Raw genomic sequence first — 144,179 nt, 5'->3', positions numbered from 1 at the left:
TAAATTTCGAGTAATTTTAATCAATTGAACTGAATTTTTGAAGAATACTTTCTAAGAAGCACCCTAGTAAGTAAAAGTTAATGCCAACCTTCAAACTTTTAATTATCGCCAAGCTGCAGAAACAATAACTTCTGATGCTTTAAATGAATGAATTATGAATTTAAGGTTATAATTTCATCTCATTGTACATTTAGTTCATTGTGAAATTTCAAAACATTGAAATTAATTCTTAAAAGCGACTTGAAACCATGAACTTTTTAAATTGTTACCAGTAATTAGATATCTGATTGAAAATTGGGTTACAAAGCAAATTTTAAAACAACAGGAGAAATTAAATAAAAAAATTTAAGGAATACAATTAACTCAATTTCATGCTTGCAAAGAAACGAAACCAGCTGGAGTAGTCTCCGCAAAAGTTTTTCGCATAGATTCTGATAAAAATGTTACCCCAGAGAACGCCTTGCAAAGCAATAACTCATAGTAATTACTACCTTTGGAATAAATTCTTGAGGGCCCGGAAAAACTGATTGGTAGGGCGTTGGATTCGCGTCCTTTGGGTTGCGAGTTCGAACCCCACCGGCCGAAGGCTCTTTCTGTGTGTGGTGGCTAGCGCATGTATAAATCTGTGGTGGTCTCAAAGTCCTACCACTGGGGGTATTGGATCAGGGTTTTCGTCCTCTGATTCGGGTCTGAATTACGATCTGTGAATATAATGCACGAATGAAGTCCACCCCGTAAGAAAAGATTGTATCGTGTGTGTAGCTAAGTCGTACTCTTGGTCCTAGATGGCGCTACTGAAAAAACAATAGATGCACCATTGGCTTAAAATCACTGACTTCTAAAATCAGTGTTCTTGTCTATGACAAGTGCCATTAGAAACAACATGAATTCGGCACTTTTACAGAATCCATCGCGTCATTCTTGGCGATTTTTCCCTGGCCTGCTAATACTATCCGAAAATAGAATTTGTGATTTAAATGTGTATTTACCAACTGCAAAAAGGATTTGATACAAAAGTACACTTGTAATTAGAAATCACATACCAAATTTGATATATTTAATTAATTGCATCTCTCAGCAATCACGTTTCCATGCGATATTGAATGCGTAAATGTATGTCGAATTTTATCTATTAGAATTCTTTCCTTTTGTAGTCATCTTGTTGTATCGAACAGCTTATAACTCTGTTTTATATCGAATGGAAAGACAGAAAGATTTCCTCAGAGCAGATTTTGCTCAAAATTTGATAGAAATCTAGAAATCTGGTATAAAACTGTATACCAAATTCCATCCATCTACATTAAAAAGCTTTTGAGTTATCTTTTCACAGATATATAGACAGACAGACGTTTTTCAAAAATATATTTTTCGAAGTCAATGAGGTCTAAAGCATGGATATATGACAAAATCTCGAGTTCGATTTTTTTTTAACCGTTGCTATACTTTATACTACTTATATGAGAAAATAAAAAAATTAAAAACTATTAAATATATCCAGAAAATCGCTTTGTAAAATAAAAAAAAAACCAATTATATACTTTATATAAATTTTAAGTTCTCTTTTGAAACATAAAAATGTTTTTCGTTTTCTTATATACCAGAGAACAACATGATATATTGATGCGTTCTAAAACTTTCTCATACTTAAATTCTTTTTATAAAATGTTTTCTGAATGCTATTTTGATGAGAGTTTTGTCAAAAATTCGCCAAAACTTCTTTTATTGGAAAGCGTTTCAAATTGCGCAGTGAAAGGATAAGTTTGTAAAATGCTTCGTCGATATATCGAATGTACTTGAAACTGTAACTACTGACGAGATGTTTATTTTTCTTTTGACTGCTTATTTGCTTTCCGTTTCTTTCGAGTAACAAAAATAGTTTTATCGACTGCCTGATAAACACAGTATCCTCTCACTAATCCGGGGGGAAATTGCAGGCTTAACGGAAGCCCCGGATTAGCAGAGATTCATTTAAAAAGTACATTTTAATAGAAAGGCTCATGTTCATTGAACAAAATATACAAAATTGTAAGAAAAATTATATAATATTTTTAAGATGAATGTTTCACCATTTTTTTTACATATAAATCAACAGTTTTTGTCCAATCTTGAGGAAGTTGAGCAATTTTGCTCCTTTTGAACAAGAAGAAAATTGATGCCACTTTTTAAATTCCTAAAATTTAATTAAAATATAAATTAATTAAAAAATAAAGCAAATATTTAGCGTTTCTAGTTGTATCTTACAAAAATTTATGAGACTGTAACCTTGAACTGGCTACTCCGACCCACCGGAAGGCGCATGGAAAAGTCTGAAAGACCGGACCGCCGCAGCAACAATACTGGTGGGAACTTGGGTTGAGTCCTAAGGGCCATCAACAGCCACTGTACAACCCGTCCCTTCTAAAATACGTCCCGACATCGATGGGAGGAACCAGACCCTTACCTTTTTATGTACCAGTTTAGTTTAGTTTAGTTATATTAACGTCCCGTTCTAAAGCAACACTAGGACTATTTGGGGATGGTTCTCGTAATTTTGAACCGCGGTCAGATGACGAGGACGACACTTGAGCTGGCACGCCCCTTTTCACACCGCGCCACACCAGAGGGAAAATGTTTGACCCTGATGGATTTAACGTGCAACAGACCCCCTTACACGACAGTTCTTCGGTGGAATCGGATCTCAAACCTGAAACTTTTGTGCACCAATAGGGTGGCGAGAATCAACCCCCATTCTGGAAGTTTCCCACTCTCTGTTACGATACGCTAAGATTGTACATCCAACTTTTTATTCCTCTCATGCACTGCATACATATTAAATACAATCTTTCTATTTTGGCTTTTAATTATAGAAGGGAATTAGGTGATTAAATAGTTGAGAAAATGTTGAAAATGAACTGAATTTTATTTCAATTCTGAAATAATTTGTCGAAAAATTATGCAATAAATTTATAGAATTAAAAAAAATAAAATGTGACAAATAAATTGCAATGACTAAAAATCAATTTTTTTTTTAATTTTAAAATAGTAAAAAAATTTTGCACGATACAATTTTTAGTGTAATCATGAAAAAAACACACCACAATATGGTCTAATTTTTAATTAATTAGAATTCTAAAAAAACAGCTCCGTGGTGCGCATTTCCTCCGTCCAAAATATCATTGTATTAAATTCGGTAGCTTTAAGTTAGCTTATTCAATAAAAATACAAAATCAACTATGCACTTCTTTATTATTAATAAAGATAAGCGTTTAGTTTGAAATATTTATTATTTTCATATTTTTTGAAAAGTTATTAACTTCTTTAAAGGCGTCTATGCGATTAACATAAGGATGGCAATAAACGAAGTCTTAACGATCATTAACATAGGTCTTCAGGATTCCTTTCTTGTGCAAAGAATATAAAATACATCTTTATTTGTTTAACCTAATTTGATAGAGTTTAGCTTAAGGATCACAATGTACTTCTCTCCTTTTTGAATAGTTGATTATTCCGATGAGCATTTGCTGGGTTTCATAATAATTATTTCACAGCCGTTATAATTTTGCTTTCTCTTGTTTTCACGTGGAATTAAAAATGTATTATAAATAATGGCTTAAAATGTAAAATCAGAAATAAGTCCTTAAAATATTGTTAAATTAATTTATGTAACAGGACATTAAGCTTATATAAACCCTTATAAGAATATTATTAAAATGTCATTTGCGTGGAAGGATATTTGGGGTGAGGTGGGGAGGGGTGAAGATAAGGAGGTCTTGGAATTGTTAATACTTAAAATCGTGTGTTAATTCCAATCAATAACTAAACGCTATCATTTTTTATTTCCCTCAGTTTAAAATATTTCATTTAATTAATTACATTAGACAAGTTCTAGAATTTCAATCCTTTATCTTACTTTCAACATTTTTGATTAATTCATTTATACAGTGTACATCTTTCGTTATCCCTTTTTCATTCAATACAAATCTTACATTTGTAGTGGAGGAAATTTCAAGTCTCTGATATATTGATGGAAAGTGCCACAGAAATATTTAAAAATAAAAATATAAATCAAGAAACGTAAAAAGGGAAAAGGAGACCTGAGAAAAATATTGGAAACATAAACGAACTTCAGAAATGCGATTCCATGATATAATTAAAGATGTAATAAATGCAAAGATTAGGAAATTAAACATGAATATTTAAAAATAAAAAATAAATAAATAAAAGGACATGGAAAGGCAGGAAAATAAGTTTGGGAATTAACGAAAAAAATGTTGGAAAGATGTACGAATTTAGTAAATAGATTTGTCCCAAAGACAATGGAAGTGTATGAATTTTCGGTTAAATTCATACAATTCATAAAAATCATAAAGATTATTGGCTAATAAAAAAAATTTCGGTGCCAAATTTATTACCAATGTGGTAATAAAGTTAAGGTAATTTTGAACTACCACATTACTTTAAGGTAATTTAAATTACCACAAAGCTATTTTAAATTACCAATGTGTTGTCTAGCTAATAAGCTGTTAATTCATGTGTATATGAATAACATAATCTAAAAACACAATAAAGTATATATATATATATATATATATATATATATTAGGCATGCTATTGGTAAAAAAAAAAGAAGCACATAAGGAATATTCGACTATGCTGCGAAACAACTCAAAACTCATGTTGTGTGCGTATATGAACAAGTTGATACCAAGGTTTCCCGTTTCTTTGTAAAAGGTTTTACTTTCTCGCCACATGGACTCGGGATCTTTCGATCTATGTCAGTTTATAGGCGTCATGCAATTTCAAGAAGAATATCTCTATTTTTGGATCCCTCCATTACACAGTATCACTAAAACGCTTCTCTCATGCAGCGATTCCAAGAAAGGAATCGACTCTAAATTAAATTTCCCGCCATTATGTAGACTACCCGGTCGCCACAATAAACCACCTCGTAGGCATAGCGGGAAGTCCCATTTGCATACCCCTTCCTTCTCTCCCTCCTTCAAACAGACAATATTCTCAAGCTGATTGTTTTCAGCCGGTGCCTGATGGATTGTTACATTAGTTTCATTAATATTACTTCAAAGAGGTTAACAATGACATCTAATTGGCAGGATTATTAATTCGAATTGTGTTGCAAACAAGAATGTCTGGGGTTTAATTGGACTGTGACTCTACAACAAGTGGAGGAGCTCTGGAAATGGAACAGAGAACACCTCTCCATCAGTGGTGGGTTTCCGATTAGGCGAAATACACAACTGCCAAGAGCAGCTGAAGTGACAGGGTTGAAGGCACAAGCAGGTCAATTAAAAAGATGCTATTAATCTGGTTGCCAAACAAATAAATCTTCGCAGTGTATAAATTATGTGAATTGCAAATATTAGAAGAAAAGTCTGCTCAGTACAAATGGTAAGGTTCTAATCAGTCTCATTACATTCGCTAATCATTATAGTATTTAGATATACAGATCATCTGCTTTAAATAATAAATAATGTGCGCAACGATGGTTGCCACTCTTCCAAGAGTTATAATAATTAAATATAAACATGTATTTTCTCTAAATTATTAAAAAAATATTAAATTAATACAACTCATTAACAAGATTCTTACTAAAAATGTCTTCAAATGTGAAGTTAAATTGATGAGTTTATTAAAAGTGGACATCAAAATCCGCACTGCCTGAGTTGCAAATTACAAATATCTGCCACTAATCTCTGTACCACAACCTGGCATAAAACTTGAATAATTCTTTCCTTAAATAGTCAGATTGGCATGGAGTTTTATTTATTATTAATATTTTTGCATATGCGATAGGAAAAATATCATTTGTCAAAACATTCTATCTGCAAGTTATGATGAATCCCCATTTAGAAAAAAAGCTTCCTTCTCGTTTTTGTAATTATATCTGTCTTTGAAGACAGCACTAGAAGAGCTACAACCATGGAATCTAATATGTGGCCTTTTCTGAAACTTGCAGATTTTATTAATTTATTTTCTGAATTCCTTTATTATTAGAAATTAATGTGATCCATCTATATCAATATAGACATAACAGCTCAACAAACAAGAGTAGTCTCTCTGACAGTATATACAAGGTGATCAAAATTAAAACTCTCCTACTCTGAACTCTCTAAACAGCGAACCACATAGTTTTAAAGGCTCCAGAATTGCTGGACATACTATTCAGGGCATAGGGAATGGATTGCGTGAAAAAAAAAACAATTCTAGGAATACCAATAGATGGCGCTTTAGAACAGAAAACATGCTAAAAAGATTTTTAAAAAACCCTCATATGATATCGAATTTGTCGTTTCTAGCTTCTATTGCTAGAATGGAAAAAAATAATAAGAAAATAAGAATAAACTGGAACTGTTATTGTAACTGCAATTTCGCACTGAAAGAGCAAAAATTTGCATAAATCTTTGATGCTACTCTTCTAGGCATAAAAGGGATTAAGCTTTGAAAAAGTCATTCTTATCAGCAATGGTTTCGCGCTTTGCTTGTGAAGTTAAATTATGAAAACAAAGGAAATGCTGCAACTGCAATTCGAGAGTTTCGTCGACTTGAGAATTTACGCAAAAGACCAGCCGGTACCAAAATATGCTTAAAAATTTTGCAGTACCCCAAATGCAACAGAGCTAATGTCTTGATTCAATTACTTTTCTGCAGGCTGAAGCGCTTCCATACATTGGACTCTCTGTATAGCAGTTTCTTCGGCAATATTTTACTAATGATAGAGTAATTAGACGTGCGTTGCAGGCAGCCTAGCCATCTCGTTTTACACATCTTAATCCCTACGATTTTTGGCTTTGGGGATACTTAAAAAATCTTGTTTATCGAGGATATCTGGTAACCTTGGCAGGTTTGAAAGGCACTCTGCATGTGAGAAGCGTCTCATTCGACCTATTAGAATCTGTAGTTGAACAAGCTAGTAAAACACTGGTAAAGTCCTTGTGATTTAATGTTTGATACGTTCGAATAAAATGTGTTACAAATATGTATTTTGAGTCTTTTCAGCCTATTGTTTGTTGTACAGAGCCATATATCATTGTTTCTGGAACTAATTTTTTTTTCTCGCGTAGTCCGTTTCCCCCTGTCTTGAATAATATGTTCACCAATTCTGGAGCCTTTATACTGAGTAAGTCGCTGTATAGAGAGCTCAGAGTAGGGGTGTTTTAATTTTGATCACCTTCCTTTTTAATAAAAGTGTTATTTCACTTGCACGAGCATGAAATTGCGGACCTCGGGCAACGCCGTAACCGCCAAGAATGCTCGAATTTCTATTCTCACTCTTGAAAGTTATGTGTATCATAGAATAACATAATTCGTAAAGTAATGCCTGTAAAAGAAAGCCAGCACTTGTACATTAACTACATCACAGCGATGATAAATAGTTGCGATTCTTGGTATGAACACAGAATTTTTTTAACAAATCTATTTAACGATCTTTGGCGATTAATGGTTGGGAAATGTTAATACACAAGAAAATTGAATATATTCAGATGCCGTTTTTATCAATGAATTGAAACTAAAATTTGAAACATAATTACAATTGTAATCACAAGATCACATTCGAATTTAAATAGTAAGTCATTGTATATATATAATTTATTGTACTTAAATGTATGTGGAAATAGAGACCGACAGACGATCAATATCTTTGGTTCCTAAATCTTGCAGATCTAAATTATCAATCGGAAAACTTCGTACCAAATTTTATCCATATAATTTTTTTATATTCTGTAATTATCATGTTTCGTTGTACTCGGACTTAGAGAGACTGGCATGCACAGCATAGATTTCATTCAAAATGTGATAAAAATCTACAGATTTATCGTAAAGAAAACAGATTTAATCAAATACTTCCAGCAAGGAGCGTCTTTGCCTTATTGAGTACACAGATAAACATAGTTTCCAAAATGAATTTATAGAACTCAGAAAGAGTTGAGAGTGGCGATTCATTGAAGACTGGAGTTTGAATTTTGTATGTATATCATATAAAAGAAATCATATGATTCATATATTCAATGATGATCATTCATATGATGATCATTTATTCATATATTCAATGATGATCATTCATATGATGATCATTTATTCATATATTCAATGATGATCATTTATTCATATATTCAATGATGATCATTTATTCATATATTCAATGATGATCATTCATATGATGATCATTTATTCATATATTCAATGATGATCATTTATTCATATATTCAATGATGATCATTTATTCATATATTCAATGATGATCATTCATATGATGATCATTTATTCATATATTCAATGATGATCATTCATATGATGATCATTTATTCATATATTCAATGATGATCATTCATATGATGATCATTTATTCATATATTCAATGATGATCATTCATATGATGATCATTTATTCATATATTCAATGATGATCATTCATATGATGATCATTTATTCATATATTCAATGATGATCATTCATATGATCCTCATTCATTCATATATTCAATGATGATCATTCATATGATGATCATTTATTCATATATTCAATGATGATCATTCATATGATGATCATTTATTCATATATTCAATGATGATCATTCATATGATGATCATTTATTCATATATTCAATGATGATCATTCATATGATGATCATTTATTCATATATTCAATGATGATCATTCATATGATGATCATTTATTCATATATTCAATGATGATCATTTATTCATATATTCAATGATGATCATTTATTCATATATTCAATGATGATCATTCATATGATGATCATTTATTCATATATTCAATGATGATCATTCATATGATGATCATTTATTCATATATTCAATGATGATCATTCATATGATGATCATTTATTCATATATTCAATGATGATCATTCATATGATGATCATTTATTCATATATTCAATGATGATCATTCATATGATCCTCATTCATTCATATATTCAATGATGATCATTCATATGATGATCATTTATTCATATATTCAATGATGATCATTCATATGATGATCATTTATTCATATATTAAATGATGATCATTCATATGGTGATCATTTATTCATATATTAAATGATGATCATTCATATGGTGATCATTTATTCATATATTAAATGATAATCATTCATATGATGATCATTTATTCATATATTCAATGATGATCATTCATATGATCCTCATTCATTCATATGTTCATTGCTGATCATTCATGTGATCCTCATTCATTCATTCATATGTTCATTGCTGATCATTCATATGATCCTCATTCATTCATATGTTCATTGCTGATCATTCATGTGATCCTCATTCATTCATATGTTCATTGCTGATCATTCATGTGATCCTCATTCATTCATATGTTCATTGCTGATCATTCATGTGATCCTCATTCATTCATTCATATGTTCATTGCTGATCATTCATATGATCCTCATTCATTCATATGTTCATTGCTGATCATTCATGTGATCATTATTCATTCATATTCATTTTCATATATGTAGTTCAGAAAAAGTATAGTAATTGTCAAAAAATTCCAACTCGAGATTTTGACGAATTTCTACGTTTCTCTCTGAGTTTAGAAAATATCCGTCTGTCTGTCTGTCTGTGAAAAGATAACTTAAAAATGCTGTGAGCTAGACAATTGAAATACGGTACACAATCTATTCACCAAATTTTCAGATTTCTATAAAATTTTCAGTAAAATCTGTTCCGAGGAAGTCCGTCTGCCCGGATGTTCAAATATAAGATAACACGATAATTACAAAAAGAAGAGAGCTATATAAATAAATAAGATTTGGTATACAGATTTAATATTTATAGTATAGACACCTGTCAAATTTCGAGCCAAATTCAACTACTGTATGTCGCTCTGTCTTTTCAGAAGCATGTAAACGCGATAATTAAAAACGCAATAATTTAAATATATGAATTTGGGCTGAAAATTTGTGACAACAAGTTCAGTTTTGTGAAATTTGGCTCTCAATTAATTGTAAAAAAAACGTGTCTAAAACTGAAATCTGCTTTTTGGATACTGCTAAGGGCATGCCAGGAATTAATCGCCAAATAACTCACCAAGGATGACATGATAAATGCATGCCAAAAAATATTCCGTACTGTTGTGCGCCAACGATTGTAACAAATATACCTTCTCAAGTATGGCAACTTTATTAGAGAGTATGCGAGAAAGTTTTCGGGAGATCATATCCACCGGTTGACAGGTGAATCATTTCCTCTTTTTATATGAGGTGGAGAAAAAGACAAAAAATGAAAATAATCATATATATCAGAGTACAGAATATATATAAAAATATTAGCATTAAGGATATGTAACAAATTTTTAGCACATTCCATCAATCATTTGACCAACTGTCGGCCTACTTTCTTCACGATGACAGTAAGCAAAATGGTTGAGACATCCAAAATTTATGCGGTCTATTATTCAAAATCCTAAACTGATATCAGACTTAGGGTCCAGGCAATGAATAGGTAGACATTCAAAATACTTAATCAATTTTCTTCACTGTATAGTTAAAAACCAGAGGCAGTGGTCTCAATGAAACTTTCCCGCATATTTTCTAATAAATGTACTTGTGGAGTATTGAATGTATGCCATTGGTGAACAATAAATATAAAAGAATTTATGAGCGTGCGAACACTACCGATTTTCTGATGATTAATCACTGAAAGGCGGTTAATACACTGCCAAAAGATTGAATATGTATTTTGGACACCTTTCTTTTCGAACATTTAAAATCAAAGTTTAGCACAGAACTACATTTGTAATCATAAAATGATACATCAATTTTTATGCTTTTAATTTTATTATTATCAGCGTTCTTGACTGATCGTACCTGGTGATCACAAAATAACTTTACCTCTTTGACGGCATCTACAGCTAAAACGAATGAACGAAATGAAACCACGTTTAATATACAGACTTGAAAGGCATAGAAAATTGAATTCCGCAGAAAAAAATTAGTACTAAAAGCTGCCGATAGGATAAATACTGGAGCTGCTGTCACAAGCGAACTAGTAAATTTGCATATCAGAATGGATTATGTAAAATTCCCAGTGCGTGTGTGAAAGCAGTGCCATGCATTCCTTGTAAAAAGCGAAAAGCGATCAACCTGTTAGCAGTTCATTCTTGACTATTGATTTGTTCTTGATTGTTGTTAGTGATTGACAGTTAAGCTTAATAGGGACCTATCTTACCTCAACATGCTTTACTGGTAAGACTATTCTAGAATAGACAGTTAATGCCGTGGCTGCGCTTAAGCAAACCTACATGTCTTAAAACAGAACATAAGACCTGCTGTTGTGAACATCGGAACAGACAGTTTACATGCAGCAATAAGGATCTTCATATGCCGTATGGAGGGGAATATTGAACAGAGGGAGCATTCATAGAGAAGGTCAGAATATTGAAACATAGGGAAGATCAGAGTATTAAAAATGTAGCAGGTTGTCCAGGGAACCTTAATATTGATGGATTAAAGATCATTTTCTGCCAGTTTCATGAATTCATTCCTAACTATATTCCCGCGGTGCCAATATTTCTTCTATTGTCAATTTTCGGTACTATTTTTTTCTCCTGCTGAATTCATATTCCCACGCCTTCCATAGTCTGGATATGAAGTGTGGCTTCATTTCGTTCATTCGTTTTAGCTGCAGATGTCGCCAAACACGGAAAGTTATTTTATGGCCACCCTGTATTTACATGCTCGTGAAGGAACAAACTGATAGACGACAAACCTGTCGATGGATTTGGTACCAAATATGTACTTAAGTACATTTTAGAAGTTAAAATTGTGCACCTAATTTACACATCTGGCAAACCTTTGTTCTGCGGTTATCGTATGCATTTTAACGCCGACAACCTGGGAGACAAACAGGCGCCTTCAGTGTGAATTTTGTTCAAAATTTGATAAATGTCTTCAAATTTTGTATAAAGACTTCCAGTTTGACAAATTTTATCTGTCAAACTTAAATAGATTTTGATTTATTTTGTTCACAGACAACCATACAGGTAGATAGAGATACAGACAGACATAATTCTAAAAATGTGTTTTTCGGAGACTCAGTGAGGTTTGAAATGTGGTAATTTGTCAAGTTGTCGAGTTGGAACACTTTGATGGTTACATTATTTTTTTTTCTTTATACTTCGTACTTATGGAAGTAATAAATGCACTATACTATTCTAATAATCGAAAAGGTTGAACAGAATTTATTTGCTTGCCTTCAGCTTTTCCTTTTTCTAATTGAAGGAAACATTACTTGACATAAAGTCCTATATAAAAAATTAAGAGAAACCCTATATAACAGTAAATGGATACTTTAAAATAAAGATTTAAAAGCTTTTTTACTTTATTCTTACTTACTCTCATTTTATGCATTTATTACTAAAGCTATATTCATTTATATAATTGACAAATGTATTGACATGAAATGAGACTCAAAATGCCTATAAAATGGAGTCCATTTTCTAAATTTTTCGCTTAACAGCAATTGTTTGAAAATAACAATATTTCTTTCAATAAAGCATTATTATTTCGCAAAAAAGCTCTAAAAAGTTTAATTTGAAGAATGGGTGTACTGTAGTTCGTTGTTTGTTTGGTTTTGAGTGGGTGGTTTTGCAATGCAGGGAGATTTCCTTTATTGTCTTCGAAAAGATAGAGAATCGTTATGTCGCCAGCAGGGAGAGATAACCATGGATTTATCATTTTAATTTCCGATTCAGAAGTTCTTTAGCAAATGAAAATTCATGTAATGTTAAAACCATTCTTATAGGCAAGCCATCAAGCGACGGTCGATCTCATTCTATCTGAATTAAATTCAATTGTATCTTTCCTATACAGTATTTATCTACCGTGCAATCGACTCTCAAGCCCTAAATACTCTTTCTCGAACTTCCTGTATACACTATGAATATACTTCTCTTATGAATTATGGATATTTCTCATATATACTATTGAAATGCTTCTCCGTGCAATCGACACTCGAGCCCGTAATCCTTTTTCTTAAACTCCTCGTGTAAAATGTGGATACTTCTTGTATATATGATGGATATTTCTTTTATATTTTATGGATATTTCTATTACTATGAACTCTTCTTATACTTTATGGAAATTTCTCATGTATACTATGAACACTTCTAGTATACTTCATGGATATTTCTTGTACACACAATAGATACTTCTTGTTCATGCTATGGATCTCCCATACAAACGACATTTGAACCGTAATATTTTTTCGCGAATTTCACACGTAAAATATAGATATTTCTTGTATATATATTGTAGATATTTCTCATATATACTAGGACATTTCTAGCACATTTTATGGATATGTCTCTTATACACTATGGATGTTTCTAGTTCATACTATAGATCTCCCAAGAAATCGAAATTCCAACCTGCAATCCTTTTTCTTAAACTTTTCACGTAAAATATGGATGCTTCTTGTATATATTATGGATACTTATTGTATATTTTATGGGTACTTCCCAAATATTTCATGGATACTTCTCATATATTTTATGGATATTTATCATATATAATATGGATACTTGTTGTTCATACTATGAATTTCCCATGCAGCTGATTCTTAAACACGAGTTCCTACCTTGAGGTTCCGATATTCTCGACGAATTCAAAGAAATGAACTTCAACAATGTTCCGATGTTATTATTTTTGCATCGGGTTCTACTCATAACTTCTTGGGGTAAAAGATATTAAAAAATTCTTATACAACAACTCTTCATTATAATGAGGCAATTATTATGCCAATTTGAGTTATATATCTATCAATATTAATTTAAAGCAGGACTTTGTAACTGTAGGTGAAACGATTAGTTTGTAGAGCGCCAAGATATACACACACATATACACACATTCATCTTTATTATAAGTCGAAATAGAGATAAATATTCGAAGAATTCTCCTTCTGAGGCAATACGTAGATTTTTTGACCTTTCTGGTCAGTTCCATTGAATAACTTGATATTTTATAGTAATTGCAAAGAAAAGAATAAGTATTTTGGGTGCATACTATTTCAATCAAATGGAAAGAAAAATTTCAGTAACAAGATCATATGCTAGCTTTCATTTATCTAAATCATTTCATATTTTTTAGTTATCGCGTCAACGGGAATGCGAAAGTACAGGCGGACAGACGGTCGATCTTTTGATGAATTTTCATACGGATCTAAACTTTAGATTCTAGATCCGTATACCAAATTTTTAATTTGCGTTTAACGTTTGCGTTTCTTTCCATGTTTTACGTTTTTACTTTTCTTTACGTTTTGTAGCAAATGTACTCATTTGTACTAGGCCAGCCATCCATGCAAATTTTGTAAGAAAATTTGATACAGATTTATACATTTTGTTTTAAGATATCATGTCAAATTTCATCCATTTGGCTTAAACTATATGGCTATTTTCGGGATGAAGTTTGTGAAAAAATGCTACAATATATTTATATTTTTGGATTTATATTTAAAAAGATGAAACGGTGCATCTATAAAACAAAAATTAGATCGTTCCAATCAAACAGATATTACAAAAATTGCATTTTTTTTGGTGGGGCGGGAGAGAAATGCAAGATTCTAGTTTTCTCAAATGATTTGTTCAAACTCTTGCAGATAAAAAATACATTACCTATTTTCTAAACTAAGAAATAGGCAGCATTTCTATCTGAACTTGAAATCGTATTCGGCGGTAAATAACGTGAATTTTTCAATCTTATCGAATTATGGAAGATTGGAGTAACTCCTAAATCTTACTACATGTACAGATTGTTATTAAGTAGTTCAAGAACTGCAAAATATATCGAGAAAAGTAAAATAGCATTGAAGCATACATTATGGAAGAAAACTACGCAGATGTTAAAAATATTATTTAACTCTCTCATTCCTAGGATCATTCGAGATCAGATACCTCAAAATACTGGAACATCCAAATTTCTCAAAAACCGCTTTTTCTCTTTGCTGATGGCTATTAAATAGATATATGTTCGGATACTCTTTGAAATTTCCCAGAAAACCTTTCCGTTCCTAAAATCCACCTTGACGAATTTCTTTGTCAAAAGAAAGCACGTATCAGAATTATTCAATCAGTCATACCTACCTAAAGGGGAAGAAATTAAACATTGATATCCAGACGTCTCTGGCACTCGCCGTAAATTGATAGAGTTAAAAAAAATATTTGAGGTTTTAGCCAAAAAATCGGCATTTTTGAACTATCGAGTTCGCAGCGGACTAAGATAGTTGAAAAAATTGTTCACCGGACTAGGGAAGTCTTGGACTTCCGACAAATTCTCAATTTCGAATTTTTCAACGTTTATAATACTGTCTAATTCGCATATAAGGAAGTAAAAGGAAAGGTTTCTTTGTTCCTACCTTATCTTTAAAATGACATTTAGAAACACTCCATTTTAAAAACAAACCAGATAAATTGCAAACCTTTTTAGGTGGTATCGGTATGTTTGGCACCTCTTCCGTAAACAACACTTTTGATGTAGATTCTGAAAAGCATGTTTTATCTTTACGCAGAATATATTTACAATTTTAAAATGAGACAGAATTCTTTGAAAGAAAAGGACAGTGCTTATTAGAGATCAAGCTCGAGATATACAGCTCGCTCATTTAAGAGAAAGTTAATTATATTCCGTGTTAAGAATTTCACCAAGGTTCCAGAGGAAGCAGTTTGGCCATTTATTTATTCTGAGGAAATTTTAAATTTTACGACAGCCTGCTATTAGCTCCCTCAAAATTTTAGTGACCCATAAAAGTGAGGCGAGTAAAGAAAAATGTCGGGTTCACCCCCATTCGCTGCTGTAAATATTTGAGTTCCGAATATTTCTGTCTGGTATAATTATTCTCTTAACGAGTGTTTATTGGAGTGGCGAAGGAAACCTACCAGAGTTAGTTTCCTGTTTTCTGGCCGGACTCAAAACGGAAACTTTCCCATTAACCGGTGGGCTTCGCGTTCATCAGGGACGCCCTTTCTGGAACACTGCCAGACCACGTTCGCTGTAATCATTGGTGAGGAATCCCCCCGAGAGAATTTCGTATTAAAAAAGCTGCCCGTTACGATTTGTCTGCTCTAAAATGCTTTATTACGGAGTGGAATCGAAGAATATTTGGTGAAAGTGCATCGATTCATTGGCGAATGAATTTTCAATCTTTAAATCGATTATTACTAGTAGGATATAAATGAATCGATTAATGTGAAGTCAGGAAATGTTTTAACGAGGAGGTCAATGAACGAGGGATGGATTACTAATCAAGTGGAGATTTTTTTCCTTGTGCAATCAATTTGGCGCTTTTGAAGCAGAAGACCCTTAGAATAAAGATTAGGAAGTTTGGCTGCTTCTATATGAAAAATCAATGTTGCCTTAAAAATTTTTAAAGAATCATTGATCTGGATCAAGGATTCCGAATTATTTTTCTTGGGTTCGTATTTCTAATGTAATTTATTGAATTGATGCAACAATATTTATTTCCTTGATGAACTTTCGAATTAACAGAAATAGCGAATAATATTGAGAAAAAAATTGCTATTGAACCGATTTTGTTTATCGAATTGATGCAACGATATTTATTTCCTTGATGAACCTTCAAATTAACGGAAAAAGCAAATACTATTGAAAAAAATTGCTATTGAATTGATGCAATAACATTTATTTCCTTGGTGAGCTTTCAAATCAACAGAGAGAGCGAATAAAATTGAAAAAAAATGCTATTGAACCAATTTTGTTTATTGAACTGATGCAACAATATTTATTTCCTTGATGAACCTTCAAATTAACGGAAAAAGCGAACACTATTGAAAAAAAAATTGCTATTGAACTGATGCAACAACATTTATTTCCTTGGTGAGCTTTCAAATTAACAGAAAGAGCGAATAAAATTGAAAAAAAAATGCTATTGAACCGATTTTGTTTATTGAACTGATGCAACAATATTTATTTCCTTGATGAAGTTTCAAATTTATAGAAAGAGTGAATAGTTTCGAAAAAAATTAGCCTTACAATTATTTTTTCTCATATTTCAACTATTCAAACAGCTAAAAAATCATAGGCATGATATTTATTTATTTATCAATATTCATAAATTAAATGAAATGAAATCTATTTCAGTATTTGCAGTACTAAACAAGAAATTCTTGAGAACATCATCTAATTTTGAAAGGAAATTATTAATGTTGCCGAAATTCTATCGAAGGAAACCAATTTAGTAATATTTGTATTGATTCATCAGCTGTTTATTTTTTCAAAAGAAGAAGAAACTATCACAAACCAATTAATATGATTCATATGCTGTTTTTTAATGGTTTACATTTGCAGACGAATGCCATTTATTGTCAATTAGGTTTGTTTAAGAAAAATGCTATTTCTAAAACGATGTGTAAGAGTTGACGATTGATGAGTTGATGAGACGAGTTCGTCTCATCAACACTTATAAGTTATCTCAGGGATTTAAATTTTGCTTAAATTTCAATTACGATCAATGAATGACCAATGAAAATATTATGAGATAAAATACTTCAAGAAAGAGACGATAATATTTGTATTTACGTATGTCGTGATGTCCAAATCTCTCCTAAATGGAATTATTTTGAAATTTTTAAAAGGAATGATGAAAAGAAACAGGTAAGTTTTAAAATAATTTTATTTTATATGTTTTGTTTTGAACTTTTCCTTTAAATTATTTAAGATTAATAAGAATTATTATGCTTCTGATGGAAAAATACTATTATTTTATTTGATACTAGTTTTTGAATTATTTCTCTTGGAATCTTTCCTATACATTTTTTATTGATATAGAAATAACTAAAATAAAAAAAGATCGCTTTCAGTAAAAAGATTTACTATCAAAATTCAAAATACTTTGCAATCATATAATTGCTTTACATCTGAAATTTTGACTTCTTCGTCCTCGTAGGCATTCATTTTCAATCTATCTCCATGTTCATTCATTACTCTTTTCAACTACTTCATCCTCAGGAATGTTCATTTTTATTATTCTTTTTGACTTTTCACCCTCATGGACATTCACTTCCCTTTTCAACCTACCTTTTCATGCTCATGGACATTTAGTTCCCTTTCCGACCTGATCATCTATATGAACTTTACCTTTCGACCTTTTCATCCTCATGGACATTCATTTCCCTTTTCGACACTATTCATCCGTATAAACTTTTGTTTTTCTTTTTGATCTTTTCATTCTCAATTATACTTATTTCCCTTTTATATCTCTTCATCGCATGAATTTTCATTTCCAATTTCTGATCTAATCATCCAAATGAATTTCCTTTTCCCATTTCGATATTTTCATCCTGATGGACCTTTATTTTCCTTTTCGACCTAGTCAGTGAACTTTTCTTTTCCTTTTCAACTTTTTCAAGTTCATGGACATTTGTTTCCCTTTTCGACCTTTTCAGCGAAGTGAACTTTCATTTCCCTTTTCGACTTTTTCAGCAAAGTGAACTTTTATTTCCCTTTTCAATATTATTTATCCACATGAGCTTTTATTTCTCTTTCCATTCTCTTCATCCGCGTGAACTTTCATTTCTCATTTTGACCTTTTTTTTCTCGTGGACATTCAATCCCCTTTCTCATCTCGTATTTCTCTAGAAATTAGAGAAATTAGACTATTTACCTTCTGACAACCCCCAAGAATTTTCTCTAGAAGGTGGTTGACGTTAAGTTTTGATAATAATGATAATGCAGCTTTCAAACCGTTTCCTCAAACATCGATAATGTTGGCTTCCAGTAAATTTGATTGAAAAGTTTCATTGCGAAACTTGTGAGAACATTTGTGTGTAAAGATGCTATCCAGCACATATTTTTAAGTAATCTTTTAATAATCAAAATAATTGCTAAAAAATTTTTTAAGTTTATTAAAGAAACGCTATTGTAGGCCTCATTTCCTTTACCTAACATCTTTCCTTTTAGTAGTTTGGAACTCTAAGAAAAATTTATGCTTTATTATATCCGGAAAATTATCAAAGCATCCAGAGATTTCCTACTTCATAGATTTCAAAAAGATGACATATATGTATCTTTCATTTGTCTGGTAACCAATGACCTCAAACTGCATCTTACAAATTTGTTTCAAAGTTTTGATAATATTCGTAAATGGGAACCATATGTTTATCCATTTTTCTATGTGTCACCCATGATTTTGCGAATTAAATTTGGCATATTTTTTATCACAATTTTGTAGTTCTATTTCAAATTTTAATTTAGAGCCGTTTAAGATTTGAAAGTCTGTCGATTGGTCCCTTTTTGCGTATTCCAGTACTATAAATAAGCTAGCAGAAGTGCTCTCCATGAAACTTTCACTAATGTTCTCTAAACAAGGTGCTATACTCTTTCTCCCGCATAAAACTGCGGATATTGATTAAAAGTCATAAGTGCGGTTCATAACTTTGGCGAACATATTTATAAAATGTTGATCTTTGACTTGAATTTGGCTTTTTTACGGCATCTGGCTTGTAAATCTTGCCAAAGTTTTGGCAATTACTTCCTGGCATGCTGTAACAGCTCCCAAAACTCGAATTTACGTCTTAAGCATGTGTTATCCTAATTATTAAGGTGACTGCCTACGTTGAAAATGGCATTTTTCAACCATCTTGGTCAAAAAAAAATTTTTCAAAAATATTTTAATTCAAACAATTTTCTTTCTAAAACAGTTTTTCTTTTCATTTTATGTCTTCTAGAAGCCGAGATATATCAAATTAAAAAAGTGCAGTGTAGTTGAAAATTAACCGGAAGTGTCAGTCTGCAACCGGAAGTTGTTGTAAAATGCCCCTTTTATCATATTTTTTAACCTTTTTTTTTGTTTTAAAACGCAAATAATAATTTTATAATGTTGCTAGTGCACGGCCATAACTTTTGAATATCTACTTTTTAATTTTCTTCTTGGTAAATGGCAACATTGTCGCTCTCTCGAGACTCTGTTTACATTGTAGTTCGCTTTTCGACTCTTATTTTTCTTTGCAATTTTTTCACTGAAATCTATTTTTTCTAGATTTTATTTTGATCATAAATCACATTTAACTTTGTTGAAATGGGTCACGCAAAAAAATATCGCAGCACGAAACGAAAGTTTGCTGGGAATCGCTATTCAAATGCAAGTACCAAAACAGATGATCAGCATGTTCCTGATAATGTTGATCAGAAATTAACTGCAAGTGTTTCGAAACTTGTAAGTACCAGTTATGATGATTTTGCAAAAGAAACTCTTTCTGAATTCACTGGAAATCGTATCATAAGTGTGCAAATATTGATATCTGTAATTGCTGCATTATGTTGTCCTATGTGCTTCAAAAATTATTTGGTGCTATATGAAGATTCCAGATTTGGTTTATCATCAAATTTTTGTATAAGATGCAAAAACTGCAGCTTTGTAAAAGGATTTGACATAGAACAATAATTGTAGTCACAAAATCGTATACAAAATTTTGTACACTTAAGTCATTGCCTTTTTGAGTTTTGAGTTTTGACATAATTGTCAAAGTACTGGCCGACAGATGGTCAGCTTATTCATGGATCTGGTTCCAAATTTGATAAACATTATTATTTTAGATGGCAAATCTGAACACCAAATTTTACCCATCTATCTCTCTTTCTTTCGTAATTTCGTGCAAATTTATATTGGGCTGTCGGACAGTCAGTCTTCTTTTGAATGTATATGATAGAAATTAATCAAACCTATTCTTATCCAAATTAGATAGAAATAAGCAAATTTGGTATACGGATCATATATTAAATTCCATCCATCTAACTCAAAGCATTTTTTTAGTTATTGTGTTCCTGGGCCGCCAGACAGGAATATCAACAATGCGTTTTTCAAACTCACGAAGGTCTGAAACGTGTTGATTTATTAAAAACTCTATTTCGATATTTTTGACTATCACAATATTTTCTTTAAACGTCATATATCAGAAAATAAAAAAATAATAATAATAAACTAGAAGTACAAACTTTATTATGCATCTTTACGACAAAATATTACGTTAGCATCAGAGTTTGAACCAATTATGCCAAAAGACTGTTTATCTATTTCTTTCTGTGTCCAGGTATTCGAGAAATCTGTAATTTAAAAATCCAGCCTATTAAATGCATGAAATTATACCTTAAGTAAGCTTTTCATAAAAATTGCAAATTTGTGCTAAATTTTAGATGAAATCCAAATGACATGAAACTTATTTGCGCACTCGTCCGAGTGTTTCTGGATCTTATAGCACTTAAAATTAAAGAGCGGAAAAAGATAAAATTTGCCTGTAAGATTTAATTGGGATTTCTTTCTAAGTGCGAAAGGAATCGCGCCAACCTTGCAGAAACTCGCCAAGAGTGTAGCTATGTTGAATGGCTACAATAAATGGTAAAATAAGGCGTTTAAGGTTGCAATAAAAAATTGTCAATGTTACATCTTGCAAAAAAAATCCACCCCAAAAATTTAATTTTCTCGAATGGACATTAATTTTAAGTCAGACTAATTTGCGTTATAATGGATCACCAGTATTGTAAATCTATATTTTAGACAAAACATGTCTTTGGATTATGAAATTTAGTCATATGGTAGGGAAAGATCTAAGCTGCATATTCGATTTACTCTAGTGTGCAAGAAAATTAACACAAAATACATAAATACAGCCATTATGTGCCCCCGGTGTCTATAACAAGGAGTTATCTAACCAATTAGATGAGCATAAGATGGTATTAAGACATTACATTGAATTAAGAATTAACATTGAGGTATTAAGAATTTAAGCTGATTTTGATGAATGACATTTTGATCTTAACTATTAAGTGGTCTAGAAAGGGTCTTGGTATTTGCGAATGTGATTTATTAAAGCGTAGATCTTACAGCGAGAAAGGTTATTCCAGGAGCATAATCTGAAGGGGCAGCACATCAAAATTTTCTTATTTATTTTTTTCTCAATACTTTCTGACTTCTATTAAAAATGAATCAGGCATTTGTACAATGATTTTTATAGCCTTTCGTTCTGTTATATTAATACACAGAATCCCATGGTAGCCATAATGACATTTAATCAAATAATAATCATTGATTGTTTTGCTAAACAGTTTTATTTATCCTATTTTGAATGCTTTTGTTTAAAAATATTTTCAGAATATGTTCCACAAACTTTCATAAACAAACGAGAGACATCCGAAGAAAATAAGAACAAAAAAAAAATTGTATTTAGAAGCGCAGTTTCATCAGAAGTTTAATACATCCCCCCATTCTCTAATTCGATTCTAAACTCTTAAATTATTTATAATATTCTTATAATATTTCACATTAGGATAATTTCAATTTCCATACTGGAAACTCCGAGTTTCTCTAGCGAAATTAAATATTGTATTAATAAATATAATTTTATCCAAAATCAAACGTACCTTCCTATTCTCTAATCCAATTCTAAATTCTAAACTCTAATTTATATTATTCTTTCAATATTTTACATTAGAATAGAGCCAGTTCGCATACTAAGAACTCCGAGTTCGCTACAGAGATTAAATATTACATGTTCCATTCAAAACTTTATAAATCTCTCCCTTTTCTAATTAGATTCTAATCCCTTTTACCTCTTACAATATTTCACATAAGCTTAGTTTTAGTTTATATGCAGAGAACTCCGATTTTACTTATTGTAATTAACTAAATAGAGATATATTTATACACAATAGACATTACATACAATAATTACATATAATATTATTATTTATATTCATATCCCTCAACTTCCTCTGTACAGACACAATATGAGTATCTTAGAATAAGAAAAAATGAACAGGTAGACGAATTTCATATTCATTTCTTCCAAGATAGGCTAGAAACCTGGAATTTTGATGAACGGCCAGATACCAAATATTACCCACCTAGCTGGCTACATTTATGAAATATCGGGTTCAAGGATTTACATATCATTTCATACCTTAATCAAATGATCAATATATATATCGCCAGAAGTAAAGCCATGCGAATGAAGCGATACATCGCTTCGAGTAAAACTCTTTCTTAAAGTCAGGATACAAGTATCATCTGGGCGCCCCCAATGGTCAACTCGTTAAATCAATATTTTCAGTTACTATTTTTAAAAAACATATACTTAATATAATGACTCCAAAAAAATAAGTATTAAAAGATCCAAAATGACAAAAGATGTAAATATTTAGTATCCAATAGACAAGAATCACAAAAATGTGGAGATATTTTATAGCAATTCTTCTGAATATTGTCTATTACATAAGTCAAGTCATCTCTTTTTATTTCAGTGCCCTATTTCTATAATGCCTAAAATTCTTAGTACCTCTTATAAGTAATTTGATAAGCCTCAAATGTTTTTTTTATTTATAACTTTACTTGATGCATACACACAAATGAAAAAAAAAATTGATATTTAGGTAAGAATGCAGAAAGTTTAGTTAAATTAAAGTCCCATTTTAAAGCAACACTAGGGCTATTTTGGGACGGACCGCAAAATTTTGAACCGCTGTCAGAAGATGAGGACGATACCTGAGCTGACACTCCCCCCCCCCTCTTCACACCACACCAGCGGGAAAACGTTTGACCCTGACGGATTTAACGTGCAACAGATCCCCTTACACGACGGTTCTTCGGTGAATCGGGTCTGGAATCTAAAACCCTACGGCTCACGAGCTGAGATCTTACCACCAGGCCACCGCGGTCCTAGAACAAACATAATTCCAAGAACGGTTACAACGGATTTATTGAGGTCTAAAACGATTGTTTGTATAACATATATCGGATAGTATATTTATTTATTTATTTTTCTGTTCTTAATAATTATAAAACTTAAAATTTGTACTTTTCGTATAATGGAAAATAAAGAAAAAAAGTATTTCAGAAAGAAAAAAATTAAGGAAAAAAATATAATCTAGAACGTTTGTTGAAGAAAGTTGCATTTAATTCGTTTTTTTTAATTTGTTGTTTTTGTGTATTTTATAATTTTTTCAACAATTTAATTAAATTCTTATGCAGTCTTTCGGAAACAAGTTTTTAATGATACATTAAATACTCAGCATTTCAATAGTTTTTGCTGCATTTTAGAAATTTCAAATTTAGTTGTCAAAAACAAGCGGGAGAAAAATGGAGTAAGATTTAAATACAACTTTTATATTAAATGTTAACTTTTACCATTAGATTGAATGCTCCGATTTTGATAATTCTATGTCCATTGTTTTAGTCTTTATATTATAAATCTTTTTTAACTATATTCTGTGTTTTATCAATAATAATTAATTAAATATTTATAATTTCTGGAAACTAGAATTGTAGACATTACATTTTAGAAATTAACAAAAATTTTTGAATATTGCTTCACAAGAAGATATTTAAATTTCCAGCTGTTGTTTTTTTTTACTGTTGCAGCTCTTATAAATAGGTCCTACTAATTTTCAAATTCTAGTACTTATTTTTTTAGTACTTATTTAACTAGTACTTATTTATATGCAACATTATAATAATATAAAATAATTAAGTGGTATAGCAAGAAGAATAAACTCACTAGCCAATAGGAGACATTCAATGCCACAATATAAAGACTAAGCTCCAAACCACATAAAGCATAGGCTACACAGTCGATTGAAAGGAATTCGACTTTATAAAATTCTTTTAACCCAATTAATTATTAAATTAACCCTTTTAAGGGCCATTTTTTCCTATTCATATTATGTTAAAATATTTTTAGGCTTGGAATTAGAATAAGAAAAGGGATTCATTTAGCTTATTAGATAAATTTAATTTGATTAATTAATTAATTTGTTTAATTAATAATTAAGTGACAAACCAAGACACATCATTTTGTCTGAGATAAAGAACTGAAGCATCTAAGTTTCTGTCTTTCTAAAAAAAATTGTCATAACTTATGCCAACCTACATAATTTCATACAAAGATTGATAAATTTGATGGAAAGCATACTTCCCACGGCCTTAGAATGAGTTAACAGAGTATAATTCAATAAAATATTGTTAAGTAAACCTTTTCGTCCAAATCTATCCCTTAAATCGAGGGTTTGCTTTATAATTAATCGTTCCTTCTTTCTTAATGTCTATTCCTTAATAATATGCCATTACATTCTTACTTTAATTTTTTGATGTTTCATATGCTTCTCTGAAATTATTTATTCTGTCTTTAACAGAAGACGGGCTTTTGTCTATCTATAATAACAGGAATATAATGTACCAAAGTCATATTTTCAGTTAATTAGGTTTTAGAATTATCAAATTAACTGTCCAAAATGGCATTCATTCTGAATTAAAATTCAGACGTTGTCTAGATAATACAATATTAAATAGAATTTTGAATTGTCTACATAGACATCATTGTGTGCCTACATAGAAATCATAGTGTTTGATGAAAATTGATAATATTGGTATTTTTTTTATGTACGTAAATTCGAAAAATCTATGATTCTTCTAATTCTTATTCAAAAACCTTTCGATTGGTTTGGTTGGTTTAGTTTGAAGCAACACTAGGGCTATTTTGGGACGGACCTCGTAATTTAGAACCGTGGTCAGATGACAAGGACGACACCTGAGCTGGCACCCCCCTCTCCACACCAGCGGGAGGCCGTTTGGTCATGACGGATTTAACATGCAACAGACCCCCTTACACGACGGTTGTTCGGTAGAATCGAGTCTCGAACCCGAAACCCTCCGGTTCCGAAGCCGAGACCTTGCCCCCAGGCCACCGCGGCCCCAAAAACCTTTCGAACAAAATTTGTAAGATAGTTAGGCATATATAGATACAATATCGGATTAGGTATTTCGTGATCGTAGGCAGTGCACATTACCAGGACCCTTATTTTTTAATGAATTGATCAGTTTAGTTTACAATTTCAATATAATTTTAACATGTTTATGACTTATTAAGGTTGTATTTATTATTTTATTAAATTTGTGAAAATATATTTATTTTAATTATTAATTATGACTCTATTGTGACTGACATCCACATTTGTATACAATATAATTGAAGCTCGATGGTTGAAACTTTTTAATAATTCAGTGAATACATTGAGGCATATTGGAGCCTGGCCAAATATGCATGATAAAATGTTAATATTATTATATGTTATGATTCATATAAGCTCTAAATTTAAAGGATTCAGGCATTTGGCAGCTAGGAAAATACAATTTTCTAATTACCTTGCTTGCAGATCCAGGCAGCTGCCTAGTTGATAATCCATCACTTCATAGATGAGTCTCGAACTAGAAATAAACGGCCCAAACTCAAAAAACAGTCAGAGGAAGAATCGTTACGACAGAATTTAAAACAGTTAGAATGAATACAAGCTTGGGAACATCTTATCATGCATTAAACCCAGTTGGAGTGGTCTCCACAAAACTTTCTCGCATACTCTTTAAACATGTCATGCCTCACTTGGCGTTGGCGTATAATAGTTACGAAATATTAACTTTTGACGTGAATTTAGCATTGTCATTGAATCTATAGTGTCATACTTGGCGAGTTATTTGGCGGTTTATCCCTGACAGGCGTTAATAGTGTTCAAAAATCGATTTTGTATTTTAGACACTTTTATCTCAACTGACTGAAACAAAAATTTGTCACAATACTGCACTTGTAGTCACAAATCACATAATTAATTTGATATAATTTAAGTAACTGCGTTTTTGAATTATCGCGTATGACTATTTATAAACGTATAGACCGAAAGACAGTAAGCCTGTAGCTGAATTTGGCTTAAAACTTATCAGATGTCTAACTTGTAAATGTTAAATCTGGCTACTAAATTTTATCAATCTCTTTGTTTGCCCAATTATCGTGTTAATTTATATTCGAACAACCGGACTTTCGAACAAACAAATTTTGCTCAAAATTTGACAAAAATCTTCAAATTTGATGTAAAACTCGCATAACCAAATTTCAGCAGTCTAGCTCAAAACATTTTTAGTTATCAGTTGTCATAGACAGACAGAAAGACGTAAATTTTCGAAAAATTAATTTTTCGAACTCAGAGACGTGGAGATTCGTCAAAATCTCGTGTTCGAATTTATTGGCGATTACTATACTTTCTCTCTATTATCTGCACGAGAAAGTTAAAAGTTTATAACCTTATTCCTACCTGGTTCATAAGAATTCAGTATAATTGTACCGCAAAAATAAGTTTTTATAATTAATATTTATCACATAATATTTAGTTATATATAAGACCCTCCATTCAGAAGAAAGTCTTTAATGTTACTTAGAGTAAACAAATTTTATGAATTTGGAATGTAGCACTCAGCTCTAAAACTATTGAATTTCAGAACATAACATAACTGTTTGTTTAAGAGGAATTCTCAAATGTCTTCATTATTTTTTCTTCATTTTCCAATGGAGAAACATTACTAGTACTATTACTAGTACAAGTACTATTTTTATCTTAAATAGGTAAAAATAGTACAAAAATAGTTCTTTTCGTGAAGAAAAATGCAAAGAATTCTACGAACTGAAACTTTTTACAGTATGTTATTAAAAGTCCAAGAAACTGATATGCTACATTTCTGCTTTTCTCAAAACAAGCAGTTACACTCAACAAGAGAAGAATCATTCTCCTCTATGTCACCCCACCCCCATCTGGCAGATCGTAAAGCGTACCACTAAATTGAAAACTTTTTTTCGGAAAACGAAAGAAGAAATCAAAACACAAAGCGCCTTTGGTATATCTGCAGACATATATACTTTCATAAGCGGACTCCTATTTTTGACAGCTGCTTTTCACAAGAGCGCCCGTATCGAGTTTCTGTTATTGTATTCTTTTTACGAGCTTCTCGCTTATTCTTTTTCTTTTTTCCAAACGTTTTGTCATTCAAAAACATCTTGCATTTTATTTATATTATTTTGGCACTATAAATACCGAGTTTCTTCTAAAATAAGAACGGCCTTATTTTAATTGCTGCTCTGAAAATACATTTCAGGTCTTATTATAAGAGGATGCGTTAGTTTATCGTGATCTCTTTACATATGTTCTTGAAAAAGAATCGTAATTTCTATCGAGGAAGAAGTCTTTTCATCTAGTATTATGTTTCTTTGAATTCTTTTGGCTATTTTAAATCTATGGGGCTATTGCAAAGATGATAAACCATGCCGATGATAAACTATTGCCATTGCATTGACTATCATCCCATTAACAATGATACTGTTACGAAATTTCCGGATTTGTTTGGATAGTGGGAGTTATATGGTGTGGAGAGCGCTCAATCAGCAGGCGGCAGTAGAAAATAAAACAACGACGTTTATTTACACGAAGACACACAGGACAGCGCAAAGACGACAACTATTTACAGCACACAATTATCTTCAGCCGAGACGTGCAGACAGCAGCATACCACAAGACTCTACTGTGGACAGTGGAGCACAGGTTAGTTCAGCACTAGCTTGACTCCATCGCTGCTCCGCTTATCCCTGGAAGATCAGTTCTTCACCGTCGCTTCCCACTACTCTCGCACTACGATTGGTTCACGATTACTCGGCAGCTGCAGGCTGCTCCTTTTATAGGTCTCAGGAGGCGGGGCTAGAAGCCTCTCAACCAATCAGGAACGTTCGAGGCGTATCTCGGTTCCTACTGGACGGTCGGGAAAATTCTCAATGTTTCGGGTATAATCTATTTTGGCGCCAAAGTCACCAAAGTCACCAAATTCGTCGCCAAGTTTGTCGCCAAGCTCTGGAACCTCCGACGCAACACCGAACTCCGTCCAATACAGATGACTGTAAAACATTCTTTCCGATGGTGGAACCAACTATGCTGGGAAGCAGCATTACAAATTCGTAACAATACTTTTAGAATTTCTGCAGTGACGGATACAGACAGTTTACAGGCCCCTGAAAAATGCCATGGACCTTTTTGAAAAGGTTCCGGTGTTTTCAGTATGATCAACTTAGCTCTACATCTGAATAAATTTTTAGCTTAATCAATATATTCATTTCGACACAAATTTGAATTTTAGAAACTATTAACGATTGAGAGTGATTAATCTACAAATAACTCGCCAAGTATCAAGCAATAGATTCGTAAAAATGTTAAATCCATGCGAAAAGTTGATATTTTGTTACTATTGTTCCCTACTGTTATGATATATGTTCTCTAGTATGACAAGTTAATTAGACATTATGCGAGAAATTTTCAGAGAGACCACTTCCACTGGTTGTTTTAGATGAAGGCTTATAATACCTAAATAAGGTATTAATGGTCGCCTATTCAATTTCATCCTAAACTTTTGAAAGATAATAAAAAAGTATTATTTTACTGTGCATTCATTATGGGGAAAATCCTCTAATGAGGTCGCTGACAAATCACCAATCGATTTCGAAAAGTGTTTTTTATATATATTTAATCTCATGCCCACTAGATATGCCCTCAAAGATCATCTATCCTCTCCGTCTCTATTTAAATCTAAAGTTTAGAAAATAAAACTTGGATATAGCCCTAATATCCAGAATTGTACCAATTTTTCCAATTTTCTTAGACAATTGATTTTACTTCATCTCAAAGCATAGTTCAGTAATCAAATTGATCTGTCATTATTATGCAGTCATAATTTAAAATTGTACTTTCTTGTATTTTGATAGGACTTTTATTTTGATTTATATGAGTAAAATTAATATGATTACCGAAGTCAGCGACCATATTGTTATAAATGCTATTTTAATTTTTTTTTTTTTTTTAATACGCAGCATGTGTATTCCTTACAGAAGTTATTCAATTGACAAGTCGACAATGTTAATCAAACTACCAGCTGTCCTAAGCAGCTGCCTAGTCTGCCCAGCTGGAAATCTGCATTCTTTTCTGTCAACAATGCAATCAATAGCTTTGATCCTGTGTCATTAGCACTTAGTGATGCAATAACTGCTGACTGATACTTTTCCACTCTGATCTCCATTTCGTCATACCTTTCAGTAATCCAACTTTTTCTGCAGAAACCTTTCTTTTATGCCGGATATCTTCTACTCTCTTTTACTTGACGAGACGCTCTTTCTTTTTATAAAGAGTGTCCCAAAATTAACACAATATTTGAATGTGTCGCCATTTGTGAAGTAAATGTTGGCAACCCTTTTAAAAAACTATTTAAAAGCTGACAATTTAGGGTTAGTAAAAAGGCGGCGTTACACAATAGAACAACGTGTTAACGAAAGATTTGAATTAAATAAAAAACAATGAGTTTTTTTTTCTTTAAACTGTTATATTTTTATTGAATTGTAAAGCACACAGGATAGGGTTATATTTGGAATAACACAAAGGGAAAATGACATCCGCGTCTTTGTTGATACATACGCGCTCTTTTGTCGATATTTTCTAGGACCATTTTGCATAAATGTGGCTGAATTTCATTCATGCAGAGTTGAATTTCCTCCTTCAAAGTACGCGTGTTTGTGGGCTTGTTGGCACAGACCTTCCATTTCATATAATACCATAAACAAAAAAGAAATCCAACGGAGTTAAAACTAATGATTTTGGGGACCAATTCTCATATTTTTAAACTCTGGTCTCCAAACTTTCATTACTTTTGAAATACTGTTCAACAATGAAAACACGTTGTTGCGCCAATCTGATTTGATTGCACCATGATAAGGCTGAAATTAAAGATGGAGGAGATACTTATTTTTTAATCAACTCCATGCTGATACATTTCGAATGGAAATAAAATAATACGATTAAAAAAATAAAAATCAAATCGGAAATGAGTAGTTAAAGGGGTGGGGGTGGGAGGGAATCAGTAGCAAAGAAATCCAAGAAAACCTCTTTTTATTCATTGTGCATCACGCTTGGGCCATGTGAAATCATCCAAAACGTTTAATGCGAGATTCTGAAATGAGGAATAGTTTAGTCTATTTGCATTAAGCAACCTCACCAAAAGTAGGCTTGATACAATGCCTCAATTGCGTTTTATACATAGTTAAATTTTTAATATGATAATGCATATTTTACAGTATTTTTCGTCGTTTTAATTATTGAATTTATATTAAACGCAAAATCATTTCTTATGCTTGGAGTATCCTGCTATATGATGAAAAGTAAATTTAAAAAATAAAATAAATCAATCAAGCTTATAATATTACCTAGCTATGACATTTCAGAGCCTCGGTTTCGGGACCGAAGGGTTCCAGATTCGAGACCTGATTCTACAGAAGAAGAAGTAAGCTGATCTGGTGCACTCGAAATCTATCGAAATTAAATGCCTTCCGTCTGTTGGAGTGGAGTTGTTTAGAAGGAGATAGATATCTAACTCAGGTGTTAGCCTCTCATCTTACCGTCGTTCAAAATTACGGGGGTCGTCTCAAAGTAGACTTCGTATTGCTATAATATGGAAGACTGATATATAATATAATAAACGGACGTTAATATAACTAAAGCATAAAGAAAATCCATTGTGCGTTATTGCTGTTTGCTTTGCTAGATATTTAATGGAGGTTTAAATGTTATTCAATTTCTTAATGTTCTTTTAATAATCTTACTGCTATTAAAAGAAGGATCAGGGGTGCGGATATAATTAATTAACTAAAAATCCATTCTATCCCCATTCACTATGCTACTTTTGCGAATGCAATAATTCTAATACGTGTTCGATCTTTTCTGAGACTTAAAAACTCATTGTAGTTCCTCAACACAGTGAATCGAGATATTTAATTGTTGGCATCAATGAATATCTCAGTTGTTATAGACAATTCTTAAATGATTTTCTTTCTTTTTTTTCGGAAAGATCGATATTTTTTATCATTACATTTTAACAAACATCTTATTGTTGTTGTTTATAATGGCACTTGTCATAAACAAGTCCCCTGACTTTAGAAGTCAGTGACTTTAAGCCAAGGATGCATTTCTTGTTTTTTCAGTAGCGCAGTCCAGGGTCAAGAGTACGACTTAGCTACACAAATGACACAACCGGATTTCTATCACTTATCCACCGATCGTAATTTAGACCTGAATCAGAGAACGATCACCCCTGATCCAGTATTCCCTGTAGTATTACTTTCGACATAGAGGACTTTGTGACCAGGACAGATTTGTGCGTGCGCCAGCCACCATACACACGGAGCGCCTTTGGCCGGCAGGGTTCGAACGCTCTACCCAAGGGAAGCGAACCCAACGCCCTTCCAGGCTATCGTGGCCTACGAACATCTTATAATACAATTGTATTTTATGTATTAAAGATTTTAAAATAATATTATTTAAATATATTAAGATAATGTATGAGATTCTCAATAAAATAAAAAGGAAAATTATTATAATATCAAAGAATGTAATTATTAAATAACTATTGAAACTTTTGAAGCACTCTGAATTGTTAGAAGAAAAAAAATTGGTCTACAAAAATGAGGTGTATATTTTAACTATTGAAGCTTTTGAGGCACTCTGAATTGTTAGAAGAAAAAGAATTGGTCTACAAAAATGAGGTGTATATTTTAACTATTGAAGCTTTTGAGGCACTCTGAATTGTTAGAAGAAAAAAAATTGGTCTACAAAAATGATGTGTATATTTTAACTATTGAAGCTTTTGAAGCACTCTGAATTGTTAGAAGAAAAAAAATTGGTCTACAAAAATGAGGTGTATATTTTAACTATTGAAGCTTTTGAGGCACTCTGAATTGTTAGAAGAAAAAGAATTGGTCTACAAAAATGAGGTGTATATTTTAACTATTGAAGCTTTTGAGGCACTCTGAATTGTTAGAAGAAAAAGAATTGGTCTACAAAAATGAGGTGTATATTTTAACTATTGAAGCTTTTGAGGCACTCTGAATTGTTAGAAGAAAAAAAATTGGTCTACAAAAATGATGTGTATATTTTAACTATTGAAGCTTTTGAAGCACTCTGAATTGTTAGAAGAAAAAAAATTGGTCTACAAAAATGAGGTGTATATTTTAACTATTGAAGCTTTTGAGGCACTCTGAATTGTTAGAAGAAAAAGAATTGGTCTACAAAAATGAGGTGTATATTTTAACTATTGAAGCTTTTGAGGCACTCTGAATTGTTAGAAGAAAAAGAATTGGTCCACAAAAATGAGGTGTATATTTTAACTATTGAAGCTTTTGAGGCACTCTGAATTGTTAGAAGAAAAAAAATTGGTCTACAAAAATGAGGTGTATATTTTAACTATTGAAGCTTTTGAAGCACTCTGAATTGTTAGAAGAAAAAAAATTGGTCTACAAAAATGAGGTGTATATTTTAAAAGGAATAACGCAGCAAACAATTATTTGAATCTTTGGTATATATCTGGCTGATGATCAGATTTCATAATCATAATAACCTATGCGCCAATACTCTTCTATATACCAATATTTCATGATATATTTATTCGAATTGAATGGTATACATTGTATATTAACTTGTATCATTGAATAGTAATTATGTATCGTGCGTTAATCATTTTGATATAATATAAATATAATAATATTCCGCTCTTACCTTATTATTAAAATTATTTAATTGAATTGAACGAGATGAGTGAATTTCATTTTGAAATTTTAATTGGATGTCAAAAGTTAACATGCTAATATAAAAACTCCTTTTTTTAATATTTAAGATTGAAATAAATAATATTTACGATCAGAGGAAAATATGTAAACAATCTGTAGAGACAAAATAATATATTTTACTCCCCTTTTGTGATCGCGTTTTCCTGCCATTTACAACATTTTTTTTTTTCATCTTCCCAGATTCTTTACATTCATAATGTGCTAAAATTTTGAAATTATCATTCATGAAATGTTATGCTTCCTTCCGTTTATGGGGCGCTTCAAGAGGGGAAAAAATTGAAATAAAATGTAATCATAATAAACAAGATATGCTTCAAGGAATGTTGCGTCATTTACGAAGGAGCTGAAAATTATTTTGGTAATATTTATGGCCTTGAACGATAAACAGAGGATATGAGAAACTAGAGATGCGAACAAAATTCCGTTTCGGATTAAATATTTTGGTGGAAAAAAGTAATCTTATTTTCCTTTAGGAATAAATGTTCATTAATATTGTAAATAAAATACTATTATTAAAATTCAACTTGTGTTGGAAAATTATTTATTGAATTTGCATAATTCTCTTCTGATTCTGATGGATAACCAAATAAAAATTATATGTAATGAGGCATTTAAACTTATGGGTAAACAAGTAAAAACTCAGTTATTTTTGTCATATTCTTTATTGTAAAGATGCTTGTTAGAAAGATTCTAATCGAGATATTCATCATTACTATCAATTGTCTTATGGCATTTATCGAATAGATGACGAACGTAATTGCGATAGAAACTCGGTTTTCTCAAAGCAAAATAATCATCAACCCATTTTCATATATCTTCAACTTTCATGAACCATTCTCTTTCAAATATGACGATATTGATCTTAAAAATAGGTAATCAGAAGGGACCACGTCAGGAGATTACGTCACATTCTGGACAATTTCCTAGTATAAGAAGGAAATACATTCCTGATTTCGTTTTGATGTACGTGGACGACCCTTTGCCGTGCAACACTATCATTTGTCGTTTTACTTGGTCCATAAATGGCCTTTTTTTTTCAGAGTATCACTTAATTTGATCAAATGGGTATTACAACGTACCATTGAAATCATCTGAACAGGTTCTAGAAGCTTGTGCTGAATCATTCTTTTGCAATCCCACTAGATGCATAGTATCACTTTCTTAGTATAAATACTCGTTTTTGAATCTGATGGTGATTGCCGTCCTGGATTAACCTCGATCATGTTTTTCTGCAGTATTAGGATTGCGTACATTTTTGATTTTGTGCAAAAAATTCGTTCTTTTATGCATAAAAATCCAATTCATGCAGATGGCAACTTTTCGGATTTTGTTTTCTTCCGTCAGATTATGAGGAATCAACTTTCTTTCCTTCTGTAACTTCCTCATTGTGTACAAATGAAGTGAGAGTTTTTGGTGAGTAACTCCTAACTGCTCTACAAAATCTTCCTAAGTTTGACATGAATTTTCATCATGCAAAGCTTGAACTTCTTCAATTTTTTTTTTCTGTACTTGGATATGGATCGTCTTCAAGACTAACCTTTCCTTGACGAAATATTGCCAGCCACTTTTTAATTTTCGAATGTCTCACAGGATGCTTACCCAATTCTATAGCTTGAGCAGCATTTTTTTTTTAAATTTGGAAACAGAACAACATGCAATGGCTTACTTGTTGCTTTTCGGCATTCATCTCTTATAAAATTGATACAAAAGGAATGGCAGCTTGCAAATTTCTGAAATTTATGCAAAAGAAATCAGTAATGTCTATGCTATATATATATTCAAAATGGTGGGCGAAATAAATAGGCTGAAGTATATTTTAGTTTGCACGTTAAAGTATGTATCAATAATTATTTTACATGGAATATTTATTTGAGATAATCACTCCGATTAAGAACGAAATACTGAGTAATATTAATACTGTGCATTTTGTGAAGCGCAGCTTTTTTTCTGTGCATTTTCTCTGCAACTGGTTTCTTGCTAATTACATTTGCCTACCATTCCTCTGGACACTTGGAAAATGTAAAACTTGCATAACACTCACGCTCTTTGACTGAGCTCTTATGTAAATAAATAAATTTAATTTTACGATATGACAAAAGTTTTACGGTTTAACCTGGTTAATCCATCTTAGCTCCTTCTTTTGATTTGTCCGAGAAAGTGAAAGAACCATGTCATCTTTGTCAAAAATAACCTAATTGAAGCAAGTGGTTGCAAGAACTGGCAGCTTTATGCAAGAGATTCTTGATATTTTACAGCCTAGAACTGTAAGCCTATTTTGTAAGACATAAACCATTTTGTGTAAACACAAGACCTTGGTGTGATTCATGATGTGAGGATTTATGGAATGCTTTTCGCACATGTGTTCCTCGTTTCAGAGTGCTTTGTATTTTCTTTCTAAAAAGGCACCTCTCTTTCTGTCTTACTGTTATTTTGCTTTAAAGTCATTTTCAGAGCAGGCAAATAATAATCAGAGCAATTGATCTGAGCATGATATGATGCTAATTCTGCATAATCTTCTTTTAATTAATCCGTGCTTGGAGAAGAATAATAGTATTCTTGCCTAAGAACCTCACTGTTTTTGTAAATATAAAGCCCATGGAGGATTCAAGAGGTGTAGAGTTTGGAATGTCTTTCACACTCAGTAGGTGCGTGTATGCGTGTTTCTGGAAGAAATATATTCTACTTTTCTGTCGGCTCACCCACTTACTATAAAGATTTTTCCGGACGAGGTAAAATATAACATTTTTGATTCAATATACTATAATATTTTATTTTTTTTGTGTATTTTTATACCTTTTTAAAATTAATTTGTTTTGTTCAAATTTTGAAAACATGATTTTTTTTTAATTCACAAATTTGCCCATTTTGATACAACACTAATTTTAATTATCGAATTTCAATATTCTTACTTCGCATATTTTTTAAAATTTATTTTTAATCTTTTATATCAGAAAAGAATTTTAGCCTTTCCTACCATTAATTCAAAAATTAATCACGAATTTGGTTAAAAAAAACATGTTTTAAAATCAGATTAACTGGTTCTGTTCCATGTCATTTGTGCATATAGGGGAATTCATTCATCGGTAAATTCGAAAATTTCATTTAACAACAAAAAATAGTAGGCTTAAATGTTTGAAAGAACATTTTAAAATATATTTTCAGTTTTCAGAATTTCATTTAGAATCTGCCGGATATACAAGTTTTTAGATCAATGAACTGATATTTATTCAAAACAATTCAAATAATCAAAGGCAATCAAAGGTTTTGTTGTAATTTATACAACAAAAACTTTATACTTTAAAATACTTTGAAAAATTTCTGAGTATTACAGGAAAAAATGCAGTCAATATCAATACAAAATTAATTTTTTTATTAATTTGAAAGTGGTGAAAAATACTCCAACGTTAATGAGGATTAATTTTCAGAATCAATTTACTTAGAATTTAATAACTCTTTTATTAAGCATCATCTATAAAAAAAAATCAACTACCAGTCAAATTTCACAGATATAACGATCTGTCCTGCGGTTTCTTTGTACGATTTTTAATTATGTATGTCCTATCACAAATGCCTCATTTTAAAAAATAGTAGGCTAGTCTGTTTGTCGTATGTTTTTGAGGAGAAAAATATATAGACTCGGCATTTTAAAAGAATGAAATTTGGTAGTTAATTTTTTTCAAAATTGTAGATAAGTTTTGCATCGTTACATTTTACAGGATTGCTTATTCATCGATTTGTAAATCTGATCATTCAAAAATGTAACAAGCTAGATAAATGAAATTTGCAGAGCTTTCAATTGATTTAAATCAATTCAATATTAGACCCATATGTGGGCCATCTAGTGATAAATTTAAGAAAAACTTAAATTAAAAAATATTTTTGGAACTTCGCGCTCCAAAGTTATTGACAAAACAAATGTTAAACAATTGATTAATTTTTAATAATAAATGTAATTCAAATTTTGAGAACATTTTCTTAGTGAGTATTTGTTACCCAAGAAGTAACTACCTAATTATTTTGGTTACGCTAAATCTAAAGATTTGGCTCTGTATGACATTTTGCGTGTATTTTTTTTTTTTTTTTTTTTTTTTTTTGCGTATGTCGTATTTTACAGAAAGTTGCTAACTTATAAATATTATTATTTTTTAAAGTTTATAACAAAATTTGAAAACATTAATTAGAAAATATAAATTATAGATTACAGGATAAAACACAAATTAAAATAGATTTTTTTTATTGCTTTGGCTAAAGTATGTTTATAAAAAATGTATGTTTTTATTAAATTTATTCAATTAGGCATTTAAACAATTTCGCAAACCTTCAAACGGAAATTGAGTCGTAGCTAACCAGTATTTTTAAAATAATTTTTTAAGACCTTTACACTTAAACTAAATGCAGACAATAAAATCATTTGCAAAGCTTTTACTAGAGATTTAGGAGCCTACAAGATAAAGCAGAAATTAAAATAGATTATTTTTTATTGCATTAACTAAACTCCGTATCAGAAACCGTTTTTATTAAATTTATTAAAATGAACATTAAAACAATTTCGCAAACCTTCAAACGGATATTGAGTTACAGTTAACCAGCATTTTAAAAAATGTTTTTACAACAAAATTTTTATTAGAAATTATAATTTACAGATTACAGGAACAAATAAAATGAAAAGGATTTTTTTTATTGCATTAACCAAACTATGATTTTAAAAACTGTTTTAGTAAATTTATTCAATTAAGCACTAAATCAATTTCACAAACCTTAAAACGGCTATTGAATCGCAGCTAACTAGTATTCTAAAAATATAATTTTTACGACCTTTGCATTTAAGCTATGTGCAGACGACAAAATCATTTACTAAACTGCTATAAAATGGCCTGCGGAAAGTTTTTAGCTCAATATTCTAACGTGCATGAATTCCGTGATGTCCACCAGTATTCATTATTTCGTGATGCAAATAGTTTCTTATTCCAGCAGTCAATTGTAACCATAATTTCAAATTTTCTAGGTTCTGTTCCTTCTGCAATTTTGAGCAGAGCAAACAGGGCGGCGTTTCTTCCTTTCGAAGCCCAGGAAGGAAGTTCAGGCCACTCGTTAATTATTCGGACACTTGAAGAGGCACGCGAGCCCTTTTCTTCACTGCGGAATTTTTCTTACAGAACGTTGCGACGCTGCTTCTTCTCAGCTGCGAGTCAGAGTTGCTTTTATTTTTGAAAAGTGCCTGACTTATTGAGATGATTGATTTTCTAATTTCTTATCAATTCTAGATGCGAAAAATGTGGCTTGTTTGTTTCGTAATGATCTTTCAATAAGCTTAAGCTTTGGCGTAAATAACCATAGAAATCTGTTGTAAATAAGTAAAATCAGAAAAATTTTGTTTCTACTTGAGTCAGTATGAAGTTAAGTTTTCTCATCTGGTTACTTTTTTGCAGAGTGTGTTATTAACAAGATTGACTTGTCAGTTTCTCATCAACTCTGAAGCCAAAAACACTTTTTGGTTTGCTTCATAATTCTTTAATAAAACTTGACGCTTTCAGTAAATAATCAGAGAAATTGCTTTTTTTAAAATGCAAAATTTTGATGCTACTTATATTAGTGTGAAGTCAAGTTTTCTCATCAGGTTACTTGTTTGGAGAGTGTGGTATTAACAGGATTGACTTGTCAGTTTCTTATCTACTCTGAAGGCAACAATACTTTTTGGTTTGCTTCATAATTCTTTAATAAAACGTGAAACTTTTAGTAAATAATCAGAGAAATTGCTTTTTTTAAAATGCAAACTTTTGATGCTACTTATATTAGTGTGAAGTCAAGTTTTCTCATCAGGTTACTTGTTTGGAGAGTGTGGTATTAACAAGATTGACTTGTCAGTTTCTTATCTACTCTGAAGCTAAAAATACTTTTTGGTTTGCTTCATAATTCTTTAATAAAACTTGACGCTTTCAGTAAATAATCAGAGAAATTGCTTCAGTTAAAATACAAAATTTTGATGCTAGATGTATCTGTGTGAAATCAGGTTTACTCATCAGGTTGCTTTTTTTTGAGTGATTGGTTTCAGTGATTGATTAATTGATTTGTGAATTTCTTATCAATTCTGAATGTGAAAAAAAAAAGAAAATGAGTTTATTTCATAATTTTTAATAATATTAGTTATCTCCAATAAGCTAAAGAAATCAAAGAAAGGTATGACCTTTTTCTTCAATATGATTTACTTTTCAACATTTATGAAATAATTTGATTTCTTAAAATGTTTTTCTTGAGTTCAGTTCAATAACCATACAGAGTTTAAAAATAACTGCATTTTTTTGCTTTTTAATATGCAAATAGATATATTGTAACCGCCAAAAGGGAAGTCAAAATTGGCTGTTCAAAAGTAAAACGAGTTTGATGGATGAAATTTAGTATGTGTTCTTTATTATAAAATTGCCGATTTCTATCCAATTTCCTGTGGAATCCCAACTGCAACTTTCTTTGTCCACTTATCAAAATGCTTGTGAACAAAAAAATTCAATTTCAGTAGAGAGCTGAACGGATGACTTTTAGTTTAATGGTTTTATCCCTTAAATTTTAGATCCGTATAAATTTTTATTAAATCCATCAAAAGGTAGATAGAGAATCAATTTGTAATTCTAAAACATAGACTGAATTAGATGCATAGACGCATTAAATTCAATATGGCTGATGTTACCAAAATGTATAAAGGGAAGAGATCCCAAATGTATGCAGGTTTTACTTCAATTTATGACAAGGCGGCTAATATGCCATATTGTGCAAGTATACTAGAAAGCTGAAAAGAAAATATTCTTAATAGTTCTTCTCATAAAACTAAGACTTTCTTAAAAGACTTTAAGAAAATTTAAATGTTAAAATTAAGTCGTAAGAACATTTTTACAGTTTCTTCATATTTAAAATCCTGTATAATATGACTGGGCATTACAAAACAGAACAGTCATAACCCATAAACATACGAGAAAATAAAAATCCTAAATTAAAAAAATAAATAAATAAAAATCAATCTCGCCACTGTGGGCAGTCAAAACGGTTCGAGTTTGGACTTCGCCATTTTGTCTTCATTCTCAGCTTCCGTCTGTCTCAATAATTCAATTTATCCGGATGGTAAAGATTTGCAGTAGTTGTTCTTTTTACAATTATTTAAACGGCCTTCATAAAGAATTGTGGAACAAAGATTTTTTTTTTCAGATGGAAGATTAAATTTCTCCAAAATTATTTTTATACGTTCTTTAGATATTCTTCAACTCATTCTGCAACCTAGCATGTTTATCTGTACATGCTAATTTGAGTGGTGTTATACATTATCAGCTCACTCATGTTCGATTGATTCACGTGAGTTACTGGATGGTTTAAAGGTATGGTTAAGACAGTAGAATAAAATCAAACGTCACACATAAATATCCCTCTTTCCTATCATGTTTTTATTGTTCTACTCCCCTTTTAATGTTTGTGTCATCTCTTCGATAGCAGCGAAAATGGTTTCATCTACATTAAATGACTTATTCTTGACATATGAATGCCGTTTTTATTTATGTATCTCTTATGCCATACATTTTTTAACAGATTGTATTTATTTGGCAGGCACCTGCAGAATCGTCCCGAGACGGGTCTCAATGTGAACTGTGTGGACCCTCTGGGAAGGTCGGCTCTGCTGATGGCTATCGACAACGAGAATCTGGAGATGGTGGAGTTACTGATAGAACATCATGTGGACACCAAGGATGCATTGTTGCACGCCATCTCAGAGGAATACGTTGAGGCCGTCGAATTGCTTCTAGAACACGAAGAAGCGCATCACATTCCCGGAGAACCCCATGTAAGTCTATATGTCCCTTTCAGATCTGAACGGTTTCTGGAAGGATTGTACATTTAGTGGAACGCAATGTGATATGCAGGATTGACAAAATGACATTACCTATAATCTTTGAAAATCTAACCTCAGCTGCTACAATTGCATACAGAGGAAGACACCGCCATTGAGAGGTCTTAAAAATATGTCCAGCATTATTACATACCGAGGTCCACACTTTCTAGTATTGCCACTGTTACCACTAGCTAGCTATACCACAAAATAAAAATAATTCTAACGAAAAAATTGATTTAAAGATAAATTCCTTTTTCAAGTAAATATTCAATATCAGTTGTGAAACTTTATCTTTTCAGTCATTTCCCATGCTTAAACATTTGAGATGTTCATCAAGAAATAATTCAGTTCAAAAATATGTTCACAAATGCATTCACTGGTCTCGAATATCAACCTATGCTTCATTTCTTATGCTCTTTATATGTCCCACAAGGAGGGGGGGGGGTGCACCTGGTATGAGAAGTTTCCGGCATGGTGGTTGGTTTCCGCCACCCTTGTGGGTTTCCGAAATGGTGGGGGTCTGGCTCCTTCGATGACCGAGCGTACTTCCTTAGAGAAGAGTTGTACCTTGACCGGTGATGGTTCTTAGGATTCAACCACCAGTATTGCTGTTGCGGCGGTCCGGTCATTCAGTTTCTTCCATGTGCCTTCGAGCTGGTCGGAGTAGACAGTTTGTGATGATCATGCTCTTAATATGACCAGAATCTCTATTCTACATAGTAATTTCTGATATTCTTTCTTTAAACAATAAATTCTCAATAAATTTATCAAATAAATTCACAAAAAATTAATAATGGAGTAAATCATTGAAAATAATGAACATAATTGTCAAAATAACTTTACTGCTAACTTATTTTGTATATTTTAAATTCCTTTAGATGGATATAACGAGCGTAAGGCAAATATATCTAAAAATGTATATACTCTGACAGGAGTACACAACTTTGCCTAAGCCTAAACGCCATCATAAATTCACCTACTCTTGCTATGTCCGTCCTTTTCTCTCACATTTGCTGATAAGTATTGAATTTAGAATAAAATTATATGTATGACATACCTGGAAATGCAAGTTGATTTTTGGTACAATTTAACATAAAATTATATGTATGCCATAGTTGGAAATGCTACCTTGATTTCTGTCATAATTTAAAATGAAAATTTATGCCTGCCATACTTGAAAATGCCACATTGGGTTTCGTCATCATTTCTAATATTTCACAATCTTGGCTGTGGAAAAGCAAAGCAAATAAATAAATAAAGGGTGTCAATCAGATATTCCTTTTGCTTGGAGTGAGGGATATTTTTTGTACTTTATTTTAAGAGCAAGAAGTTGGTCGATAAAATAGAAGTTCTTCAAACACCTTTTGTTGTAATTCCACTTTCTTTTGTTTTTACAGAGCTGGGAAGCAGTGGACAGAGACTCCTCCACTTTCACACCGGACATTACTCCTCTCATCCTGGCTGCTCACCGGGACAATTATGAAATCATCAAAATCCTGCTGGACAGAGGAGCCACTCTGCCAGCACCTCATGACATTCGTTGCGCATGCGCCGATTGCGTCCGATCCTGTTCTGACGACTCCCTCAACCATTCTCGGTCCCGGATCAACGCTTACCGCGCCCTCGCCTCCCCCAGCTTGATGGCCCTCTCCTCTAAAGACCCCATTCTCACGGCCTTTGAGCTGAGCTTCGAACTGAGGAGACTCAGCTTCCTGGAGCACGAATACAAGGTCGAATATATAGTAAGTGTATCCTGTGTTCAAATTTAACGTCATAATAAGTAGAAAACTCTAATTGGAAAACACAGTGAATGGCAAATTGGGAATTTTACAAGAAAGCGAAAGATAAATTTTAGGCGTATTTTAGCAGATAATGCGTTTTCTAGCCCTATGATTTTCGTTTAGATCTTTATTCCAAGAATGGCGATCGGGATAAAACATAATATTTATTTCTTGCTGCAATTACACATATAGCAAATGTAAATGTTGTTCCCAACTAGTACTTACATTGTACTTGTCTTAGAAAAAAAATAACAACATTAATATTTTTCTCCATGGAACTCCCTTTAATTGACGTCGAGTATATCTATTTTCATCTGGCTCTCGGTCATGCCATTGCTTACGTTGGGCATGGACTTATTAAGTTTTCGAAGTCACACATCGAAATACTTTTATCATCAGTAACATATACCGAAACGTTTTTCAACAACTTAAAGTACGCAGAGCATTTTCACTATTTCTCAGGTTGAACCTCTGGCATTTATTACATTTTTCAGTTTTCAGATATTATTGTACTGGATAAACCATAAATTTTCAGAAAAATATTAGGAAGTGTTAAAGTGTATTTACGCATTATTTTAAGCAGAACTGTATGAACTAAGAAACTCATTTAATCATACACACAAAAAATAAACATAAAAGTAAACATAAATTATTCAAAAGCAACATTATTTAAAAATGCCCCTTCACTACGACATAATGATTTAAAACTGCATCCATGATGACTGATACATGCTTAACAACTTCATTGGAATGATCAGTTTACAATCAGTTCCTCAATAAATATTCGAGGAACGTGAACGAGAACAGTTCGAAATTGTCGTGTTAAATTATATTCGAACAGCCGGACAAACTTCCTCTGGGTGGATTTAGCTCAAAATTTGAAAGAAATCTAAAAATTTCGTATAAAGACCGTATACTAAATATCATCTGTCTAAATCAAAGATTTTTTTTTTTTTATTTATCTTTCCCACAAACAGACAGACGGACGGACGGAATTTTTTTTTTTAAATGTGCTTATCGAACGCAAGGTCTAAAACGTGGAGATTCGTCAAAATCTAGAGTTCGAATTTTTTGACTATACCTATACTTTCTTTATACTACGTATACGAGAAAGTAAAAATGGGGATATATTCCCACATTACTTGTTTGTGTGTGTGTGTTTTTTCCTCTAAAAATATTGGACTTTTAAAAATCTGTCAATTATGGAGGGAAAATACGTCTTTTCTTCCGTCCATCTCGTAAAAGATCAGTGCGTCACCAACTCTGACGTCAAGACTGACAGGCATCTATCTCGTCCACCCCCCTTCTCTCCTCTTTGGGGTTTATAAATAGTCGCCTGTCCTCTGTTGACAACCACCCCTCAACACCTCATATGCCTCGATTAATGCTGCTTTTCGTCGGTTCCAGTTTAATTAATATCTCCTCCCTTCCCGAGGCGAAAGGCTTTTAATAATGGAGCGAGATGAGCCGTGCTGAAAATGAGTCACAGGTGCTCTCGCTTATGAATAACGCGTTACTGTTATTTTCGCATCTTGATGATGTTGGTCACTGATGACGCTTTTTTATTAATTTTGTTTGAAATTTACTATGATGTGACTTGCGTCAAAGAGTCAGCTTGCACAATTTTAACTCGTATGGTTAACTAACTGATTATGTTTATTAAATAGACCTTTATATTACATGGAATTTGGAGATTTCAGAAAAACTTCAAAAATCAATAATTTGGAAGCGAATGTAGAGAGACATTTAAGCCATACAGTTGTTTCAGTCACATGCTCAACAACTGTGGATAGTTGTCCTTTCTTATTCAATGATTATAGTCATTGGTAAACCTCTTTTGAGAAGTTTATTAATTGTTTTGATTTTATTTGTATGTGAGTGGTATCAAAGAGATAAGTTTCAATAAAATTTATTAATTTTATTGAGATATTCAACTAACTATAAAACATCGATTTCTGACCACTTTGGTCAAAAATTGTTAGACTTTTTTGTACGTGTGATATTTCTTTTTCCATTACCGCTTACGATTTTTCAGCAAGTATATTAGAAAAAAGTGATAACGATTATAATAAAACATTTTTTGAAGCAAAATCAAACCGAAATAAATTCCGAAATTGAAAAAGGCATTATATTTACATTTTGCTATTTTTTTTGCATTTTTGCATGTGCATCCATAACATTTAAATATAAATTTTATGGAAAATTAGTATGCATTGGTTATATACAACAAAATGTTTGAAATTCTTCTTCTGAAACTAAAAAAACGTGCAAAAGGGTTTAGTAGAAAAGGAAAACTGATGCAGCTGTAAATTGCAGAATTATTTTTACAATTCATTGTTAATAAGACAGCTTATAAAATATGCAAAATGATATTTTCACAGTGCTCTTTCATTGTTTCTCTATTAGAAAATATCCCATGCATTTTTAATATTCGTAATTTCTTGATATTTAATGTAAGTGTCAAAGGACAAAGAATTTCACCAAACTATTCAGGCAAGATCTTCATAACATGCAATAAACATAATAAAGCCTATTCATAAGAAAGTTCGGAATTAACAATTATCGTGTAAGTGCTTTCAGAAAAAGAAATCTAAAATACAAACTTATATTTTAATTCCATGCTAAGAAATGCAGAAGCAACATTTGAAATCTACGCAGCTATGTTCATTTATACCTATGTTTCAGTTTATTTAGGATTATAACGTTATGTCAGCAATTTAAATGGTTTACATTTGGGAATTGAAACTTACATGCTAAATGGATTGGCATTAATTGAAAATGAACTAATAAATTCTGTCTGAGAAGATCATTTTTTGTGTGTTTATTTAACTTAATTATACTGGCCATTGGTAATGCTTTTTGGTGAACATTCATTTTAATTTTATTTGGATGTCATTTATATAAAAAATACAACTTGCAGAATTAGCACTCAAAATTCTGATTAGAAACCATTCGTCTGATTATCTATATGATTATCGTAATAAAATAACGGTCATTAGATTGTCTGCTGACTATTGTAGAAATTATAAACAAAAACAAAAATTAAAATTTAGAAGCGAATGATAGGAAAAAGACGCTTAAATCGCAAGTATTTACTTTCATATAATTGTATTGATTTTTTTTTCTTTAATCTTTATAATTACGGTGATAGACGAGGCCTTTTCATAAGGTTTTTGTTTTTATTTTATCTGAGAGTGAATTCTAATAAGCAGTTAATTCGCAGCACAATTTAAATCAGAAATTCTGTATTGAGAATCATCCATCTAAATAAATAATTGATAATGGATATAACTAAAGAACGTTTCTTTAAATCTAAGCAGCTTAATTAATTAAATATGCCTTTTGAGAAAAATAATCTATACTTATATAAAGCTCAATGTGTGTGTGTGTGTGTGTGTGTGTGTTGGCGCTCTACAGGCCAGACCGTTTGACCTGCAGCTACCAAATTTGGTACATGTATACCTTGGAGGTGGGGAATGTTCACATGGGATCCCTTTTTTTTCAATTTTTAATTAGAATTTTAATTATTAATTAAAAACAAACTTTCCCACCAAAAGAATCTTTTCATTTTCCCCACAGCCGAATGAGTAAGGCTTCAGTTTTTTTTTCCCATCAGTCATGAGGCTAGGCTTAAGATTTTTCGGCTGATTATTTCAAACGATTCTGTTTATTTTCTTACTGTTTGATGCATTTAAAATGAAACATTGTTAGTTTATCGATCTTTCAGATTCATTCTGAAGTACTTTTGAATTAAAATAAAACAGAATAAAGGAAATTAAAAATTTCTAATCTGCGTAGCGTTACCCCAAATGGCGCAGAAAAAATCACGTATTTGCGTTACCGTAACTGGCGTTGAAAATTCTCGCATGCGCATTGTGTTCTGATTGTTGATATGACAACCATTATCAACGGATGATTTAAATTATTTTTAGGTTAGTTGCATGTTTTTGTGATTAAATTGTATTTATGTTAGTTATATATTTTTTGTATATGCTTATAGAGTTTTTTTTAACCTGTTTTCAACCGATTATTTTAAACGATTCGTTTTATTTTCTTAGTGTTTGATGCATTTGAAATTAAACAATCGATTAATTAATCGATCTGGTCATGATAAATCTGAGAAAATTTTGTTGACAAATTCTTGAAATATTACATAAATTAAGAAAGATATTCTTTAGTGCCCATAAAGTTTAAACTCTCAGTGACTGTTTTCAGTAATCATATTACAAAAAAATAATTTGTTTCAGTAAAAAATGTTATTATATTAATTGCAGATTAATCCTTTCCACTTTAATTTAAAGTATAAATTCTACGGAAGCTAACAGAAAATTAGAGAGATATATATTACGTTATGACTGAAGGCGTTTATAATATTATGAGTAAATTATATGACTATTAAAATTTGAAGTTTTAAAATATTTTGATGAAGAAAAAAAGTAGGAATTGTATAAAATATTTAATTATTAAAATTTTAACGAACATTAAGATTGGCGAACCGTCTGGTCGCCAAAGGCGTCTAGTAGAAAATAAATTGGATTTTTTTATTATTATTCTACTTCGAATACTGTCCATATGGCAGTTTAAACCATCGTATTGCCCCACCTTTATTGGAACGATTGGTTTCTATTATAGGGTAAAACAATGAGTTAGTTTTGGCTTAGAATTGTTAGATGTGTCATCCATCATTCAGAACTACCGTAATCGGAAGAAAAAAATCATACTTTTCTTTTTCTTTTTTTTTAATAATTATAAATGCTTTGTTTAGGAAAACCATTTCTATATTATAAAGAATTCAATACAATTTTCTATAACATGCACAATAAATAAATTTAAAAAATATACATATGTATTTTAGAAAACCTGAATGAAAATAAACTGAAAGGAATTATATAATTATAATAAAAATAAATTTTAAAACACAATTTTATTGGAGATTTGCAAAAAAAATTTTTTGTCTATTTTATATATCCTTCCTTTTCTTTTTTGTTCTGTCTTTACTTTATTATTCATTGTAATAAATCTTATAGATCAGGAAATAATGTTTTTGGTCATAAATTCCTTAACATATAACGCCATTTGTATTGAATCAAAATTTAATTAAATTAATTTATTCACTGATAATTCATCAATGAAAATATCAAAATGACTCATTTCCTAGAAGAATACTCAAATATACAAAATTTCAAAAGTTGAAAACATTAAATAAAATGAAAAATCAATTAAAAATTTTTATTTTTAAATCGAATCGATTGTTAAATTCTATAATTACATCTATGAACTAAGTCAAGTTATATATAAAAAAAATCTCATTTAGCTAACAGACCATTTAATAACCTCGGAAGAGAGTTAGAAAATATTCATCTTGAAAGATATTTCCTTTAGATTATTTTAAATTATAGCAACTTGTACTATATCCAACTTACTATAGAAGGAGCAGACGAAATAATAGAAGTTCTTTTCTGCTGACTTTTAAAACTCCGAGTTTTATTTTTTGTCTTAATAAGATTTTTTTTCTGAATTCAGCGATTCAATAAAATGTGTTTGGTCCTTTTGGGATTTATTCAATTAAGATTTTTCCTTCCCCACTTCCTAATGGAGATTTTTTTATTAAATCCTAGATTTTTCAGGAACGTGAAAACTCAACGAAAAACTTTAAAATCCGAATGAGTAGATTTTATAAAAGCTCCGTTTTGTTTGCACTTACCATACATTATTTCTTTTTCCTTTCTTTTAGTGTCTTTTTCTTTATTTCTTTTTCTAGTTATTTATTCTTCTTTCTCTAAATCACTGAATTTATACTACTCGCGAAAATCTCAAACACTTCTTAAGATTTCAGAACTTAGTTATCTTTATTTTTGCATTCGGAATTTTATTGCTCTGTTGAAAACGCTTTTAAATTGATAAATCGTTTTTCTATTTTTACTACTCTCTCCCAGTAAAATAATTTATTGCATACCATTCATTCGTTATATATTTTATTCTTTACTTTTTACACTCAACACATTTTTCTGTTTAATATTTTTCATTCAGAAATTAGAGACTCACGGAAATATGAAAACTTGCATTTTATGACTGGTTTTATTTATTTATTTCAGAATTTCTTTGTTTAAATCTGATTGGTTCATAAACCTCAATCTCATATCTCCTCTTTCATATTATTTTATGAAAATAACTTCTGCATGCGAGTATCAAAGCTAATAAAGCAATTTTTGAGCTTCATAATTTACCAAAAATTTGATTAAAAAGATTATTATTAATCTCTGCATTTTAATCTTCTTCGAGTCCCAGAAACATATTTCTGAAATTAGATAATCTATATTTTGCATGCTTTCTAGAAAACTACCCAAAGAAACTAAAATTCAAAATATAGCTTGCAGAGCATTTTAAATTCTTAAAACTAAAATAATATTCCAAGCAATTTAGAATTCCATCGGCTTGTTTATTCTTTCAACATAACAACCTATCTTACAAACATTGCCAGATTCCAGAAGGTTTACAATTGATCATCAGCTATTATACAAAAAATAAACGAAATAATATTAACAAATTATGTTTATCAAAGAAAAAAATCGTTTGCTTTTACTTTTTAATAATATTTTAACAAAATAAAAATAGTAGCAGTTATAAAATGTTTGAAAAGGAATCGTCTGCTAAATGTCTATTAACAGATTTAGATTATGATATTTACCGAACACTATAGTTATAATAAAGCTTAATGTGTGTATGTGTGCGTGTATTGCTGCTCTACAGACCAGAACCATTCAATTTACAGCCACCAAATTTGGCATGAGTATACTTTGAAGGTGGGAAATGTGCACCTCGGAACTAATTTTTAAATTTTTAATTAAAGTTTTAATTAATTAAAAATTAAGCGAAATTTCAGTGTTTTTCGGCTATAACATCCAAAAATAATTCTGCACAAAATTGATATTTGCATCAAGGTAAAGCTCAAAAAATTATATTTTTAATGATACCAATGTTTTGATCTATAAATTAAATTTCTATTTTTGAGAAATTTTTAAAAATATAATTTAATTATATTTTTCAACAATTTAAACAATATAAAAATAAAATTTAATCTGTACGAGTATGGCAAAAAATTGACTTTTATTAACGCGTTGCTATCACATTTACACAAGCTCTGATTATTGATTAAAAAATCAATACTGCGAATTAAACGTAGAAAAATATAATTTTCAGCACGCGACTGTATGAAATGAAATAAATAGGAAATAGGATATTTTCTAAAAAAATAAATGCAAGACAAAGTTTGCCGTGTTTATTTAAGACTAGCCGCCTTTGGAGACCAGCCGGTTCACCAATCTTAATGTTCGTTAAAATTTTAATAATTAAATATTTTATGCAATTCCAACTTTAATAGATTCTTCAGCAAAATATTTTAAAACTTCAAATTTTTATAGTCATATAATTCACTCATAATATTATAAAGGCCTTCAGTCATAACGTGATATGTATCTCTCTAATTTTCTGTTACCCCTCTTAGAATTTATGCTTTAAATTAAAGTGTAAAGGATTAATCTGCAATTAATATAATAATATTTTTTACTGAAACAAAGCATTTTGTTTTAATAATATGATTACTGATAATAGAGTTACTGAGCGTTTAAACTTTATGTGCACTAAAGAATATTTTTCTTAATTTATATAATATCTCAAGAATTTGTCAACAACATTTTCTCAGATTCATCATGAACAGATCGATTAATGAACAATGTTTGTTTTTAAATGCATTAAACACTAAGAAAATAAAATGAATCGTTTAAAATAATCGGTCTAAAACAGGTTTAAAAAACTACTTAAAAAACGATGTACTTAAAACTATAAGCATACACAAAAAATATATAACTAACATAAATACAATTTAATTACAAAAGCATGCAACTAACCTAAAAATAATGTAAATAATTGAAAACAGGTTAAAAAAAACTACTTAAAAAACGATGTACTTAAAACTATAAGCATATACAAAAAATATATAACTAACATAAATACTATTTACTTACAAAAGCATGCAACTAACCTAAAAATAATTTAAATCATCCGTTGAAAGTGGTTGTCATGACAACAATCAGAACAATGCGCATGCGTGAATTTTCTTCGCCAGTTAGGTAACGCAAATGCATGAATTTTTCTACGCCAGTTGGGGTAACGCTATGCAGATTATACATTTTTAATTTCCTTTATTCTGTGTTATTTTAATTCAAAAGTACTTCAGAATGAATCTGAAACATGGATTAATTAACAATGTTTAATTTTAAATGCATAAAACATTAAGAAAATAAACAGAATCGTTTAAAATAATCCGCCGAAAAATATTAACCCTATCCTCATTACTGTTGGGAGAAAAAAGAAACTGAAGCCTTACACATTTGGCGGTGGGGAAAATGGAAGATTTTTTTTGGCGGAAAAGTTGGCGGTGGGGAAAATGGAAGATTTTTTGGCGGGAAAGTTAGTTTTTAATTAATAATTAAAATTCTAATTAAAATTTCAAAAAAAGGGACCCCAGGTGCACATTCCGGACCTCTAAGGTATACATGTACCAAATTTGATAGTTGTATGTCAAATGACCTGGCCTGTAGAGCGCCAACACACACACACACATTGAGCTTTATTATAAGTATAGATAAACACGGTTTGATATATACAGGATATCCGTTCAAATTAGGGCCCAAGGGTTATTTTTAAATCTTTAGTAATAAACTTACATATTGTTTAGTACTGTTGAAATAGTCTAAATAAAGTAAATAATTATATTTTATGTAATTTGAATCAGTGAACCGATGAATTACGCGTTTTACACTTTTCATACTCTCCTCCGTGAGTCATATTTAACAAAATATTCTTGAGACACTAATATTTTAAATAAAAAGAGTTACACCAATCAACTAAATCAATCATTAAAATTGACTTATTTATGAAAAAACGAATATTACTATTCTAAAGAAACGTACGCTTTGAGACCTTTCCATGCACCAACTTAAAGAAAATATCAATTCCGGACCAATCAGTGCTCGGAATTCTTCCAAGGCTGATAATTATATGAATATGTGTTTGTTTTATCCTATAAGTTAAATTTCTTAAATTTTTTTAAAGAATTTAAAAAAATAATTTAATTATATTTTTCAACAGTTTATTTCGCACAAAATAAAAATAAGATTTCACTGCAGAAGCCGGTTATGCATGCATGGGAAAAAAATACCTTTTATCAACGGGTTGACATCATAATGATAAAAGCTTAAATTAGAAAATAAATTCATTGTTACTGGAAATTAAATAAAATGTAAGTTTAATATTCAGCACGTGTCTGTATGAAATATGATATTTTCTAAAGAGTAAATGCAAAGAAAAGGTTGCTATGATCTTTTACAATATGTACATCATTAATTCAATTAATCGGCTTTATAAAAGGAAAACATGGTTTAATATATATCCTTTCAATTCAGATCCCAACGGCTGATTTGTAAACCGTTCATTATAGAAATACAAGTGATAAAATGGTCTAAATGAAATAAATAATTATTTTTCTGTAACTTCAGACAATAAATACTCTAATAAATTGCGAATTTTTAGCTTATTCTAGATCCTCAGATCTGTGAATCATATTTAACAAAATATTCTTGAAACACATCTATTTTAAATAAAATGAGTTGCGCTCAATAAAACTGACTGATATATGAAAATTTGAAAATTATTATTCAATAAAAAAAAGGGTTCATCAAAAAAATTTCATCTACCATCTCAAAGATCTTACCCCTATCAGAGCCAAGAGTTTCTCTAGATTGATTGGCCAAAGATTATGAAAATATTGATTACTCTAAAATTTTCTTTTCAGAACTTCATAAACCAATCAGATTTGATAACAGAAAGTAAAAACGTTCATTTATTTATTTAAAAGTTGAAGCATCGAGAATATTTCTCAGAATATGATTGCTTGGAGCCAAAGGACTGTATAAAATTTAAACTTTATTATTTTTGGTGTACATTCATAGACCGAAACAAAATAAAATATTGTTATCAACATCATTCAAATAATTTTGAAAGTAAAACTAAAAATGAAATTTTATGATGTATCTGAGATATTTTTGTTGAATGATTCTTCAGATATTACATCAGTTATGAAAGATATTCTGAGTTGCACATAAGATTTAAATGCTGAACGACTCCGTTTTCAATACTCAAAAAAAGTGCTTGATTTCAGTAAAAAAATGCTTTTTATATTAATTGCAATTTAATTCATTTCCACTTTAATTTAAAGTATACATTTTATGGGAGCTGACAGAAAATTAGAGAGATGCTTAGTACATCATGGCTTAAGGCCTTTATAATAGAGTAAATAATATGAATTTCAAAATTTAAAACAAAAAAATATTTTGATGAAGAAGCTATTAAAAGACAAGTTACATAAAATATTTAGATGAAAACTGTAGTGAGCAGTAAGACTGGCGAACCAGCTGGTCGTCAAAAGCTGCTAATACTTTATAAAGTTTTATCACAAGGTTATTTGTGTTTGATATAACTAAACAACATCTGGTAATACCGCAATAAACAAACGGTGATAATAAATCTAAGCTATAAAGAAATCAATGATACATTTTCAAAATGATAAAAATCTTGTAAGGAAATACAATATCATCTAAGAGCGTGTACATTTATAATAATGTCTTTAAAATCTAAAATATGGAGGCATAAAAAGGAAATCTTTCCAACAATACTAAGACATTAAAGTGAATAAAAGTAATGTGAGCAAAAGATGACGGATAAATATTTATTGCAGTTTTTTAATTTCGTGTGTTTTTTTTAAGTGACGGTTATGAAAAAAAGTACTTAATGGCTCAATAAAATGTTTTAAATATTTTCCAATGAAATAGGAGTTTTTGAGTTCCTTTTAGAAGTAATTTATATATTGTGGCGGAACTATTCGAAGAATGTTGGTGAAGTGATGTTTTCATAATTGTTTTGTAAGGATTATATTCAATAGCGTTTTGTTATTCTATTTCAGTATCGGGGCTATGAATATATTTATTATTTGTCGTCAGAGGTTGAAGTTCACATTATATAGCAAAAGAAAATTTGCTTTGAATATCTTCGATGATTTCGTATTAGTTTCTTATATAGAATGTATTCTCAGATAAAATATTCGAAATGTCAAAAAAATTTGAATTAAAGATTTTGACGAATCTCCAAATGTTCATATCTTTCTAAATCTAGAAACACTTTTTTTATTATTATTAGATCTTATCTTTTTGTGCACACAATAACTAAAAAATATTTTCATCTGGATGGATGAAATTTGGTAAGTGACTTTACACCAATGCTTTTAAATTTCTATCATGTTTTGAATAAATTCCTTTCAGTGGAAGTTTATACTCTGTTTAGCTTTTATAATATAGATCTGTAAAGAATTCTGACTAAAATCCTATAAGGAATTACCATTTGTTTCTTTACGTGAATGCATGCCAATACGATAATTCAAACACGTAACAATTGTAAATGAAATGTTGTTCTTAACTTTAACATATAAAGTTCAATTTCTTAGCGAATTGTAAACCGAATCGATAAGAGATAGGAACATCTTTCAGTCTGTACTTTTACACGTATATAAACTAAATAACTGAAAATAGTAATTATTCAAATAATTTTTATGTGATCTCGTGACAACAATTGTAATTCGATATCAGATTTTGGTTTCAATTGGGAAAAAATGTATCCAAAATACATATTCATTTTCTGGATACTTGGGTATTAACTGAGTACCAAGGAATAATAACCCAAAAGTATTGCTAGAGATCATGCTAGATTTAGTAAAAATGCTGTATTTAGGTCAATGATTTATATTTTGTAATTGTTGTTTGCCATAACTTGCCGCACTTCCACAATTTTGATACGAAGGGGGATTGATAACCCTTCTATTAGAAAATAAGCGATAAAGTTTCGAGGGGACTATTCTTGGTAGTTCTTTATCTGTGATTTCCTTATCTTCAAAATTATGGGTAGATAATATAGTTTCATCACAAAAGTCACAAATTTAGGATCAAACCCATAAAAATGTTGATTATATGTTTGTATATTGGTGGGTGTGTGAACGCGAGTGTTTAGAAACGTAACCAAATAAATAAATGAAATTCGGTATGGGTCTTTCACATCACATTTGTATATCTGTATTTAAATTTTGGAATAAGTAAGTCAAAGGAAGAAGATTCATAACCATTCTCAATAGTTTTTACTGCTGTCCGGAATTTTCATAAAGCACTTAAAAATTCTGCATAATGCACTCTTTCTAATTCTGCATAATTTTTTGGCTCTTTATTTATGTACATCCATACATACCATATTATATATATGTGACATATTATTATTTGCAGCAGAATGCAGGTTTGACAAGCAGTGTAGAGACTTTGTATTTTTAATTTCGTTTTATTCTCTCTTGGTAGACAGGCATGATTTATTTACAAGACGCAGCGCGGGACAAAAACAGAAGTAAAGAAGGACCAAAAGGGTCGAAACAAATGATCACTAGTCTTATATAACATAGGATTTCCGGCCACGTGCCAATGGAATACATGTGGTGACCTTTGGCAAGGGCAATGGAAGTATCACTTTCATTTGATATATAGTTACTGATGGCGCATTATTTTTACAAAGGAATTAACTAAACCTAAAGTGGAATTAGATCAGGAAATAAGAGAATATTTTACTACGGACTAAATTAAGATAAAGCTTTGGAAATTAATTTGGATGAAATTAAGACTTTAAAATATCATTACATTAATATCATATGTTTTGATATTGTATGTATAAGGTTTGTTATGATATGTCTTAGATGACATTATGGATATACATGTCATTTACATATATGCATACATACCTTCTATGTTGTTGTTGTTATCACTTATGGCACTTTACAAGCCCTTTGACAGATCTCCCATTTATGTATATGGTATATATATATAGATAGATAGATATGCATACTATTAACGACAGATTTTTTCTGATACAATAACAAAATATCGTAAAATACTGTTTATCATCATTTTTTACTTCAGAGAATAGCTGGGTACTCCAGAATTATTCTGTGCAAAACTGATTTCATATTCTTACCAAGCCTTTATCAAACATTTGAATCATAGGGATAAATCAGTCATTTGTCTAATTGTAATTGGTTTATAAAACTTTATGCTTTTAAACTTTTTATTATCAGCCTCCAAAGAGTACAAAGTGTTTTTATACAATTGTCTAACTTATTTGATGATAAATTGCAAAGAGCATTGCAAATATATACTTAATTGTAATAACGCATTGCAATAATGATTATTATAAATGTTCCACTTTTTTCGGATATTCTGTATAATATATCATATCTTAATTAAATATCTCTATGTTTAAAGCCCTATACAAAAGTCTAATATGTGAATGGTGTAGTTTTTCTCAAAAACGTGTATCAACCATTGTTTCCCGTTGATAAATCCTTTCATTCTTGGACGTGCGGATTATATATTTACATATAAATTATTTTCCTGGTAACCTTTACCTGATAGATATTGATAGCTATTAATAAGCTATAATTAATTAACTGTGAATATTCTCTTTTCTGCACCTTCAATAAATGTCTTTTCATATTCTAAACAAAATCATCAGGTGTCTTAGTGTCCTAGACAAAACTCGATAATTATTCTGATATCGGTGTAGTTTTTCCAAAACGTTTCTGTTAACCATTGTTTCTTGTTGATATAGCCTTATCATCCTAGGACATACCGATAATATATTCTCCTATAAAGCATTTTCGTTTTTAAAATACATGAAAATAGATCTTTTCATACCCTGATTAAAAATCTCTCGAGGCTTAGAGTCTAGATAAAAATTAGTTATTATTCTGATTTCTGATTGGTGTAATTTGCCAGTATGAGTGACACTGTTTTTTAATTAATGTAACATTATCTTCCAAGGACACACAAATTACCCATTTGCATGTAAAGTATTTTGCCTAGTAACTTTTATCCAGTTAAATATTAGTAGCTATTAATTAACTATAATGAATTATGTTGTATTTATTTTAGACAGAACTCTATTTACTATATATCTTCAGAATCTGTCATTCCATATCATAGTCGAAACCTGTTCTCTGTTTGGTGTCATAGACAAAAATCCATAATTGATCTGTTATATGATTAGTGTAATTTTTCTAAAAAGTGTGTGTTAACCATTATTTCTTGTTGACGCAGCATTATCATCCCATGACAAAAAGATTACCTATTTGCATGTAAAGTATTTTGTCTGGTAACTTTTATCCAGTTAAATATTAGTAACTATTAATTAACTAAAATAATTAGGTTGTATTTCTTTCAGACAGAACTCTATTTACTATATATCTTCAGAATTTACCATTCCATATCATGGTCGAAACTTGTTCTCTGTTTGGTGTCATAGACAAAAAGCCATAATTGATCTGTTATATGATTAGTGAATTTTTCTAAAAAGTGTGTGTTAACCATTATTTCTAGTTGACGCAGCATTATCATCCCATGACAAAAAGATTACCTATTTGCATGTAAAGTATTTTGTCTGGTAACTTTTATCCAGTTAAATATTAGTAACTATTAATTAACTATAATAATTAGGTTGTATTTCTTTCAGACAGAACTCTATTTACTATATATCTTCAGAATTTATCATTCCATATCATAGTCGAAACCTGTTCTCTGTTTGGTGTCATAGACAAAAAGCCATAATTGATCTGTTATATGATTAGTGAATTTTTCTAAAAAGTGTGTGTTAACCATTATTTCTAGTTGACGCAGCATTATCATCCCATGACAAAATGATTACCTATTTGCATGTAAAGTATTTTGTCTGGTAACTTTTATCCAGTTAAATATTAGTAACTATTAATTAACTATAATAATTAGGTTGTATTTCTTTCAGACAGAACTCTATTTACTATATATCTTCAGAATTTATCATTCCATATCATAGTCGAAACCTGTTCTCTGTTTGGTGTCATAGACAAAAAGTCATAATTGATCTGTTGTATGATTAGTGAATTTTTCTAAAAAGTGTGTGTTAACCATTATTTCTAGTTGACGCAGCATTATCATCCCATGACAAAATGATTACCTATTTGCATGTAAAGTATTTTGTCTGGTAACTTTTATCCGGTTAAATATTAGTAACTATTAATTAACTATAATAATTAGGTTGTATTTCTTTCAGACAGAACTCTATTTACTATATATCTTCAGAATTTATCATTCCATATCATAGTCGAAACCTGTTCTCTGTTTGGTGTCATAGACAAAAAGCCATAATTGATCTGTTATATGATTAGTGAATTTTTCTAAAAAGTGTGTGTTAACCATTATTTCTAGTTGACGCAGCATTATCATCCCATGACAAAAAGATTACCTATTTGCATGTAAAGTATTTTGTCTGGTAACTTTTATCCAGTTAAATATTAGTAACTATTAATTAACTATAATAATTAGGTTGTATTTCTTTCAGACAGAACTCTATTTACTATATATCTTCAGAATTTATCATTCCATATCATAGTCGAAACCTGTTCTCTGTTTGGTGTCATAGACAAAAAGCCATAATTGATCTGTTATATGATTAGTGAATTTTTCTAAAAAGTGTGTGTTAACCATTATTTCTAGTTGACGCAGCATTATCATCCCATGACAAAAAGATTACCTATTTGCATGTAAAGTATTTTGTCTGGTAACTTTTATCCAGTTAAATATTAGTAACTATTAATTAACTATAATAATTAGGTTGTATTTCTTTCAGACAGAACTCTATTTACTATATATCTTCAGAATTTATCATTCCATATCATGGTCGAAACCTGTTCTCTGTTTGGTGTCATAGACAAAAAGCCATAATTGATCTGTTATATGATTAGTGAATTTTTCTAAAACGTGTGTGTTAACCATTATTTCTAGTTGACGCAGCATTATCATCCCATGACAAAAAGATTACCTATTTGCATGTAAAGTATTTTGCCTGGTAACTTTTATCCGGTTAAATATTAGTAGCTATTAATTAACTATAATAATTATGTTGTATTTCTTTCAGACAGAACTCTATTTACTATATATCTTCAGAATTTACCATTCCATATCATGGTCGAAACTTGTTCTGTTTGGTGTTATAGACAAAAAGCCATAATTGTTCTGATATATGATTAGGGATTTTTTCTAAAAAGTGTGAGTTAACCATTATTTCTTGTTGACGCAGCATTATCATTCCAGGACAAAAATATTACCTATTTGTGTGTAAAGTGTTTTGCCTGATAACTTTTATCGAGTTAAATATTAGTAACTATTAATTAACTATAATGAATCCTTTTCAACTTCTTTCTGACAAAACACTGTTTACTATACTTTAGAATTTACCATTCCATATCTGAGCCGAAACCATTTCGCAATTTGGTGTCATAGACAAAAAAACAATCATTGATCTGATATATGATTAGTGTAATTTTTCCAAATATCTGAGTTAACCATTTTTTTTATCGATGTAAAATTAGCATTCTAGAACGCAGAGATTATTATTTACATATAAAGTATTTTGCCTGGTAATTATTTCACTTATTAGATAACGTAGATAACTTGACTCATCTGATATATAATTAAAAGGAAAGTATGCACTTAAGCCCACAGCAGCGGAGAACAACATCCATCTCAGGGAATGTATCATACTTGATCTGACTTTAATTAAAAGAAAAACCCGATTGGCAACAACTAAGACCTTTCGATCTATCCGCCTATCTTTAATTAAAAGAAGAAATGAACATGCCAGCAAACGCGAAAAAGAAATTTCTAGTCAGATCATATAAATTCCACGTCGATTTCAAGTCGTTAGAATGCGATTAACATGAGAATTCGGAATTAATTAATTCCCATTAAAACGGAAGAATACAGATCAGAAGATTAATTGGACGAATACAGTAAAACTTTTATTCGATGCTCAGGAATTTTGCATCTAAAAACAGATTTACCAAATCGCTCATTTTAAGAGTAAAGTCACGAGAAGTTACCAAAAATAAATCCTCTGAATCAGAATTTCACTCCAGAGAAGGATTTAACTTCCAATAGATGCATTTTTTTTTTTACTAACTGTGCATAACTGTAACCGAATAAAACGCAGTGGAGGGGATTAGGTGCCCGAAACGGAAAGTGCATTTATGCGATAAAATATTAAGACTCTTTTTTTCTAAACTTTTTTTTCCTCTTGGGAGAAGTGAGGATTCGATAGAATGTATTTACGCATCGACAGTTTTGTATTTGTTCTAAAGGAGGAAAGAAAAACAAACATTCCTTTCTCTACAGTCATGTTTTGAAGAGGATTTGGGGAGACGGGGGGGGGGGGTTGGAATCAATACCGTTGCTCAGCTGCAGTTAATAGAAAAGTAATACAACTTGGATTACCGATTATCCTTCTTCGATTTACTACAAGTTTGATCCCACTGCAACCGTGCATGTCCTTTGAATGCATAATACTATTCCTTCTTAAATTGAAATCGATATTCTTTTTTTTTATGACATCCAAATGTTAAAAGTGAACTTTGCATTGACGGACTACAACAGGGTTTGTTACAACTTTGCTGTGAAACTGTAGGTTGTACCGGAACAAACTCATTTATTTTTAACATGAATAAACAAACTTATCATTTCAAACAACTATTTGCTATAGCCTCGATGTATTCCTTTAAAGAAAGATATCTAAATATCAAAGAGATTTTGTTTTACAATATTTTGGATTCGTTCTATGTCAATTCGTTTCGTTCTATGTCAATACAACGAATCAGCTTTTTTTGTATTTAGTCAAAAACAGAAGAAGAAAACAAGAAAGATATAACTAAACATAAAATCTATTGACGATTTTAAATGAACAATTTAAGCAGCCAAAATTCATAATTTTCCTATTTCGTAATTATTATTACCTTTTTAGTGGTATCAAAATTCTGTATTTCAATCTAACCAAGAGCCGTCTCAATTAGACATTAGAAAATTGGGTTAATGGAATTGTAACTTAATCCCTTAACTCAACTCCCACACTGGAAGATACTCATATGTCTCACTGAAAAACAATTTCATGTTGTTTAAGTAAGTACTTTGTTCCATTTTGAAACGTTCCCTGGCAAAGCAGCAAAGTTGCCTATTTCCAGGGTAAAGCAGTAAAATCCCATATGAACAAATTTCCCATATGAACTCTTCAGAATCAAATTCTATATTCTGAATGTAATATTATCCTACTGAAAAAATGTCACACTTACTGAATTTAATATTATCATCCTGAGAAAATGTCAGACTTGTGGGTTACTGAATTTAATATTGTCATATTGAGAAAATGTCAGATTTATGTTTTGCTGAATTTAATACTGTCATATAAAAATCAATGTCATACTTATAGGTTATTTTAAAGATTTTAATCTTATAAAGATTTTAATCTTATAAAAACATTACAAAGATTTTAATCTTATAAAAACATTACAAAGATTTTAATCTTATAAAAACATTACAAAGATTTTAATCTTATAAAAACATTACAAAGATTTTAATCTTATAAAAACATTACAAAGATTTTAATCTTATAAAAACATTATTTAAATGTTAACCCTTTCTAGGGTATGAGAAGAATGCTTCCAACCAAATTCATCAATCTCTATGGGAAGCTATGTAAGTTGGCATAAGTTCTGACAAATTTTTCAGTAAGGTAGAAAGTTAGATGCTTGTTCCTTATCTCACGCAAAATGTTGTATCTTGATTTGTTAATTAATTATTAATTAACAGAATTAATTAATTAAATGAATTGTATCTTATAATCTTAGTTAATCACTTTTCTTAAGCCAATTTTAATCCTAAAAATATTTTAACACACCATGAATAGAAAAAAATGGCCTTTTAAAAGGTTAATGGCCGTACGTTGAACATTTAGAATGAGAGCAAACAATTAAACTGAACAGAAATAGAATCAATATGAATGACTGCATTTTACATCAACAAATTAAACCAGCAGCCATTACAATGATATCATGTTCATCAAGAGCAATCATCTCACATTGCTAATTCTCCTTTGGGCGGGAGTCGAGGAAAAATGAAGAGTTCATGACATCAGAATTATGCGAAGTGTTGCCAAATAACGCGAAGTTTAGTGGAACTAAAATCCTATAATATATAGCTGAAAACTGAAGATAAAAACATCATTTAGCTGTCTAGGAATTCCCTCTACCAAAACTAGAACCATCTTAACCAATCATCGGCAGCAAATATTCATCGTTCACAAAGAAATTAAAACTTGCATATCACCACGCAATTACCAAAGGATTTCTTCCCCTTAAAAACATATAATTTGCAAATGTCACGCCTGAATTTTATTATTTATCCTTTTATTTTAGACCTTGTACTACAACCTCAAAATTAGTCAACACCCCCAACTATTTCCTATCACCCTTCTTGACGTTTTTTTCTAAGAGGTTCAATGAGCATTACGTACAATGAGGTATAATGAGCATTAATGCTCATCGTACATTTGACAGAAAAAAGCCACTTGATTTCTTCTGGTAACTTTTCATGAATGGATATGCATCAGCGATGGACATTGCAAGTTAGGCTTTTTATTCTAAGGGTTTTGATGGACCTGAAAATGTCTATTTTCAGATGCTTTGACATTCATCTTACAGTTTTAGATAGGCTATCATTGAAGTGTTTCTTTGTATCCTACTGCTAACTCGAAATGGTTTCCCTATACTATGAATACAATTTGTTACCAGACTTTCATTACTTAACTGACTACCACACTCGGAAATCTCCACTGAGAGGAAACCTCAAAAAGGTAGATCAGATGCTTCCAGCATAGTGGTTCATTTTCGCTGTCATGGTATTTATAGAAATGGTGTGGGATTGGTTACCCCCCCCCCCGCCGACATGATTACAAAGATGAATAAATGTATTCTTATAAAAAAGTTAAACAAAAACAGAAGTTTCAAAATGCTAAATAAAGTATAAAATTCAACTGTCCTTAAAAAGTTTAAAATATTTTTGGTGATATTTTCACCACCAGGTCTTGCAGATTTAATGATGATGTCTTTAAAAAAATACAAACGATTGAAGTTAAAAACAAGAGCATTCCATTAAAAAGTAATGTTGACAGTGAGCGTTACATACACACAATGGTGCCTTTGGAACAATGATGTCCTTTCGTCTAAAATGACATGCATGTATGTAGAGCATAAAGTAACAAAAAATAAATATATTCACCGCGCCTGCCGCGTAAATGTCAACGAGAAAAAAAAATTCTTGCACTCATCTACAAACACGCAAATTGCCATTTTTCTGTCTGTAAAATTTCCCGGGTTATTAAATAACACATTTACTGACCTGGGCCTCTTTTCTTTACCTCAAACTGATGTTTCAGTGTGCATTTATTGGCTTTTTCACAAAAAGTTTCTAAAAAGGTGAGATTATAATGCTTTTACATGATGATGCTTCCTCTACAATAGCTAGGCTACGTACTGGACATTTCAAAAGCATGAAGATCTCACGAACCAATATAAAATCCTATCCCATCTGCAAGTACTGTCCCCATTCGCAACTCACTCCAGATCATGTTTTTGACTGCCAGGCCATTATCGGTCCCCTCTTTCAACTTGGAGCACCCCCCAATCGAAATCCTCCATAGCCATCGGGCTCCAGAACTTGCAGATCTTGTCACCAAGACTATTGGAAGACTCTAATCTTTTGTACTAGTACTGTATGCATAGACACGACAACAACAACAACACATGCTGATGCGTTTATAATATTTTATTAAATTTTGTAAAGTGGTCAAATAATATGCTAATTGATTATTTTTTTTAATTTTTTTCAAAATTGCACTTCAAAACCTATACAAAGTTGCATTCTTCTAGTACTACTCACATATAAGTAATGTGGTTCATTGCTAGCGACCTCAGAACAGAACTTCTTGAATTCGTTGGCAAAATTTGCTGCATCTACAAGAAATGTATTATATAAAGCAGAATGTAAGCTGCCCCGTAAATAAAAATTGACGGACATTGAAGTCAAGTGTTATAAGAGGAAAGCTGAAAGCCAATCTACATATCGAGCACTTTATTATCCATCCATCATCTTTAAGCTAAAGGAGGAATCCAATCTGGCTGGAACTATATCTATAAAAGTATTTCAAAAGCCAGTTAATCCAAACATAATGCCAATGAAAACTAACTGAATAGATAGATTACTAATCATCATACTGTGTCACAAAATAGGACCAACCAAAAAATTTCTGAAAATTCCATACTACATATTTAAAGGAAATTGTTGCTAATAATGATCATATGGTGCAAAGAATTGCTTGTTTATCTTTCGTTTGAAAAGTAATTATTTTTATGACTAATATTTCCATCTCGATTAAAACGATGTTTGTCTGTCTAAATTACAGTTCTGAGGAAAGAAAGATTTGATTCTACCTGAAGTGGGGCCCAATTGTAAATCCCGAGACAATGATCGTGACCTAGTTGTCCATGGAGTCTACTAATGCTGTAGAAAAAGTATTCTATACTCTACACAGTCGGGTTTCGAGTGATAAGCTCACAGTTGAATGTTCGTATGCCAGCAGGATTTTAACTTGAAAATTAAATACATCAAAATGTCAATTTCTATATCAATTTTTAAAATCCTCGTCCACTCCCTGAAAATTTAGAGGCATGTAATCTGCAATCACTAAACTTTTCTATAAATCCATTTTCTTGAAGGATGCTGGAAATATGAAAACGATTTTAGAGTTTTTTTTGTAACTATATTACTATTAGAATGACATTCAATAGAAATTGTTCAGCATTTCAAGAAGTTACTCGTCACTGAAATATCGCACACACAACAGCATGTAAGTTTTTTTTTTTCATTACTACTTTGTGATACATTAAATATTCAGATTTCGATATATTTTATTCGAGATTTAAGATATGTTTCAATTTAAGTTTGTGATTAACCGCCCTAAATTTTGAAATACGCATATATATGCACATTTTGAAAAAGAAAAGGGAAAAGTGAAACTTTGCATGTACATCGATGGTGTAAAAGAAACATTTTCGTGAGTGATATTTTTCCACTATAGCAGTCATATAAAAAAAAATTATTATTAACCTAGACAGAACTCAAAAGGTTTTCATATAATGCCTGTCTGAAATTTATAAATCAGACCAAATACACATTTATTTGCGAATTCAAACCAAACTATATATCTATTTGCGTGTTCAATCGAATCGTTTTGGCCAGACATTAAATTCACATCAATCTATACATTTTTGTTCACAGTTAGTTCTCCGAAGGAGATGTTACTAAAAATTGTAAGATAAATATCATGAAGATAACGATAGAAATTTATAAAAAAAAATACATTTAGAAAAATAACTGGCAAAAAAACAGCAATGATGACATAAACCGTATGAGTCTAGAGAATTTAGTACAAATGGTATATAAGACATTATCAACCATTTTCCACCTTTGTGTGCTACATATTAACGAAAATGTGGCTTGAAGAAATGTTTAAAATACTTTTTTCTTTTCCAGGAGCTTCGAAAGCAATGCCAAGAGTTCGCGACTGCGCTCTTGGACCACACGAGGAGCTCCTACGAGTTGGAGGTACTTCTGAACTACGACCCGTCGGGCCCCGTCTTCGAGCCGGGCGACAGGATGCTGCTCAGCAGGCTCAAGCTGGCCATCAAGCACAAGCAGAAGAAGGTATGAAATTCTTCTATTTTTCTTTGATGATGTGTGAAATAAGGTACAATATCTTCTAACAGTCCCAAACGCATTTGCATCGCGAACTTTTCCTTTTCTCATATACATACTATTCAAATAAACAATGTTTGTTTAGTTTAGTTTAATTGCATTAACTTCCTGTAATTAAGAAATACAATTCATGTTTAAGGATGGACCTCGAACTTGAGGTGTACGTACACACTTGAAGATTTTTTTTTTTAATTTTAACTTTAAAAATCCAGTTTTTTCGCAGTAGGTTGTTAATATACGTTTAAACTCCTTTCTGCGAGAAAAAACCACATTACACTAATTATTAATTAATTAAATAATATTTAATGAGCTAATTAGCCTATTTTTTGAAATAGATATCTTAAATTCTAATTTGTACAGACACACAATTCTAGTTGGAAATTATGCCTAATATTAGTCTTCATGTTGTCTGCCTCAAGCAAGTTATAAAAATGTATAGTTTTTTTTAAACGATTTTTTCATGAACGATGAATAGAAAAAGCGAGATTTTTTCTGTAATTTTAACTTTTAAACGGCTATCAAAAATTTATTTCTATAAATATAACTTTGATTGAGGCACAAAACCTCTGCTACTTCATACAGATTATTTTGATATATAATTAACTGTATTTGGTTAATTTCTTGTTGAGTTATGATTGTTTGAATGAAGCCACATAGTGGAAAAATATCATTCTTCATAAAATGAGTTTTAAGAACACCGTAGCTAGAGATTTTAATGAAAGCACCTCAAGAAAAATAATTATAACTCGAGTAATATTTCGAATATTGACAACATCTTGGTATCATCTGAAAGCTAAAGAATCAGAGAATATTATTAAGCAATAAAAAAATATTCGATATTTTGAACGATTTTCGAAGTTTTAAGTGTGTACATACACCTTAATGTCATACCTCTCTCCATTCTTCCATATCAAATCACAAGAGGAAATTCGACCTACGAAGTCAAACTTATTGTATAGCAACTCTACTTACATGATGAATTTTCAATGAAAGCGGATGGATTTTGAACAGGAGTCCTTCTGTATAGGATCGAGATCATCGTATCATCCCGACACAATCATCTTCAAACATTTTTTCTCAGCATTTTCATCTATATCTGCTTTTCAAACCACATTGAGTCGAAACATCAGTTTTTGAATTACATATGTTTGTAGCTTAAGTAACGGGAAAACACCTAATCTATCTACGGGATGCCTGACTGTCGTTTCGTGTGCTTATAAACATTATAACTCAATGGCACAAAATGCTACATGGATAAAATTTAGCCTATGAATTTAACCTAGATTTGTAGTCTATATTAAATTTTGAACCAAACTCAAGAAAACCTTAACTGTATGTGTATGCATCTTCCTACTTTATTCAAAGTTTGAACACGATAAAAAATACAACGATTAAATTAAATGAAACTTGGTATGCGCACCTTATTTCTCCTCCTTCGAACTATGGACCTGATCAATCAGAGAAATAAATAAAATATATGTGTAAAGTTATCTTCACAATACTCTGAACCACCCAGCAGTATTGCGTTACAGTTTAATACATTATGAAATATCAAGTGAACCATATTGTGTATAGATTTGTCTTCACTGTACTATGAACCATCAATTATATAGTATTATGCACAATGTTTCTTCACTATATTCAGTCTAAACCATCTAACATACCACATTGTGTACCGATTTTCTTCACTGTACTATGAATCACCAAATGTACTATATTCAATTACAGTGTTTTTTACATTTAATTATTTTATATGACACTTGGTGAAAAAATATTGTGTACACGGTTTTCTTCACTACCCTACGAACCAACAAGCATATAGTATTATGTACCAGTTTTCTTATTAGTAAAAATATTCGTAAATGATTTTAAAAACTTACTTTTTTTCTTTTTGGAATCGCAAATATCATAATTCTTGAAGAACATAAAATCAAAAGTATTTTAGAGTACATTCATATTATTTATGGGTTACCTTCTATTAATAACATATTAAAATAAAAGCATACGAAAAGATTAGTACAATTGTAAAATTGAAATGTATATTTATCTAAAACTGAGGCACATTTTTCGAGCCATTCTAAAAAAGGGACTGTAGGCATTAATAGATTAATCATTAATAGCAATTCCTACCCGCCCGAAGTTACATGAATAAATCTGAATAAACATACGCCGCAAAATCATAGATGCAAACTAAGGATGAGTTGTAAGTGCCATCGCCGGCAGTGGTACAACACCTCCCGTAGGCGGCATTATCATGCTCCCAAATCATTAGTAGGGAGTAGCTAACTCAACACCATTCCTGTACTCATCAGGGTGGTGAGAGTCAACTATCATACCAGAAGCTCCTTATCTCCATATCTGAGGTGACGGCCGATGGCATGCATTAATAAGTTAAGTTTCTCATTGTTTAAATGTTACTGAATGAATTGCACCTTAATAGGGACTAATAATACAGTTAGGATTACTACACAGTGAATTCAGCAATGTCACTGAATTAGTTGCACCTTAATGGGGACTAATGTTACATTAAGACGGATACAATGTGTATTTAGCAATGTCACGGAATGAGATGCATCTTAATGGGGACTAATGGTACATTAGGGACTAGTGCAGTGTGAATTCTGCACCGTAACCATAAGGTTATTAGATTTTTTAAACGTCAGGAGCTCAGGATTTTAGGACCTTCGAACCTGAGATATTATATATTATGTGAGTTTCATAGACAATGTTATTCTTTTTTCAAGGTGTGAAAAAGTATAATTAAAGATCCCATCCGGAACGCTGGCCACTCCAACTTAGTTGCTTTTTTTCACATATATAATGAGTAGAAAGCACACGTTAAGCAATTTTATTTTCTTTCCAGTTCTGCGCCCATCCCAACGTCCAGCAGCTTCTGGCGTCCATCTGGTACGATGGCGTGCCTGGCTTCCGTCGCAAAAACATCGTGCTGCAATGCCTGGAGATCTGCCGCATCGGGATGTTCTTCCCCGTCTACTCCGTCTTTTACATCCTGGCGCCGCATTCCACAGCCGGCAGAACGCTCAGGAAGCCCTTCATCAAATTCATCTGCCACTCTGCGTCATACGTCACTTTCCTATGTGAGTTCTAAGAGATACAATGAAGTTCTTCATCATTTGCATTTGGAAACCAGTTTCTAATGATTTATAATAAACAAGACATCATATCATTGGCTTTTTTAAATAGGACTTTGATATGTTACTTTAGAATATCTCGAGATATTTTCTTTCATATTTCCTAAAAATAAATTAGATATAATACTGCCTTCCCCATCACTTCTCAAAGAAAGAAAGAAAGTTAAAATAATAGAAAAGTAAAATAAATTGAAATGAAATAAAGGATTTGAAAGCATAATACCGCAAGAAGTATAATGATACAAACCACAAGTTCATATTTTCAAGTATATTGGCGGCAGTACGAGGATCTTTCATTACTCTCACATAAGGTTATATTCCAGTATAAAGAATGCCAACCTTCTAAATGAAGGGTTGTAACCTTAACCAGCTGCTCCTATCCGCCACTAAGGCTCATACATAAACCTGTTTCACCGGATCGCCCCCACACCAACATGGGCGTGAAATATGGTTGAGTTCTAGGGGCCACAATTGGCCAGGCTACAACCCTATCCATGAAAAGCACGTCCCGTCATCGATAGCAGGAAGTCAATCCCTACCATTTATGTGCCCACCAGAATAGCGAGAACCAACCACCATACCGGAAGCTTCTCATCCTCATTTCCGAGTGCCCCCCTGTGGTATTGTGAATGTTTGTAAACCGGCATGTTTTAGAACATTCCACCTATTTTTTTTAAAACAAACATGAATCTTGTGTTTTGTGTCCTTGCTACAAAATCTCATTTTGATAAAGCAATTTTAATACAACAAACAGTCGTTAAAATACTTTTTCACAAAATTTGCATATGACATACAAATAAAAAAAATCATGTTTCTTTCCTATTAAGCAAAATTTATATATATTTATACATGTATATATAATTTTGAAAATTTTTTAGAGTGGAAAGTGGTATGATGTATGTAGGACTCAGAAATCACTACCATTTTAGAACGCACATTTAATTACATTTAGGACGATTAGGACATTTAGGATATATATACATTAACATAAAAGAATTGAACATTCAGTAGATTTCGTCGAATACGTCTCGTCTTTACTTTCGTCCAGATCCGTTTGATCTGACACGTCTTTACTCTCGTCCAGATCCGTCTGATCTGCTCTCCGTCTAACCAGCGTCAACTCCGTCTAACAACCAGCAGATGGCGCTCGCCAACAGGCGCTCGTCACTACATTCGGCGATCCTGACGTCTCTTTCGTCCTCGAAAGTTAAAGTAGAAAAATCTGAAAGAATAAAAAAAAGAAAACAGTATCTGGAAAAAACAATAAACATTTTTTTTTCTTTTAGTCTGAAGACCATGCTTTCATGAAATCGGCTGCTGTGGAAGTTGTATTTGGTCCGTCATGACATCCAACTTTTTCCACGTCATAGCGATCCTTAGGTTTAACCTTAACAATCCGATATGGTCCATGAAACTTTGGTCTTAGTTTGAGTCCAGTTCCAAACTGCGTCCGTTGTATGGCCACTAATTCACCAAGTTTGTAGATGCGCGCCACTTTTCTTCGTTTGTTGAAACTTTTCCGATTCTCTTCTTGCATCTTCAAAATGTTTTCCCTTGCTTCTTCTCTCATATTATTTCGATCTTCCATCATTGCTTTTGTGTATTCTTCTTCCAATATTTCCTTTAAATGTAAATCAGTTGTATCTTTTAATTTTACACCAGTTAAAAGCTCAAACGGGGTAAACTTTGTACTCCTCGAAACAGTACTATTGATTATTTTTTGCACTGATGCAACATGTTTATACCATTTGGTAGGGTCTGTTATTGAGAGTTTTGATAGAATGGGTATTAAAATTTTATGCATTACTTCAATTTGCCCATTTCCGCGAGGAATTCCAGTGCTAATTTTGAAATGTTCAATATTTTCATCCTGACAGTATGTTTCAAATTCTTTTGAGGTAAAAGCTGAACCTCTGTCTGTTATTATTCTCGTCGGATTTCCAAAAGTAGATTGTTGAAGCTTAAGTTTAGTTATTGCATCCTGAGTAGATGTCGATTTAACCGGGTACAACCAGACAAATTTTGTAAAAGCGTCGACTATTGAAAAAATATGCTGATAGTTCTTATTTGTAGAAGGCATAGGGCCAATGAAATCTATGTGATATGTACTTAAAGGCAAATTTTCTTTTGGGATGGGGTTAAGGAAACCTTCACCTTTCCCACGTTTCTTATTACAAAGAATACACTCCACGCAATTGGCAATCACACTTTCTATTTTTGACCTCAACTTTGGTATGTAAAATTCTTGCTTTAAAATTTCTTCCGTCTTAGCCACAGCGTAATGTCCTTTATTGTGAATTTCTCGAATAATTTCTCTTTGTAATGCTTCTGGGACTATGAGCAATTCTCTACCATTATCGTATTTGTATAAAACTCCATTTCTCACAATGTGTTCACCGTCTTCTTGTTTATCTATCAAAGCTTTTAATTTCTTAAGGATTTTGAGCATTGGCTATTTTAGTGGTCACTTCACTATATGAACGAGTAACAACAAGTACTGCGTTTCGACTAAGAGAATCTACGTGTGCCATTTGTTTTTCTGATCTGTGAACAATTTGGTAATCAAATTCCTCTAATTGTAAAGCCCATCTTGCAACTTTTGGTGTAAGATCTCTTTTACTCATAGTTTGTTGAAAAGCGGAACAATCAGTCACAATTTTAAACTTAGAACCCAGTAAATAATGTCTAAATTTTTTTAACGCTTCGATTACAGCCAAAACTTCTAATTCATAGCTACTATATTTTTCTTGTTGTGGAGATGTTTTTCGACTAAAATAATGAATAGGATAAAACTTATTGTCGGTTCCCTGTTGCAGCAGCACTGCTCCGAACCCCTGACTGCTAGCATCTGTATGAAGTTCTAAAACTGATCCCTGTTGATAGAGATGCAAAACTGGCTCCTGAGTTAAAATATCTTTGAGTTTTTGAAAAGCTTCCTTTTGTTCAGATTCAAACTTAAATACAATGTCTTTTCTTAGTAGATCACTAAGCGGTTTTGCGATTTTTGAATAGTGGGGTATGAATTTCCGAAAATAGCTAGTAAGGCCTAAAAAGCTTTGTACTTGTTTAAAAGTTTGTGGTTGTGGAAATTTTTGTACAGCTACCGTTTTAGATACAGAGGGCTGTATAGTTCCGTTTTGGATTCTATAGCCTAAAAATTCTATTTGTGGTTTTAAAAACTGACACTTCTTAAAATTAAACTCCAAACCGTACTCTGATGCAACCTGTAGAACACGTTGTAATTTTTCTAGCCCTTCTTCCTCGGTTTTGGATGGTATAATAATGTCGTCCATATAAATCAGTACAGTTCCATCTAGCATCAAATTCCTGAATATCACATTAATGTAACGCTGAAATACACTCGGACTATTGGAAAGTCCAAACGGTACTTTAAGAAATTCCCACTGGCCATGATGTGTTACAAAAGACGTAAATTTTGTGCTATCTTTCTCTACGTCTACATGAAAAAATCCGTTTTTCAAGTCCAAAGCAGTAAATATTTTTGATTGCTCAAGTTTGTCGAGCAAATCTTCTATGAGGGGTAAAGGGTACCGATCTTTAATCATCTTTTTATTTAGCTTACGATAATCAATGCATAACCTATAACTGTCATCCTTCTTACACAAAACCACAGGTGAAGAAAAATTTGAACTACTGGGTTTTATTATCCCTTCCTGTAACCATTTATCAATCTGAGTTTCAACGAATTTTTGTTCTTTAAAAAGCAGCCTTCGAGGGTTATGACTAATCGGAATATCATCGCTCAATATTATTTTCATTTGCAAATCCGTACTTTTTGTTTTGTTTGGCGAATACTTATTTAAAAGACGATTTATTTCCTGTCTCAACGGTTTTTTTACATGACTCATGTCGATTTCATCATAGTTTATCGAATCCGTTAAATGAATGAAGTATGGGAGAGGATGTGTATTTATTTTATTGCCAGTCTCAGCAAAAATAGGTGCCTGACTGTCTCTTTTCAGCTCCGAGGAACGTAGTGATACGACCTTGACCTCGTTTCTCACCAGCCGGGTGTAATTTATTTGGGCTCTTTTTTTATGAATGATAATTTGATTTTCTTGAAATGAAAAGCTTAGATTATTTAATACGTCCATGCCAATGATTATTTCGTTCGGCATTATTTCTAACACATACACATTAGTTGATATTACATATTCATCAATTAATATATCACAATAAAAAAAACCTAGAGGAGTAATGCTATCTCCACTTATACCAGCTAATTTCACATTATCAGTCATTAAATTAGGTTTACCAATTTTCAAATTAAACTCATAATTAATCATAGTAATATCACTTCCAGTATCAATTAATGCATCACAATTTACACCATTTATTTCAACATTTTTACTAAGCTTATTTACAGTTTTTGGAGAGTTACGAGTATATACTTTATTAGAGAGAGACACTTTAAAATCTCTTTGCGGGCAGTTACTGGCTTTGTGGCCAAAGTTACCACATTGGAAACATTTCAATCCTTTGTTTTTAAACTTGCAATTAGTTGATTTATGGCCAGTCTCATTGCAATTAAAACATTTATTATTACTCTTGTTATAGTAATTATCATCAGCATAATTCTTTTGAGCACGAACGAACGGCAATGGTGAATTTTTAGCTTCTTTCGCGATATCAAATTTACTTCTGTTTTCGGAAACACGCCAATTTCTGTTTGTTTCCTTTTTAAGGTGACTTCGTGCAGCTTCATATTCGTCTAGTTTATTAACCAAATCTTCTACTTTCTTTATTTTGGGCAAATCGTCGAGAAAATGATCGCGTACGTCATTTGGTATTTTACTCTTTAACTGGTCAACGACCATTAGCTGCTTTAAATCTTCAAAATCGGTTATTTCTAAACCATTTATCCATTCCTCAAAGTTATTCAGTTCAAAACCGAAATCCCGCCATGAAGAAGAAGAATCTCGTTTGTGAGTAAAGAACTTCTGTCTGAGTTGTTCGGAAGTTAATTTAAATCTTTTAAGCAACAGTTTTTTTATGTAATCATAGTCATTAGCTGATGGATCAGGTTCGCGAGCAATTAAATTGACTATATCCAATGGTAATAACCCGAGTAAATAAGAAATCCAGTTTTCTTTTGCAATGTTAGCCCTACTTATTTGTTTCTCAAATAACGAAAGGTAAACACTTATGTCTCCGCTATTATCATAATTCTTTAGCAATTTTAATATATCAGTCTTAGGCATATCTAATACAGTTAAAGTATTTTCTCTACTTTTTAACTCAAGTTCTAACTTTTTCAAAGTATATTCACGCTCATTCTTTTCGGCTTCTGCCTTAGCCTTTTCGGCTTCGGCTTTGGCCTTTTCGGCTTCGGCTTTTTCAGCATCTAACCTTTCGCGCTCCTGAGTAATAGTTAAAAGTAAGTTTTTTACGAACTCTTCGTCATAGTCTTTCGACTCTGTTATCATTGTAACTAACTGTCGCACTTTGGCATCCTGTGGTGCCGTTAGTTCTAATTCGTCTACTAAAGTTAGTAAGTCGCTCTTTCGTGCTCGTGTAAGAAATGCCATACTTGAGAATAAATTAAAATTGTACTCACAATTTCTTCAACGTCGATCCACACTGCGTCAGTCCACAAGGAGTTGGTATCCGAAAGGTTTATTGTAGCACGTCAAATTGCTCTACGTCAAATTTCACTCCTGTTTGGCTCTTCTTTCGTCTATGTGCCGGTCTTCATTAAAATCCCGGCCGAGCCCCCATATTTGTAGGACTCAGAAATCACTACCATTTTAGAACGCACATTTAATTACATTTAGGACGATTAGGACATTTAGGATATATATACATTAACATAAAAGAATTGAACATTCAGTAGATTTCGTCGAATACGTCTCGTCTTTACTTTCGTCCAGATCCGTCTGATCTGACACGTCTTTACTCTCGTCCAGATCCGTCTGATCTGCTCTCCGTCTAACCAGCGTCAACTCCGTCTAACAACCAGCAGATGGCGCTCGCCAACAGGCGCTCGTCACTACATGTATAAGCAGTAAATACTCAATAGTCCCTTTTTCGTTACTGAAAAATTACCAGGTAGAGATATTGATATAATTATATGAATTGACGTGCAAAATAATATATATATTTTTAATTTTTCCTTATATGATCTAAGCCCAATCACCAGGCACAATACATTGCAAATAATTCATAATGCGGATTCACGTGTAAAGTCACAATTCTGCATGTAATCAGGCATCACTAGGAGGAGATGTCTCCCTCATACGAAAATTTTAAATTTTTTCATCTCCACACAGTGTAACATTAGCTTTATCTTTCCACAAAATAGTCAATTCGCTTCTGGAGCAATTTCGGAAAAAACCCTTACTGCAGAATTCTCGTTTTGCGGTGTCAGCTGTTAAAAATTCATATTATGACTGGAGTTTGTATGATTATAAATTTAAAATTCCAAGGAGAATATTCTACATCATGGATGCAGATAAGCCCAAATGTCATGCAGTTTTAAACGCATTACTGGTCCCTAACAAAACCTTGTTTGTTGTAAACATTTTCAATGCATGCCAAGCAATTTTCCCGATAAGAAAATCTTACGAATGCATGATTCTGAGCTTATAATCAGATCTTTTTTAGATAGCAGATTACTTTACATATTTCGAACATAATCATTTTTTGTAGCGACACTTACCGATAACTTTTTCTACTTTTTTTTTTTTCAGAAAATAAATATCTCCATATAAATGGAATGTTTACACCACAAAACGTCTTAGAATCTGCCCCTTTTTTTGGGGTTTTTTTTATTTAAACGTCGATGGATTTATTATTCATTCTGTAGATGTTATAAAGAAAATATGCAATGATACAGATTAAGGAATTCTAATCAAAGTGAATAAAAAGAGTAAATATTAGAGAAAAAGGAAATTGTTTCCATAAACATTCAAAATGTCTTTGAAAAAAAGTCAATGTTTTATTTATTTGAAATTTAAGTTCACACAAACGTATCAAAATTGTTCTTTTTGATCATTTTTTGGAAAAATTTTGGCTCAAATTCAAATGCAATGTAGATGAAGTCAAACACACTGCTGGATCCAGGTTAGAAAGTAATTCTTGCCAAAAATATCATATCAATATTTGTTACATATTTAAAGATGAAATATGTTATGAAATCGATTGAATACCTTTAACGGCTATTCTTTCTCTGGAAAAGAATTCCATTCTTTTATTGGAATGCGGCCTTTCTTTGCACAAAAATGGCAAATATTAGTAAAGCAAAAAATTTTGAAAAATCTACAGTATTAATTGCACAGTTTTGAAATAATACATTTAGACGACATAGAAGGAATTTTGATGGCTTCGATTATATTCATGACTTTATCCACAGAGCTCCATTACGACGGTTCAGTTCTCAAATACATAAATTATTATTTTTATATGTGGACTTGGAGCTTGATTGGCACATTAAGTTGGTACATTAGTAGGTTATACAACTGCTAATGTACCAATGCTAATGTACCTGCTAATGTAAAGATGCTCAGATCTCCATTACTTTACTAAGCGTTATTCCGAACTCCATTGAAAGATCAAGTATCCAACCAAGCGGATTGTCGGCTGTACTAATTGATGGGGAGTCAATTAGAATATGTGTTTAAATGCGTAAAATCTATAGGTTGTATAGATTTACATATAGTCATTTAAATCTTTTAACGTTGCTATGTTTTTATTTCACAAAAATATGTTGAAGTTTCTACTCCTTTTCCTTACAACAATGAGCTTAGAGAATGAATTGTATATTTCACAATGATATTGCCTCATTGAAAAGAGGCAGTCGACTCTCCATAGCCGAATGGTCATAGCACTGGTCTCTTAATCAAGCGATCGTAAGTTCGAATCCCGCAAGAGGCAATGCGATTCACACTCTGTGGAAATATTTCATTCCTTGATTTTATGTTTTCCTTCATTTTATGTTCCAGAAGATTCTAGACATTTCTTTAGTTTACCAGATAAGTGTTCTGGACTTTTCTTACTGTCTCCAGAAAAGTATTCCGGAACTGTCCCAGCTAGTATAAAAGCAGAAGATCTGTCAAGCACTGTGTTCTCAGTTCAGAGTTGAGTTAATAAATTGGTTTAGCTCTACTTCTTGTGTGTGTCATTGAGTACCACACTAAAGAACCTACGTGACAATATGAAGATGTTTCCCATATAATGATTCACTGTTCATTTTGTGAAATAGATGAATGGACATTATCCCTTGCATGTTGTCCATGAAAATGAATTGTCACAAACAACAATCATTAAGCATATAAGCAAAACGAATAAATATTTTTGTCTTACTGTATTTTTACTGTGCTCCATCATATTCATTGTTTCAGCTGTATTATGTTTTTTCCTCATCCTTAAAATTAGAGCGACTAGTTTGTTGTTGTTGTTATTTGTTATATTTTTGTTATGTATTATGTGTGTTTTTTAAGCAATTGTGTTTTTCTAATTCAAGAAACTCTCATGTGTATTGTATTTAACAACCCTCAAATATTAACTCGCTTATACTTATAAAATTTCTCTCACCTTGTTAAACTTGTAAGATTGTTGAATTATAATATTTGAATTTTGTTCACCAACCTCCAGTTTTATCATCCCTCATGCAGAAATGCTCTTTCCTCATAGAGTGAGTTTATGCCCGAAACCCAAAGTGCTATGCCACCCCCGTTAGATGTTGATAATGAATGAATGAATCTCTTTCCGAACTTAATTTTTTTACATTTTCTAACAGCTCACTAGTAAATTGTAGTCATTTATAATCAAGACAGTCACACTGAGATAACTGAAAGAGGGAGAAGGGTCGTGACAAAGGCGACACAAAATGAAACAAAAGACCAGCAACAAAGAAACAAACCGTTACCAATTGGTGATTAATTTCTCTCCTGTTTATCTGACGCTGGAGAAAAAAAGGGAATAAAACCAAAGAAACTTGATTTCTGTTTGGATGGAGTCTTGGATCTCATCAGGCTGGCTTCATCCATCAAAAACTTTGCTTCATCCAAGAAAGTGATGAAACGAATTCCTTGGGATTAATCTCTTTTCTGTGAGAATAAAAATCTTGTAACAGTTCCTCTTTTTTTATTCTTCGGAAGTCTCGGTTTCAAACACATTTTTCTGATCTTTTTCCAAGCGCATTGTTTGATTTGACACCGTCGAGATCGATGGAGTGTTGGAGTGTCAAAAGATATAACGCTCAAACGCATTTCTGGAACTTATACGTTAGAGAAATATTACGAAGGTTTTTAATAAAAGTAGCAACATAAATTTTTAAGAATTATTTAGCCAGATTTCATATCAGAAGTTTCTGAAAACTGTCGAAGGTGTCAAAAAAATTAAATGATTTATTTCGGAAAATTGAAAGACAAATTGAATTTTATTCCGAATAAGTTTACAATTTTTTTAGTTTTTTTCTTTTTTTTTTTGTCTGTTTGTTTTTGTTTTTTTAGCGAATAAGTTTATAAGTTTATTCTGTTGAGGTTATTGTGAGGGAAAAACAACATTATAAAAATGGAAAACGAAGATTTGTTGTACAAAAAAATTCGAAACACAGATGACAAAAATACAACAGAAGGTATTCAAAAAGAATTACAGTTGTAAGAATCCGCAACACAACCACCCTGAAAATAGCAATGGCGCTTAGAGTGCTTTATAGAGTTCACTTTATAATCAAAGCTCCATGGAGGAAATTCATCAGGTGAACTCATATTTATTATTTCGCGTATATCCTAGATTTTCGAACAAAACTTGAAATTAGATTTTCTAGAAGAAACTACACATCTCGGGTCCCAATAATGATATCACCGAAATTCCTACATTTTCTTTCTTTCTTTTTCTAGTTCATCAAAGTCGCTAAAGGTTTGACATGTAGCCAAATAGTCGCCAAGGTTGAGGATCGTTAAATTAACATTGATTCAGCGTGGATTAAAAATATCTCTAAATCCCAATTTCCAACGATGAGACTTAAAGTGCAAGAAAGCAATATTAGAGATTCCTAATAGAATGCATTTCTGTACATATTCTCTAAGATTTTATTCTGGGCTGTTATAAATCGTAGGTATTAGGAAGAAAAAGAAATATTTTCTTAACTTTTGATCTTCGGCCATTTACTCGGAAAGAGCTCAAATTTTTAATATCATAAACATTTACTATCATGACAATGAATATCTTATAATATTCTTTCTGTATTTATTTATTTATTTACTTTGCTTTTTTTATTTTAATTTTTTATTGTATGTTTATAATTCGAATTGTTTTGCATTTTCTTAATGTAACTTATTTTTGTTTTAAATCTCGCTTTTCGCATTTATATGTTTATATTTTTTCAAATTTTTATTTTTTAGAAATATCCGTCTATCTATCTATCAATATATATATATGTGTGTGTGTGTGTGTGTGTGTGTGTGTGTGTGTATACATATATAACATTTGTTTTGATACTTTACATAAATGAAGATATTAAAAATTTTTATTTAGTAAAAGTTGCAAGTAAACATGAATCATTCTAAAACTTATAAAACACAGAGAAGAATATCAAGATGATCAAATTGAAAAAGTTGAAAATATAATTTTTGAATTTTAAGATAAGGATAAAATTTAATATCCTCCTATACTTATTTCAAAAACTCACGAGAATATTCTGAATAGTGACGAATTGACAATGTAGACAGTTTTTGTTTAGATACTGTTAGAATATATTTTTTATTGAAGATCTTCGAGAACCTTTGGAACTGCAACATTGACACAAAATAATTTGTAGTCACATGTTATAAGTCACATATTTACCATGGAAATTTCTAAAATTTCTAGAGTAGAATAAACCCTATACTTTTTCAGTCTCTCTTTTGGATTACAATGTATATTTCGCTTCACTTTTTATTTTAAATTGAATGGATTTTTTTTTTCTTTTTGTAGTCTTGCTGATTCTGGCGTCACAGCGTATCGAAACTGTCCTCGTAGATTGGTTCGGGACAGACGAGATGAAGAAAAAGATTAAATCCAACGTCACGACAAAGCGCGGAGCGCCACCTAGTGTCGTGGAATGGATGATCTTAGCGTGGGTTATGGGTAAGTAAGCCTATTCAGACATTCATCGCTTTTCGGTTTTTCTTTATAAATACAGATTTACTGGCAAGTTAATCAGGCGGACAACAGCAGGATTATAGCAATTAAACTATTATCAAGCGTCACTGTAATTTTTATCATTTGAGAACATGATGTTGTTTTGGTTTGGAGTTTTGAAGTTTCAAAATTCACGGGCAGAAAATTAGCAATTTATCGCTTTTGAGGCATCAATTTTTCACTTTTAGGGTCATTAGAAAATTATAAAGAAGGTAGCATTTGAAGACTTACCGCCAACTAAAACTTACAACTTGGCGCAAATGTCCATCATGTATCCGATTGTCTGATCTGGCCAATAAAAGGCAGACAAGAAAAACAAGAAATAAAACATGGCGGAAGCTGAAACATGGAGGAAAGGATTACGCGTAAAAAATTTAGAAACACCAATAGATGGTACTGTACAACAGCAAATATGCTGAAAAGACACAGAATGCACATATGTAATACATTTTATTCAAACTTATCAAACATTCAACCACAAGGATCTTATCGATGCAGGGGAAACTGCACAATATGGTTGGTTCTGTTCTTCAAGTCATTCTGTAGACAGCTTGTTCTACCATGGATCGTAAATCGATCGATTGAGATGCTTCTCACTAACAGAATTATACTATTTGCCAAGGTTACAAAATGTCCTCGATAAACAAGAATTTTTAAATATCTCCAAAGCCTAACATCGTCGAGATTAAGATGTACAGAATGAGATGCTTAGGTTGCCGGAAACACGCGATTAATTACTCTATTGTTGTTAAAATATTGCCGAAGAAACTGCTGTACACAGAGTTCAATGCATGGTGGTACTCCATCTTGCAGAAAGGGAACTGAATAAAGACATTGGCATTGTTGCACTTGGGGTACAATAAAATTTTTGAGCATGTTTTGGTATCTTCTGGACCTTTGTGTAAATTCTCAAGTCGACAAAACTCCCGAAGTGCTGCTGCAACATCCTTGGCTTTCCTTAACAAGCAACGCCCGAAGCTATCGCTGATAAGAAAGACATTTTTCCAGCTTTATCCCATTTTATACTCAGAACAGTAGCAGCAAAACAAGTATTTATGCACATTTTTGCACTTAAATGCGAAATTGAAGTTACAATAACAGTTTAAGTTTCTTCACTTTTTTATCTTCTCTTTTTCATATCTGAAATAGAAACTAGAAAGAAAAAAATTCCATAACACTAGTGGGGTTTTTTTTGGGGGATTTTTTTGTACCTTTTCTGTTGTATCAGCACCAACTATCGGTGTTTCTATAACTTTTTTTTTCGTGTAATCCATTTCACCATGACTTGAATAGTGTATTCAACAATTTTGGAGTCTTTACATTGAGTCGTTTGCTGTATAAAGAGCTCAGAGTAGAGGTGTTTTAATTTTGGCCACCTTGTATATATATATATATATATATATATATATATATATATATATATATATATATATATATATATATATATATATATATATATATATATATATATATATATATATATATATATATATATATATATATATATATATATATATTAGCTGACAAAAAAAGATTTGGAGCTGGAACGATTCTGAGATAAGAAAAAAATCGTTTTCTCGATATCGGCACTTGCGAGCCTGAAAATCACGTAATTGTTTAAAACCGGTTTAAACTGGTTTTTCAAAAAAAAAATCTGGTCTCGAGTAAAAAAATTTAGAACTCCATTGATGCTGAGATGGTCAAAAACTATCGCGTTTCTAAATGTTGTTGATTGCGAAATATGAGTCATGTGAGGACATGTTTTTCTGTCGGATTGATACCACTTGATTTTAAAAAACATGTTCTCACATGTTAACTGGAAATCTGCGATAGCACACTTCATTTTTTTATATATTTTATTTTGCTCCAAGATAACATAATTTGACTGTTAACTATACATTAATAGTACAGAGAAATGATTTCCTTGAGAAGGCAAGAGCAGCTAAAGCTTTTGCTCCTAGACAAACCGCTTTCAGACCAGCAAAATAGGTGAAAGGAACCGTTGCGAAGTTCAGAAAAAGCATTAAAATAAAAACTCTAGAAAATGTGAGCTTCATAAAAACTTTTGATCTTTGAAAACTAAATCAATCATTTTCGCTTTGGATGGTGACGTCATTAGCAAAAAAGTCTGAAATGGAGATATTTATGGATATAAATATTCACTAGAGGCCTAACGTTAAGTTCCTTTTCAAGGAAAGAGTCTATAGTGATTGATTTAATTCAAAGAGGACCAATTCTTTGAAATCCAGTTAATAAAATACTTTTGAAGCAGTGTCCAGATCATGAAGGAAGAACAGTAAGCAATTGATGAAAGAAGAAATCAAACTTCACCCATATTATTTAAGGGAACACATGCACCGAACAAAGGACTTAACAAACTTCTACTTCTTTCTATAACATGGGGTAAATTTGAATGAAAATGCATTAAGATAACCTATATTCGGAGCTTTTAATCAGGACGTAATCTTTTCAATTTTAACAGATGACTTGAATTCTGTATAGCTTTAAATTATGTTATGAGTGTAGTTTCACAAAATGGCGAAATATCGATTTTTATATTGTTTACTTAATATTTAAAAAGAAAATATTGTGATCGTCAAAAAGCTCATTTTCATGATTTTAATAAATAAAATTTCCAAAAACACATTTTAGGAATTATGTCTGCCTGTAAACACGATTAAGATCTTTAGAGCCAAATGAATATTTGGTATGTGGTATTTATATTAGATTTGTAGATTTTTAGCATGTTTTAAATGAAATCCAGTAAGAAAAAGTTTGTCTGTCTGTCTGAGTGCAAGGAAACATGATAACTACGTAATATAAAGAACAAGTAAAAAAAAATTGATTCACGGATTTAGCATATCTACGTGTAAATTCGTCACAAACATTAGCCAAATTCATCAAAGGATTAACCGCCATTCGTAGGGCATACAAAAGATAACTCAAAAACACAACGATTAAAATATATGAAGTCTGGTGTGTGTTTTCTTTAATAAAATTATATTTCTGTGTAAGATTCTGATTTAAATTGGTTCTAAAAAGATAATACACATTTGATTTTTTTCATTTTACTACGAAACCTATAGTTCTCATGTATAGGACTTTGAAAAATAAAAATCCGAGCTCTGGTGGCATTGAAGACATTGGTCAAGCTCCATAATTTTATGTTAGGGGACAAGATGCCACTTTTATTAATTTATTTAGTTTAATTACCGTCCTGTTTTAAAGGAACACTAGGGCTATTTTGGGACAACACGTGTAATTTTGAACCACGGTCAGATCCCGAGGACGACACCTGAGCTGGTACCTCTCTCCAAGCTTCCACTCAACACCAGCTTTTGGTACCGACGGATTTAACGCTCACCAAACCCGCTTACGCAACGGTTCTTCGGTAGAATCGGGTTTAACACCTGAAATCTTCAGGTTCCAAAGCAGAGACCTTGCCACTAGCCCGGAGTGAACCTACCTTTAATAGGGATTACACGAAACAGTTTCGAGGAGACCACTGTTGTTTCTTTTATGGCATAATATTTGGATTAATGTTTCTCAACATTCACATTGCGTTCGTTGTGAAGATGTGAAATAAAGGCAATGATTTCATATAAAATATTTGCCAAATGATATATACCTCTGTAGCTATTGGCTATAGCGAGGACTGAACTCGCAATGTTTGGGTAGTAACAAGACCACAAGACAAAAGTAATTACTTATGTCTCGTAGCTGAAATCTGGCTTATAAGCTTCACCACATCACTCCCCCTCCAGTGAATTGCGGGTGAGATGAACGATATTTTTCCGAGTGGCTGTTGCGCTTTACCCATTTTTAATGGCTGATTATTTACGTATGAGCTTGATTTTTCTTCATTGGCTGATTATTTATCTGCTTGCTTTATTTTGTTGTCTGATTAATTATCAGCTTGATTTATTTATTTATTAGCTGAATATTTATCAGCTTGCTTTATTTTATTGTCTGATTAACTATCAGCATGATTTATTTATTTATTAACTGATTATTTATCAGCTTTTTTTCCAGTAGATGGCGCCACAACAGCTGTACGAAGGTTGCGTATTTTTTCGTCATCGGGTCACCATTGTAATGATTTGGTTATAGCGAGGACCGAACTTGTAATGTTTGGGTTCATATCCGAGAAACAAGACCACAAGTCAAAAGTAAATGCTTATGTCTCATAGCTGTTATCTGGCTTATAAGCTTCACCACACCTCTTTCCTCTGGTGAAATCTTTCTGGACATCTAAAATTAACCATATACGCGCTGAATGGGGGGTTTAAAACGGACATGGAGACCGAAACAGGGTCACAGATACCGACATTAATTCGTTCATTCATTTTGTTTTCTTCTCCTTCCCAGGTTTGATCTGGAGCGAGATAAAGCAGCTTTGGGAACTGGGGCTGATGGAATATGTAGCCGATATGTGGAACATTATTGACTTCATCACCAATTCCCTTTACGTTGCAACAATAGCTCTCAGAATTGTCGCGTATTTTCAGGTGAGTATCAAACTTCAAATATGAGATTAATAGTTTTCTTCAAAGTATCATTTTCAAATTATCAAAGTATCATCAAAAATCTTATTTTCCTTAGAAAACCAGAATACTCGCCACTAATTTCATGCTGCTGGTTATCAGTGTTTTGTTGTTATTTGTTTGGTTTGTTTTATCATGTGTTGACGCCCTATTTTTTTGACGATTTGTAGTCGGTTGGTTCATTTTTTTTATCACGTTCCCCGTCTTGCCACTCGTAGCGCTAGCCTCAGAAATGCTGTTTTGGGAACAATTAATAATCAAAAGTTGTTGTGTAGTGACGGATTTAAACGTTTTAGAATCTTAGGCAATGCACTCTCTGAAGTCTCTTTTCCAATAAACTGGTGAAATTAACTTCTCATTTTGACTTAGTTAACATTATTAACTTTATCATTATGTTAACAATTTATTTAAGTTAATTATTTTTATTATTTTACTTCATGAAATGAACATATTTCTATTTATTTGATATAAATCCTGATTGTGCACATGCTGTTATTTAAACAGATGCTCGGTGGTTAAAAATTCAATAAATCTATGTGAATATAATGCAACAGAATAAGATTCTTAGTAATTACGAGCTATAATTAATATTTTCCTGTTATTTAATAATACATAAAATTAACTTTTTAAAATCTTTTAATGTGGCAAAGAAGTTAATAGAATACTTTTACTGACCTATCATCGGTTCTAAACAACTGCACTATTTCCTTTATCATTATCCCCTTTCATATCCACCACTGTTTGTGCAATAAGATGAACTCAGTATATAAACAGCTGCTACAGAGTTCACAGCAAGTGTGTTAATCAATGCATTTCTTTTATTTAATTTTAAAATGGGATTGCAAAAAAAAATATTTAAAAAAATATTAAAAATATATTTATTTAATTAGTTGATTTAAAGTTCTAAATTCAAACGAAGATCAGTAACACTCAGTTGTTTTATAAGTTTTTGAACTCTGCCATGGCGGACCTAACTATTCGGAATCAAAATCACCTCAGCATAAAACGAGGGAAAAAATCGTAATAAATGAATAAAAATATTACCCAAGGGAATATTTATTTAAAAATTGAAGAAAAAAATATCCATTGCTGGCCCTAATTTGTAATCAATGTCGAATAAAGGAAGCTTTTAATGAATCATGCATTGGAAAGTATAATATACCAATCAATACGGAATTTAATTAGATCTATTCCTGTAACCTTCTATTTTTGCGTTAACCTTCTATTTATCTACGGTAATTAAAATTCGAAATATTTCTAAATATGGATTTGCATTCCTTGGGTTGCGAGTTCGAATCCCGCCGGCCGAAGACTCACCATGTGTGTGGTGGTTGGCGCACGTATAAATCTGTCGTGGTCACAAAGTCCTCCATGTCGAGAATAATACTACTGCGGGTACTGGTTCAGAGAGGATCGTTCTCTGAATCAGTTCTAAATTACGATTTGTGAATAAAATGCATGAATGAAGTCCACCCCGTAAAAAGGTTTGTGACGAGTAAGTGGCGAAGTCGTATTCTTGGTTCTAAGTGGCGCTACTGAAAAAAAAAGAGACGCTCACTCGACTTAAATCGCTGACAGATAACTGTCAGGGGGATTGTAAAGTGCCATAAGTAACAACACACAATTTCCCGAATGCCACCCGGAAAATGTCAGGGGGAGAAATAGATGAAACACGAGTTTGAATGCATAAATATAGTTAGTTACGATGCGCACATAGGATTTTAACTGGAAATTAGTTGCAAAGAAGCAATGATACAGCTGCAAATACTGTTTTGTAAACTGTTACATTCGGTTGTTTGGAAGATATACGGAACAAACAATCACTAATTACTTCTGTAGTATCACAGCCTCAAAGAAGGTATTATGCAATAGCTTCTCACGGCTCAAGGCTCTCAATGCACTTCTCGGCGATAATTGGCCTGACAATATCTAACCGCTAATGACTTGGCTAATTAATATCAAATGTGTGTGCCGGACTTGACCAGTGACATACACGATGATTTATGATCTTAAATTAGATGTTTTAACTTCAAGAAATAATTAAAGCGTCTGCAGAAACTTGAAGATTTTGCTTGAAATTGTTGCAGATTACATTCTTTATATTTTTTTCCTCTCAATTTCTACAAAATTCTGAAGGATGTAAATCATTTCATGTATGTTAATGTTGCAAATTTCAGGAAAAAAATTATTACTATTTATAATTTATCCTGTAATTTGTTTCGTGCTTCAACTAAATAACTCAGTCGTGATGTCGTTCGCTTCCAGGTGCGCAAGGAGATCATGCTGAACACGGGAACAGCGCACTTGCCTCGAGAGAAGTGGGATGCCTGGGACCCGATCCTAATCGCCGAGGGGCTCTTCGCAACAGCCAACATCTTCAGGTGAGAAGCCTTCTGCGGAGGGTAAACACGGCATCGTGATGATATTATAAAGTAGAAAGAAATGTTCAATGTTGTTACCTTCATTTTGCTTTTCACCAAGGAAGATAGTCATCATTAGATTCTCTGTTTGTGTGTCTGTTGTGTGTCTTTGCTTATGTATCTATTTGTGTGTCTCTCAGAGTCTATGTGTCTGTCTGTGTAAATCTTTGCAGATGCGTGTCAGAAAAGAAGAAACTCATGAAATTTTAACTTAGATTTATTTCCCCATTCTAATCATAATTTGTACAAGAGTGAAACGATGATAAAATGACGTCTGTTTACATCGTGATACAAGAGCAGTGTCCGAAATTTTTCCCTTCACTAATTTTACTATGCTACTCTGATAGGGATTTCTTTGCCATGTGTTGATTTAGGCTTGAGAGTTTTAGGTATCTTTTAAAAATTATGCGTAGATATTAAGCGAATGTTAGCAGCAATTAAGCTAGTCAATTAAATAAAAACATGGGAATTGGATCAAATATTTTAAAATGATGTTAACAGGAGCTAATTATATATATATATATATATATATATATATATATATATATATATATATATATATATAGGGTCGTGGTCCCAATCGAAAGAAGACTACAAGTTTGTCTTTTCCATATTTTAATAGATGAACACAAGACTACACGAACATTAAGCAAAAGAACAAAAGTATAGGTTTGGTTGCAGTTTAGGCGAACATGTAATGGCTGTTTTCTTTCAACTTCGACGCTCACACACTCTCGCTCCAAGTCTGTCTTCCGCCGTTTGCCTCGCTTCTCCGTCTAGTCGGAACACTACTGCCATCTACCAGCGCGGGAGGGGGAGTAGCATAGGGACTCATACTATATATATATATATATATATCCCCAGAAGGTATGCAGCTTTTCATATTTACAAATTCGGATAGAACACGTGAAGACAAGTTTTTGATATATATATTTAATTCTTAATTTTTCTTAATTCTTATTTTCTTAATTCTTATTTTCTTAATTTAATTTAATTCTTAATTAATTTCCCATTTTTATCTTTATCTTTTATTAATTCGTATTAATTTATTCTAAAATTTTTCCCTTATTTCCTGATCCCAAACATTTTTTTTTATTATTTAATTATTGCCAACTCGTTCTCTAAACAAAAAAAAACTTTACTTTTTTTTCCCCCACGCCACGAGCGTGGTAAAATAAGAATCTCTGTAGCCTGTACAAAGGCACATAAGATTCTTTTTCCTAAGTCGATACATGTCAACAAAATCCCTATCGTAATCTCGTAATAAAAATCAGTAAAAGGAAAAATTCTGTCACTTTGCTCTTGTGTCGCGATGTGAACAGATGTCTTTTTTATGATCGCTTCTTACTTGTACAGATTATGCCTCCCGGAATGAAATAAATCGAAATTAAAATTTAAAATTTTTTTGCTTTTCGACCACGCATCTGAAAAATTGAAAAAAAGGAAAGTCGCACTGAAAAAATTAAGATTACATAATAAAGAAATGCTTAAAATAATAATAGTTGTAGTAGTAGTAGTAAATATTACGGATACCATTCCAATAATTTTTTGAAATGATTGCTGAACAGTTAGTTGCAAATACAAAACAGAATACGCACTTTTCAGTGTGAAATTCATTGCTATAAATATTGATTCATCTTTGAAATCAGTATGTAGCTTTGATATTTTAAAAAAGATAACAACATGAAATCCTTCCAAATGACACCGAAAGAGTTCTTTATATAATAATATTTTTGAGATGACTTCTGTTTGAAGAGGTAATGAATCATTTCAATCCGTATTACAGCAAATTAAAAAAACGTAAAGAGTTTATTTGTATTAAGTATTCTTGATCTGATGAATCTATCTGCGCAGTTCGATCATGGATTTTTGATGGAATACGTAAAGGAAATTTTAAATAATTAAGAGTACTAAAGAAGGGTGAAAACATTGGCAGTTCCCCATTCTAATCTCCATTCTAACAAAGCAATTCGATCATGGATTTTCGGTGGAATACATAAAGGAAATTTTAAATAATTAAGAGTACTAAAGAAGGGTGAAAACATTGGCAGTTCCCCATTCTAATCTCCATTCTAACAACGCAGTTCGATCATGGATTTTTGATGGAATACGTAAAGGAAATTTTAAATAATTAAGAGTACTAAAGAAGGGTGAAAACATTGGCAGTTCCCCATTCTAATCTCCATTCTAACAAAGCAATTCGATCATGGATTTTCGATGGAATACGTAAAGGAAATTTTAAATAATTAAGAGTACTAAAGAAGGGTGAAAACATTGGCAGTTCCCCATTCTAATCTCCATTCTAACAACGCAGTTCGATCATGGATTTTTGATGGAATACGTAAAGGAAATTTTAAATAATTAAGAGTACTAAAGATGGGTGAAAACATTATTTTTCTTCATCTTATCCTTTTTAAGGTATCCGACTAGGTTCAGAGATGATTTAAATATACGTGTGCGTGCGCGTGCGTGCGCGTGCGTGTGATGCTTTCTTTATTAATATAAGGATAAAATTGTGAATAAAAATGAAATTATTTAGATATATATAATATATAAATAATTATATTAGATATATATAATATCTTTTGAAGAAAAAGATATTTTGACGTAAATTTTAGCATTTATTTACAAAAAACTGCTATTATTCTAGAAGACTTTTTTTTTACAGTTATTCAGTTTTCTTTGTAACATCACACGCATAACATATCTTAGAATGTAATTAACTATTATCTAAGATTTATATTCAAAAGTAAAACTTTTGCGTCTAAAATATGAAATTATCTATGAAATTTTTGAATTTTTTTTTCAAAAGTATTTAAATTAAACAATCATAAATCCACTTTTGCAAAATTCAACGTGAAATCCATAATTCATTACATTCTGCATAACATAACGATCACTAATTATAAATTTCATTAAAATATCTTGATTATATTTTGAGATATGGGGAGATATTCGTAGAGTAAAATTATAGAAAATTCGCTCTTCAGAAAATACATTTAAAGTTTTTGAATACTTATATATAAGAATAAGTTACATGTCAATAATGTACTTTAACTTTTTTTAATTAACATAGAGATAAAAAAAGACATTACTGGAAACAGAAACGTATCTATTTTTTGAAACTGCAACCTAATCGGATAGCTTAAATTTTCAGAATTTGTTGACAGTAAAAGAATAGAAAATACACACACACACCCGTCCTCCCTTCCGAATACCCTTTGCCTGTCCAGTTTCTGTTAGCAGTTATCTGTAAAAGCTTTTAAGGCATCTGTTTTTGAGTCAGAATTCTTTCCTTCTTTATTTTTTTACTGGCCAGATTAAAGAGTTAATTGGTGTCTGTGGCTTCTTGCCAGGCAAGATAAGAGACACGTTGCAGAAAATTATGTTCGAATTTTTAAACAAGAGTTCCTATTTTTAGAAATACGAATCATCCGCTTTTACATTTGAAATGTGAAAAGCTTTTAAGTAACTTACTTTTCAACTCGAGAGATTCTAATATTAAGTTTGAAATTTTAAGGTGACACGAATTTTTTACCAAACACTTTAATATTTTTTTTTTCTCTTAACTACATTTTACAGTTGATGCATGTTTATATAATACGCATGATGATATAGATTCGTTCACAGACGTCTAAAACAAATTCCAGAAAATATTTGAATTTTTTTAAAAAATACCTTAAGAATATGTAGCTCATTGATGTAGAAGAAGTAGTTAGGAAAAACGTTTTTAAGACTGTGTAGTACATTTTTACATGCATGTTCAATTTCTACCCAAAGCAAATACTCAAAGTTTCCAATATTTTAAAAAATAGATTATGTTTTTACCCAAAGCAAATATTCAAAGTTTCCAAGGTTTTAAAAAATAGATTATGTTTTAATTAAATTTTTAATTTTAAAAAATTATTTGAGATGTTTGACCACATAAAAAACCCATTTTTTGGTCAACAATTTTTAATGTTTGAATTATTATTTTATCAGAAAATCTGTCCTTTACTTTCTGAAAACCATTTTTGTCTCCAATAGGTTAGAAATGGAACTAAAGAATTTTAATAGAATTTGATAGCAAAAAATGGAAATGTAAAAAAAACTATAAATAAGATTTTTCTTTAGTTTTATTTAGATTATTTAAAAATTATCTTTTCCTGTTTCATTTTTTTTTTGGCCTTATTCTAAATATTATTTTGAAATATTTTCAGTAAGAATTTCTTTGTTTTTAATGGCATTGTTGCTAATTTAGATAATTCTGAATAAATAACATATCGTGATTGTCTACGCTTGTACTTTAATATATGAAATAACGCATGGAAAGGATCCAAATAGTACTTATGACAAATATTGATAAATTACAGTATCATTAGAGTAATTGTCATGACTTTTCAAATTTAAAAAAGAAAACGGAAGAAATATCGAAATCAAATGTACCAGTTGCATTACAAATCACAAAACACAAGCATTAAAGGGAAAACAAAGAAATATCGAACGCATATGACATCAAATACATTACAAATCACACGACATAAGTATTAAAGTGGAAAACAAAGAAATATTGAAACAAGATTATACTAGTTGTATTACAAATCGCAAAACGTAAACATTAGAGTGTAAAAAAAAAAAAAGAAAGAAAATATTTCCAAAATTTAAACTTTAAAATACGGGTTTGCGTTCAAGAAGAAAAGGTGAAAAAAACCTATCTAATAAATTTGAAGAGAGTAAAGATCATTTTTTCATCTTATTGAAAATTAAAAATGAATATTTTAAATCCGTTTTTCTCGAAATGCATTTTTTTTTTCCAAAAGTGATTATAGAACAACTATTAGAGTTCATCCGGTATTTGGCGTACATTTAGTTTATAAAATTGTAGAGGGAATTATTTCAAATATAAGTGCCTCGATGGTCCAGTGTAAAGTTATGCGCTTTATAAACTCTACATAAATACGTCATCTGTGATTTTTCATTAAAATTCTTATAATTCGCAAGAATTTTAAGTATACTTTTAATTCAGTCTCTAGAAAATGCATCAATGATTATAAACATCGAAGGATACATCATTCCGATATTTATTATTATTATTATTAAGAGTGATTGACAAGAGTCAGTTTTGGGAAGAAATGAAGCTTCTTGTCTTTCAAAGTTTTCTGTGAATGTTATAAGGGTGCAAAAGTTAAAACATGCTATTCAAGGCTTACTTAGATGCATCCTAATCAAGTGCCCTTTTCTAACTTAACGTTACCGTTAATAAATCTGTAATATATTCTCTGTACAGTTAATTTCTTAGTTAAAATGAGAAATTTGCATGTATTTTTAATGAACACCAGATCAATGATCTTCAATCTTGGCGTCAAGCTACGAGACGAATTTATAGACAATAGATAAGGTTCTATAGGTAGGTATATACAGAAGGTTCTAGAAAATGCAAAAAAAAGCTCTAATTGGAACCAAGATACGCGATTTATCTAATAGGTTCTATTGCCGCATGGAAAAGAAGCAATCGACTCTCCATAGTCAAATGGTCGTCACATTGGTCTCGTAATCAAGAGATCGTGAGTTTGAATACCACTAGATGCAAATAAAATTTAAAATTTATATAAATATTTTTCCTAAAATTATGTTCTCCTTTATTTCGTGTTCCAGAAGATTCTAGAACTTTCTTTAGTTTACCAGATAAGTGCTTTGGACTTGTCTTACTGTCTCTAGAAAAGTATTCTGGAACTTTCCCTGCTGGCATAAAAGCCGAAGATCTCTCAGTCACTGTGTTCTGAGTTCAGAGTTGAGTTAATAAATTGGTTTAGCTTTACTTCCTGAGTGTCATTGAGTTCCACACTTAAGTACCTACGTGACACTATTATCTATCATGGCAGCTATAGAACTGGAGGTACACAGAATTAAGTCGATTTTCTCTTCGTAGTATTGATCGCGAAGCAAGCACTCTAGCTGTTCAGTCTGATCGACATTATTGTTTTCTAATTAGGATTCTCTTTCTGCTTATATTATTAATTTCTACAAGGTGATGTTTTTTGTGTATGCCTCGTTTGTGGTTTGCGTTTCGTATTTTCTTCTAGAAAAAAACATCAGCTTCCATTAAGCTTGTTGCATTTCTTTATAGTACACTCTCTAATTTTGACAATAATAAGAATACGGCCATAAAAAGACGTATTCATATCATTGTTAAAATTATTCGCATTATTCACGGTTGTAGTTTGTCAAGAATCGTTTTAGACAGGTGATATTTTCATAAATAATACTTCATTTCCCGAATATTATTATATATCAGCATTTTCAAAGCCAAATATAGTTTGAGATTTAATTAATCGACATTTAAAATGTCTTTTGAGTCATTGCAGATAAAGCGACAAATACTTTCATTGAAAGCAGCACGCAAACGAAATTTAAAGTATAATTTTAAAGTTAGAACATTTAAAGTAACAAAATAAAACACCCTAATCAAAAAAAAAAAAAAAACTCACCCAAATTTGGCGAATTCAATTTTTCTTATAAGATCTTTTATCATTGCTCTAGAAGGCTTAAATCCAATTTTTTAATATTGAAAACACTTTCTACAGAAATAGTGCTATACTTTGATCGATCATGATTCCTCATTTTTAGTTATAAAGTTATGATTTTCGGTTGAATATGATGGTTTCGAAGACAGATTGGAAAAGAAAACGAGTGACTGAAACATTTTCCTTCTACTCACTCTATCATTTGTAGCGATATCTATCAAAGTTTTGAGAAATTCCTTCAGATTAAAGTTGAAGATTAATCTTTCCCAATAATTAATTGACATACCTATTTTCCTGACCCTTGAGTGTTTAATTTCTAAAAAAAAATATATTACATAATTGACGTACCTATTTTCCTGACCTTTGAGTGTTTAATTTCCAAGAAAATATATTACAATACAAAATTTCCTATATGGAATTGCTCTTATTTATTTAAAAAAATACTTTTTAATAACTTAACTAATCAGTTGATCTAACCCAAACAAAAGATTAGTCAAAAATTAATTTCAAAATCTGTTTTTAGTAACATATTTCAGTGTGCAGCTACTATCCATTTCTTCTCCCTAATGATGTACTGTAATGATTTTATTGTCATAGTTCCTTGAAGCTGGTGTACATTTTCTCGGTGAACCCCCACTTGGGTCCCCTTCAGATCTGCCTGGGCAGGATGGTGATTGATATTGTCAAGTTCTTCTTCGTGTATACCCTGGTGCTGTTCGCCTTCGCTTGCGGCATGAACCAGCTCTTGTGGTACTACTCCGACATGGAGAAGAGGGTGTGCTTCTCAAATCAGGATTCAATAACCGTCCAGCAGGGAGCGTGCCATAACTGGAGGAGATTCTCCAAGTAAGCAATCAATTGTTAAATACTGTGCCGAAAGTGTTGCCTTAAATGCTACATTCGAGTGGTTTATACTAGTTAAAAGATTCTGAAATTCTTAAATCTTTCAAATATGACAATGACAGTTTTTATCCATTTCAAATACTTATAGCGTATGACTTTAAGCATTCAAAACTTTATGTCATTGGGATCCATCGAGCTGATGCGGTGACTCATAAGTCCTTTTTCTTGTGCAGAGACCTGTTTCAATATCATGTTCTGGAATTTCCACAACCTTTTTGGTCACACAAGAAAAGGTGGCCCAAAGCAAGGTCAAAGTAATTGAGACCTTCATCTTACCTTGTGTGACCTTTTCTTTTGATGCAAACTGTGAAATTAATACGTTCATTGCCATGAACATCACCCGTCGGTCACATCTACGTTCTAATTGCACCAAATCATCTATATAATTAGATGTTCCATTCTCTACTATAATTAAAAGATAGCACAGAAGGGCTCATCCAATTAGGTAGGTAATCTTAATTTCAGGCTTCAGTCTTAGCAGTAAATGTGTTAAGAGACTAAGTTTTCAACTTCCAAGAATGAAACGGCTAAGGCCTTGAAAGAAGTAGCGAACATAAACTTGTAATCTGCATTTATATCTCTTTTTCAAAGACAATAAAATTGCTTAGTTATCTGTATTCAGATACAGATACATTTTACTGACATCTTATTAATTATTCCATAATAAAATATATTCCGGAACTTTTTGAACATAAAAAAAGTAATACTAAAAATGTATTTTGCTTAAATGATGAAACAGAGAAAGATTGTACTATCCCAAAATAATTTTTGCAGATATATTTGAACGAAAAGCCTAGAAATATTTACTCATTCGATCTTCTTTCTAGTCTGTTCGAGTCTTCCCAGACGCTGTTCTGGGCGAGCTTTGGCCTCATTGACTTGGACAGCTTCGAACTGACGGGCATCCAAACCTACACGCGTTTCTGGGGCCTCCTCATGTTCGGATCCTATTGTGTCATCAATGTGGTAGTACTGCTCAACCTGCTCATAGCCATGATGAATCACTCCTACCAGATGATATCGGTAAGTTTTTAATATGCGTGTCTCTAATTCTTTTTGTATCTATAATGTAATTTTATTTCAACCGTTTACCCATGTTTTTTAGTAACTACTTTGAAGCTCAGAGATACCAGTCTGGTTAACCATAGTGTTTTAGTAACTACTTTGAAACTCTGTGAACAATAATCTGGTTTACCCGTAGTGTTTTAGCATTTATTTAGAAATTGTGAACACCAGTCTGACTACTCATAGTGTTTGAGTAATTACTTTGAAACTGCGTGAGCACCAGTCTGGTTATCCATAGTGTTTTTGCAATCTTTTTGAAACTCCGTGAATACTAATATGGTTACTTATAGTGTCTTAATAATTACTTTGAAACTATGTGAACACCAGTCCAGTTTCTAACTTATTTTTGACAACTTGTTGTTTATGATTAAACATTTATACTACACAATGGTAAATATTTGAATAAATCATAAAGAATAAGTGAAAATAAATGCCCTGATTTCGAATTTCGAAGCCTTACTCTGTTAAACCATATTGCTGTAATCATTTGTGAGATACATATCACACACACGCGCGCAAGAAAAGTTCAAATATTGAATTCAGTCAGCTGGTTAAAACTTAGTAATAATGCATACGATAAATAACAGAAATTTGCTACAGAATGTTTATAATTAATGCTGTGATCAAAAAGAGCATATGCTAAACACTTGCAATGCTGGTATTAAAAACTTGCATTTATTATTACATTATGACACAAATAGCTTTCAAATAAATGCAGAGAGTACAACACACAATATATACCTAAACACTTTGAAATTATGGTAGGCATTTTCGCTCATCTTATATTTTCCCTTCACATAACACTTGTTTTTAGACAACCATTCAATTTTAGTTCCCAAATAAATATGTTTATGCTCCAAATGCTGCTATCAGTATCCAACTAAAGGCATTAGTATTATATTTCTTAAAAATGGAATATTTGTTTGAAGAAGTTCTTGAGGCATTATTTATAGAACTTACGCACAGTTCAAATAGTGATTTTAGATAATAATAACGCCGGAATAACCTTGGTAGGACGTTAGACTCGCATCCCTTAGGTTGCGAGTTTGAACCCCGCAGGTCGAAGACTTTCCGTGTGGGTGGTGATTGGTGCACGTATAAATCTGTCGTGGTAACAAAGTCCTCCATGTCGAGAGTAATACCACTGGGGGTTCTGGTTCATAGGTGATCGTTCTCTGATTCAGATCTAAATTACGATTTGTGAATGAAAAACTTGAATGAAGACCGTCTCGTAAAAAGGGTTGTGACGCGTGAGTAGCTAAGCCATACTCTAAGTCCTAGTTGGCGTTACTGAAAAAACAAGAGATGCTCACTTGGCTTAAATTGCTGACAGACAACTGTCAGCGGGCTTGTAAAGTGCCATAAGTCACAACTACAGATAATAATAACAGAGAATTTACTATAAAATAGAAGCATTTTTAATCAAAGTATGTTGATATTTTAGCAACTTATTTATATTAAAAATAATATAATTTACATTTATTTTATGAAATACAATTTAAATCAGAAAAATAGAATTAAAAATCGTATCTCCAATCAGTTAATGAAATTCCTTCCACATATTGGATCAAAACAGTCTTTCGATCACTCACTCGCATACACTCTGGCTCTCACTTTCATAACACCCCACCATGTCAGCTTAACTCGTTATTTGCCGACGATTAAAGTACCTTTTAAATCCGGCTGATATCTTCACAATGTGACTAATTTTTCTAACAGCATTTCAAAGAACAAGAACGTATTTCCAATAAAAAGCAGTAGATATCAACTAAAAGTAACATTAAAAATCTCTCATTATTAATTTAATAAATTAAAAAAGTTCTTTTCTTCCTGAGTTTATTCTGCACCAAAACTTAACTAACGATACAAAAATAAATTTAAAAATTTGATGGTAAAATAATTCGATTACTAAAGGATTAAATTAAGCATTTTATACACTTTACTGTTTCTTTAAAATGCTTTGTTTTTCATATATAATACGAACTCAAGTATTTTTAATTCTTTTCTTCATAGTTCATCAATATTTGAAATCTTTAATCTCATTTTACAGGTTTTTCTTATTTCGCTTTCAATTTATTACTTTTAGGGGTTATAATTGCTTTCTAGGATATTTCTAAAATTCAAGATAGTAGTTTCATTGATTTATACTGTCCATCTAATACAATTGTTTGTGGTCTATTCCACCTTTTTCAAAATAATAAAAACTTTATCTGGCTTTACTTTATTTTACTGATCTTAAATTAAAAATAAGTTGCAGCCAAACAAGAGATATTGCTGATTGAGAATATAACGGACTTTTGCAACTTAGTAGGAAAGAAAACATAACAACGATGCTCCTTATATTAAAATATTCATTTGATTATATGTAGATGTTCTGGATTTTAATATCGTAACGCCACTTTCTTTAAAACATTATTTCACAAAACACATTTGAATCGCTGCAACGCAAGTTTACTATTTTATGGATTAAGTGTTGAATTCAATTGAGATAATGATATTCATTCAATATAGATGATAATCCAAATTCGACCAAACTCTCCTATAATTCATATATATATATATATATATATAAAGTAACCAATCTAAAGTAAGAAATAGTTTGAAACGAAACTAAAAAGAAAGCATCAAACAACCTCATTAAAAATAAATTTCCTAGAAATTACTGTAATGTCAATTTTTTAACGAAACAAGGTATGGTTTGGGATTAATCCTTTGGCTTAAATAAAAATAGAACTTTCCTTGCATATTAGATCACTCAATAGATGGCGCTGGGAGCCTACAATTTTTTACCTAATTTACCGTTAGCTTTTTTACCGTTAGTGTTTTTAAAAAAGCAGGAATCACAATCGATAGCTTAAAATTTCCTTGACTGCAGATGGTATGTGCTTGCCTTTTCGTTTCTCCTTTATTGCTATTTTATGGTATTTTTTGTTTTTACTGTTATTTTTGTTATTGCTTTTTTACTTAGTAGTGGTTATTTTCTTCTAATTTGTTGTTTTGTTTTTTCTTTTCTGTTAAAATGGTATATCTCTTGGGCCTAATTTCAGGGGATTTTCGGGTCACGAGGAATCATTATTAGACTAATGTCTGCATTTCCTTCACAGAAAAAATCCCTTTCTTTGAATCCCTGCCTGGGGGTGACCCTTGAAAAAGTCTTCAAGCCGGATTCTTTTTTATATTTTTTTGGCTTAATTTTTATTTGCTTTTTTTTTCCTATTAACTTGATTTTAATACTTTTGTTTATATATATATATATTGATGGGCAATCATTAATGCTTCTTCCAATTATTACGTGTTTAGCAATCCTTCAGTAAGATGGAGAGAAATAATATGGCGATCCTTCACTCCTTTGTTCAAATTGGGGTGACCTCAGAAATGACGATGAGGATTTTCCGATATGGTGGTTGGTTCTCGTCACCCTGATGAATACAAAATTGGTGGAGGTCAGCTTTCCCCTTCTAGATGGCTGTACGCGCTTCCCACGGAAAGGGTTGTACCGTGGCTGTTAATAATCAACCATTGAGTATTAGTTACCATTATCTTTATATTTTCAGATCTTGATAATTAGTTGATTGATCAAGTTCAATAAAATTTATTCCATACCACTGGTGCCACCAGGTTAGGAATTTGACAGAAAATGCTGTTTAGAAGGATGAATTATAAAATAGTTAAAATTGAAAAGTAGAAAAAAAATAGAAGTAGAAAAGTAGAAAATAGAAAAATTAGAAAAAAAAAAGTAGTATAAAATTGAAAAGTAGTAGAATTGAAAAGTTAAAAAAAAGTAGAAAATAAATAAATAAAAAAGCAGAATTTTTTTTAATTCTGCTTTTTTTTGTGAATTTATTAAAGTTTTTTAAAACTATTTTTATTTATTTATTTTTAATTACATGTATTACTTTTGCTAACGCAAGATCTCATTTAAAAACATCTTGTCTGTGTATGCTTAGCAGATTTTAATTTCTGCAAAGACTTCAGACACTACAAACGTTTTCATTCTTTCCATATGATTAAATATTCATACTTTATATAACATATCGTGTCTTTCATCATCATTTTACATGATTAAATATGCAGCTCCTTCATTCCCATGTCGAAATTTAACTCATAAAAATTTTTAATTTAAGAAACTTTTGGGGCGGATAGATTTCAAAAAGTAAAAGGAACGAGTATAATTTCACAATTTGTCCGTCAGCCTTTTTCAATTAATATACCTCTACCGCGATAACTGTTTTCAAAAAAATAAAAAAAATAATTCAAAATAAAATCAAAATTCTTGAAGTATTAAACTTAATTAGAACTACTCAATATTCTTATGTAAACAATAGTCTTGATAATTAATTCGATTTTACGTTTCTTTTCCCATTCCAAATATTGAATTTGACATTTTTGAGTGAATTACCATTTGCTCTGTTTAATAATCTTAAACTTAGAGTTTCAGTCCAAATAGTTGGATAAATCGTTAAATTATGTGTCAACAATACATTGCATGACTTTTCATTTTTTCTTACAAAAAAAATATAAAAAAATATGCATTTTGAATAGCTGCTTATAATTCAAGAAAATTATTTTAAAAATGTTAAAATATTTTTTTTCTTGAAGTTTTAAAAAAAATTAAAATTTGCTGAATGGTTACACTATAAGTTGAACAATATCTCAGTAACTCAAATCATATTATAAAATTCGGAAATAAAAATATAGATCGCTTTTACACCAATATATATTTTACAAAGCAAAAAAAAAAAAAGTATTTGATTGTACTTTTAATTGTAGAACTATTCATACAACAACGGTCCTGGTATCTTTTCCAAATGTTCAATTTCAATCTAATTCTTGTACCTTTATTATAATCAATTAGTCTTTACTACACATTTTTATCTATAAGCATTTAAAAATGAATATCCTAATATTCATTGTTAACCTTTGGAACAGTCATGTGAATTTTTTTTAAATAGAAACAAAAGCAGGTATCTATTTGGCTACATGTTATTTGTTTCTATTTACTTAGCACTTAATGGTTAATAAATCAGAGCGCAAACATTCTGTATATGCATATATGTATATAACGGGAGAAAGATAATCTTCACAAATTTTTAACAAGCAGAAATATTACCTCATTTGTAAGCTTAATACAATTAACTTCTGAACCATTTCTTAATTAATATTCTATAAAAACTGGTGTTTTCATGTTAAAAAAATGCTTCCCGAAATAGTAAAAAAAATTCCTGTCATGTGACGCCATCTAGTTAACAGATACTAAATTAATTCTATTATTACATATGCGCTCAATTCAAGTTTTGTATATGCAATACTTAGCAAGATTTTTCTGTTTTTTCATCATCATCAAATCATACAGAATAATTTTTGAAGTGAATAATAAATATCATTCCATTTACTTCGAATTATTTAGTTAAATTTATTAAAAATAATTTTTTTATATCTCTCTTTGATTATTGTACATTAAAAAGACGATTTAACTTATTTTAATTTTAGATTTTAATTCATAATTCTCATTCTAAATGTTGTGGAATCTTGCAATAAAATTTTCTTAAATCGCTCCCAGATGCCACCACTTGCATGGAATCAAAATTTAATTTTAAATAATTGATAATCATATAAATAAATTGTAAAACTATTAAAATATATCTCTCATTTTTATTATTCTTTTCTCGCAAATTCTTATAACTTACACTTATCTTTTTTTATTGTGACTTTCCTTTGGGATTCGTCTATACTAAAATTTCTGTTAAATTCTTTCCTCAGTAAACATTGAAATTGATAGCAAATTAGCATTGGAAAATTTTAATTATGTTCGTCTCATGTTTCAACTGCATATTAGGCAAGCCTAGAGTCACGGAGTTTCTAAATTTTGATAAATTTCTGTCTAACGTCGATCAACCTTATCTTGTGTCTATATATAGCGAACTTCTAACAGTAATTTGAAATCGATATGAAAAGAAATATTTTAAAATCTCTTGAAATGATTGAGACTCTTTTCATAAACTGCAAGATATACCTAATCCGTCCAGAAACATTCTTCGTGATGCCATTCGGTTTTCCGGATTAACACTTCAACATTCCAGGTGCCAACGAATTGATTAGGAAGCGCTTATTTTAACTAGGGATTGCAATACCGGTATACCGGGATACCGAATACCGGTATTTTGAGCCATTAATACAATTTGGTAATACCGGTATTCACAAGTTTAAATACCGGTTTTTCGGTATTTACTAGAAATTTTTAAAATTGTCTCCACTATTGTTGAAGGATCGCCTACATAGCAAAATAGTATACGTTTTTGTTTTTATGTCTCCCTAACGGGCGAAATGAATAAGCTAATTAATGGCTTAATTAATTGCTTAAATCTAAATTAGCGAAATATGGATTATCCCTGAAAGAAGATGTTGTAACCATAACGACTAATGGAGCAACAGTTATGAAAAAAATTGAAAAGTTGATTGATGCAAATCAGTAATTGTGCTATGCTCATGGAATTCAATTAGGAGTAATAGATATAATAAACCAAAATATTAAAGAACGGAAGAATCCAAATACTGTGTATATAGAAACTTCGGATTTCAACTTTGAAGAGAGCAAGAGTGAGAGTAATATTGACAATGAAGATAATGACAATGTAATTGTTGAAGAAGAATATGAAATATTAACCCATCAAGAATTGCTCCCTATAATTTATAAAGTTCGAAAAATCGTTAAGATATTTAAACGTTCCCCTATAAAAAAATGGCATATTACTAAAATATATACTAACTGAAAATAAAACAGAATGTATGTTAATATTAGATTCCAAAACATATTGGAAAAGTTTACTCCTAATGATGGAAAGACTTTTGAAACTGAGAAATCCAATCCAAAAAGCAATAATCGACTTAAACCTGTAAATTAATTTTTCAGATAGTGAAGTCGGCTTAATATTCAGAACTGCATCAGTTCTATTTCCAATAAAACTGACTATTGAGGCATTATGTCGGAGAGATTCTAATTTATTAACAGCTAATGCAACAATAAATTTTAGGTTGGTTGCAGTCACTGAAAGAACAGCACACATTAGTATCTGAAGAATTATATATTACGTTGAAAAATCGCACAGAAGAGGCATACCGAAATAAAAAATGTCTTATGATATTTACATAATTAAAATGAATTTACAAATGAAAATGAAAAAGAAGAAAAGAGACTAGCCAATTCAAATATGATCAAGTTTATAGTAAATTTTCTTAAAATTTTTTACCCATAAACTTATCCATATTTAGAATTCGGTTCAGTTATCGAAGATCATGATGACACTAATGTCGATAGTGAAAAAGAATTGTCTCTTGAACAAAAATTAGAATTAGCGATAAATAAAAAAAGAAAACAACGAACCAAAATACAATACAGAAATCAGCTATATCCAAAACCATCCGACGAGAAATCGATTTATTTGAAGATAAGGGATTTAGAGGTAAATATTTGGAAAAAGTATATCGCACATTGCTAACAGTACCACCAACTAGCGTAGATGCTGAAAGAGCGTTTTCGACAGCTGGTAATTTTTACACAGAATTACTTTTCAGGCTTAATAAAAGTATAATTGATGCATTATGTTTTTTAAGATCACATTTCAGAAATTTGTAATAGTACCACAGACTGAATAGAGATATTTACACTTTTTTGTGATTCTTTATATACTGTTATAATTTATAAGTTACAAAATTATTTTTTGTGATATTTACTCTCTCTTATAAAACTGGCAAATAAAACAAAGAAATACCCGTGTTTTCTTTCTTTTTCTAAAATTTCTAATACTAGTATTAAAACCGGTATCCCGGTATTAAGATCTAAAAAATACTGAATACCGGTATTGAAATTTTGGTCCGGTATTGCAATCCCTAATTTTAACCCTTTATTTACCGAATTATTTTACCATCAATTTTTCAAATTTATTTTTGAACCATTAATTAAGATTTGATACAGTATAAACTCAGGAAGAAGAAAAAAACTTTATAATTAGTAAAATAAATTAATTAAATTAATAATAAAGGATTTTTGTTATTTTTAATTGATGTCTGCTGCTCCCTATTAGAAATGCATTCCTTTTGTTCCTTCAAATACTGTTAGAAAATACTGTTAGTCTTATTGGCTTAAATGGTACTTTCAAGTACCGTCGGTAAATAAAGGATTAAGTGATCTTCACTTCCAATACTAGAAGCAATACTTCTATCACCTTGATCCTTCGATTAATTACTTCGTATGTTGTCAAAATCTTTATTTCTTTTCAGTGAATCCCTTTCAATCCTCCATTAGAATAGAAATATTTCGGTAGGTTCATTACACCCCCAACAACGTTGATCACTGCATTCATTCATTATTATTATTATTATGAAGCCACTGGAGGAAACTGGTCGATGATCTTACTATTTAATAAAAACTAACGACTTAAGGCAGAATATAGAATATAGAAAGAAAAAAAATAAGAAATAGTAAGATTCACGCATAAAGTCTGCTGAAAAATTCCACAATTAATATCTTAATGGCTAAAAGGCATTTGAAATCAATCTTAGACAAAGGTGATATTAGGCATTCATTTGTATGGAATCTCTGTACCACGTCTTTTTTTTTTATTTGGAACAGTATTTTGACATCAGATCTACACTGAAATTTATTGAAAAGAAAGATTTTGACATCAGGTCTACACTGAAATTTATTGAAACGAAAGATTTTGACATCAGGTCTACACTGAAATTTATTGAAAAGAAAGATTTTGACATCAGGTCTACACTGAAATTTATTGAAAAGGAAGATTTTGACATCAGGTCTACACTGAAATTTATTGAAAAGAAAGATTTTGACATCAGGTCTACACTGAAATTTATTGAAAAGAAAGATTTTAACATCAGGTCTACACTGAAATTTATTGAAAAGAAAGATTTTGACATCAGGTCTACACTGAAATTTATTGAAAAGAAAGATTTTGAAAAACAGTATATAATTGTGAGAATCACTTTTGCCGCCGTATCAAAACGTGAGAACCTAAACAGAACCATTAAAGATAATCTCTAAGTGTCCGTGTCCTGTGATGAATGATTAAATTTTGAAATGGAACAATTGCAATTAATTTCGACCCAAAGTACGAATAGAAAATTTCAACGCTGTTTCTTTAAAAGATTCCATCGTTCCTGCCACATTTCTAGGGAACGAACACGAGATTCTTCCTTAAGGCATAAATTATGATTTGACGAGCTCAATCTTGTTTTTAGCAGTAAAAACAAGAACCAACCATGAGTAATTTTCTCGCTAACTGATCAATTCCGGAAAATGTTTTTCAAAAAGGGAATCGGCAACATGACATATCGATAAGACAAGTGCCTGAGCGATGATGATTGTGACGAAAAGTAATCATGTTTTACATAATTTTACGGTAGAAAAAAAAATCATTTTCTCTAATCAAGTCCTTTTTTTATCGTCCTTCAGAAAATGAAAAAAAAAAATCTCCCTTTGAATGTTCTGTATATGTATGTGTCTGTTCGATGATGATTATGTCTTCATGACGATTATATCGATAAGTAATCATATTTGCACATATTTTTATGGCAGAAAAAAATCTTTTTTCTAAAACCAAGTTTTTTTTTATAGTCCTTCAGAAAATAAAAAAAAAATGCCCCCTTAGAATTTTCTGTATATGAATGTGTCTGTCAGCTGATGATTATATCTTCATGACGATTATGTCGATAAGTAATCGTATTTGCACATATTTTTATGGTAAAAAAAATAATTTTTTTCTACAATCAAGTCTTTTTTATAGTCCTTCAGAAAATGAAAAAAAAATGCCTCTTAGAATATTTTGTATATGAATGTGTCTGTTCGATGATGATTATGTCTTCATGACAATTATGTCGATAAGTATTCATATTTGCACATATTTTTATGCAGGAAAAAAATCACTTAATTTTCTCTAATCACGTTCTTCGGAAAATAAAAAAAAATGCCCTTTAGAATTTTGGAAGTTTTATCCAATTTTAAAATTAAAGTTTAATCTTCCATACCATTAAAACAATTAAATATCTAAAATATGTAATAAATTTTGAAATAGAAACACGCAAACTATTAAATATATTCATCCTATTTTAACTGGAAAGATTAAAAACAGATTTATACTGTCGCTTTCTTGCTTCGCTTGCTTAAATATTTGGGAGCGCCGAGGCAGTTTTCATATCCAGTGTGTCGTTGCTGTTTACATAAAGAAAGAATTTCTGATTGTCAGAAAAAGAATCCTCGTCATTCCCTACGGAATAAACTTTCCTTTTACAAAATAGGTTTATTTTCAGAGAAATGTTTTTCTTGGCTTTTTTCAAAAGCCCTCGTTGTGGAAAAGATATGCAGTGAAAAAATGTTATTTCTTAGAGCTAGAGCAGATTTCAGTCACTAAGGCTGCTTTTGCTTTCCGTTGCTCGCCATTTCAGTCACCAGAGGGACGCTATGGAAATCAAGAATGTGTTCCACCCTCCCCAAAATAACCTTTGCTGAGGAACATTTTATTCGGGATTGCTTTTCTTGTGCATCAACTATATTTCATAATTTTTTTCTCCTTGAAATGATTTCGAGCTTTTATATTTGCTTTGCGCGCATCCTCATATTTCAAAAGTATGAAAGATTTAGCTTCTGAACTTACTTTGAATTTTTTTTATTTGTAAAATAAAATGAGGTAATATCAGGTAACTAGCAGTACTTCAAAACTTTCTAAAATTATCTAAATCCTTACTAGTTTAAAATTCGATCCTTCGTGCTTTTAGATTTATGCAATCAACGAATCGAACTTTAAACTAAAGAAGTATTCTCTCCCCAGCTTTCTTGTGCATTTCTAGAATATGAGGCATTTGCTGCTTCTTAGTACAATGCAGAAAACTAAGTATGGATTTTGATTTTATCTTTTATAATAATTTTATACGAATTTAAATTTTGATGGCAAGACCACGTGCCATGCATCAAATATCGCCATTTTTACTTTCCCGAATACGAATTATAGAAGAAGTATTGTAATCCTCAAAAAATTCGAACATTAGATTGTGTTGAATATCCATGTTCCCTAAATTCGAAAAACGTATTTTTGGCATTATATACGTATTTCTATGAACAAAAAATTCGAACACTAGATTGTGTTGAATAGCCATGTTCCCTAAATCCGAAAAACGTATTTTTGGCATTATATATGTCTTTCTATGAACAAAAAATTCGAACACTAGATTGTGTTGAATAACCATGTTCCCTAAATTCGAAAAACGTATTTTTGGCATTATCTATGTCTTTCTATGAACAAAAAATTCGAACACTAGATTGTGTTGAATAGCCATGTTCCCTAAATCCGAAAAACGTATTTTTGGCATTATATATGTCTTTCTATGAACAAAAAATTCGAACACTAGATTGTGTTGAATATCCATGTTCCCTAAATTCGAAAAACGTATTTTTGGGATTATATATGTCTTTCTATGAGCAAAAAATTCGAACACTAGATTGTGTTGAATATCCATGTTCCCTAAATCCGAAAAACGTATTTTTGGCATTATATATGTCTTTCTATGAACAAAAAATTCGAACACTAGATTGTGTTGAATATCCATGTTCCCTAAATTCGAAAAACGTATTTTTGGGATTATATATGTCTTTCTATGAGCAAAAAATTCGAACACTAGATTGTGTTGAATATCCATGTTCCCTAAATTCGAAAAACGTATTTTTGGGATTATATATGTCTTTCTATGAACAAAAAATTCGAACACTAGATTGTGTTGAATATCCATGTTCCCTAAATTCGAAAAACGTATTTTTGGGATTATATATGTCTTTCTATGAGCAAAAAATTCGAACACTAGATTGTGTTGAATAGCCATGTTCCCTAAATCCGAAAAACGTATTTTTGGCATTATATATGTCTTTCTATGAGCAAAAAATTCGAACACTAGATTGTGTTGAATAGCCATGTTCCCTAAATTCGAAAAACGTATTTTTGGCATTATATATGTCTTTCTATGAACAAAAAATTCGAACACTAGATTGTGTTGAATAGCCATGTTCCCTAAATTCGAAAAACGTATTTTTGGCATTATATATGTCTTTCTATGAGCAAAACATTCGAACACTAGATTGTGTTGAATAGCCATGTTCCCTAAATTCGAAAAACGTATTTTTGGCATTATATATGTCTTTTTATGAACAAAAAATTCGAACACTAGATTGTGTTGAATAGCCATGTTCCCTAAATTCGAAAAACGTATTTTTGGCATTATCTATGTCTTTCTATGAACAAAAAATTCGAACACTAGATTGTGTTGAATAGCCATGTTCCCTAAATCCGAAAAACGTATTTTTGGCATTATATATGTCTTTCTATGAACAAAAAATTTGAACACTAGATTGTGTTGAATATCCATGTTCCCTAAATTCGAAAAACGTATTTTGGCATTATATATGTCTTTCTTTGAACAAAAAATTCGAACACTAGATTGTGTTGAATATCCATGTTCCCTAAATTCGAAAAACGTATTTTTGGCATTATATATGTCTTTCTATGAACAAAAAATTCGAACACTAGATTGTGTTGAATAGCCATGTTCCCTAAATCCGAAAAACGTATTTTTGGCATTATATATGTCTTTCTATGAACAAAAAATTCGAACACTAGATTGTGTTGAATAGCCATGTTCCCTAAATCCGAAAAACGTATTTTTGGCATTATATATGTCTTTCTATGAACAAAAAATTTGAACACTAGATTGTGTTGAATAGCCATGTTCCCTAAATCCGAAAAACGTATTTTTTGCATTATATATGTCTTTCTATGAACAAAAAATTCGAACACTAGATTGTGTTGAATAGCCATGTTCCCTAAATCCGAAAAACGTATTTTTGGCATTATATATGTCTTTCTATGAACAAAAAATTCGAACACTAGATTGTGTTGAATAGCCATGTTCCCTAAATCCGAAAAACGTATTTTTGGCATTATATATGTCTTTCTATGAACAAAAAATTCGAACACTAGATTGTGTTGAATAGCCATGTTCCCTAAATCCGAAAAACGTATTTTTGGCATTATATATGTCTTTCTATGAACAAAAAATTCGAACACTAGATTGTGTTGAATAGCCATGTTCCCTAAATCCGAAAAACGTATTTTTGGCATTATATATGTCTTTCTATGAACAAAAAATTCGAACACTAGATTGTGTTGAATAGCCATGTTCCCTAAATCCGAAAAACGTATTTTTGGCATTATATATGTCTTTCTATGAACAAAAAATTCGAACACTAAATTGTGTTGAATAGCCATGTTCCCTAAATTCGAAAAACGTATTTTTGGCATTATATATGTCTTTCTTTGAACAAAAAATTCGAACACTAGATTGTGTTGAATATCCATGTTCCCTAAATTCGAAAAACGTATTTTTTGGATTATCTATGTCTTTCTATGAACAAAAAATTCGAACACTAGATTGTGTTGAATAGCCATGTTCCCTAAATCCGAAAAACGTATTTTTGGCATTATATATGTCTTTCTATGAACAAAAAATTCGAACACTAGATTGTGTTGAATAGCCATGTTCCCTAAATCCGAAAAACGTATTTTTGGCATTATATATGTCTTTCTATGAACAAAAAATTCGAACACTAGATTGTGTTGAATAGCCATGTTCCCTAAATCCGAAAAACGTATTTTTGGCATTATATATGTCTTTCTATGAACAAAAAATTCGAACACTAAATTGTGTTGAATAGCCATGTTCCCTAAATTCGAAAAACGTATTTTTGGCATTATATATGTCTTTCTTTGAACAAAAAATTCGAACACTAGATTGTGTTGAATATCCATGTTCCCTAAATTCGAAAAACGTATTTTTTGGATTATCTATGTCTTTCTATGAACAAAAAATTCGAACACTAGATTGTGTTGAATAGCCATGTTCCCTAAATCCGAAAAACGTATTTTTGGCATTATATATGTCTTTCTTTGAACAAAAAATTCGAACACTAGATTGTGTTGAATATCCATGTTCCCTAAATTCGAAAAACGTATTTTTGGGATTATATATGTCTTTCTATGAACAAAAAATTCGAACACTAGATTGTGTTGAATATCCATGTTCCCTAAATTCGAAAAACGTATTTTTGGCATTATATATGTCTTTCTATGAACAAAAAATTCGAACACTAGATTGTGTTGAATATCCATGTTCCCTAAATTCGAAAAACGTATTTTTGGCATTATATATGTCTTTCTATGAACAAAAAATTCGAACACTAGATTGTGTTGAATAGCCATGTTCCCTAAATCCGAAAAACGTATTTTTGGGATTATATATGTCTTTCTATGAACAAAATAACTCAACACCGCTTTGGGATATATAGATGAAGTTTGCTTTTAAAGTTTGAATGAAATATATTTACGGATGTCTGTCTGGCTTGTTGAGTACAAGAAATCTCAATAACTAGAAAATACAAAACGCTAGGTAAATAAAATTTGGTATACCGGTTTAGCATCTAAAATATACATTCGTGTGGAATTTTGAACCAAATTTGTCAAATGGTTGAGCATCTGTCGATCTGTACTTTCACATGCATGTAAACACAATTCATAAACGCAATGACTTAATTAAAATCGGTAGTTTATCTCGTGATTACAATTGTAGTTACAAGATCACCAACCAAGGTTTACAAGGCTACCTAACCTTCTTAATCAAAGTTTATAAGGTAACAACAATTACAACTGAACAGCATGTCAGTTTTTGGTATCTTTTTTCCGAAATAGGTCAATTTTTGAATCGGTTCGCGTAAAGTCGATAAAAATGCATATTCTCCCGATTAATTCTACAAAAAGACAACCAAAATGCATATTATCACGATTAATTCTGCAAAAAGACATCCAAAATGCATAGTCTCACGATCAATTCTGCAAAAAGACAGCCAAAATGCATATTCCCACAATTAATTCTGCAAAAAGACAACCAAAATGCATTTTCTCATGATTTATACTGCAAAAAGACAACCAAAATGAATATTCTCCCGATTAATTCTGCAAAAAGACAACCAAAATGCATATTCTCACGATTAATTCTTCAAAAATACTAAATTTACGCGAAATATCTATATTTCATAACCATCTTTCATCAACGCCTTGCAAAATATTAGCGGTCATAGCCAAGTTCCATAATTGATGTAGGAGAAGGGGAATAGAAAATTATGGAAAAGTATTCGAAAAAATTTCAGGGAGGCACTCTTAGTAATTGAATTAACGTCTTCAACGCAAAGATATCTATAGACCATCAAACAAGCAACCTATTTACCGACTTTTATCCAAAATATAATATTTAAATGAATATAATCTTAATTATAATATTATACGCTGAATTTTATTTATCAAGTTTGTTTGTGCTTTCTAGTTACCTTTTCTATAAGGACATATGTAGATGAAGATGTAGACGTACTGCTGATACATTTATCGTGTTCTCAGGCAAACAATTTTTTTCAACTTATGATGGTTTCACTTGTAAAACTCATCGAAATAAGAGCTTAATTTCTTTAACATTACTTCATCGACGTGTACTTCGTTTACGACAAAATAAAAAGGTTATGAGGTACTTTTGAGAAAAGAGATAAACGATTTTCTTATAGAATTGCAAAACTAATATATTGTATATATTTCCTACTTTTAAAATTTAATGGTGAAGTTCCATCTATAGAATTTTGTGAATATGTATTTTCAGAGTCAATTAACTAGAAACTTTTCGTAGTAGAATTTGTTAACTGAAAATCAGGTTTGCTGTGAACCTTGAAAATTCGGTAAATACATATTTAGAAGCTCTTCCTTTTTGAAACTACGTTTATTCTCACAGTTGGCTTCAATGTCGAATTCAACCGTGGGTAATCACGATTTCATTGATGGTATTTGGTAAGTCCCTATTTGATCATTGAAGGCTCCCAGATTAGAAATTCAATTCAACCAATGAATCACCATGTAATCGAACTGGTGCACGCTAAATCCGTCTACGCCCAATGCCCTATAGCTGGTGTGAAGTAGAAGATACTAGCTCAGACATCATTCTCGTCATTTGGCAATGATTCAAAATTTCGAACATTATCCAAAAATAGCCCTACTACTGTTTCAAAATGGATGTTATTGTAATAAATTTAACCGATGTTCGATTTTTCCTTTACAGGAGCAGGCGGACACCGAGTGGAAGTTCGCCCGCTGCAAGCTCTGGATGAGCTGCTTCGAAGACGGTGGGACGGTGCCCCCTCCACTCAACATCATCCCCACCCCCAAGAGCGTTTACTATTTCCTCCGCTGGATCTTTCGCAAGTTCCACTCGAATTCGCGAGCTGCCCGCAAGGAACATCTCAGGACCATTAGGGTAATTAATTCCCATGCTTCAGAATGGAGTGGTTGTCAACATCATTATGACATAGAATTAACTTGATAAATTATAATTTAAAACTGGGTTGTGTGACAATTTTACTATCTTAATTTAAGTCATAGTTGATTCTTCTTTAATGTGCGTTTAAAAAGTTTTTTTTTTTTCTTTTTCCTCTGTCTTGTATTCAATTATGCCGTTTTATTTATTATGCACTATATTATCTAACTAGACAAATTAGTTTAAACTGCAAACAAGGTAGTTTTAAGTATTTTAAAATAGTAAAAACATCAACAAACAAATTTATTTTAGTTTCAAAGTTTTTAGTACTTCAAAACTATGCTTAATTCAAATTTCAAACAAATCGAATTGGAGGAATGTTTTATTTTTAATTTTATCCCTATGCTGGGAATTCTTTTTTAAATTTCTAAAAATGAGTTTTCTGTATTTCATATTTTTACAGCTCAAACTTATAAATGAAGAAAAATTTATGCTTTTAATCATAAATTATTTTGTAAATATATTCATCTTATTTGGTTAAATTCTTTGAGGATGGATATAAAAATTTGAGGAATCATTTTCATTTTTAATTTTCAAAATGTTAATGGTACTTTTTAATATTCAAACTTTTCTCTTAATTATTTTTTAAATTTTGTCTTTTTATTTTATACTTTGAGATTATATACTTCTATTATATACTTACAAAATCAGATTTCATTCGGTTATGTTGTAATAAAGTGTACTGCCATTTGAAATAAAGGAATATATTAATTTAATCTATGTTTATGAAAGGAATGCGTATTTGTTTATATTTTATACAAATCAAGTTTTACTACGAATTATTACTAGACGTGCTGTTTAAAATAAGAGGAACATCACTGTCAACTTTTCAAATTCCAAAATTTAGTTAAATAAATTTATTAAAAAGGATGGAAACTTTAAGTGCCTTTAAGTTACATTTTCCAAAACTATTATCTCAAAATAAAGTAATTTTTACACTGTTTTAAAACTCAAAAAATTAATACTTATATTTATAGTAATACTTATAGTAATTTCATATTTAAAATAATTCTCTAATTTTAATAAATATTTTTAATTTAATTTGATAAGCAATATATAATAAAATCGGGTTAAAAATTTAGTCCTTTTAAGCCTTAACTCCGAAATAAGATTATAAGATCTGTAATATAATAGATTGATTCGTCAAATTTATATTTAAATGAAGCTAGAAAACCCTGCTTCATGATAAATAAGCTATAGCATAGGTTACACAATATTATTTAATATTGTAGAACAATATTGTTTAATATTATACAATATTCTATAATATACATACGCTATTATGGTCCAAAGGACTTCCATTACAAATATAAATATTTTAGTTTATCTTCTTGTGATTTCAATTTATTTTTACTTAGCTATAAAACTAAAATAACGAACATTAAAAATTTGCATTTCATCTTTTTGATGTTTCAACTAAATTTAACTAATAAGTTGATTTTAAACATTTCGCACAAAACTTTTCAGTGTGAGATTTAATTGGAAATATATATCACTTAGTTTCATCGTCAGAAATCTTGATTACAACATAAATCTAAAAGAATATACTATCAATATACGATTGAATAACATCAACAGTGATTTCTAATTGTGTTCCATCCATTTAGTCGTCGATTCTGAGCTGCGGTAGTATAACAAAACTCAACAACAAATTCTAAACAGTCCAATTTTATTTTATTTATTTTCTTTTGATGATGATATGAAAGTCAAGCGATGCTACTGTTCATGTGATATGTGAGACATCATGGTTTTTAATCCTTTCCTAATCATATTTGTCATCTTTGCCTTTATACACAGGTTTAGAACAAAATTCTTTTAAAACGAGACGAGGTGAAGGTGTAAATGGGCTATGTAATCCATAGCTTTTATGATATTGTTTATTTGTACAAAAATTATCTGGTTATAACTGAAACGTAATTCAAAATATTAAGCTTCCGTCCATTAGTTTCAATCACTTCTGGGCAAGTTCCAATAATAAACCTCTCTGGGTTTTCTAATAAAATGCAGATAGATCATTGAACTATAAACGCGTAATTTCTTCTGAACAATACCACGCGTCGCCAATTTTTGGACAATCTTGTGTCAATTTGCTTTAAGCTCTTATCTCATCGATGCGGTTGAAATTCAGAAACGATACTAGAAATGAATATTTATAATTCTTTGTTTATCACAAAGAGAGACAAAAATAGTTAAATATTAACTTTTGATAACATTTAGTCCCTGCTTTGAAAAAGATTAAATATACCAAACTTTTCACATTTTACACATGTTTTCAAAAATAACATGTATTCTTCAGTACTAATATCTCAGGAATAGCACCTACTCTTTCGCATTAACGTTTCATAAATGGCACTTACTCTTCGGCATTATAATGTCTCAGGAATAGCACCAACTTTTCAGCATTAATGTCTCAGGAATAGCACCTGTTCTTTGATATTGATGTCTCACTGAAGGCACCTACTCTTTGGCATTAATGTCTTAAGAATAGCACCTATTTTTCGCATTAATGTCTTAAAATTGTACATATTCTTCAGTACTTTAGTCCCTGCTTTGAAAAAGATTAAATATACCAAACTTTTCACATTTTACACATGTTTTCAAAAATAGCACGTATTCTTCAGTACTAATATCTCAGGAATAACACCAAATCATCGGCATTAACGTTTCGTTAATGACACTTACTCTTCGGCATTATAATGTCTCAGGAATAGTAGTATCAACTTTTCGGCATTAATTGTCTCAAGAATAGCACCTATTCTTCGGCATAAAGATTGTATACTGTACAAATATCATTGATGGTGTACTGTATGGAAGACGAATGTTGCAACATTAAAAAAATATTAAAAAACCGACTATGGAAAAGCTGGCAATCTTTACAAATTATAAAAAATAATTTAAAAAAACTTCTTTTCTGTATTTTAAAAATGGAAATCGCTGTTTGAATACAATGGAAAACAAATATTCTTTATGAATATAAAACAGAAATATAGAAGACGGAGTTATAATGAAATTCTAAGCATGTCCTTAAAACTCCGATTCCGGATTGTGATAAAAGTATTTATATTTTCGCCTCGTGAAGGTTTTTTAAAAAAATTTTATTCTTTTCACATTTATATAGGATTTTTATTGTTTTTCTTTTCTTTTCAGAAACGTGCGAAACAAGCCAGTGAAAGAGACTTTCAATATCAAGTAAGCTTTTGATTGTCTGATGCCATAGATTTATTTTGTAGCTTCTGGTCATTAGCATTTGATATCTTACTTGTACCTATTTTTTCTCTTAACAAGTTTCATTAATCACGAGGTAAAAACTGGAAACAGAACATTTTTTCGGCGCAATACTGAGAAAAAGAATTTTAATGATTTATTCATTAAAAAAAACCTTTCGTCTCTTGCATTTTATTATTTTAATGCTGCTATTTCCTATATTGCATAAGTGTATTTCTGGGTTAAATTTTTTGTTTTAATTGAAAAAAATGAATCTAAAACACAAACTCGATTTTCAGATACTATTATCTGCATGCCAGGAATAAATTGCCAAAAACCTCATGAAGGATCACACACGAGAGTCAGTAAAAAGGCTAAATGCACGCCAAAGGTTAATATTTCATAACTTCTGTATGTCAATGCTTTGAAAAATATTCTTTAGGTTAATACCTTTATTAAAGATTTTGCGAGAAAGTTTTAGGAAGACCACTCACGCTGATTCATTAAAGCGAATTGCTTAAAATTCTTGTGATAGAATTAAATATGTTTTAGACCTTATATGTAACATGTTATTATTAACTCGACCTTATATGAAAATATTTTGACTTGTAATATATCTCTGGGTTAAAACCTTTATTAGAAAGTTTGTGGGAAAGTTTTAGGAGACCATTTCTGCTGATTCATTAAAGCGAATTGCTTAAAATTCTTGTGATAGAATGTATAACATTTCAAATCTTATATACAATTGAAAATATTTCGACATGTATTATTTGAGACATGTATTATACATGTATTATTTGAGACATGTATTATACATGTATTATTTGAGACATGTATTATACATGTATTATTTGAGACATGTATTAATTGAGACATGTATTATACATGTATTATTTGAGACATGTATTAATTGAGACCTTATACACAACTAAAAATATTTCGGCATGTATTATACATGTATTATTTGAAACGTATTATACATGTATTAATTGAGACCTTATATACAACTGAAAATATTTCGACATGTATTATACATGTATTATTCGAGACATGTATTATACATTTATTAATTGATACCTTATATACAACTAAAATATTTCGACATGTATTATACATGTATTAATTCAGACCTTATAAATAACTAAAAATATTTCGACAAATATTATACATGTATTATTTGAGACCTTATATACAAATGAAAAATTTTCGACATGTATTATTTGAGATCTTATATACAACTGAAAATATTTCGACATGTATTATACATGTATTAATTGAGACCTTATATACAACTGAAAATATTTCGACATGTATTATACATGTATTAATTGAGACCTTATATACAACTGAAAATATTTCGACATGTATTATACATGTATTAATTGAGACCTTATATACAACTGAAAATATTTTGACATGTATTATTTGATACCTTATATACAACTGAAGATATTTCGACATGTATTATACAAGACACTAGCATGCACAGCTGTTATTTGTTAAGATCAAATCTTTCAAGATGTTCACAGCTGAGTCCAGTTATTTATCAGGTTTGTGACCACGTATCAGAACGTCAAAATGTGGTCAATAACATTTGAAATAAACAGAATTATTTTACATAGCATTGATCAAAAGCAGCGAAATAACCAAAAAAAAGTATATGACTCTGAAATAGTTGAGAATTCAAATAAAATATATTGGAATTTAATGGAAAAAGAAAGCGTAGCATCAAATAGATTTTCTTCTGCGCGAAACTCTCATAAATTTCTTCTTTCTCAAAACCTAGAAACTCCCCCCTCCCCACCAAGGTACAAGAGATATTCCTGGAAACGTTTAAAAATCAAATTTTCTATAAAAGGCCACAGCCAAAGTAAAAAGTCTCGAGAGAACCTTAAAACTAAAAGAATCTTTCCGCAAATCATAGCGAAGACGCGTTCTTTTGAGTATTGTGATGTAAATCCTTTTCGCTTCGCCCTGAACAAAGAGACAGCCGCTGTTCGGATGTTTTATTCATAGACATCAAGAGAGCCGGCTCGCTATTCATGGGAATTGATGATTCGCCGCAGGTTTTGTTGACGGAAAGATAATCCGTCTAAATTTCCGAGCTTCTTTGTACGACTCAAAATGTAACTCCTCTTTCCTGCGAGGTTATTCTTTAGGTATCACTGCGATTTGTATCAACATGAGATTCTTTCGAACCTGCAGTTGTTTTGAAAAGAAACATAATGTTATAAAATATAGCACTTGTATTATTCAAATTAGAATAAGCAGAATTGAAAAATGACTCACATTTGCACACAATGATTCACATTCTTCGAATTAGAATAAGTAGAATTAAAAATGACTCCTATTTGCAGTGTTGTTATAAGTTTAATGCTAGTTGATTTCTATGCCATGATAAAATGTAGCATTTGTACTGTTCAAATTAGAATAAGCAGAATTTAAAATGACTCACATTTGCACACAATGACTCACATTCTTCGAATTAGAATAAGTAGAATTAAAAATGACTCCTATTTTCAGTGTTGTAAATTTAATGCTAGCTGATTTCTATGCCATGATAAAATGTAGCACTTGTGCTGTTCGAATTAGAATAAGCAGAATTAAAAATGACTCTCATTTGCACGCAATGACTTACATTCTTCGAATTAGAATAAGTAGAATTAAAAATGACTCCTATTTGTAGTGTTATTATAAATTTAATGCTAGTTGATTTCTATGCCATGATAAAATATAGCACTTGTGCTGTTCAAATTAGAATAAGTAGAATTAAAAAGGACTCACATTTGGATTGTTATCATAAATTTAATGCTAGTTGATTTCTATATTATGCTATAGCATTCAAAAAGTTTAGGAACTTTTTTTATTACGAAATAATGAAAAAAGATAAAACATATTATGTATTTCCTTTGAAATAACTAACTTACGTTATCGCTCATTTTTGGCCATCTCTCTTACAAAGATGTGAAACAAAAGAACAAAAGTTTTCCTTTTCACCTCGTCCGGCGTCTCCGTCGATTTACTTTTTCGGAACTTGATAATAGCTGCTCCTTAATTAACTTTTTCCTTCGGGGAAAGCTTAAATTTAGTGAAATAAAGGGAATAAGTTAATTACTTACAGGAAATTGATGGCAAGAACTTCATAACTAACTTGTGCTGTTACTCATTTTTTGGTCATCTCTCTCACAAAGATGTGAATACGGATCACAAGCCTTCTTTTGCCATCTCGTTCAGTGCCTCTGTCAATGTACTTCTTCCGAACTTGAGAATAGTTCCCCTTAACTAAATTTTTCATTCGGAGAAAAATCTCACATGGAGCGAAATGAAGGGAATAAGGTGATTGCATAAGTACATGAATATGATGACAAGAACTTCATAACTAACTTGTATTGTTACTCATTTTTTGGTCATCTCTCTCACAAAGATGTGAATGCAGATTACAAGTTTTTTTTTGCCACCTCATTCAGTGCCTCTGTCGATGTACTTCTTCCGAACTTGAGAACAGTTGTCCCTTAATTAACTTTTTTTATTCGGGATATTTCAATCAAGAGAAATCAAGAGAATACGTTTATTACACAAGTATTGGAATATGATGACAGGAACTTCATAACTAACTTGTCCTATTACTCATTTTTGATTATCGTTCTTACAAAGAGGTGAGTACACATTAAAAGACTTCTTTTGCCACCTCGTTCAGTGTCTCTGTTGATGTACTTTTTCGGAACTCGAGAATAGTTGTCTCTTAATTAATTTTTTTAATTTTTCGAAAGCTCACATGGAGCGAAATCAAAGGAAAAAATTAATAATGTAAGTACTGGAATTTAATGACGTGAAGAATCTGCGTCCTACTACGATAGCATCCACTACTTGACTGTCTTCGCGAAGGGCAATTTTCAGTGTTTTTGATCTCGAGCTGTACGCATTTGAGATTGAAAAAAAAAATTGTAATCGCCAGAAGTGATTGAGGTGCTTGATGATAAATATACTATCTTCTCTTCACCTCCAAATAAAGTTATGGATTCTGGGTGTCCTGATTTTTATTTTCAAAATTCCTTACCTGAGCGATTTGAACGTGGTAATATAGTAAAATAGACTGAGTATGCATTTGGAAATGTTTTTTTTTTCAATCGACTCAAACAAGCCGCCTCGTTCAGCACCTCTGTATATATGTACTATTTTGAAATTTCAGAATAGTTTCCTCTTAAATTAACTTTTTGGTTCGAAGGAAGCTTACATGGAGCAAAATATAGGGAATAAACTAATTACGTAAGTACCAGAATTTAATAACAGGAAATATCTACGTCTTAATACGATAGCCCCTAATACTTGACTGTTCCCCCGTTGGGAAGTTTTCAATACTTTTGATTTTCAACTGTACGTATTTGAGCTTGAAGAAACCAATTGTAATCGCCAGAGGTAATTTCTTTCTTCAGATGTTCATGTGCTTAGTGATATATATACTCTCTCCTCTTCACCTTCGAATAAAGTTGTGGATCTTGGGTGTCCTAATTTTTATTTTGAGTCCCTCACGAAAATATACTGAGTATGCATTTTGGACAGATTTGTTTCAACCAAATCAAATAAAATTTCATATAGAGATACAATTTTTATTCATAGTTACGATACCAAACATCAATATCAAGGTTATTGATTAGATGGGATTAATACTTTTAATACAATTAAAACACATCTGGTCGTTTAAGGCGATTAATATGAAATTACATTTTTTCAGGCTTACTCCGTTTAACTGATTATTAAATCCTGAAAATATTAAAATATTGTTTTGCAGTTTGAAATTCCTAACTATACAAATTTTCAGAACTTCAATGCATCAAGTAATGAATGACGAATCAATTCGAAAATTTTTTCATCACTATCAAATTAATTAATTTGTTATCTTTTGCATGAATTGCCTGTGATTCACAACTACTTTCTAATTAGATGACCTTCTACCTTACCACAGTTAAGAAACAGCAATGAAGTGGCCATCTAAGTAGATGGATGGTCCAAATCACAAGTTCCAATTATTGCAACGAAAGCATTAAAAGACTGTAACAAACGATTCCATGAATTGTTTATCCAACTGTAATTCATAATTCAATATCCAATGAAATCCTTTTTGTAGAACATCATGCGAAATTTGGTGAGGCGGTACGTGACAGAAGAGCAGCGCAAGGCGGACAACCAAGGAGTGACAGAGGATGATGTGAATGAGATAAAACAGGATATCTCATCCTTCCGATACGAGCTCACCGAGATCCTACAGAACAGTGGATTCAACACCTCCGCTTCCAAAGGACAAACACAGAGTAAGACTGTCCTGTCATATTTATATATTTTGTACTAAAAGCATGTTTTTATGCAAGATGGAGCCGAAATCACTTTACTATTAAAATTTAGCAGCATTATATATATTTATATTCTTTCAAATAAATCATTCGACGACTGAATTAAAATGTCAATAAATAATTAAAAATTTTTGGTTCCATTTTTTTTTAATTTTATATCAGGATATTTCTAAAGTCTGGATTAACATTAAAAATCAGGTTATTGCCAGTTGGTAAATTGTTTTATCCTAAGTAATTTATTACTTCACTACTGATAAAATAAATTGGAAACGATGGGATGAATATGTTCAAGTTTTTGTGACAAAAAGAAATCTAATTTCAATTCAAAAATGCCTTTCATGCAAGCTTATATCTTACTATTTCCATTTGCTTGCAGAAAATTTTTAAAAAATGCGAAGATTCTTAATAATATAAAAAACGCTAAAGCTTTGGTATGCTGCTGTCTGAGAAATATACCATGACAAAACATGAAAAACAACACAGAAACGTAAAACGAACGAATAAAAAGGAAAAAACTTGTGCTTGACCTAAAACAACTTCCTAATGATTGGCCCAATCTCCTTTCTTCTTACGCATAAATTGCGGTAGAAAATGGGTTATAGATTATTTTCCCCAAGCAGCGATTAAATTAAAAGAGTTTCGAGGTTATTTAGTCGATAAAAATCGAGAAGATATTACATTTTCTTTGATATACCATTCCTGTAAAATTCAAAGCATCGGTTTCCCAAGCGGAGTTTTATCATCCGACAAAATTGATGGTTACTGTGTGAAGCAAACCGCAAAATGACGGTTTAGTTTTAAACTATTCGAAATTATTTCATTTTTTTCATTTTTGTAATTTATTTTATCTTATATGGAAAATTTTGATACTTTTTGGATGAAGGATTTTTGAAATAGCATTTTAACTCATGTGAATTTGTAGCTTAAACTTCAGTGTAATCACATTTAAGAACTATTTTAAAATATAATATAGTACTACTAATATTTTAACTTTCGATGAAATATTATTTTGAATTATTGGATGCAGATTTTTTGTATACCAACTACATTATACTGATATATCAGTAATAATACAGATAATAATACATACTACAGATATACTAGTAATAATACAGATATACCAGTAATAATACAGATATACCAGTAATAATACAGATATACCAGTAATAATACAGATATACCAGTAATAATACAGATATACCAGTAATAATACAGATAATAATACATACTACAGATATACTAGTAATAATACAGATATACCAGTAATAATACAGATATACCAGTAATAATACAGATATACCAGTAATAATATAGATATACCAGTAATAATACAGATATACCAGTAATAATACAGATAATAATACATACTACAGATATACTAGTAATAATACAGATATACCAGTAATAATACAGATATACCAGTAATAATACAGATAATAATACATACTACAGATATACCAGTAATAATACAGATATACCAGTAATAATACAGATATACCAGTAATAATATAGATATACCAGTAATAATACAGATATACCAGTAATAATACAGATATACCAGTAATAATATAGATATACCAGTAATAATACAGATATACCAGTAATAATACAGATATACCAGTAATAATACAGATATACCAGTAATAATACAGATAATAATACATACTACAGATATACTAGTAATAATACAGATATACCAGTAATAATACAGATATACCAGTAATAATACAGATATACCAGTAATAATACAGATATACCAGTAATAATACAGATAATAATACATACTACAGATATACTAGTAATAATACAGATATACCAGTAATAATACAGATATACCAGTAATAATACAGATATACCAGTAATAATATAGATATACCAGTAATAATATAGATATACCAGCTACATAAATTTATTTCATGAAAATCTAAATGTTATGTACTTGCAACATAACATTTTCCTTGGCATTTTTCTTTTGGAAATGACTAATTTATTCAGAATGACATGAAGAAATTTATTCGGAATGACATGAAGGGTATTTATGTGACATATCTGTTTTAAATAACTTTGAAATTATCTGACTTTCGATTATTTTATTTAATATTTTTTTTAATTCGGATGTCTCCCCTCATATGCCATTCTAGACATTACATCCTTTTTCACGTTTCTAAATTTAAATAATTTTAAAAGACTATGAGCATAGCCATAAGATACTGTGACATATAAACCGCTTATCAATAAGGTATAGATGCCCAGAGAGCAATGGAAACAAAATGTTAGTGTATTTATGCTGTCTAGTACTTTATTAACATAAAATATTCAGTAGGATAGTTAGTACGATATCCTTACGATATTGACGGACATTCAGAATGCTAAAACAAAATCGTGACGATACTATATAACAATAACTTGTGCAAACTGGGCCGAAGCCATTTATAATTTTTAAACCGCTTAAGACGGCAGGGCTAATTAATCATGATATACCTTGGGCTCCGATAAGTCTCGTTACGCCTCTGAGAAAGAAAAAAAATTAATTATTTGAAAAAAAAAGAAAAGAAAAAACATCTTGGAAGAAAATTAATTTTTTGTAATTTTTATTTTTTATTTCCTAAGTAATAAAAAGAGATTTCCCATAAATAATTATGTATCGAACTACATTTTCGAGTGCTTAAAATAAATTTATGAATTTGGTTTTCTTTCTTCATAAATTCAGTTATTTATTCATTGCTTCTTTGATAACTTTGACTGATATATATCCTTCATAATTCTCTGTTTTCTTTAAGAATCCGGGGGAAAGAAAGGCCGGCAGAAAGAGAGACGCCTGATGAAGGGGTTCGACATCGGCCTTGTCGAGAGTTCGATTCAGACCACCCCAGAGGCCAGCGTCGACGATACTAATCACGGCCGACACTCCCCTCCCGGTGCAAAACTGGCGAAAATCGCAAGGCTCGCTACCCGAAAGAAGAAGCAGGGTCGCTGGGGCCATCTCGTGGAGGCCACGCGGCACGCCAGGGCTGCTTTCTCCAGGAGTCGATCCGAGGACTCTCTCAGCAGCAACGGGTCCAGCCCCAATGGATCCAGCTGCAGCAGTGGCAATGGAGGAGAAAATAGTCCTCAAGTGGAATTACCCGTCATCAAGAGATCTTTGTTCGCGCGAAAACTTGGTAACCTGGCTCTCAGCACGTCCAAACTAAGGCTGGCCTTTATGGATTCGGATAAGTCCAGCATGGAAGGCCCAAAAAATCGTGTGGCAGACTCCAGTGCAGACAGGACTCAAGCCCAGAGAACTGTGAGTGCGCCATTTGGCCAGTGGCTGAGCACGTCCATGGACCATTTGGCCAAGAGAGCGTCGCCAAATCTCAGTCGGCAGCAATGTCTGACACCTGCTAGGAGCCTCTCCCCTATTCCTAGTTGTGCGAGTTCCAATGTGCCTACTCCCAGGAGTTCCATTACAGGACAGCCAGACCCAGTTGGGTCGCAGAAAGATTCTGCACCTGGCAGTCCAGCCCCGCAAGAGAAAATGGGCCGGGAGTATGGCATTGAAACTGTGACTTATCCATCCACGGCTGGGTGGATATGAAAAACCTAGCAATAACTACTCGCTAGTCCAAAACACAAAAACCGGTGCTTGAACTCTTGTGCTATTTATTAATTGCGGAGTTAGAATATGGAAATGAATTCTCCATTACAATGGTAGTTATTTTATATGGGAATCTATTGAACCGATTGTAGAATTCGCGATCTTCATATTTCATATATTGGACTAAACTTTGTAAGGAAAAGTATTTAAAGGGGAAAAAAACTAATGTTCATGGAAGAAAAGCATAAAACATTTTATTATTCATGAGATTACATATCCAAACGTAATTCGCGTCATGTACAATGTTTTATGCGATTGCATTTATTTGTCTAGACTATGGTAAAATAAGTATTTATTAAATCAAAATTTGCATGGACATTTTTTTTTACAAAGTTCTATGTAATTTCCGTTTTTAATTTTTTTCCAAATTAACTTCTTGTGTCGAAAATGTACGAAATGATTTAGCAGTTAATTGCTTTTTGTGATGATAGTCAAGCACTGTTCAATGAATTGCATGATAGTTTCTGTTAATTTATCATTGATGTTTCTGAAATTGATATTACCATGCTAATTTATTCATCTTATCATACCTCAACATGTTAATATTATCAACAATTTCATTATCTTACTTCGATTATTTTGCAATAGATAGCATAAAAATTCATAACCATGCATTTCTGACAACTATTACAATTTTTAATTGTATTAAATATTACAAAACATATTCTTTTAATTTTTATTAAAATGGCAAATGCTGGGAAGTAATTTCATAAGTTAATTGCTCCATTAATTTCAAACATCAATTGCTAAAATTTCTTAAAATTAATTTTTATTGTTTTACAAACAGAAATTAACTTTTTAATTTAAATTTTATTAAAAATTAATATATAATTTTTTAGAACAAATCAGTTTGTTGTTTTGATTTTACTAGAACATTTACAAATTATTTAGAATGTTCATTATCTTTTTTTTTTAACTAACTGATTGGTCATATTGATTTTTAAAAATTTTTAGATTGTCACAAATTAATTAGCCAGTAATCTTGTAATTTTACTAAACAGTGAAATTTCATTATAATACTTATTTGATTTTATATTAAAATCGCTCGTCAAATTATCCTGTAGGGAATGATCAATAACTACTGGAAGTCAGAATGCTACGAAGTACAAAATGCAGAATTAGATTTACTTTCGTATTATGAAAATCTTCCTTTTATAAACAAAGGTGTACTGAGGAATGCGGCAAGCTTGGATTCCACCAAGGCCACAAGTATGAAAAGAGGGGATTGCAAAAGTTTATTATTAAGAAGTATAAGCATGTTATAACCGCTGTGTAAATATAAAATAGAATTAAAATACAAGCCCTTTGTAACTAATTAAAAATTACAGTTATATGAAAAAAACTTTAAGAAAAAATGGGCAATTCTTAATTTATTTACTACAAAGACATATTTAATTTATTGCGCGCATTATTTTTTATAAATATACTTCAGTAAAGTATTATTTTTCAAGAATAACTATGTATTAGAGATGATACATTGATACGTCTGCCGGGGGGGGGGGGTAATTTGATCTTGACTCGACTCTGTTTATAAATAGAATTTCAAAATGAATTTCTGTAATGTACATTGATTGTTGTATTTTATCAACCCATCATGAATTTTGCGTAAAAAATAGTGGTTGCGCATCATATTTCTGAACTAGAAATTTTCTTGCAAGAAATTTTAAAAACTTGGTAAAAATTATTTGTAATAAAAAAAATTGTTTTATTTTTACCTCTTACTGTCCTTAATAATCGCTGTGTTCGAATCAATATATTTATAATTCTTGATAGTTTTTCTAAGTACATACCGTTTCGAAAATAAAACATAGAAACGCAAACGTTTCCTAAAACATTTCAAAATTAATCTATGAAGCTAAAAATAATAACATCAAGTCTTTAAAATTGCTTCATTTGAATATCGTAACACGGTTATCTGCAAAAAAAAAACTTGTTTCTTTCCTTTTATCAAACGAATATCCTTCATTTTAAAATTATGACATTAATAACGGAAAATGCAAACTTAAGTCGAAAATATTGTTTTAATATATGTAAATATATTTTATAATGCAGCTACTTATCAATTTTTTGAATACAAATTGTAATTAAACTGTCAATTGCTGACGTAGTTTTCGCTGATTACTTATGAAAACCGTTTTGTTTTTGTGCAGTGAATAGGCTGCTGCATATTTATTAAGATAACCAGCAACATGATATGGTCACGTTTTGCAATGAAATAAAGAAAAAGCTAAATGTTTGTCACAGAGACATTTCAATAAATTTTATAAAATGAAAATAAAATAGTTCTGTAATTAGTAATTTGTTGAACATTGGTAGTTTCAAAGGATTGCATTTAGTGTTTAAAATTAGTTGTGAATAAAATAGACAAAAAGTTATAAAAACAATAATTTTTTTCGAGATTTTTAAGTACTTTTAAAATTCACAATGTGTCAACAATTAAAATATAAACACTAATGCTTTTTATAATAAATAGAGATGATGTTTAAAAAAATATTTGAAAGAAAAAAAATTTCGCTGAAATTTTAGTTTTAATTATTGAGATATACGCGAGCGTACACGCACACATATAATATATATTAAAGTAATAAAATAAGGGAAAAAACTGCTAGATTAATTTTATTCTAGTTTATTTTTTATGTTTATTATTATTATTTTATAGTTTATAAGTTCCTGCTTCATTACTGCCTGAATCTAAAAAAAAAAGGTGTGAATATTTTCTCTATCTATGTCTGCATAATTCAGATTATAGGAAATCTTTAAAAATAAATTTTATCTAATAAGGAAGGCGTAGTGCTTCAAAAATGTTTAAAAATTATACTATTCCGACTTTTCATTTGCATTTAGAATATAATTATTCGACTCATGGTGAATCGTCCATTAAATCTACAGAGCTCAAAATCCCTAAAATCACTTTAAAGGCTCTCTTTCTCTTTCTCGTGTTCAAATCTCCCTGGTTATTTTTCCATATTAAAAATTAATAAAAATTAAAAAAGAAGAAGAAGAAATGAATCAATGCGTAAGACAAGCCAGTTCGAGCTGTTTGAGGATTTGCTCCATTAGGCAACAAAATTCGCTTACTGCGCAATAATTGCGCAGTAGCAGAAGGAATAAACTAAATATTCATCTCATTGAATTTACCAGTGTTTGGCCTACTGGCCTACTACTAGCACACTGCCAAATGAGTGGATTCCTTTTATTTCCCACCCTTTCTTCGCAAGGCTCTCTTGATTAAGTTCCCGTCTAAGATGTTTTTATTAATCAACAAAAATATCTTAAATTATAATATACTGCAAGTTGTAATATAACAGAAATTACTTGATTTACATTTGATTCATGTAATTCGGCTTTCTGCTTTAAATATTCGCACACAGCCTCAAAGATCAGATCCTTCCTAAGAATTCACCTTGGAATGAGTCTAACAAAAGCTCACTAAATTAAAACAAAAAAAAATATCTTTTCTTAAATGACTCACCTAAAAAAGTAATGGAAAAATGACATAGCGGCTTAATTAATAAGAAATATAAACAGGAAAAGGAAAATAAGAGATTTAAGAAAAAAATGTCCAACGAAGAAGACAATGAAAAAAGAAGAACCAAATAGAAGAGTTTAAACTAAAATACTTCTAAAAAAAGAAAAATGATTTTTCTCTAAAAAATTTTGGCGATTGCTAATTCTAAAAACGAAAAATAATTTTTCTCTAGTTTGAGGAGATCTATGCAGCAACTCTGATAATATATTGCTGAATATTGCATTACACTAATCTTCCGTTTTGAAGCATTATTTTGGGCAGTTCACATAATTTTGAACAACATTCAGATGACGAGAATAGCGCCTGAGTTGGAACCTCGTTTTTAAATTTTCGTCCCACCCCCATTGGAAATATGTTTGGCTCCGATTCAATTGACTTACACCAGACCAGATTACACGATTGTTCTTCTGTGAAATCAGATCTCAAACAATGGATGCTCCGGCTTCGAACCCAAGACATTAAAAATAAGTCACTGCGGCCTGCGATTCTCAGGAAAGAAAGTCGGTTCAATGCGTAATCTGTAAAGCTGGAGTATAAAATCTGGGTGATAGGAAACAGTCTATCTTGCTTCGAAGATTGACTGTTTCAATGTAGTTCTTATGCAATCTAACTTTTATGCTGATTGGCTTGGTAATGTTTTCTATATTTTACAGTAAATCACGTAATAACAATTATTATTACTATGCTAAATAATAAATATCAAATGTCTTTCACATTTTAATTGATAAAATAATGGAAAGAAAAAATAATTCTAAAAATTACTGCTTTTATTATTTCAACTTGTCCATGTCTGTTACAACTTGTCCTGTATCCGGTGCAAGTTGTAACAGATATTGACAACTACCTAATAAGTTTTGAAAAGAAATTATGGTACTAAAATCAATAAAATTTTTAGATGCTTTAATTCATCATTAATGCTCAAATTATTAGATGCTTATTATGAAAGAATAGTTAAGCTATAAAAAAAGTGGTTGCAATGAAGGAATCGAAATATATTTAAAAATATAAACATTTTTCCAAATTCTGTTACAACCAACTCGATCTCCCTAACTTCAAATTTATTTTCAGCGTTGTTTTTTTATTTCATTTTAAATATAAATAAATAAAATAATGAAAAGATAAAATAATTCTAAAAATTGCTGTTTTTATTATTACAACTCTCCCATGTCCTATATCCGGGGCAAGTTGTAACAGACATTGACAACGTGCCTAATAAGTTTGAAAAGAAATTCTGGTATTAAAATGAATAAAAATATTAGATGCTTTAATTTATCATTAATGCTCAATAAAATTATAAGATGCCTTTTTTATGCTTATTATGAAAGAACAGTTAAGCAATAAAAAAGTAGCTGTAATGAAGAAATCGCAAATATATTAAAAAATGTAAACATTTTTCCAAATTCTGTTACAACTAACTCGGTCTCCCTAGCTTCAAATTTATTTTCAATGTTTTTTTTTAAATTTCATTTTAAATATAAATAAATAAAATAATGGAAAGATAAAATAATTCAAAAAATTGCTGTTTTTATTATTAAAACTTGTCCATGTCTGTTACAACTTGTCCTATATCCAGAGCAAGTTATAACAGATATCGACAACGTGCTTAGTACGTTTTAAAATAAAATTCTGGTACTAAATTCAATAAAATTATTAGATGCTTTAATTCATCAATAATGTTCAATAAAATTATTAGATGCCTTTTAGATGCTTATTATGAAAGAACAGTTAAGCTATAATAAAAGCAGTTGTAATGGAGGAATCGCAAATTATATTTAAAAATATAAACATTTTTTACAAACTCTGTTACAACCAACTCGGCCTCCCTTACTTCAAATTTATTTTCACTCTTTTCTTTATTTCATTTAAAAATAAGTTAATTGAATTTATTAAAAAGGAAACTCAAGGAAAAGTAGAAAACATAATAATATATGAATTCAATATCTTTTCTCTTGAAAATTTTTTTTTCTACCTAGAGAAACCTTTTAGTAGTAATTGATTTCAACATCGATTCTTCGAACTAATTTCCTTTCTTAATTACACATTCAGATGACTCTTGGCATGTACGATTACTTTTTGCAACTTTAAATATGGCTGGCAAACGTTTCTAAAGCTTAAAAAAACCTTAAATTCAATTGACTCTGTCATCAAAATTAACCTCACTAATCTTATTAAGTATGTATGGGTTTGATTTTTCTATTTGTAGAGAAAAATAAAGAGAAATTTCATTTCAAAAATTTAAAATTTACGAATCATTTTCTAAATTCCCTTTTAAAGTTTTAGAATACTTTTGCCATTTCCATTTGATATAAAAATGTATAAATGCATAATTAGTAGCGCTTAAGTTAGTTTTCGAGTTTAAAATATTTTATTCACTTATTATTAAATGCTATTGTATAGCTGAGTCGCAAATTTAGTATGTTTGCCATAGTACCTGCTGACTCATTCGAAAAAATCGTTCGCTTACGGCAGCTAATTAAAGAATTTTTAAAACACGTGCATCAGGATTTTAATATTTCACTTTTACAGTCGCTCGAATTCATATCATTCGCTCCATAGCTACAAACTTTTGATAAAATGGGAATTAAAACATACATACACATTTGCCTCAAATTTTGCTTTCAAGAGCTTTGAAAACCATTCATTAGTTTTAAGCTGAAAGAACAGGAAAAGCTATTTAAGATTTTACACGCAGAGTCTTTAAGAAGCAGGCTCTTGTGCCTGATTTGTAGAATAAGTTAAAAAAAACACAAACAAACAAAAATAGCTCTCGGAATCATGTATACATTTCATATATTTATATATCATAGTCTTAAATGCTTGAAGAAAATACTAAAAAAAAATGCCAATAATTTCTTTATAAATTCAGTTCCCTATACTACCTTCAAAGTTTTTGTGCATATAATAAAATATTTATATTTCATTGAAAAGTAGTTGTGTGGTTTGTTAAATGTGTGATTTTTTTTAAATTTTAAAACGCTGGCTATCTCATGATTCACCTGTGATTCATACCTGCTATCTAATTAAACGACTCTAGTTCTATCTTAACTTCTATCATGACTTTCTATTTTTCTCGTGACTCACATATGATTCATACCTGCTATATAATTATATGACTCTAGTTCTATCTTAACTTCTATCATGACTTTCTATTTTTCTCGTGACTCACATATGATTCATACCTGCTATATAATTAAATGACTCTATTTCTACTACAATTAATAGCAATTAAAGAAGGGGCATCAGATTAAATAGATGGATCTAAGCACAGACGTGAATCACGGTAGCTAACGTGTTAAAAGTGAGTTCTTAGTACAAAAGACACTGTTTTAAGTAGTACTGTATTTACAATAATACATTCTCTATTGTGAATATAAATACATGAGACTGTTTCTGCAGCTTCGAATAGCACTTGAAAGCGAGTAGACAGAGTTCACAGTGTTGTTTTAGTATCAGACTAAAACAAAAGCTATTGTTTTTTTTTCCAACAAACAATTGTTAGCTATTGAGAGAATTTGAAGGACTAACGTTTTAAGCATGGAATCTTAAAACATTCACATCATGCAAGATCAAGTCAACTTAATTATTGAAGTCAAGCGGACCGTTTGCTTCTCGTGGAACAAAATAACTAAAAATAAATTATAAAGCCATAATTAGTTCAGTATTTGAAATATATGACTAAATACTGAAAACTATTTTGTTAAAATACATAATGTTGAAGATTTAATAAATAAAGCCGCAAACGTATTCATTCAGAAAGTTATTTAACAATTTTACTATTCAGCTTTGGTTCTATTTCCGACCATCAATAATTGGTTTCAATTGGTCAATTTACTGGCAAATGAATGAGACACTAGGTCTCAAAAAAGGATGTTTTATTTTACAAAAGGCAGTTTAAGCCTGAAAAAATACTTTAATGTTTTGCATATAGAGACTATTTAGAGATAAAAGAATGGGAGAGAAAAAAATCAGAAGAAATCAGAGAACACAGAATCAGAGAGACAGAATTAGAGAGAAAAGAATCAGAACAAACAAAACAACTGAAAAAATACTTTAATGTTTTGCATATAGAGACTATTTAGAGATAAAAGAATGGGAGAGAAAAAAATCAGAACAAATCAGAGAACACAGAATCAGAGAGACAGAATTAGAGAGAAAAGAATCAGAACAAACAAAAGAACTGATTTCATAACCGTCTAATGTGTCTGATTTTGGACTTGAAAAGTATTCAATCAAGTGACACAAGTTGCTTTTGAACTATAAAAAAAAATTATAGACTGATGGCAAAAAAATTCTAATACTACTTAAAATTGACAATAACATCATTTAAATCTTGGGGCAATATCGAAGAGAAAATTTTTAGAAGATATTCATATAATTTAAAGAATGATAAAAATAACACAGTAAATTTATAACTATGAGCAAGATATAGTTATTAATATACCAATGGACATGATATATTAATGTTTCCTACATTTTCTCTAATGAAGATATTTAACTCATTTATTCTTATATAAAATATATATCTTGAGTAAAGACCGGAATGTTCAGATTTTTATTGCTTTGCATGAGCGTTTGGTGCTGCATAATACAGTAAATAAAGTCGATTTTGAATTCGACCGACTGAAAACCAAAATTTAACACACATTTATATTTTTAGTAATAAAATCACTTACCAAATTTCGCTGCTCTAAAAAATAGCATTTTTCAGTTATCATGTATTCCGTCATGTGAATGTACAGGCTGATAAGCGGTTAACCCTTTGAAGGATTTGGTTCAAAATTTGATTTTTGGCTCAATTCTTTTTATTTTAAATACTAAAAATGTACCTAATTTTATCCATTTAGTTTGCGTTTTGTAATTATAGTGTTCATTTATATTTTGACATCCAGCCAGACAAATTTTCCATAAACGGGTTAAATTTCAAATTTTGAAACAAATCTAAATGTGGTGTAAGAGTCCACCTTAAATTTTATCAGTCAATTTGAATTAATTTTAGAATTACCGCGTTCAAGAGAGAGAAAATTATAATTCAGAATCAAACTCACTGAAATCAATCAATCTATGAATTATCAAAACCTGACTGAATTTTTTGACAATAATTATATTTACTATCTGTACATTTTGAATAAGAGAAAATAAAAAATAATAAAAACAATTCACTGCACATTTTTCGGAGAGATTATACTCTGTATTCATCAAAAACAATTCCTGAATAATCTAGAAAATTTAAATTGTTGGAGTTTTTCTCAACAAAAATAGCAGAGCATAAAAAAAAACCAGGCATTTAGATTAAAATCAAATTCTTTTAATGAAAAAACTAAAAGGTCTGCATCTTGCAGAGTATACAGCTACGGTATATACACATAGGCGGCGTCTGTTCTTTTTACTTAAAAAGAACAAACATCCAATGACAGTTCATCCGGAAATACAACGTACTTCCGGTTACAAAATGATTATCCAATAATGTTGCTCCCCTGGGACCGACCTCTGCTTGATTTGAATATGTAACATAAATTTTTGGACATTTTACAAAATAATTGGCAACGAAACTCTTGTGCAAAAGAAAAGACTTGAGCGCGCCCACTAGCTTCAATGTAAACTGGAACCGAAACCGTTTCCACCAGATGTTGAAGGTAAACTTCGGTCGCCGAGTCAGAACTGTTCCTCAGCATGTGTACTAAGCTCTAATCCAGTACCGAGTCAGTAGAAGCTGTCTTGTAAGTCTCTTTCCTATCTTCAGATTCCACATTTTTGCAAGATTAAACTTGATGCTATTGCTGTTTAATGGATAAATGAACTTCCACAACGCAGTCTCCATTGAGAAGAATTTGCTAGAATGATATTTTCAATATTTTCCTATTTATCAATATATATTATTCAATATTTTCCTATTGATCCAAGTTATCGATGATAAATTTCGGGAGACCAAATTCCGGGTTTTGGCTGTAAAGAATACCTAAAAGCTTATTAGTCTAAATCAGTTTGGATCACTAATTTGTCCTATATAAAGTTTAAAATAAAGATGTAAATTAAATAAGTGTACAAAGAGGAACCGTCGTATTCGTCAAAAAAATATGAACTCGAGAATTTTATAATTCTTCACATTCCAGGCCTTCATACGACGAAAACCGTATTTTTGTAATTGAATTTGTCTGTAAACATGATAAAGCGTTTGGAACTGTTGAAATATGAGGAGTAAATCGATGAAATTTTATTAACGGTTTTTGTACAGAAATATTCTAGAATTCTAACTATTTTTGAACGAAATCCATTTAAAGTTTATCTCTTGTATCCAAATAGTCATTGTATCTGTCTGATACAAAAGACTCGATAACTCGATACTAATCAACAAGCATAATAATTAAATTTATGTTAAGATTTAGCATTGAAAATATCGATTCATAACATTTTGAACTAAATCTATTAATCTAAATGTCAGTTTGTACATTTGCATGTATGTAAAGAAAGTAACTCGGAAGCGCAACAGCTTAACCAAAATTTTATACACAGTTTTTTGCATCTAAAACAGACTTTCTTATCTTATTTTTTCCCAAATTTGTCAAAAGGTTGACTGCCTCTCAGTTGTATTTTGTTAGCATATAAACGCAATGACTCAAAGAAGCAACAACTTAGATAACTGAAATTTGATATGAGATTTTATTTACAACATTGTAGTTTTGTGTCAAATTATGAAAAAAGAAAATTCTCCGTTTTTGCGAAGATCACTTATGTGCAAGGCTCTGAAAATAAAAATCTTAGCATTTTGAAGTTTACGCCTTTAACTGAAGTCGTGAATTTTATGCGTTAAAGGAGAGGAGATTATACTTTTATTTGAGAATACATGACAAAATTTCCCGGAAACCAGTCCCACTTGTTTGCAGAAGTGAATGATATTTCAGTTTGCTTTGATTCTACTGCTATTTTCAACGTCGCAGATCTGAAAATGGGAATTCGGAAACAAAATCAAATTTCAATTAATTATATTCGTATATGTTGTTTAATTTTATAACATTATACTTTGCTTTCAATCTGCCAAATAAAAAAAAAGGTTCAAAATGCACACTAGGATTTTTTTTTTTTTTTACATTCTATTACGAAGTAGAAATGCTCGTGTGCTGGACTTATAAACACTCGTTAAGCTCATAGCCTAGCACAAGGTCCTAAATTTTTGAGGGAAAGGAGGGTAACATTTTTTTTTCAGCTAATACGTGTGGAAGTTTTGGGAAAACTGTGCCCATTGATTATAATTTGCATAAGTCAAATATTATTGATAAATAAATCTAATATATTTGTCACTATATTTTTAAAAAATAAAGTTCACATTTTTTTTTTTTTTTTTTTTTTTTTTTTTTTTTTATAGAGGAAATTTTTAGAGTGTACATTGGAAGAAACACATTATTAACATAAATGTGTTTTGAACATTTTGCAACGAATGATTTTTTTCCATATATGTTGAATTTTTATACTAATTTTAAAGCCTATTTGATTTATGACCACTTATCATGTACATCATTTATACAGAAAGAAGTAGGATATATATTCAAAGAATAAACATGCTTCAATAAGTATCAAATAATAAGTATGCAAATTACCCATTTTATCAACTTACATCTTATACGAATACCTATTTTGAAACATTTATCCTTTTTTAGTCGTATAGCTGAAAGATGTAAGTTTCCTATGTTTATTTGCATTCCAAAAAAATTATCAGAAAAAATTTAATAAATATAGAATCCAATTTTCCCAGTTCATCACCTTACTTTTTATACGAATATCTATTTCGAATTATTTATCCTTTTTCAATCGTATAGTTGAAAGATGTAAGTTTCCTATGTTGATTTTCATTCCAAAAAAACTAATAGCGTTATGTCCATTAATTTATGTAACAAAATAGAGCCTTAAAATTACAAGTTGTTCTTATACGGAAAAATTGATTCTGCATTTTCTGGATGCTTTTCTTTTTTGAGGAAGTAAAAAAGTTTATTATATCCAAATATCTGCAATAAAAACTTCGAAAGATATTTCGAAAATGGTATTTGTTGATTCGATTCCTCTTAAAATTATTATAATTTGATTTGAAATAAAATTTTTCCCTTTAAAATCATCTATTACACTGTCTGTAACATTAAGTCTTCCGCATTCTAAGAGAAACAAACAAACAAAGAATCATCCCATCATTCTTTGCAGATGGCGCCAAATTGCTTCATCTATTTCTGTTTGTTGATTCGATTCCTCTTAAAAGGATGGTAATTCGATTTGAAATAAAATTTTCCCCTTTAAAATCATGTATAACACTGTCTCTAACCTTAAGTCTTCCGCATTCTACGCGGATAAAACAAAGAATCTTCCCATCATTCCTTGCACATGGCGCCAAATTGTTTCTTCTATTTCCCCAAGAAAATGGAAAGTTCCTCCTCGCGGTGACACCTGCGAATGCGTGCGGATCGAAAAACCGGATGCGTATCGCCTTTTCACCCTCCGAATTGTCAAAGAAAGAAAATGCTGGTTGCCAACTTCTTTGCAAAAACCGGTCACCAGGAATTGGAACGGACAAGCGACCCACTTTGGGCGAAGCACGCTTTAGCTGCCAATCCGACGAGAATTATACCGAACATTATTATTTATTTTTCTATCATCTTCAGTCGTCGTAAATGGCAACGCAAAAAGCAAAATATTCTCCTCTCGTAAGCGGAAAAGGACGGATTCGCGAATTTTGAAGTTCACAATTGTTTCTTGACGACTGTCACGTCGAGTTGAATTGTAAGTATTAAACGGATGTACTTATCTCATCTGGTCGTGTCAAATTGTTTTATGTGCAAAGATAATACAAACAGCAAGTAGTGAATTTTTTGAAGAAACCAAAAAGATTAATTAACAAGCTCATGCTCAAAATTGAATGTTTCGTGGGAAAAAAACTACCGTAAAAAGAAGCAAAAGAAAAAAGAAGGAATATATTTTTGTTAGAAGATCAAGTTATTAAAGGAAGTGAGAAATTCTTGTCTGCATAATGAGTGTTTTTTATGGCAAAAATCTGTTTGAGAATAATTTGAGAACATCAGTAGAAGATCATAAACTTGGATTTAGATATCGTTTATTGTGATAAAAAATTTAATGAAACTCTTTAAGCATATTTATAAATTTTTATGTATTGAAGTTTAGAAAACAAAATGTATATAAAATACAAAAATTATATGAAACATCAGATCCTGTAAAAAATGAGAACTGCAACTTTAACTTCAAATATCACTTCTTAAATTTTCATACATTTATTATTATAAAAATTAAAATTCCTCATAACCGTCAGAAATTGATTTCAGAGCATTTACTTCAATAGAAGAGATTCGATGACAATTTCTTACTAGAAAGAAAGAAGTAATCGGAACATTTCGATTGGCGATTATACATTTAACAATGAGATGACTAACTAATTCCGAAAAAAAATATTTCCCTCGATGCAGTTTTGCATGAATTCCAACTCATATTTAGCGAACAATTCCATTGGGAAAATGCGATCGAAAGTAAGAAATATATTTATTTCGTTTCTGCTAGTGTCTGCCTTGCTTTTTAATCTTGCTGTTTTATACAAGAAGCACTTCATTCACTGTAGTTCTGAAACTTGTGTTCAACCTAGAGTGAAATTCACGTTCGACCAGTACATCCATGTAGCCTTCTTCGGGAAGTACGCATACAAGAACATGAAAATAGTGCGCGGTATGGCAAATACATATCATAGTATCCTCGAGAACACTCAGTACCCAGTCTACCTTCATGTCTTGATTGATCCCAATAGTAAGATGAGGACCTCAAGGACATTACGAAAAGTTGCGAGAACATTTCGGAGGAGATTAAATGTAAGTATATACTTTTTCAAATTTTTTTAAATACTAAATTCATAACTATTTTTTTATCAACATAAATTGCTCAAAATTTTATTTAAAATACTTAGTATTTAGCTTTTCTTGATGAGTAAACAAATATTTGAAGCATTGTTTTAAACAGTATTCTTTTCAGTGCAACAAAATTTCAACAATACACTATATTAAAACAATATTTTTTTTAAAAAAAAAAATTGCATTGATAAAACGATTTGATTCATATAATGTGTATTCAAACTTTATAGCTCTAAAATCAAAATTTGAATTTAGGAAGCACAGAATATTGTTTATATATAAATAATACCTGAATCACGGTTTCTGCCTTTATTTCAAGCATTAAATTGTTGTCAGAGAACAAACAAAATTGTTAGATAAAATCATAGTATTAATAAATATTATTTCATTAAGGTAAGTTAGGGACGAACTTTTTGAAAAACATTTGAAAATAGTTATATTTTTGAATATTTGCATTAAAAAAGATTGAACAAACATCTATGAAATCAAGAAAAAAAAATTTAAAGGCAAATATTTTTTTAATTGGAAAAAAGGGCCCTTTTTTGGCTAAAAAGAGATATAAAGCACAAATTTTCCGGATTAGGGGCTTATCAAATGACTTGCTTCAAATTTTGAAGGCAGGTCAAAGAATCTATTATTTGGTTCCTGAACTAGAGGATAAACTGTATTTCTATCCATTCGTTAAACACTAGGATTCGACTGATAAATAGAATAAAATTTTCAAGTTTTTTTTTTCACATTGAGAATCTTTAAAACAACTACGAAATATTTCTAAATAAATAGATTACATATTCTGAAGTTACTAAAAAATTAAAAAATTATTATACTTATATATTGGAAAAATTATTATACCAAATTTGAACTATATATATATATATATATATATATATATATATATATATATATATATATATATATATAATTTGTGAAAATAGCATCTAAACATGTAAAATAGCATTGAAACATTTGTAAATGCAAATATAAAAATCAGTATAACTTTCCAAAAATTAAACTTAGAAACTAAATTTTAATAGTTTTATAAAGAAACCTGTGAGAAAGTTAAGAATATTAAATAAAAAAAATGTCTTGATAACAGCAAAAATTTGATTTTCAAAGTAGTTAATGAAATAGCTACCATCGGCAATCAGCTTAATCACCCAGCACTTTTTTTTTACGAAATGCATAACTATTCCTAATTTCACATTTGTTCATTGACAAAACAAAATATTAATTAGATGAATATGTAAATTTATATAAAAAAGAATTACTGTTTTCTATGATGGCTTTTCAAATAAAAACATTTTAGTATTAAAGGTTCTGAGTTAAATATTTCAGCTCAATCAAATTTAATATAATATAGTTTCAGATGAGAAAATTTTAAAAATATCTCTATCGTTAAATAGCTTTGATGAAGAAATAATATTATACTTTGAAGCACTGAACAAAATAACCTGGAAAAATAACTAAATTTCCTATTATCCTGGAAATATTTTTAAAAGTCGTTTTAAAAGAGCTAACTACCAAAATTTTCAAAAAAATAAATTTTGTAAGAGCAGAAATTTGTTTTCATTTTTCATTACTCAAAATGCCTAAAAGAAAAGAGTTCTGAATTATTACATTAAAATTTGCCAACCCCTAAATTTACAATTCATAAGTAAGTGTCTGTCATTTCTTTATAAAAAATTTTAAAAAGGAGCTGATGCTTGAAATTATTTCACGAAGGAAATTTTATCAAATGAAATATGGAACATTTTATTCAATGGGATTGATTTGAATAATATATTTTAAAAAGTGTCTACATTCTTCTTTTTCTTTACGTCAGTTAATTTATTAAACGTGCCAAAAAAAGAAATGTTGAGCATTGTGATTTAAATATCGAAAAACGTAACTTAAAACGTGATTAAAATATTTCATGAAACGATGACGCTAGTATATTTTTCATTACAACAATGGAAACTATTGTCATAAATCATAGCAAATATGTTTTTAAAAAGTTGTTGAAATTAGAAAATAACTGTACGAAGCTTAAATTGGTATAATTAATAATGTTAATTTTTTACATTTTATAGTAGTATTAAAAAGTGCATATGAGAATAATTCACATCATGAATTCATATTCTTTCTTTCAAATTCACTACAGGAAAAATATCGTGGAAAACTCCAAAATTTTGTAAAAATGTTAGTATAAATTTTAAAATATCCAATCGAACAAATATCATCAAGATTGAACAAAGTTATAGATTTTAATTAAAAAAATATTTCCACTCTCATACAAACATTCTGCAGATATCTATTCTGTGTATATATATATATATATATATATATATATATATATATATATATATATATATATATATATATATATATATATATATATATATATATATATATATATATATATATATATATATATATATATATATATATATATCAGTTTTTATTCTAATGCGATATATAGCAAAAAAATCTTAGTTATCTAATTATCTAACATTACATTTCTAATAGTATAAATAATATTTTAAAACATTTTTCAACTAATATGTAAATTAATTGATATTATATTTATGAAAAAGAAATTTTATATTCAATATTTCATTTACTTTTTAAATGTGGTCGAGACTTTACATTTTTGTGTATGTGTGTGTGCGTGTATTCTCGATGACAATAATTTCAATCCCTACTTAAAAGTTAATCCATTTATTTAACAAGAAACAAGATAGTACACATGAAAGCCGCCACATAACAGTGGATTTAAGAAAAAACTTAGTTCAAGATACCATAATATTTATTAATTATCGGCATTATAAAACAAAATCCAAAAATAGAAAACAATATTAATTAAAAATCTCTACTTTTTAGCACTAATACTTTAATAAAAACGAATGTAAAAACAGCTTTGTTATTTACAGAAAAAACAAAGATTTGAAGATCATTCTTGTATGCGTTTGTCAAAACACAAATGTATATTTATCATGACTTTCGAAATATATAACAAGGTGTGTCGCTGCTACAACGATGTTAAAAGAAAAACAAACTACACACGTGTCCACTAGCAGCAAACATCCGGTTCACTCTTAGCAACTTTGAAGTTCCCCGAGTTACACTCAGATGTAAACAAAACTTCTTTGGGATAAAAATATAACTTACCATCTTAAAAAACACTAAGCATCAACCGTTTCACTAGTATTTGTTTATTTTATTTGTCGGGCTTTAAATATGATTCTGCTCTGTAATTTATTTCCTCTTCTTTAAATAGCCGCATCTCTATCGCCATTAATAATAAAGGAACGTGTGTATGTTAGTGCTCTATATGAGACGCCATTTGATTTATATTATCGCATTTGGCTAGATATATTTGATACTATATCTTAAAGTAATGCTTTTTAATTTTATAGAATTTTAATTAATTGAAAATCAAACGATATTTTGATGTTTTTAGCAATGATTTCCGAAAATATTATGATAAAAAATGATTTTTGCACCATTTTAAAGGTTTAAAATTGTCTTTAAAATTTATCAATTTGATTACTGAACAATTTTGTTCTGAAATTTGACGATTCCTTTACATTATTTTTTACATAATTTTTAAGAATATGCTCTATTTTAGTAATAAAAATGCAATCCCTTTTTATCGTTTCAATATTTTTTTAATCACATGATTATCTTACATTTTTAAAAACTACAAAAGAAAGTTTCTGCTAATTATTTGAGAAATTTACGTAAGGAATCAAACGATGAAATTACATTTTATCAAATGACAACGTGCAATTTCAAAAGAGGCAATTAAATTTGTAATGATATTGTGGAACTGTGCCCACTTAGGCAATTTTTTTTCTTTAAAAAGAGAATCGTGAATATTTAGCTAAACATAAGATTTTAAATAAAATTTAAGCAGAACTTATAGTACTTGGTCCCTGAAGACGATTATAATACAATAAACATCCACCAAAATAATGCAAAATTTTTATCTAACTGAGTTATTTTATTTTATTTTGCATTGCTTGTATTTTTAGTAAAATGCACAGCTAATCGATATTTTTCATATTTTAATCAAAATGCATCAAGGATCAAATTGATTTGAAGTTAAATATATCACATACATTATGTTAAATTCTGAAGAAAAAATATCGAAACTCTTTTTCTAATAAATTAAATATATTATTCCAGTTATAAATTAAATATACATTATTCCAATTATAATTAAATACATTATTCAATCAATTTTTTACATTTCAATTAACTTCCTTATATAAAAAATTTCTGTCTTTGATCAATTTTTCCATTAATTCCAGCAAGTTAAATGTTTATTTATTTATTCATTTCCAAGAAATTTTTTTATTAAATCAAGTCCCAAAACAAAACAAAATGAAATATTTTTTTATTTGACTAAAATTATTTTCAAAAACTTTTAATCAGTGAAATCAATTTAATCAATTAAACTCTTGCATTTTTTTCTGCAAAGTTTTAAATAAGTTTTTTATGGATGTCCCAATTACACGATGGATCACTCTTTATTGGAATTACTATTTCATTTAATGTGAATCAGTGAATCAGTATCAAAAAAGGCTTGGCTTAAATTTTCAATCAAATACTAATAAATAGTTGTTGTAAAAAACAAATAGTTTGAATTTTTCCCACGGCAGTCATAGTTAATTCCTCGAATTAAATATGTTCGATTTCATAATCCAAATCTCTTTCATTGTTCTGTTTCTTAAATGATATTATCTGCATTGTTCGATAAAAAATGAAATATTTGCAGCAATTCTCTTTAGTTGTTGTGTTTTTGGGCTGTGATAGAATTATATATTAAATCCTTACATCCTATTCTCAAACAGTCGTCCACCCTTTGTCCTTAAAATTCCGAAAATCTTATGCAATATTTTAAACCAATTATTCTTAGCTACTCTCCTTCTTCTTGCAGAAATATGGTTAATGTAACCATTTAACCATGTAAACTTACTCTTATTAGCATTCTTAACTTGCAATTAATTTAAAAAGTCTTATTATTCTTTAATTTATAATTCATTAATACGAATATTATGGAATTCTGAAATTAACTTGTCACATTTGTACTATCAGGTAGCATTTCCATATGGAACAAAAATTCGATTTCATTAATTTATTAATTATTTTCAGAGAAATTGTATTAAAATAGAATAATATATTATCATTGAGAACATATAATTGTAAAAAAAAATCCTTGCACTTTAAAAGATGAAAGAATAAAAACTCTATTAAGCAATTCCTCCTTCACTAGCATGAAATAAGTCAAGTTAAATAAAGGTTATAAAAAATAACTGATCTTCATTTGAAAAGCATCTTCCACTATTTAATATTTATGCCTTTTTACTCGTTTTACGACAGTGCACTCATCCATTTACCTCCGCTGCCTGTTGCACGTCATTTCGAAGACGTGAAACGCATTCTTTTTGCTTCTTGCATTTATTATTCACGTTTCGGGTGATACCGCAGCTTATCTCAAAAGTTTATATGACAGGCATAAGTTTTCTCTGAGAGATTTGCTTTTAAACTAACTAAAACAAATGACATTGAAAAAGCATAAAATGCCTCAAAACACTTGCTCATTTGGAGAAAACTTTCCCATTTTGACTGCTGTTTCCTGGTAATAAACTTTGGAGTTTATATTGAAGCTTCTGCCCAGAAATAAAAGAGAAGAAAATAAAAATATAAATCTCATAAATTCATGAATTCTGGAAACTACAATTTAATAAATACTTAAAAATTAATGCCTTCATATGACTATTTGTCCTTCATAAATAATTCTAACTGCTCTTTTGCAATGCAATGACTGTAAAATAAATACTAATATTAGATTTGAAATAAAATTTAAAACATCATTTGAAGAGGAATGCTGTGTACTTTTTAAGGCCTTTGACTGGTTTAGCTGGAATGTTTTGTGTTCATCAATTTCATTTTCTCGTCTTTTCAAAATAATGCATCAACATATTTAATCACCGAACTATTATAATCGAGATTAATTTTCTTTTAAACAATATTGCTAATCTTAATTATTAAAGTTACAAAAGGCTAATAATGGTTTATCCTTTGGCAACCAAATAACTTGCTGGGAACAAAAGCTGCTAAAAACTAGTATCCTAGTAGGTAATGTGCAGATTGTCAAGGTAATTCGCAGATTACCTAAGTAATTTGAAAAATGAAACAATTTTCTGCATTTTAATGCATTAACCTAGATAATCTGCAGATTAACTGATGTATGCACTTTAGTGGTGTGTGTATGTGTGTGTGTGTGTGTGTGTGTGTGTGTGTGTGTGTGTGTGTGTGTGTGTGTGTGTGTGTGTCAGTCAAGGTGAATATTTCATATCATTTTTATTACAATAAAGATAATATGAAATATAACTTATCATTTCAAGGGTAATAAAAAGTTA

The 144,179-nt window shown here is 30.6% G+C and overlaps 2 protein-coding genes across 2 annotated transcripts in view; both read left to right on the top strand.

The window, feature by feature from the left end:
• The first annotated feature begins 40,171 nt into the window (after positions 1–40,171).
• Positions 40,172–124,880, top strand: LOC129962784 (transient receptor potential-gamma protein-like). Its single transcript, XM_056076779.1, has 14 exons — positions 40,172–40,215; positions 41,091–41,325; positions 42,771–43,115; positions 65,747–65,917; positions 68,832–69,066; positions 80,059–80,211; positions 84,634–84,773; positions 87,075–87,190; positions 94,330–94,578; positions 95,463–95,658; positions 111,910–112,104; positions 115,312–115,353; positions 120,494–120,677; positions 123,497–124,880. The coding sequence occupies exons 1-14, from the start codon at positions 40,172–40,174 to the stop codon at positions 124,291–124,293; spliced, it is 3,102 nt and encodes a 1,033-aa protein (XP_055932754.1). The 3' UTR covers positions 124,294–124,880.
• Positions 124,881–136,282: 11,402 nt separating this feature from the next.
• LOC129964262 (xyloside xylosyltransferase 1-like) overlaps positions 136,283–144,179 on the top strand; it is a 12,879-nt gene continuing 4,982 nt past the window's right edge. Inside the window, exon 1 of the mRNA XM_056079010.1 lies at positions 136,283–137,733. Coding sequence (XP_055934985.1) covers positions 137,335–137,733 — 399 coding nt within the window. The 5' untranslated portion in view covers positions 136,283–137,334. The remainder of the gene's footprint in view (positions 137,734–144,179) is intronic.

This window comes from Argiope bruennichi, chromosome 3, assembly GCF_947563725.1.
Source record: "Argiope bruennichi chromosome 3, qqArgBrue1.1, whole genome shotgun sequence".
Lineage (NCBI taxonomy): Eukaryota > Metazoa > Arthropoda > Arachnida > Araneae > Araneidae > Argiope > Argiope bruennichi.
The sequence above is the reverse complement of the archived record's forward strand: the minus strand, read 5'-3'. Positions and strand labels throughout refer to the sequence as shown.

What these genes read in the sequence shown, in the direction of transcription:
- LOC129962784 (XM_056076779.1), top strand. Translation starts at nt 40,172, where the DNA reads ATGGCTGATGTTACCAAAATGTATAAAGGGAAGAGATCCCAAAT. An exon ending in GAATTGTCGCGTATTTTCAG is followed by an intron (nt 84,774 to 87,074) that starts GTGAGTATCAAA and finishes GTTCGCTTCCAG; the next exon opens with GTGCGCAAGGAGATCATGCT. An exon ending in GCAACAGCCAACATCTTCAG is followed by an intron (nt 87,191 to 94,329) that starts GTGAGAAGCCTT and finishes TTATTGTCATAG; the next exon opens with TTCCTTGAAGCTGGTGTACA.